The 142,336-nt window shown below is 43.5% G+C and overlaps 10 protein-coding genes across 11 annotated transcripts in view; 6 read left to right on the top strand and 4 right to left on the bottom strand.

The window, feature by feature from the left end:
- syt13 (synaptotagmin XIII) overlaps window positions 1–4,562 on the top strand; it is a 17,573-nt gene extending 13,011 nt beyond the window's left edge. The window contains exons 5-6 of the mRNA XM_030766780.1: window positions 3,844–3,967; window positions 4,099–4,562. Of these exons, the coding sequence (XP_030622640.1) occupies window positions 3,844–3,967; window positions 4,099–4,403 (429 nt within the window). The 3' untranslated portion in view covers window positions 4,404–4,562. The remainder of the gene's footprint in view (window positions 1–3,843; window positions 3,968–4,098) is intronic.
- A 16,349-nt stretch (window positions 4,563–20,911) lies between these two features.
- On the bottom strand, window positions 20,912–26,432 carry LOC115829635 (uncharacterized). Its single transcript, XM_030793795.1, has 9 exons — window positions 26,394–26,432; window positions 24,893–25,016; window positions 24,342–24,448; window positions 23,789–24,048; window positions 23,550–23,617; window positions 23,093–23,286; window positions 22,442–22,829; window positions 21,859–22,058; window positions 20,912–21,693 (listed from the first exon to the last, which is right to left on the bottom strand). The coding sequence occupies exons 2-9, from the start codon at window positions 24,955–24,957 to the stop codon at window positions 20,912–20,914; spliced, it is 2,064 nt and encodes a 687-aa protein (XP_030649655.1). The 5' UTR covers window positions 24,958–25,016; window positions 26,394–26,432.
- Window positions 25,814–30,661, top strand: znf408 (zinc finger protein 408). The gene is made up of 5 exons (XM_030793783.1): window positions 25,814–25,833; window positions 26,880–27,109; window positions 27,300–27,367; window positions 27,932–28,161; window positions 28,734–30,661. Coding segments are annotated over exons 1-5 (2,457 nt in total). The 5' UTR covers window positions 25,814–25,832.
- An 873-nt stretch (window positions 30,662–31,534) lies between these two features.
- On the top strand, window positions 31,535–37,113 carry f2 (coagulation factor II (thrombin)). The gene is made up of 14 exons (XM_030766030.1): window positions 31,535–31,804; window positions 32,025–32,185; window positions 32,427–32,451; window positions 32,723–32,794; window positions 33,213–33,324; window positions 33,551–33,675; window positions 33,783–34,094; window positions 34,265–34,372; window positions 34,941–35,064; window positions 35,429–35,596; window positions 35,704–35,877; window positions 36,231–36,409; window positions 36,680–36,750; window positions 36,860–37,113. Exons 1-14 carry the CDS (start codon window positions 31,729–31,731, stop codon window positions 37,013–37,015), a joined length of 1,863 nt encoding a protein of 620 aa, XP_030621890.1. The 5' UTR covers window positions 31,535–31,728; the 3' UTR covers window positions 37,016–37,113.
- Window positions 37,114–41,222: 4,109 nt separating this feature from the next.
- Window positions 41,223–49,724, top strand: arhgap1 (Rho GTPase activating protein 1). Its single transcript, XM_030765059.1, has 13 exons — window positions 41,223–41,310; window positions 42,389–42,580; window positions 43,916–44,008; window positions 44,342–44,429; window positions 45,681–45,812; window positions 46,172–46,258; window positions 46,595–46,693; window positions 46,936–47,043; window positions 47,600–47,676; window positions 48,272–48,349; window positions 48,636–48,764; window positions 48,880–48,983; window positions 49,272–49,724. The coding sequence occupies exons 1-13, from the start codon at window positions 41,286–41,288 to the stop codon at window positions 49,440–49,442; spliced, it is 1,383 nt and encodes a 460-aa protein (XP_030620919.1). The 5' UTR covers window positions 41,223–41,285; the 3' UTR covers window positions 49,443–49,724.
- A 3,157-nt stretch (window positions 49,725–52,881) lies between these two features.
- si:dkey-23n7.10 (SPRY domain-containing SOCS box protein 3) lies at window positions 52,882–56,954 on the bottom strand. Of its 2 annotated transcripts, none has more exons than XM_030794496.1 (5): window positions 56,636–56,954; window positions 56,204–56,386; window positions 55,201–55,332; window positions 54,467–54,657; window positions 52,882–53,994 (listed from the first exon to the last, which is right to left on the bottom strand). In XM_030794496.1, exons 2-5 carry the CDS (start codon window positions 56,367–56,369, stop codon window positions 53,638–53,640), a joined length of 846 nt encoding a protein of 281 aa, XP_030650356.1. In that variant the 5' UTR covers window positions 56,370–56,386; window positions 56,636–56,954; the 3' UTR covers window positions 52,882–53,637. The 2 variants fall into 2 exon arrangements, with proteins under 2 accessions (XP_030650356.1, XP_030650357.1); XM_030794497.1 differs by having other exon boundaries at window positions 56,791–56,954.
- A 224-nt stretch (window positions 56,955–57,178) lies between these two features.
- On the bottom strand, window positions 57,179–66,909 carry atg13 (ATG13 autophagy related 13 homolog (S. cerevisiae)). Its single transcript, XM_030794396.1, has 18 exons — window positions 66,742–66,909; window positions 66,093–66,215; window positions 65,860–65,940; window positions 65,630–65,749; window positions 65,244–65,290; window positions 64,968–65,108; window positions 64,662–64,702; window positions 64,462–64,558; window positions 64,185–64,283; window positions 63,926–64,019; window positions 63,238–63,336; window positions 62,019–62,111; window positions 61,581–61,720; window positions 60,538–60,658; window positions 60,355–60,432; window positions 59,672–59,785; window positions 58,863–58,991; window positions 57,179–58,128 (listed from the first exon to the last, which is right to left on the bottom strand). The coding sequence occupies exons 2-18, from the start codon at window positions 66,186–66,188 to the stop codon at window positions 58,051–58,053; spliced, it is 1,668 nt and encodes a 555-aa protein (XP_030650256.1). The 5' UTR covers window positions 66,189–66,215; window positions 66,742–66,909; the 3' UTR covers window positions 57,179–58,050.
- A 927-nt stretch (window positions 66,910–67,836) lies between these two features.
- harbi1 (harbinger transposase derived 1) lies at window positions 67,837–69,164 on the top strand. Its single transcript, XM_030766886.1, has 2 exons — window positions 67,837–68,537; window positions 68,722–69,164. Exons 1-2 carry the CDS (start codon window positions 67,868–67,870, stop codon window positions 69,096–69,098), a joined length of 1,047 nt encoding a protein of 348 aa, XP_030622746.1. The 5' UTR covers window positions 67,837–67,867; the 3' UTR covers window positions 69,099–69,164.
- A 2,007-nt stretch (window positions 69,165–71,171) lies between these two features.
- On the top strand, window positions 71,172–74,418 carry LOC115806162 (ras-related and estrogen-regulated growth inhibitor). Its single transcript, XM_030766910.1, has 6 exons — window positions 71,172–71,250; window positions 71,428–71,484; window positions 71,579–71,652; window positions 72,389–72,533; window positions 73,117–73,210; window positions 74,229–74,418. The coding sequence occupies exons 1-6, from the start codon at window positions 71,172–71,174 to the stop codon at window positions 74,416–74,418; spliced, it is 639 nt and encodes a 212-aa protein (XP_030622770.1).
- Window positions 74,419–81,923: 7,505 nt separating this feature from the next.
- On the bottom strand, window positions 81,924–119,262 carry phf21aa (PHD finger protein 21Aa). The gene is made up of 18 exons (XM_030793771.1): window positions 119,233–119,262; window positions 118,263–118,361; window positions 116,794–116,826; window positions 115,506–115,571; window positions 91,012–91,167; window positions 90,669–90,923; window positions 90,417–90,500; window positions 88,527–88,835; window positions 88,149–88,271; window positions 87,999–88,050; window positions 87,740–87,819; window positions 87,402–87,462; window positions 85,913–85,935; window positions 84,962–85,117; window positions 83,867–83,942; window positions 83,073–83,176; window positions 82,443–82,806; window positions 81,924–82,102 (listed from the first exon to the last, which is right to left on the bottom strand). Exons 1-18 carry the CDS (start codon window positions 119,260–119,262, stop codon window positions 81,924–81,926), a joined length of 2,250 nt encoding a protein of 749 aa, XP_030649631.1.
- Window positions 119,263–142,336: the final 23,074 nt, after the last annotated feature.

Below are 142,336 nucleotides of genomic sequence, written 5' to 3'. Positions count from 1 at the left end.
AAAAAAACAGGGAGAGTAAGGAGATGTAGGAAGACAGAGAGAGAGAGAGAGAGAGAGAGAGAGAGAGAGCGAGGGGGGGTGGGGGGGGTTAGAGGGGGAGGTTACTAGATGAGAGTTGTGAAGTGAGCTCCACCGGGGAACAACACAGGTGTAATGGGGGTGTTGAAGTGTGTGTGTGTGTGTGTGTGTGTGTGTGTGTATGCGCGGAAAGGAGGGTGTGACGCAAGTGGTGGCAAGCTGTATGTGAGCTTAGCTATAAATCATTCATTTGTTCATCCATCAAGGAGCTTCCAAGCTTCTGTTTTTAACATCGTTACGCAGATACATACACACACACACACACACACACACAGAGAAGCAGATGGAAGAGAGGAGGATGTGAGTAATGACACACGCTGAAGCTCCTTCACACACTCACACGCCCGGCATTTCAGTTTCCCATCTCAGCACAAGAAGTCGAATATGCCATTCATGTTCACACGATTCATATTCACACGATTCATATTCACACGATTCATATTCAGAGCATCTCACACTGCGTCGTCTGACACTGACTGCTAAAACAGGAACCTCATATCCATCTCATCTGACCCACGCACAACATGGGATGGGATGGGAAACTTCCTGTGTGTGGGAGAGAGAGACAGAGAGAGACAGAGAGGGAGAGAGTGAGACAGGTGGGTGAGGGAAGAGTATCAGTGCAGGTTCACTGATCGCATTTGACCTTTGAAAAAGGAAGACACAGATAAACATGGATACCAAAAGAATGCTAGTTATTGCTACTGTAAAAACAGTACAGGTTAGTACATATCAGTAGATGGTTCAGTGTGTACTATACAGTAATATTAATAACTTTACAGTAATTAGATTAGATTAGATTAGATTAGATTAGATTATACTAGATTCAACTTTATTGTCATTGCACATAGTACAAGTACAGGTACAACGAAATGCATATAGCAGAATAAGGTGCTGATGAGGCAATATTTACAAGTGAGAATGTATGTGATATATGGTTATAGACGGTTATATAAACATGAAGTGTATACAGATCATAAAAAGAAGTTGCTGACAAGGGAATATTTACAGATAAGGTGCAAGAGATGAGGCATATGTGAGTTATATACAAATGGAGTGATATGAATATTTTATATGAGAACAAGTAGTTTTTTGTTGTTTGTTTGATAAATACGTAAATAAATATCTGACATGTGCAAAAGAGGTATGGGGGGCAATGAGTTGCCGGGGTAGACAGTGAGGTATTGGCATTAGGTGTGATAACTGTAATAAATATGTGTAAAAAAGCAGTGTAAGGCCCATGAGTGTGAGAGGGGAGTAGGGGAGTGGGCCAGTGCTGGGTGTTAGAGTTCAGAGAGGTCTGCATGGTGATGGTGTTGTGGAGGAAACTGTTCCTGCGCCTGCCTGGTGTGGGACCTTAGGCTCCTGTACCGCCTCCCCAATGGGAGGAGGGCAGACGGTCCATGGTCAGGGTGTGAGGGGTCCCCGGTAATGCTGCGAGCCCGCTGCACACACCGCGCACGCTGGAGGTCAGCGATGGTCGGGGGCGGGACACAGATGACCGCCCGTCACAGGGCCTTCCTGTCAGCTACGGAGCAGGTGCCATACCATACCGTGATCCAGTTGGTCAGGATGCTCTCGACAGAGGTTCACCAGGATCTGAGGAGAAAGGAGGTGCTTTCTTTAGCCTCCTCCGGACGTAAAGGTGGTGTTCTGCCTCCTTAACCAGTGTGGAGGTGTTGAGGGACGAATAGAGAACCTAAGAGATGTAGACACCAAGGAATTTGAAGCACCTCAGTCTCATTCATGTGATTTGGGGGTGTGTCTGCCACCTTTGGTCTTCCAGTAATGCACAATGAGCTCTTTGGGTCTAATATTAGCAGAAGTAGTGTTGTTAATGTTGGATTAACTCACTTTAGCAATGCTAGTGGTTTGCATAATTTATTAATGCCGATAAAGCTGCCAGAGAGTGAAAGAGAGAGAGACGGAAAGAGAGTGATGAAGAGCGAGAAAGAGAGTGAGAGAAATCAAGAGAAAGAGAGATTAAGACCACATCTATTTCAGGTCTAAATGATATGTAATTAAACTGATGTAAGTTTATCTATTTCAGGTCTAAACGATATGTAATTAAACTTGTGTGTGTGTGTGTGTGTGTGTGTGTGTGTCACATCTATTTCAGGTCTAAACGGTATGTAATTAAACTAATGTAAGCATGTATGTGTCTGAGTGAGTCCAGTGTGTTCGTTTACATTCACAGTAGCGTGAGTGCTGCTGCCACAGTGTAGCGTTAGTGTCCTCAGGTGCATTTGATTTGAAGCTAAAGTTAGACTTTCCATAGACGTTCATTTAGTACAGAGCTTACTCAGTCAGTGTCGGTGTTCCTACACCGGCCAGGCATTCAGGAGGCTCTGTGGAGTGGTCACATGACTGGGTGGTGTTGACGTCTGGAGCCTTCTGATAACCACAGTGGTAATCCAGCATCACTCGGATTCGTCTTAGCGCTGCGATTTCTCTGAGCCCATTCATGAGTTAATGAATGTGGTGCAAGAACTTGCCCCCCCACCTCGCACTCCCCACCACCTCCCCCCCCCCCCCCCCCGCCCCCTCGCCCTTCCTCCAGAAGAGAGAACCTGATAATGCCCGTTCAGGCTGGGAAATTACAGGATAATTTGCATGAATTACTCTCATTGAATTCAGTTCAGTAAAAAAACTCTGTGCGAGGCTCTATGTCAGAGGTGTTTGTGTATGTGTGTGTGTGTGTGTGTTTGTGTGTGTGTGTATATGTGTGTGTGTGTGTATGTTTGTTTAAACCACTGTTTAGTCATAATTTAGCGCACTCTTTTGTAAACACACGGCTGTTTTTCCCTGGCACATCTCAGAACAATATGAAAAACCAGAAAATCATCAGTTGAAAGATGAAAACTACTGAATCACAATATTAAAAAAAAGATCTAATTTTACACTTCCACTAGCACCATCATCATCAGCAGCAGCAGCAGCATCATCATCAATAAAACAATAAGAATCATCACACTTAATGCCCAAAATTTGTCTGCCTTGTAATAATTTTACCGTGTAATATTCTGTTGCCGGGTAGCAGATGACTCATGAATGAGATGAGCTTCACTCATAAAAGCCAGGTATAGTTAATAATAAGAACATCACATGGGGTGCAAGCTGGCTGCAAGATTGATCTATTCCACTGTCCAGCTGCCTGTACCACAAGCTCAGAGCTTATCTGTGCCTGAAGCTGTCATGCATACCTGCATTCCCATAGCCAGCATGCCTGCCTTTCATGAGTCAGGCTGGCCAGGCACCAACCAGGACTTGTTGCATCATCACAGAGAGCGAAATGATAGGTCAGATACATTTTCTCGGGGCGTGCCGATTGCCTTTCGATCGTATGAACTATGACATAAATTAGTCCGTTTTGTATCGTTTTTAATGGAAGCAATGGTGTGTATTACCTGTGGTGGGTGGGTGGGTGTGGTTTGCAGCATGTGACACAATGTCCTCTTTCTTTCTCTCGTGATTGGCAGAACCGTTCCATACTATATGTCATTTATCATTACCTAGCAACAACACCACATAGGAATGCCACTCAAGTTGTGCATATTTTTGAGAAAGTAATATGATGGTGAAAAAAATTTAAAAAGGCTAAACATTTACTGTTAGTTACAACATCAGATATTAGGGAAATCCAAAAGATCCTTTGGCTTGTGACCCTTCAAATAACGGCATACGTTTGTCTTTTCTGCTTCATTTTCCTATTTACGACATTTTCCTATTTAAGATCTACGACAGAACTTTTCTCTCTCCATACAGCAGGATGTGACATCAGCCGGGGAGCTCCTCCTGTCGGTGAGTTTCCTGCCGGCTGCGAACCGCCTGGGCGTGGTTGTCATGAAGGCCAGAGGACTACGGTCTGAGAAACTGAAGGAGACAATAGGTACAGCGAATTAGGCCGAGGAATGTTTACTGTTCTCAGGATCAATCGGATTATCCTCTTTTCAATTCCCAGTTTCCCCAATCCCAAATGCATCTCTGTCCTGACTCTCTCTCTCTCTCTCTCTCTCGCAGACCTGTCTGTGAAGCTGACTCTGAAACACCAGGCCGCCAAGCTAAAGAAGAAGCAGACCCGGCGTGTGAAGCATAAGATGAACCCCGTGTGGAACGAGATGCTGATGCTGGAGCTGCCCAGAGAGCTGCTGGCCAAATCCAGCCTGGAGCTGGAGGTTCTGAACCAGGCCGGGCCGGGCCAGCTCCACACCTTGGGCCGCTGCCAGCTGGGCGTTCAGGCCTCTGGTACCGGCCTGCAGCACTGGCAGCAGATGCTGGACAACCCACGGAAGCAGATCGCCATGTGGCACCCCCTCTACTCCTAAGACCTTCACCCATTGGCTCTACATGCGGAAACGCCACATCGCCACTCACCACTAGAGGCCGCCACCTATCTACACTGCTCCAAAGAGCACCATCACCTTTAATCTATGTCTGACTATACAACCACTCTGCTACACCTTACTACACTCAGCTCCACCTGTCTATGTACCAGAGGACACTCACCTGTACACTGTACGGCTGAAACTGCAACCAAAATCCTTCCATGCCTCACACACACACACACCCTCACACACACATACACACGTTTGGCAGTATCTGGTTGAATTCTGCTATTAAAGGCCAGTTTGAGCCATAGTTTCAACACATTTTAAATTCATGATTGGAAATGTCTTACAAAACCAGCATTTACCCACTGGCTTTCTGTTGCAGGTTGTCAGTATTCTGACAAATAGTGAGGAATAAGTGATTACTCCGACAATAACACTCCATGGCATGGTAGCATCTTCTCCTCTTGCTCCTTCATCATAAAGTGTTGTGTAATATATATATATATATTTATATATATTATATGTTTAAGATGCTACTGCTAACCCATTATGCCCTGAGTTTGAAATCTGATGTGTACACTGTGAAAAATTGATGTAAACTTGATGTAAGGTGAAATTCTGACAGTAGGCTACTGTGTTCTTTAAAACCAGTGGTTTGATGCAAGACGTGATCTGTTGTGGGTGATCAAAATCAAGCTCATTGTCAAATTAGTTGAAATGGGTTTTTTTTTTTTTACAGTAATTAGCTGTTATTTGCAAAGCATTGTGGGAAATCTAAGGGTAGTTTGTTTAACAGAAGAAACACTAAGAAACCCAATGGTAAAGAGGCTAGCCTGCTAACGTAGACGACTGGATTTGTATGCCGACAGTGGTGCTTCTGGCTTGGCCTGGCATACGCAGACACAGCTGGCAGCGTTTGCAGGAGGGAGGCCAGAGAAGAGTTTTTCCTCCCATAGCTGCAGCAGTGACTCCCACAGGTCAGGGCACTGGATTAGTGTTAGACGGCTCTGGAGAATGTGGCTTGAAAATCCGGTGACGTCACGTCTCCATGGAGGCGTCCTCCACAGCCCGGCGAAAAAACCGTGGCCAGTGACTGCACGCATATCGGAGGAGAAGTGTCGTAGTCTAGGAGCGAAACGTGATTTAAAAAAAATACAGTTGACGGGAGATATTTGAGAACTGTAATAATGTAATTATACAGCACAAAAAAAAAACAGCTATGTTACTAGAAATATAAGAGGCAGTAAAAATACACAGATACAGTCTACAGTAATGAGCAGTTTGATTTTGCAACATAAATACAGTAAACAGCTGTATTTAGAAATGCAGTAAAAAAAAAACAAACTAAACTGTAATTTTATAACACAGTAAAAACACTGGAGAATAAGCATGTATTTCGCTGGCAAAACTGCTTCCAGTAAATTACTGTCATTTTACAGCCAAATTTTTTACAGTGCACTACATCATCAGGCCTTGACAGGTTATTACTGAGCATATGCACAGGCAATTTTGCAATGATCAGTTGTTTCTAATAAACGTTGATGTCAAATATGTCCCCTCCATTGACATATGAGCTACTGTATGCTGCTATGTGATTATATTGTAATAACACATAAAAACAAACCATGCAATACTCGCTATTACATTGTAATAAGCATGTGTCATCTCTCCTATGCCTGTATGCAGTGTGTAATTATATGGAGTGTATATTATATCCATCCTCAAATTTCAATTCACACAGGGTCTCAAATAGGGCAGCTCAAGGTTCCTGTTTTTCCAGTTCTTTTGAAATGATATTAATTATGCATGACTGAGAGGCTTCATGTGTATCTCCTACCTATCTGTACAAAGAAAAAAAAAACCTCCTTAAATACGTAAATTGGGCGTACAGATCCAGGCTGAAAGAGAAATATTTTGGGCTGCTGCATGGCTTGATTCACAGATAATTAAAACCGCGTCTAAGCCTTTTAAGAACAGTGTGCTCTTGTTTTGTGGCTTGTTTAACGTTTGTTTTTTGCTGTTTGTTTTGTTTGTTTGTTTGTTTAATTTGATAACTCAGTTATCTTTCTACTCTCAACACTTTCAAGTGGCTTTAGTGTTGTGGATTAATGAGCAATTAGATTTTGCAACAGAAGCAAATGGCATGCTGCTATAAACCACCTGACTTTTTCCTACCAGAATACTTTCTGAAAAGTTGCTCGAAACATATTCTTAAGCAAAGCCTGTTATTATTCAGTCCAGAGCCAATTCCTCAGCAAATATTAAAAAGAGCAGATTTGATGAGTATAACTGTTCATTAAATCTGATCTTCATCTGAACGCTGCATTTAGGCCCTTTAAAGATTCTGGGTCTTTTACAACAGTATAATGTTTGTTATTTACCTGTGTCTTGAAAAGTGTGTCAGAGCTGACTGTTGTGATCTGTTACCTGAAGACTTTCTAACGCTTGTTGTGTGGTGTCTGTGATGAAGTTGTTGCAGCATTGTTTAGATCATGTCTCCAGAAAGTGCCAAACCACATTTCTTTTACAAAAACAGTCTAGCCAGCTGAAAACGTGAATGTTGCGAATGTCGCCAGATGTTTAGGTTACGAGCTAAACCCTGAACAAAGCTCTTATCCCTAAGACCTCCCGTTCAGTTATCCAGCGACATTTGCAGTGAATGTTCTGCATCTTTTCCAATAGCTCAGTGCTGCAGCCACCAGTCCAGAGTCTAGAGACAGAGCTGACACGGGCCTTAGCTCAGGTCTCACTCAGGTCCTCCCGAGGTCAGTTTACACAGGCTCTGACGAGCATATGAAGACCAGAGTCGCATGTGTCAGATCAGCACGGAAACAAGAATCTGTTTAGGATTCCAGAACACTGCCCCCCCCCCCCCCCCCCACCGCCCAACACCCCTGTCCTTCTTTTGGCATATTTGTCTGTGCAATAAAGTCTGTGCCTGTACTGTGTTTGAATAGCGTTCTGTGATGAACTCTGTATATGCAGGGTTTTCAGAATCAGCATCAGTCAATCGCATCATTAGTGTGATGACTCTGGTTCATCCTCTGAGAGCTCTTCTTGTTGTCTTTTCCCCGTCAAACTTCTTTTCTCATTTAATAGCTATGTAATCTCACACAACTGACACTGTAAACATACACACACACACACACACACACACACACACACAATACAACCCAAATACTATTCCCCGTGATAAGTATGCTTTAAATCGCCCACAGGAAATCTGACAGCTATATAATGAGAACAGCTCGGGGGTGATTTCTTTGCGTAACGTTTTCATTCATTTCCATAGTTAGTCAGGGAGTCAGCTGAACTGGTGAGTGTAGCAGTAAAAATGGCTGTTTTTGAAGCAGAAATGTAGCAGTGCAGTGCTCTTTGTCTTGAGTTTCCTCAAGCATTAAAAACTCTGAGCTATAATTACCACACATCTCTCCCTGGCTTCCTCTTAACTCTGGTACATCTTCAGTACAGAACTCACAACTGATGATGCAGATTTGCAGGTTCACAGTCCTGAGACAGGGAGCACTAAATTAATATAAGGCAATCGTTTTTACGAAACACGGAAATATCACACAGATGAGTGAGGGAATAAGAGATCGGTCAAAAATCCCAGATAAAACCACAACACACGTTTTCTCGCTTTTCACTGTAGATTTCCGCAGCGGAGGGCGATGGTTTGTGCAAACAGTTGTACTTTAATAAACTAGAGCAAACCCAGCTTCACACTTTTACCTGTGAATCAGTGTCGCCTGCGGACTCTGTTCTCAATGTGAACTGCAGCACTGACTCACTGGTCATTTCAACAACCCTCCAGTGCATATAATGTTGTAATAAAGCCACAGAGAGACCCCTGCAACGGCCAAAAATAGCCTGACTTTGACCGGCGCGTTATTGATTTCAAACAATGTGAAATTTAGTTCTGTGAAGCGTGTGGTTTTCTGTGAGGAAATGCCCCCCTCCCATCTTGTTTTCTCTCAGAGAGCCCATAGAAACACTGAGTGTTGACAACCCACCAGTTCTCTTTCAATCTCCTCTCTCTGCGCGTTCGGCTAGCGGCAGTGCTGGTTAGAAATAAATGGCGTGTTCTAGAACTCTGCAGCAGAGACGTGTGTGTGTGTGTGGTTGTTTTTTTTTTTTTGTCTTTGTTTGTTTTTTTTTGTTTGTTTGTTTTTTTGAGAGCTACAGATTGAGTGTCTGTTTTCAGAGGTACTCGAACTCTTTCAAGTCGCTCTTTGACTTATAGCAGCGTGTTTTGTGTTACAACTACGCTGTCTCTCATTTAACCCTTTAATGACCTCACCCACAGAAGCACAAAGCTCCCTCTTCAAGAATTATGTAACGGCAGTTTGAACGTTCACAAACATTCATGAAAACATTCAGTTATATCGCTCTTCAGTCAGCGCACCCAGCCAATAGCACCTCTAAACATGAGTTACCAACATTGGTAATTCCATGGCTGTCTTCTCTGTATTACGTGTGTCAAAATTGTTTTGTTTACCTGGTGAGTTATGTCCACTGATGGCCATCAGATTTGGTCTGCGTGGATGAGATGAGAATCCAGTTAATCTGCTGTGAGACCAGGACATGGGCCATGGCTGACATCTCGCATACAAAACACATCATTATCTCTGGCTGGCTGTCTCTGTGTAGCATCTACTGTAGACTAATGATTCTGTCAGACAGCTGGCATTACGCAACGCTGTCAAACACACAGACTGAGCGTCACAGTGGCGGGGGGAGTGGATAGACTGGGGTTGCAGGATAATTGTTACTGTGCTTTCCACCCATTAGTCTGACTGAGGTAACCTGCATCTCAGGTCATCTTCATTTACATTCAATTACACCACTGTCAGTGTCTGCGGGAGTAACTTCGCTTGTTTTGTTTATAGTTTAGTTTTTTTACATAAATTATTTTTTTTTTGGTCTGATTTACACAGGCCATTTACAACAGCTACAAGCTGTTCTCAGAGTGTCCACCAGAGGGCTGCAGTGAGAGACACCCCGAGCTCCCCTAGTAGATTTACCCTGATTCCAGAATGTTCCAAACAATCAGGACCAGGGGCGCCGGAAGCTGGGGGGGTTTGGGGCACCCTCCCACCTTTGGCTCTCACAATATCTACGTTAATCAACGTCGTCCATATTATGATAAAAAAAAAACGGAGAGGTTGACCATTGCAGCGGTAGCCCAGCTCACTTCCAATGTGCAGTCTTGTTGACGTGTGCAGGTGGATATATGCCTTTCTTTAGTTTTCGCTTGTAAGCGAGGGAGCTCATCGCCAGCCCAAACCACACTGTTATAAGATTAACGTTTGACTCCCCGATATGATGTCACTCTGTACCACCAACCAATCTTATGTCTAGATCGCAAGATACTTAACACGATAATGTTTAAGAAGAAGGGCGAAGCTTACACCGCACCTGGATACCTGAGTTGCCATAACCTATGCCTGCATTCATTTGTTTACATACAAACCTACCGAACCATCCCATCACTCAGTTTGCTGAACTTGACAAGTTAGCATTACTTTTGTGTTCGTGCACAGGCGACTTTGACTACATATGATTATAGTCTCCTTAGCCTGAAAAAACAAACCTATCGATCTCTAAATGAGCATACAGCTGAATCTCTGAACCCAATGAAAAAAAGCGAAAGCTCTCGTAAACCAAATTATCATTCTGGAAAAGTTAAGAATCTTTCATTTTCCAAAATGATCATTTGGTTTGCCAGAGCTTTCGTGAGGCTCCAGCTCTTCAGCTCCGGTGTCTGTGTTTTGACAGTTTTGATTGATGCATCAAATTAGAAGTCGCGAGATTGAAATGTAGCATACGCTATGACATTCTGGTAACTCCACTGCCTTTAGGCTTTCCGTTTCTGTCTCAAACTGCGGGAAATGGTACATTTAGCTGCCAGAATTAAGAAAATTTCCCTGGGGGAGAATGGATGCCCTCAGACCCCCCCCCCCCCCCCCCCCCCCCCCCCACTTTGAAACCCATTCTAGCACCGCCGATCAGGACCATTTGTGTTCAGTTACCCGCCCCCTCACCTTGTCATGTGTTTAAACTCCTCTAACTCAAGTCTATGCTCAGTCTTGAATGAGCTCTGTTAGTAACAAGGCATTTCTTCAACTCTTTGTTAGCCTGATCTTGCATTTCATGGATTTCGTAACCCCTTCTGTTGAGATGTTTACACTTTGTTTTCTCTTCTCACAGCATGTTTTATTTGATACTTTACGCAGGAAAAGTATCAGTTTTGAGTTCAGAACTCAGGGCCATCTGTATGTATTATCAGGAAGCCTCTGCAGACGTGCTCTATAAGAAAACTACCTCAGTTTACTCAGCAAACTGGCAATGACTCCTGGGGTCCAGTTACAGATTGCCGAAAGAGATGGAGACAGATGGAAATGTGTATTTTACAGGTTTTAACGAATAAACTTTATGGCTCAAGTCAAGAGCCTGTTAGAAAAGGAAATGAATGAAACTGAAAGCTATTCAGCAAATCTGCACACAAACACAACTCAAAAGCAACAAATCTTCCATTAAATGAAAATGAACTAAGGTAAACAGAAAGCAGCTCCTTCAGGTTACGTGGCTCATTGTGAATACTACACTGGCATATTTCAACATCTATTCATGCTTTTTTGGTTGGGATTAGATGTCCCTGCACTGAAACTCTCTGAATTACCATCGAACAGTGGCTTTAATGGCATGACACTCTGACATATGTCAGTGAGATGGATGAGAGCTACGTCTAAGCTCGGTATTTCTCTCTCCCCTCCACTCGACTAATATCAGACACAGTTTTATGTTAATGATGAACAGCATTAATGAGAAGGGAGCCTGAGCAATAACCATGGTTGTCTGTGCTTGTCTCCCAGTCAGAGATCAAAGCACAAGAGAGTCTGAAGTCTGAAACCCATTATTTTCAACAAAGTACACAACATCACTGGTCTATTCTATTAACATGGATCTCGATTTATTTAGAATAGGACACATGTTATTATATCTACATGACGCAGTTATTGTATTTGTTGCATTTATACAATAGGGCTGTTTATCTGATGATCACTGAAAGAATACTTTATCAGAATATTTTTGTTTTGTATTGTGTCGATTGAATCCGTCCAGGTAACTTGTGGGTCAGTAGTGTAGTATGATTATCCATTATCACGCTCTACTTTTGTCATCCATCCATCCATTCATTTATTTTATTCATTCATTTACCCTTCCATGCATCCTTCAATCCTCCATCCAATTCATCCCTTCATCTACTCATCCATCCATCCATCAATCCATCCATCTAGCTGTTCACTTATCCTTCCAAAACATGTCAGTCACATTCAGATGCTGGGAGCACTTGACAAATTAAGCAGCATTCAGGTTTGGCAACCGGGTGGCATTCTACACAGGAATACCGTCCAGAGAAACACTGATGAATGAAATGAACTCTCCAAGCCCGAGTGAAGGCTCCCCACGGTAAGGAGGAACGAGGGCTGCTATCGACTGCTCACTCTTTTCTGGTTTGGTTTTTTTTTTAAACCTCTGAACGAGATGGACAGCAGAGTGAACAGGGCTTCAGCTGTCTCCTCCTCTTCTATAAGGAGACGATAGGAGATCAATGGCCTTCAGACTCTTTCCAGTTGATGAATGCAACAGCATACACACACACACACACACACACACATTGGAGCTCATTTATCTAAATAAATGAATGTCATAACGATCATGATCTGTAATATAAAGGAATTGAAGTCAATGTTTTGGTGCCAATCACAAACAGAAGCCTCACGGCAAATAATGACATTACCAGGACATGATGGAGGAGGTCAAGCGTGATCACCCGGTGAATTAAGTGATTTCAGCCCATAAGTGATTTGTGAATGGCAGGGACGCTGTATTTTTAACATTAATCGGCGATGGATGATTCTGTTCAAAAAGCCAAAGCACTCATAACCCTTTTTGTTTTGACACTGATTCCAGTCTCATTAAGTTCAAATCAGGCTCTGTTAAATTGTCATGCTCTTGGTGTTTTGTGTTTTTTTTGCCTGTTTTAACATCACCATGTAAGAGTGCTCAATTCCTCCTCAAAACAAGTTAGAGAGAGAGAGAGAGAGAAAAGAGAAGCAACTGGAGTTGGTTAACCAGCTGTTTGGACCAGATGTCTCCAAACTGCTTTGTGAACGTTAACATTTGCTGTGAAAACCATCTCTGGAGCCTTTTCATCCCCCAGATATTCCCCTCTCCCGTCACGGCGGGAGAGCGACCAGTGCAGATCACGGCAAGCACAGCCCCGGATGTCAGCAACACCACGAAAGGTCACCATACGTTTACACAACAACACATCTGCTTAAAAAAAACTCATTCTCTTAGAGGCAAGATATTCTGGTACCAGAAAACTTCAGGATTTTACAAGCTTACCTGGACACTGGTGCCTTTTATAGCTTGAAATGCAACAACACCCTAGTGGAAATTCCAGTTGAAAATCCAGTAGCTAGTCTATTGGGATGAACTGGTCTCAGATGGTCTGTACTGGTTTCAGTTGGTTCCAATTGGGTTTTCAGATTCTAAAATCATAAGCACAAAATCATAAGATTAAAATACATTTATTTTGTGCACTAGCATAGAAAGCGCCCAACTTAGATCTCATGTGAAGGTTACAGCTTCCTCTCCTTCGACTGAGAACCAAGATGACAAGAACACATTGACTCTCTGTTTTAGGCAGCAGACCAGTGAATGCGGTTCATGTTTCCACCTCTATATGCAAGGCATGGCTAACTGAGCCCAGGTATACAAAACTCAACGGAACCTAGCTCATAATCTGTTCTTTTCTCTCCGACCAGAAATGCCAAGCAACCCAAAAATAAGCATGTAATTTGAAATCACAGAGGAAAAACAATAAATACTGCACTTTGTAATGCAGTGCACAGTGGTCATTTTTTTCCAGTTTAAGCAAAAAAAACAAAAAAAAAACAAAGAGAAAGAAAGAGATAAAGAAAAAAAGCTCAATGGTCAGTTTCAGGGCTCAGAGGACGGTTTTACAGATGCAGATGCAGAGGGAGTTCTTTTAGAGGTAAGAACATGGGTGTTGAAAGAGTGATCAATGATTGGCAGGGATGCTGTATTTTTAGCATTAATCGGCGGTGGATGATTCTGTTCAAAAAGCCATAGCCCTCATAACCCTTTTTGTTTTGACACTGATTCCAGTCTCATTAAGTTCAAATCAGGCTCTGTTAAATTGTAAGAGTTCTTCTGGAGGTAAGAACATGGGTGTTGAAAGAGCGTTCAGAGTGAAGAACGAGGATGGAGGGCCTGTGGAGGACTTCACTCATTTATGCCCTGTGTGTGAATAATGCTGAAAGCCAGTGTCCTCATTATCAAGCTGAGCAGTTTTTACTGTGGGGTTTAAAACATGTCTCCCGTCCCCATAGCTCTGTGTTTCGTAAGCATACTGAACAGATCTGAAAAAAAGAAAGAAAGAAAGACAGAAAGAAAGAGAGAAAGAAAGAAAGAGAAAGAGAAAGAAGAAGAAAGCCTGGAGGGCCATCTGACAAACAGATGAAGACATTTTCATATGACACATGCTTAAGAATCAGGTCAGGTCAGGAATGAAATAAAATGCCTTTGTTTTGCGAGTCTGTGTGTGTGTGTGTGTGTGTGTGTGTCTGTGTGTGTGTGTGTGTGTGTATGTTAAAATCTCACTGCTAATGTGCTGACCTCATTAACAAGAATGTGTAATGTGAGGACATGCATTTTAGCGAGTTCTGCTAAGGGAATATTTAATGAGTCCCATTGTGAGGGGAAAAAAATATGATGTATTCTCTCTCTTTTCTCTCTCTCTCTCTCTCTCTGTGTCTGATTCAGAGATAAAACAGCATACGGTGTTCAAAGTTCTGTCTGATGAATGGTGCTGTTCTTATCGCCGTCTCATAATGGTTCATTTATCTGAGTCCTGCACTGAACAGAAACAATCCATAATAGCCGATAAGAGCGGGATCCACGGTTCACTTCTCTGACAGATGGGTCTATCTGGCTGACTCATGTGTCCACGTCTGCAGACACTTCACCCCGCTTCTGAACAAAACAAATGTACATCATCCAGACTCTCATATGTTCCCTGCCTTTTGTCAGAGTCGCACATATGATAGATGAGTTCTGAAACTGTACTGTTCAGCATTCGTTTGGAGAGATGCTGTAAAAGTGGCTTAAAAAAGTGCAGTTTACACAAATTCAGAAGTTCACAAACTGCAGTTATTTACGTGTGAAATGATTTGTTATATATTATTTTTATGTTTCATGGATCGTGTGCAGTGTCTAGTTAATTATGAAATTGACTATTGTCGGTGGTTTCTGAAAGTACAACTAAATGATAAAAAAAAAAGAAATGTGAGAACATAATTCTGAAATGAGCCTAGATTTTTTTTCCAGTTTGTCTACAGGTGAGTGGTCGCAGCAGCGTGTGGAGTGGAGAGGAGAAAGAACTAACGGCAACACCTGGATCACATGGGCAAATGAGTTACAATCATGATTTATAAATACGCAAAACAACCTTTAAAACCATATATAATTTACAGCCCTTTCAGTAATGGTCCATTCTTTTACAGTGCCCTCACCTGAGAAAGGGCAGTACTGGTATAAGGTGGGATCCACGCTGAATTTGTCTTGCCAGGTTTGTAGGCGACGCTTTTTCACGTCTCTCGGTACGGCACTGGCCTCCCGACGCCGCTGAATTTCTAAGAGCCTTTTCCCTGCGGCAGGTAAACTCGAGGCTTGTGTTCAGTCTCTACGTGGAAAACAAGAACCACAAGAAGGACTAGGAAGCGCTGACCGGTCCAGGTAATGGTCCTTTTTGGATCTGGCCATTTCTATGTTCTACAATATAGGCTTAAGCTGGCTGTTCTGCGGTGTTTGGTGCAACACCGCTCAAAGTCCACGTGACGGTTCTTCATCAGCAGAGACAACAGGGTCTGCCTGTGACATGTAGAGAGACGGACCTGATGTCTCGCTGAGTTCTCTCTTGATGCTTTTAAATGCTCTCTGCTGTGACTGGATCTCTTGATTCACTGTGGCCATTCCTCTGGTTTTGTAAAGTCAAACTGGTACGGCAGCGGTACTGGAAACTGATCGCTCTTGCTCTCGTTCCCTGCTCCTAGCGCTGAGCTGGCCAGCTAGCCGGTTAGCTATGCTAGTTTGTGGTTAAAACCTCTTAACCTCTTTGTATTTCTTCCTCAAAATCCAGTAGCTTCCCCGATATTTGACCAATAAGTGACACATGAGAATGACAGAATGACACATTTGTCAAGTTAATTTACTAGCTTCCTCAAACACCACCTCACAACCCCACTAGGTGGCACTACACACACACACCGTGAATAACCAATCAACGAGGTTTGAGCCAATTTAATGTGTTTTCTCTGTACACACACATCAAATTTAGGTAATTGGGGACCTACAGAGAAAAATTAATCCAAATATAAACCGAGAGAAGGAAGTTCTCAGTGGATACTCATCACCAGTCTTTTCGCGTTAAACTCGTTTGCCAGGGACTTCTGTTTCGTGTAGTTCACAAAGGAACATTGGAGATCAACCACGCTATGTCTCTGTTCTTATCGATTTACTAAATCTGCCAACACCTGAGCAGAGCTTTAAAAGACTGAGAGAGAGAGAGAGAGAGAGAGACATGCCTCACTCCCTAGGGCTAGTCATTATTGTCGGCCAAGCTGATAAGCAACAGTTTATGTTTTCTGTGGTGATCATCAAATTGTAACTAAGAGACAAAGTCTCGCACTCTTTCCTCCTGCCAAAGAGACGGCTTTCAAGGATGACTGCGCCGCAAAAATAAATAAATAAATAAATAAATAAGTCTTCAAACATTATAAGCTTCCGTTTCAAATTTGTACTTGTTCTTTATTTTCCATCTAATATGCACGAGCTTTTTAACTTCGAACGTCATTTCCTTCCTTTCCTTTTATGCTCCTCTCGAGCAAATCTCGGAAGGTTAATCTCCCGCTCATTCAAATGTATTCTCAGACATGAATGCTGCGAGACGGGAAAGAGGCACTCTGATGTCAATTCTGAAGCGGTTTCTGTTTCGAAAAACATTGAGCTCTTTTTTTCCTCCCTCGGCAAAAGGCTACACACATGATCAATAGCAGCGTTGCCGTGGGAGACAAGCCCATAGTTATGTCAGATTGAGTTTCTTCTGATCCTTATCACGCAAACAGCCCTCGGTTTTAATTGGATTGTCTCTCACTGCGAGAGATGCTTGATTGCTGATGAAAAGTAATTGTGAAGAAGCTTCGGCTTTCTCGGTTGTTGTAAACGGGATTGGTGTGCAGTAAAAAGCTACACAACACAGTCAGTTGACCAGTCTTCTCTGTTGAGATTCAAGTGCATAGTTTTTTCAATTCCCAATTTTGCAATTCTCGGTTGTTATAACCGGGTTTGGTGTGCAGTAAAAAGCCACAAAACACAGACAGAAGCTAAATCAGTTGACCAATCTTCTCTGTTAAGATTCAAGTGCATAGTTTTTGGAACCCCCCCCCCGTACTTTGTTAGCCCACTGATTGCCAACTGTCCCTTAAAAGATGAGAGAAAATACTTGGTTGAAATTTATCGGAAGCCCCCCCACAAAAAAAATTCAAGGCAGTGTAGGGTAACAAAGGGGGATTTTGAAGTGAACTGTTTATTGAAGGCGAAGCTTTAAAGGCCTCCTAGCTCAGGTTTATTCCCTGTGCTCGCAGCCTCTCTCTGCTGACAGGTCAAAGAGATTTCCGTGTTGCTACGGTGATAAGACAGCTGGTCTGGTCTTTCATTTCCCACGGCCCACCGTGCATCACACTTTCATTTCTCCCTGTGATATAGACTGTAATTTAACTAAAGCGGAACAAAACATGATTGTAAATAAGTAAATAAATACATTCATTAACAACCACAGAAAGTCAATTAGTTCCACTGCCACCGCCACCACCACGAGAACAATAATCTTAATTAACAGCTAATAATAATAACAGATAGATGAGAAAAAAAACATCCGGTGGTGGGAGGCTGTTGCTCATTACTCCGAATTCTCTATCGGGTCCAGATACCGGAGAGCCGTGACTCATAGGCCCTCGGAGTGGTCCACAGACAAGACAGAGTATGCGTTATCTTTCTGACCTTTTCAACCCAACACTGCACATGGCAGTGTTTCATAAAAGAGCTCCGTGCTGTGTATTTAAACAGGACAGTGACGAGAACGATCAAAGACACCGAGAATTTGACAGGCATTATTACGTCAGTGGTGGAATGTAAAATATATCAGCAGTGGAATACACCTGAGATGTTGTGTCTGCTGTAATGGAATCTAATGTAATGGAATTCTGACGTAAGACATAATGAAGATTAATCCAGGTTGTCTCTCACATGACCTGACGTCAAAAATTCTTTATTTTTTTTTTTCAAACTATTCGTAAAGCCGTTGCCGTTAAATGGTGTCCGCAAAGCCATAGTCAATAATGATCCAAAGTCAAGACCGATACAGTTTTTTCTCCACATAGACAACATTTTGTGACACAGTGCCACCTGCTGGTCATCTTTAACATGACAGCTTGAGTAGGATTTAATGAAACAGTCCTCAGTCAACAGATGAATATGCTCAACATCTGACACACACACACTCAAAAATATTCAAAACCTTTATACCAGGTTGGTGTCAAACTGCAGATTGTTTACAATCGTATGATATAAAAGCACCCCCCCCCCAGTTCATTACAGCTGAGTGAATGGATTTTTTTCTTAATCAAACAGCCAAATGGAGCCTCCTTTCCATCAACAGTGGTGTACAGAATTGCTTTGGGAAAAATTGTGCTCACTGATTAATATACCGCGAAACAGTGGCACCTCCATTAATCTGATGGTGTGCTCAACAATTTGGCAAAAAGCCCTTTAGGCTTAACAGCTAATATCCTACCCATAATGCCCCTCTCTTTCTCTCTCTCTCTCTCTCTGAGTATGGGGGTGTCACAGAATGGACAGTGGGCTGTGAATGTAATGAGAAGAGACACACTGATGTCCTTTTGAGATATAGCCGACATTGAAATGCAAAGAGGAAACCCGTTGGTGGGGCACTGCCATTGAAATGACCAGTGAGGAACAGAGACTAAAACTACTGCGGTCTGGTGTAGGGATACTGGTAAAAATGATTGTGGTCTAGTGTAGGGATACTGGTAAAAATGATTGTGGTCTAGTGTAGGGATACTGGTACAAATGATTGTGGTCTAGTGTAGGGATACTGGAAAAAGTTACTGTGGTCTGGTGGAGGGATACTGGTAAAAATGATTGTGGTCTAGTGCAGGGATACTGGAAAAAGTTACTGCGGTCTGGTGTGGGGATACTGACTGACCACATCCAGCGGAGGCGTCTGAGAGGTGAGAACAGAGACCCGCCAAATGGAACTGGAAACGCATCGAAACAACTGGCCATCACTATTTAACCCTCTGATGGTATTGACCGTGTTGACCGTGAGGTTTCACTTGAGATGTAGAGGGTTTCAGAAATTGCTACATGTTGCTGCTGTGCTTAATGACTCTGCCTTTACAGATTACACTGAAGTGAAGATTACGTACAGATTACAGCGCTCAGACAAGGCTGGCATCATTAACATCATGCAATGAACACAACTCACTACCGTCAGTTGTTTATATAAGTCATATTTTTATGAAGAAGAATATATTTTACATATTTACAGAAATAATACACAGGACAAATGAGAGAGATTCAGTGCTGTGTGTACTTCCATTAAATATGAAATACAGAATGGAGAACAACAGATAATAATAAAAATTCACATCAATCGTTCTCTACTCCATCATTTCCGGTATGAGGACCCCTTTCACAGTTAATGCTTCAAATAAGAGAGAAGCCATGAAAAATATTGCTGTTTTGCCTGTTACAAGCCTTTTTTCCCTTCAAACTGCCACAATCCTGTCCCACTGCACACACTCAGAATTAGGTCTAATAAAGGCATTGGTATTCTTAATGTCACACTAAACACTATGTGGTGTCCAGATATTACTGTATTGACTTCAACAACTCTCAGAGCCTTAATACTACACAATACTGCAATATGGGAGCAATACCTACTGAGAGAGAGACTTCAATTGCTCTGTGTTCAAGATCATGTCCTCTCAGATGTGCCCATCTACAAACAAATTACAGTGTGATCTCAACCAACAAAGAACTGAAAGCCATCAAACACAGCATACTGACAGAGAGGTACATATTGCTTTTTATTACACCCCCCCCCCCCCCCCCCCCCCCCTAAAAGAATTAAATGGCGATGGTGCAGGACAACAAAGCGTCTGTCTGAACTAAAATAAGACGGGCACACTTATAGCCATGGCGTGTTTTTAGTTATTTGGACATGAATGCATTTGCTTTCTGTTGACGTGAAATACCGAGCCTACTGATCAAAACAGGATATTGCGCCCAAATGAACAGAATTCTGACGATATTCTCTCTATTCCATCAAAACTAGCACAACAGCAAGCAGAGTGTGCATCAGCCAAGTAATAGAAGTCGAGTCAACCACCTAGGAAGGGTACCGAGGGCAGTAAGAACTCTTCCCATTACAACTTTAAACTAATCTGACGCTCTCTTGTAAGACGTATAAAGCCTGATAGTCATGCAGATCCGGTCTGACTGCATGGAAATGGCCTAACCAGAGAAACCGTGAAATGCTAGTGAACCAGTCGTGTCTCTCCGACAGGAGTTCAACCCAGGGTCAATCCCACGCTGTTCCAGTTAGGTTTACCTTTTGTGAAATTAAGTTCAATGGTCACTGATAAGTACGAAGGATACTGCTACTATTGCTCTGCTACTGACATATACCACAGTTTAACCAATACAAACAGAACAGCGATTCTCAACTCTGGTCCCGGGGGCCCCACTGTCCTGCACGTCTTTGGTTTAACTCAGGACTGACACACCTGATTCCAGTGATCCATTCATCATCAAGCCCTTGATTAGCTCAGTTAACTGTGGTAATGAAGAGTTAAAACAAAGACATGCTGGACAGTGGGCCCCCAGGACTGGAGTTGAGAATCACTGAAATGGAATATTCAAGAACCTGTTTCTTTTTTTTTTTCTTTTTTTTTTTTTTTATCATCGCCACACTTGTCATGTGTCTTATAACCTACATTTACTGATTGATTATTGAATGTATAAATTACTAAGACTAATAAATTTGGCAAAAAAATTACATCTCAGTCACCACAGACAAAGTCTCTAACAAAAACCCAGTGAACATTTTCATGGACTGTAACAAACGGGAAGGTGGTTCTGACCCCAGAGGGGAAAAAAATCAAACCCTGTTTAGTGCTACATATAATACTGGAGAATGTCTTTAATGTTTTCTTTTACAAAAGAGGCAAAGAGAATTCCGTTATTACTAGATCTGCTATATCAAAGAGTAAAAAAAAAAAAAAAAACCCGCAAAAAAAAGGTTGTTCCTTCGTGTTAAAACTCCGTCACTGTTTTTGGCTCTTGACTGCGGAGATCAGCTCTTTCAGAAGGGCGGTCGTCTCGGCGTGCTGCTCCTGCAGCAGGATCCTGAGTTGCTGAAACCGATGTTCCGCCCTGTGCTCCCGTTCCAACTCCCGAATCCTGTCCTCTTCCCGAAACCCACGGAACAGCTCGGCCGCGTCGGCCAGCCGCCTGCGTTTAGCGGCGGAGCCCGCCCCGTGGAAGGCGTGGTTCCCGACCTGCGAGGAGGCGTCGGGCACGCAGCCGACCCGTTCCGTGACGCTGGCCCCTTCGCTGGGACTGGCCGGAACTTCGACAATGTTCAGCAGCGTCTGACTGGATCCCTCCATCTCCGCGTCGGTCTCGGGACCGGCCTCTCCATCACACGCGTGCACCTCCACCTCAGATGGCAGGTCGCGAGGCTGCACCTCCAGCCGGTGTCCCAGTAAGTCCTGCAGCTGCTGAAAACAGGGCGGCGGCTTCTTTTTGGCGGAGTCGGGCCGTTCGGGGTGCAGCACGTACTCCTTGTAGGCGCGGGCCAGGTTCCGCCACTTCTGGAAGCAGCGTTCCCCGGCACGTTCGGGAACGTCGCTGATGGGAAAGCCCTGCTCCTTCAGTCGGGAGGCGATGATCTCAAAGATCCTCTTGGTGCGAGTTTTATTCTGGCGTATCAGGCCCTGGATCTCTGGGGAGGCGTACAGTTCCACCAGGGCCTCTGTAGCCTCGATGTCCTGATTGGTGACCCGTTTGTCAGACCACACCGTGGAGACCCCTCCGTTCTCTGTGGCTTAAGGCATCCAGACAAAAACACAACCAGAGAACATGAGTGAGGGGGGGGGGAATGACTATGTTAAAGGGACAGAACTGCACAAACACTCAAGTCGAGTGACTCATAGTAAGTAAACACAAACATACACACGGACAAGGACACAGACAGAAGACACAGACAAACCTCTGTTGTCTCCGAGCCAGGACCTCCTCCTCCTTTTCTGCACTCGTTTTTCCGCTCTCTCCTCTTTCCTCTGGTTGGGTTTCGGAAGCCTGGGATACGAGGCCCTTCCGGTGTTTGAGGTTCGTTTCGCGGATTCCGGCTCGCCGACGGCGTCCGTCTCAGGGGAGGCGGTGCCCGGGACACTCACCGTCATGAGGTTGCTGGCAGGCACAATGACAGCATGAATGGGCGGGGCAGTGGGCGTGTGACAAGAGCCTTTGGCTTCACCTTGGCCACTCGCATGCGGGCACCAGAGCTGGTACGATTTATGTAAACGTCATACTCGGAATTCTCAACAACGTCTGCCGCGACATCATCTTTAGATTCACCTTCATTAAGATGGCCTCGCGTCTAAGTTACTTATCAAAACCTGTAACCCCTTTGCCCCAGTTAGATGACCCATGGTAGGAAACACCATGGAACCAGAATAAAATCAAAGTAAATCTATTTTAGATATGGAGAATACAGTATGTACGCGTATGTGTATCTGGAGTAATTTAGTGTAGAGATGAGAGAATCGGAGACGTTTTCGTTAAGGTCATACCGGCTCGAGGGGTCGGCGGCGGCGGCCAGTTTGGAGCTGAGTCTCTGTCCCATGAGGGCGTGGAACTGCTCGAAAAACTCGGGCTGTTTCCTGCGTCCCGCGTCCGTTTTCTTCCGCGCCAGCACGTAGTCCTTGTACGTGCGTTCCATGTTTCGCCACTTCTGGAAGCAGCGTTCACCCGCCTTGCCCGACAGGTCGCTGATGAGGAAGCCCTGCGCCGCCATGCGCTCCGCAATGATCTCGAAGATCTGTTTGGTTCTGGTGGTCCGGTCGCTCAGGAGAGACTGGATCTCAGGCGAGCCGTAATGCTCGATCAGGGCCTGCGTGGCCTCCCGATCTCGGGCCGTCACGTTCCACGGGCTGGACCAAACCGGCTGGTCTTTCACAACTTCCAGAGAGAGAAGGGGCAGGTGAGGGAAGGCACGAGAGATGTCGTTCAGCGTAAATTCAGGGTCATTCTGAACTAGGCGCAAAGCTGAGGCTAGAAGATCACACCAGTTGCATAGAACCGAACGCAACGCGTGCAAAAACACGGGGAACGACACTGTGCATTGCTAATAAATATTCGCCCATCCAATCCATCTCACTGTGTAATCACTTAAGCTATCAGAGAGATGTGAGCATAGAGCTAAAACACGATAGATGTCTAACCTGCACACAGGCTGGTGTCGGGGGCGTCCTGGTCTTGTGCCACGCTGTGCAGTCTGCCCATGTAGTCGTCACTGTACCACACACGCAGCCTCTCCCCCATGCACAGATCCCGACACACACGGAAGTAAATGTGCTCTCCATGCTGGAACGCCGTCAGGTTCCGCTCAGCCTCCTCGCAAGAGTTACGCACGTACCTGAGGAAGAGCAAAAGGCCTTTAGAACATAACACACGCGCGCCGAACATACAATTATAAAGCGCAGTGACCGAGCGAAAGAGCTTAAAACATTGACTAATAACTACCATATGAGCTTAGGTGAAATATCCAACACTCAAAGACACATGGACAGATAAAAGGGAGGTCTATCTGAAAAAGGGGAGGCTGTCAATCATGAAAGTGTTTGCATGTGGTCATTTGCATATAGTCCCACCTTGAAATGAAAGAATAACAAAAATCACCTCATCCAATTTGCCTTGGTTTCGTCACTGCCATCGATAGATTTGTATAAGTTATTTTCATCCACGAGCTGAGGAGAAAAGAGCAGCAATACATAAGTATTAAAAGAGCAGTTTAGAGATTAGATGACTGACACAACAAAATGTATTTGGACATAAATGGCTATTCCAACAGTTTGTCATCCAGCTGAACAACATAAAAACATGATATGCACAGAGGAAGAAGTGGGTTTGCAACTCACCACCCAGGAGAAGAATCCGGAAGACTTGTCCTGAGACACAACCTCTCCCTGATAGGGGCCGAAAATGGCCCCTTTAGAGAAGCCTTTATCGACGCAACACACATCCACCTCGTCCCCCTCCTCAATCACCTCGATGCCAGAGGGGGCGGTGAGGGCAGCCCTGTTTGGGATGCCCTCCGGCACTGGGGTGTCTGGCACAAAGACTGGGGGTCCATGGGTAGGGCACTCATCCACAAAATACTCCTTGCATTCTTCACAAACTGAGACAACAGGTACCAAAGGTTGGATGAAATTATCTATCACGTTGTATCTCTATAGTCCATAACAGGTTCTGTTTTTCACCTGGTTTTACGGCTGTGATTATTAAAGCCTGATTTTAAAAACTGACAGGACAAATAATATCTACGTTACTGAAGAAAACAAAAACCTAAGTTTTTCTGACCGCCACAGACAGAAGTGGTGATGCAATCAGCCTACAGATTTTCACTAGAACCATCCTTTTATCTTCATAGACTTATCATTGTGAATGTTATTTGGATTCCAATATACTCACACCAGAAGTCTAATTTGTGTTGGTTTTCAGCAGCACAGAGAATCAGTTGGCCGTTCAAACACCGACTGGAGTTTTCTAACTCAGGAGCCTCAGTGTCTTCAATCTGACTGTAATTGTGTAATTTGGAGTTATTTTCTACTAGTGCTTACCTTTTTTTTTTTTTTTTATTACAGATACATGAAAAATGTTGGAGTCACCATATTACATGCACAACAGTTCTACAAACGTGACTATGCACATAATAAGCGGAGTACTATGTTAGTAACAACCTTTTGAGAACGAGAAGCTCGGCAGTAATTTTAGTAGTAGCTCAGTCGTAACTCAATGTAACTGTCCTCCAGTTTTCACTGCAAACTAAAGCAGGTTTTTAACTCTTTCATCTTCTATCTCTCTTAATGGCTTTACAACAGAATAAGTGCCTTTAGCACTGAACCTTAGCTTTGTGAGTACAACCCAGAGTCTGTACAACAACAAATACATTTCACTTATAAGATCCGCTGACTACAGAGATTAACCAGGTAGAGCAGAGAAAAGGAGGGATGCAGGCCTACTCTGCGGTGCAGTCAAAGTCAGCGCTGAGAGGAGAGTGGTCGTGAACATCGGGAGAATCGGCCATGGCTCTGGGAGCGAGGAAAGAAACCCCTTCTACTCCCACCTCAGCGTGACATTATGAGCCTGACAACAGAGAGGGGAAAATGCCTTAGAGGACTGATGAGAAGCAGATCTGGACCGTGTAGAGTCCTGCTGTGCTCTTAGAACAGCGTGAGCACTCTTGAATTGCATAGTCACACAAGAACAGTCACTATAATTACAAACTTGCAATTCTCTTGTCAGTGGGTTTTAAAGCATGGACATGTTGACTACTCTCAATGAACAGTAAAATTAGCAGAGGAAAGACATAAAATTGTCTATCTTCTTCTACAAGACGTATTTACGTACGCCAACTTCACAGCAATACATTCTAAGTTTATTTGTGCAAATCATTCATCAAAACACGTTTGTCAAAACTGCATGCGATGAAGAACTGCATACTCCGGAGAGACTGATCTTTGATTTGTCTACTCTTTAAACTGTTTTAATACTGCATTTCAGCAGCGCATCTGGTTTTTCACCTTTGAAGGTGTGTTCATGATTGGCATGTGGACAATAGGTGCGTCTTAGAAGGTTATCAGTAACGAAAAATATGATTTCTCCTTTCCGAATGAAAAGATATGAGGTCTAACTGTAAGAATAAGGTTAGCATATGCTCAGTTTCGCTTATATAATATTTTGCAGTTTTATTTCTTTTCTTTCCAGCACTCGTTATAATGTTGTTTTTCCACTGTACATAGGGGAAATGTTTCTACTGGGAAGATTTAGCTTGTGGCAGTTGTACATAAATACACTTCCGGATGGTGCTCGTCTATGCTGGAGAACGATGATTTTCCCGGAGTTTTGGATGGAGAAAAAAAGACATTCACTTGGCCAATACGCCGAAGAAACATAGCCCTGAGTTAGTTGATACTATCTCTCACTCATTTACCATAAATAACTGTAAACACTATCATTACCTGCAAACTTAATAAGTAACGTAAAATATCCAGGCAAAGGGTGCTGTCCTAGCGAGTTAGCCTGACCACGAATTTTCAGGTTTAGCTACGTTAGCTTGCTCGCTACCTGGCTTTTAACATCAGTTCACTATGTAGCTAGCGTAGCTACTTTAGCTGTGAAACAAGTGTTAGTAATAATGGTGGATGGTTTCTCCCCAGTAACTCATGTGCTAATACAGTGACTTAGCCCAAGTAGTGAAACATCGTAACTGACACAGACGTTGCTGGCATAAACAACAGACAGTACATTCAGTTACTTTGTTACAATACTATAAAGCCAATTAGTATTAATATGGGAAAAAGAGCTAACTAACCTAGCACTGGACAGCCAGGTTTGCAAGCAATGCTAGTAAATCATGTAACACTACGATGACTGTTGGCTGGCTAGGCTAACTAGCTTTGTTGCGCATAAGCTAACGAACCGCTATGTTGAGTTGAATTGTGATTTCGTTGACCGACTCACCTGTCCCTCCATGTTATTATAATGAAAATACTCCTTTCTAACAAACATGATTATTAGACGTTTTGCACAACAAAGGTCCATGCTTTGCTGAATCAAAATATTGACTTGTTTGCAGGATTGAGTTAGCGCCGAAATTTGTCTTGCCGCGGAGGCGCGCATGCTCGCGCACCCGATAGCTGTGTATCTACATTAGAAAGTTGTCAGGGTTTTTTTTTTCCTCCCATTTAACCCAACAAGCTTATAACTGACGAATCACTAAAGTATAATAGGGTACATTTAAAGTGTAATGTGTACAACTGTACACGAAGCTTTTTCTCGTTGCACCGTGAAAATACTGATCTGCATAAGATGACACTTTGCACTGGGGGTGCTTTCGCTTCAAACACTGGATGTGGTTACTTGGTAACAGTTACATTACGTTTTAGGCTGCGTGCCTCCCCAGAAGAAACCTCAGTCATAAATCACATGTGCCTCATCTGGATTTAGTGTCCGCAGGCATTGAGAGAGATTCCTCGGAGAACATGAGGGACACTGCATTTGGACACCAGTCTCTCCACAGTGTCCTGAATGCCGTTCCCCGAGGTTTGACCCTGGGCCCCTCTCTGGCCAAAGATGGACAGCTGGGACTGTGGTGTGTTGGCCGTGCACTACAGAAAGGGACCCTGTTAGGCCTAGACACAGCAGAGAAAGGCCAGGATCCTGAGAGATTGAAGGAGGTATACACAAGTGCAGATTTGCATCTGACTAAGCGCAGATATTTTGCTGATCTGTTTTAATGACGTCCTAAGCCATTTGAAATTAATGTGGGGTTTAGTCATGTGGTCAAAGGAATAATGAGTGTCATTACTTAACCCAGAGTGTAATGACTTCATCCTACTCTTTTTTTTTTTTTTTGTATTGTCTCAGATTTCCCCAAAAGAAATATGTCAAAAGGAGGCCGAGGGAGAACTGCTTGACCGGTTGTATTGGGTGAGGTATGTTCTGAGGACTTAAGTGATGATTATTATTATTTCTAATATATAATTCACCTGAACTATAAATGACTGTTTTCTGAACGCTCAGTTAAAGAAATAAACATATCACATAACAGCAGGGTTACGATTTCATTATTTAGTTCACGCGATTCCAATGTTTTTTTTCTTCTAGACACACATCATTATACACAAATGGACAGAGGTGTTTTTTCTTTTTTTTTTAACATCTGTGAACTTCAGATGACGTGATTAATCAGTGTGTTGAAAGGCTTACTTTGCAGCTAAATACCTGTAATTTGAAGAGACCAATATTCTTCAGAACCTTTGCTGAGACACACAGAAGGAGCAATGTGATGTTGTGGTAGAATGAAAGAAAAGCACCAGGGCTAGATGGCAATCTTTAAAGTCTCGCACTCTGAGTTTTGCTAAGAGTCAGTCAGGTGCCGACGTGATATGCTTTCGGCCTTACTGTAATAAAAAGGCACTTGTGTTAATGTAGTCATGGGATAGGAGACTGAGATTCTGATGCCTTCTCTGTCTCTCTCTCTCTCTGGCTCCCTGCAGGTTTGCCTGTAACGCGCGGAGCGCTCAGGAACGGAACGTTAGTGTCTGTGAGGTGGATGGAAAGTTGTGTCTGCAGGCTTGTCAGGACATAAGCCCAGGAACGGAGCTTCTTACCTGGTCAGAGGACAAGGCCAGGTGCGCTGAATCGGCGGAGCCAGACGAAAAGCCTTCGGATACAACGGGAAAACCCCAAAAACAGGGCGCACCTCACAAAGCGCAGGAGGCACAGGGTACTTTGTTCTCAGTTACACACACACACACACACACACACACACACACACACACACTCACACTCACACACACACACACACACACACTCACACACACACACACACACACTCACACACACACACACACACACACACACACACTCACACACACACACACACACACACTCACACACACACACACACACACACACACACACACACACACACACACTCACACACACACACACACACACACACACACACACACACACACACACACACACACACACAGACATATGGCTCAAGATTTCTGACTTAAATACAGATCATTCTGTCAGACTGCACCCCAAATACAACCTCCTGTGCTATTCAGTAGTAGTAGAATTTTCTGGGTGAGCTTTTTTTCAATGCTGCAAACGTATTTCAGTTTTGGTCAATTTTATCACGAAGATTTAGTCAGGTTATGTTAGAAATGAACAATTTCTTCATCTCCGAAATGTGATAGTTGTCAGTCCTGTTATTGTTTAAACCCAAGTATATACAGAGGATTATCTTTTGTCTTCTGTTTGTCATATTCTGTTTTTTTTAAACAGGTGCAGACACAGTGGTTGCAGAGAAACCAGAGGAGATGGCCATAACACTTGTGGAATCACTGGAGGAGTCTGAGGACAGAACCCCGGCGCAGGTTCAGAGAAACAGGCCCCGAATTTTCCAAATGAAAAGGAGACCTGGGCACAAACGCCAAACAACCTGTTCGTCTACGGGACCCAAACAGAACGGAGAGGACGAGGATGGGGATGGCGGGGAGAGGCATGGACTTAAAGCGCTTTCTCAGCCTGCTGACTGTAATAACACAGGGCTCACCCAAGCGGAAAGAGCAGTCCAGAATGCAGAGAACACCCCTGAGCAAAAGGTCTCAGAATTACCCGAGCAGCTTAGAGGAGCTCCGAGAGCCAGTTCTCGCCTGGCAGCTAAACCCAGGAAAGTCCACTCTTTGGCCAGCCGCATCCACCGACGTCTGCAGCAGCCCAAGAGTCGAACCCAAGAGCAAGCGGGTCAGGAAATGACCTCGTCGTCAGAGGTTACGAATAGCGCCGAGACCGTCGCTACGGAAACAGGCTCGGCACTGAACGAGGGCACAAACTCAAAAGAGACCCAGAAACAGGAATCAGCGGAACAGCGGAGGGCTCCAGAGGCCAGGCCGAGCGGCGAGACCTCTGACCTCCTGCACTTTAACACGCGAGAGAGGAGGTATAAATGTGACCAGTGCGACAAGAGTTTTTTTCAGCTGTGCCATCTGAAGAAGCATAAATTCACCCATGCACCCCTGAAGCCCTATCGCTGTACCGAGTGTGGGAAGAGCTACAGCTCCCAGGAGAGTTATCGCGCTCATCTCCTGATGCATCGTGGGGAGAGACCCTACAAATGCCAGCAATGTGACAAGAGCTATGGCCTGAAACGGGATCTCAAAGAACACGAGGTTCTCCACACCGGCCAGAAACCCTTCGTCTGCGACGTGTGCGGCAAAGCCTTCGCCCGCCGACCGTCCTTACGCATCCACAGGGAGAGCCACCGCAACAAAGAGGTCAACTACCAGCCGCCCAAAATCAAGTGCCCGGAATGTGACAAAGAACTGGCCAACACCGGCTCTCTTAGGAACCACATGCGTCTGCACACAGGCGAGAGACCCTACGCCTGCCCCCACTGCGGCAAATGCTTCCGCCAGCGGGGCAACCTGCAGGGCCACCTGCGCATCCACACCGGAGAGAAACCCTACAAATGCGACCACTGCGACCAGCACTTTTCCCAGGCTCCCGAGCTGCGGCGGCATCTCATCTCCCACACGGGGGAGGCTTACCTGTGCCCCGTGTGCGGGAAAGCCCTGCGAGACCCGCACACGCTCCGGGCGCACGAGCGCCTCCACACCGGGGACAGGCCCCACAAGTGCGAGGTGTGCGGGAAGGGCTACACCATGGCGACCAAACTGCGACGGCACATGAAGTCTCACCTGGACGAGAAGCCTTATAAATGCCAGGTGTGCGGGGCAGGGTACACGCTGATGCAGAGCCTGCAGCGACACCTCCAGTCTCACAGCCACAAACCCGAAGACGCGGGGTCAGGGGTCGCGGACGCGGCCCACGCCGCACCCGTGAGAGGCAGGCCGAGGAAAATGTGCGGTAAGGGGGCGGAGGCGGCAGACAAGATGGAGGAGATGGGACAGGCGGTGGTGTTTGTCCAGACCCTAAACGAGTTCGACGTGGTGCCTCACGCCGAAGAGGTGATGGTCGGTTCCGGAACGTTCCACGGTGCCGCGGAAGAAGAGGAGGAGGAGGGGGAGGAGGAAGGGAGGTCCAAACGAATAGAGCTGACAGAGGACATTATAGAAATCATCGTCTCCGACGGAAACGCCAAGTGCATATTCGTGCAAGAGCAGGAAGGACAGGGCAACGTGGTCATTTTGCAGGGGGAGGACGGACTCCACTCTGTGGCTGAGACCATAGAGATAGAGACAGGAATTTAATAAGACTTTTATATATATATATATATACACCTCATAAACGTATAACTCTTTCAGTTTTTGCCATCCTTTGGTCAAAAAAAGATAAGAGACACTGAAATAAATAACACTATTTAAAGAGTTTTGTTCTACCGATGTTCAAAAAAACGGCAGAAATAAACTGGTCTGTCAAGTAACAGTCACAGAGTAGAGTGCTTTGTCAGACTGTTTTTTTTTTTTTTTTTTTGCAGTGGCACAGTGTATCTGAGGCAAAGATATCAGTAAATATTGACTCACCTGTGTTCTGGACCTTGTCTCATTACTCTTGGTGACAAACAATCTGAACAAGCACTAACTGGAAAGGAAGTGAGGTCTCATTTTGTCCATATTTGTACAGATGTGTCATGTAAATAGTTGATGTGTGTGTGTGTGTGTGTGTGTGAACATGGTCCGTTTTCATAAACCATAAACCAAACTGTCTCATAAACCAACCGAGATCATTTGATTGTTAATAATACCACAAAATTGTCTATAATCAGATGTTATGTCCACTGCACTTTGTATCAGCTCTGAAACAGACTTCAGTTAGCTTCACTTTCGTGTCAGTTATGGATTTTTGTGAGATTCAGAGAGTGAGCCTGACTGGCAGTTTGATTTAGGATAACACAGTCGATACGAAAAGTTAAAAGGGTAATAGCCGTCATCTCTTTCCAGGGGAGTGAAAGCATTAATCAGTTGGTAAAACCTGTTAAACTAACAAGAGTGTCAAAACAACTGTCCTTACAACATCTTGTGTCATGTGAAAAATCTCTCTGGCCTATCACAGCCCAATAAAAGAGCTTTTTAATGCCCTGTCAGAGAGAGGACATAACTGAATGACTGACAGTTAAATCAATCAGAGGAGACACATATAGACCTGATTAGCTCAGATCCTCTTCTCTTTGAACTCCATTAGTTCAATATTAACCAGGAGGTTCCAGTGTCTACAGTTTAGGGTTTGACTTTAGGGAAAAGGACTTAGTGGGCAACGGGTTGAAGATTATGCCTCAGGATATTTTTTAAGGGGAATACAGGTTCAAACGTCCGTAGCAATGGGTGGAATAACAAAGACCTTTCTCCTTGGTCTTCTCCTCACTCATACCCTCCAAGTCATACAGTGTCAAGATGGTAAGGAATATATATTGTTAGCCTGTCATAAATTAAGTACAGTTACTCGGTCCTTGAACATATTTTCCTCGGTAACAAAGGCGCCGCTGCTGTCTATGCCTTGTCATACATGTTTGAGACTTTCTGACAATGCTTCAGCTCTTTTTAATTTGGCGAATGATGTCAATAATATTGAATTCGGTCGCTATTAGCGCTGTTCACGGAGCTATTTGTCTGTCAGTATTTATTGACAGAAAAAAGGCAACACAGGTCTTTGTCAGAGAAAAGAGAGCGAACAGCTTGTTTGAGGAGATGAAACCTGGAAACTTGGAGCGAGAGTGTATTGAGGAAATATGCGATCACGAAGAAGCGCGAGAGGTTTTCGAAAATCAAGACAAAACGGTGAGAAAGGAATGCCATTACGAATAACAGAAGACACGTGGAATCGATCATTTAATTTGTAGTTTGTACCAGCTGTAGTGACTTATTACTTTTGCTGTTTTGCTTATACTGTGTTCATAATAAAATTATCATTAGACTAGTGTAAGATAAATCAGTTTATGCATTTTCAGCTCAGTCAGTATAGAGGACTGGATGTGATTTTTAACAAATGTCTTCTCCCCTTACGTTTATTTTATATTAGGAGAAATTCTGGATCACATATAAAGGTAAGATTTTTTTTCCCCATAAAGTGTAAATACTGTGCAGTTACAACATCCTGTGTAAATAGATGCTGTTGAACCCAGGACAAAGTACAACATTATGATCGTTCACGCTAAACGATATGATATGTTTATATTTATACATTGAAAAATTAAAAGTTTTAAATAGTTCGGACTGAATTTACTTTAACATTTATGTTCACAAACAGTAAACCTCCCAACACGCTTAGTTGTGTGTTTTTCTCTCTTAACTTTGGCTCGTCACTTTTCTTTGCAGGCTGCGATGGCCTTATATTGCCTAGGAGTAAAGAAAACGTAGACTTGATGAGAAGATGTGTCAACACAGACGGTGAGCAGAAAACAAAGGATGACCCATCACTCAAATATGTCATAATTTACAGCGCCAAGTGCAGAGTTTCATCTTTTATCAGCCGTCTCAAAAACATATTCAAGATGATAGAGGTATAACTAGATGAAATTAGATTTTGAGCTTTGTCACCAAAGGGCTGTTATATTTAAAAAACAAAAAACAAAAAAAACAACAGCAACAACTTCTCACCTGGGAGTCATTTTGATCATTGCAATCCACACTTTTCACCATTTCATATCAGAGATTAATTGTGGCGCACTCTGCCACATTTCAGATATTCCTGCATCATGTTCTGTGAATCTGGAGAGTCTAAAATGAAACAGAATGAAAGTCATGCTTTGCGCAGACAAGGCATTCGGGTGAAACTGACACAGTTGTTCTGTTGTTTGATTGACAGTTGATGTTGAGTGTTACACTGGGCATGGTGAAAAATATAACGGGAGTGTTCACATCACGGTCACAGGAAAAATGTGTCAGTTTTGGACCAGCAACTTTCCTCACAGAATCACGTAGGTATTACAAGGACAGAACATCCCAAACCCCTGGGGCAAAATTTGGAATGCTTGGTACCTGGATCGAGCAAACTGGACTGTGTTCATTAGAAAAAAACCCCCAAAAAAACACTGTTGGAGTGTTGTCAGATTCATCCTCCAATAGATCAGGATGCTGTAAACACACATTCCACATCTCAATATTCTTTGGTGGTCTTTTGAACATACCTTGTTTTTCTTGTAGTGAGTTTAACACATCGTATCCGCCAGAAAACTTCTGCAGAAATCCAGATGACAGCCCCGACGGTCCCTGGTGTTACACTCGTGACCCAACCGTGAGGAGAGAGTACTGCGCTGTCCGCAAATGCGGTACCGAACCTGTCCCGAACATGAAACGAGAACATTATCTCAGAGTGCCTCTGTTTGATTTCAGTTCATTTTATTTTTGGTTAATTCAATGTTTAACGCACGCACAGGTGAAACCTTTACCCCTCCGCCCATTCCGCCGAAGAAGGACCCAGCGGAGAAGTACGTTACGACTGACTGCTTAACCAACTTTGGTTTGGACTACGTGGGAGACCTGTCAGTGACGATGGGAGGACACAAGTGTCTGGAGTGGAACTCTCCTGAGGCCAAAAGGCTAAGCAAGGGGAAAGACTTCCTCAGTGAAGTGGAGCTGACAGGAAACCTCTGCAGGAACCCAGACGGTGACGAGGAGGGTCCGTGGTGCTTCGTGAAACTGGCAGACGGAAACATGACGGTGGATTACTGTGATCTACAGCTCTGTGGTAATGCCACTCACTCCCACACACTCCCACTCATCGCCAAGGTCCATCGCTGCGGGTCGCTGGCTCACCATCTCTCATGCGTATACACACATTCGTATCATTATGACTTATGACTTGAGATTCCTATGCTTTTTTCTGTCATGACTCTTCTCTCATGACTCTTCTCTCAGACAGCCCATTGAATAACACAGTGGAACCAGAGGGAGGCAGAGAGAGATCAGTACTGGGTCCAAAAAAAGGTTTCTTCGACCCACGAAGCTTTGGACAAGGGGAGCTGGGTGAGAATTTTGGGTGGCCTTTATTTGTTGTTATTGTTGTTGTTGTTGTTGCCATTTAAAAAAAAATTCTTGAAGTTAAGACATTTTATTGATTGTATTTTCTCAAAAGGATGAGAAACAAATGACACTTGAAACAACTTGTTCACAGTGTACATTTTCTGTAGGAAAGTGTATCAGTGTATCATCCTTTAATCGAAAAAGGTAAATACCAAAAAGAGTTAAATAAATTAAACAAACGCTTCATCTTCGCTGTCTTTGATGTTTATGATGGACTTAATGTTGTACTCGTCAGGAAACCGTCTATTTTAACTTGACCAGTTAACCTGTGGGTGGCTGATTGGCAGCTGAAATGGACTGCATTCTATGACCCTCCCTGAACCCAGGAACCTTAGAGCATAATTGTAATACATGCTAACCATTTCACCTAAATAGCTTCTGAAGTAGCCTTAAGCCTTCTGAAGTGGTTACTTTAACACGGTTTCTTTGGTGAATGAGTGAATGAATGGATGAATGAATGAATGAATGAATGAATTCAGTACAAATTCCAAACTCACCCGTTGTCTTTCAGTTTGTGGAGAGCGACCTATGTTTGAGAAGACTGGGAAACAGGATGAGCACGAGAAAGAACTGATTGAGTCGATGCAAAAGAGAATTGTAGGAGGGCGCGAGGCGGAAGTGGGGAGTGCACCATGGTAAAACAAACAAACAAACAAACAAACAACTCTAAAGTCACGACTAAAAACAAATCAAGAACAACTTGGATAACATAAGCTCCAGCAGCCTGAGAAAACCGACTGCAGGGGTTGTGATTGGTACAGCAGACTGTAGAGGTGCTTAACCTGCAGATGACTGCAGTAATGAGATCACTGTTGGCATGACTGACAGGCATGGAGGATTTTGAGCAGGGATTTTGTCTGGGTTGTGTGTGTATTTTTTTGTGTGTGTGTTGACTGGCTGGTTATGTTATCTCTTTGTTTAACTGCTTGCAGGCAGCAATGGGAGAAATTATTTTTCATCGTGTGTGTATGTGTGTGTGTGTGTGTGACTGACTGGCAGGCAGGTGATGCTGTACAAGAGAAGCCCACAGGAGCTGTTGTGCGGGGCCAGTCTGATCAGTGACGAGTGGATCCTCACCGCGGCTCACTGCATCCTCTACCCTCCGTGGGGCAAGAACTTCACCATCGGTGACATCCTGGTTCGGCTCGGCAAACATTCCCGCATCAAGTGAGTCAGCCGCAAAACCCACTCCGGTCCCTTTGGGTCGGTACGTCTGAGGTTGTCTTTATAGAGCATCACCATTAAAAAAAAGACTCTTTCGTGTCCGAATTCAGGTATGAGAGAGGCACGGAGAAGATTGTGGCCATCGACGAGATTATTGTCCATCCCAAATACAACTGGAAGGAAAACCTGAACCGCGATATCGCTCTGCTGCACATGAAAAAACCCATCACCTTTACCAAGGAGATCCACCCTATCTGTATGCCCACCAAGAGCGTCGCCAAGACGTGAGTCTGAACACCCACGTGAATTACTACACTGACAGTGGCAAAAGTTCTATGTGCCTTAAAGGTTTGTATGTGGAAACAGCACGGCTGTGCAGGTCGGCGGGAAGGGCCGATCACTAAGCGCTGTTATTTTAACTTCAGCGAGACACATTCATTTGTTTCACCTGAATTTTTTGAGTGCGTGTGATTATGCCAGATAATACCGAATTATCACATGGTTGAAACTATTTAGGACTTGTGTGTGGCAGGTACGTTCAGTTGATCTTGTAAGAGAACTGTTCACAGACGTGTTATGATTATTATATATATATATATATATATATTTTTTTTTTTTTTTAAATCTCTGCGTCCAGGCTGATGTTTGCAGGCTATAAGGGGCGTGTGACGGGCTGGGGAAACCTGAGGGAATCGTGGACATCAAATCCCCAGAATCTACCCAGCGTTCTGCAGCAAATTCATCTGCCCATCGTGGAGCAGGACACCTGCCGAGCTTCCACCTCCATTCGCGTCACAGACAACATGTTCTGTGCCGGTGATTGCCTGTCTTTTTCTTTTACAGTACACTGTGTTATTCAGCACATTGGGGTTTTTTTTGTTTTGTTTTGGGGTTTTTTTTTCAAAGAGATGGTTTTGAACAATGAGCTATTGTCTTGATCTCTGGCAGAACACTTTTTTTCTCGTCTTTTTTTTTTTTTTTTGCTAATTCTAAACCATTGTAATGATCATATTATGTCTCATGATAATCCATTGTGAAGGTCTCATTGAAGGTTATAAGCCATTATAACAATAATCATTTTTACAGGCTATAAACCAGAAGAAGCAAAGCGGGGCGATGCCTGTGAGGGAGACAGTGGAGGGCCTTTTGTGATGAAGGTAAAAGAACTTTTAAGAGTCTCGTTCTGATCCGAATCTCTTGGGACCTTAGTTACAGTCCATGACACATTAACGTGGGCCAGGGACTGAAACCTGTTTTTCTTTGCAGAATCCTGATGACAACAGATGGTACCAGATCGGTATTGTGTCATGGGGAGAGGGTTGCGACCGCGATGGAAAATACGGATTCTACACTCACCTGTTCCGCATGCGCAGGTGGATGCGAAAGGTCATCGAGAGGTCGGATGCGGCTGATGACGACTGATAGAATGCCTCTGGGCCTCTAATCTGATCTGCATGAATGTCAAACACTTTAATGAAATCCTGCTAAAACAAGTAATAAAGATGGATTGTTTTACGGCAGTGTCAAAAAAAAAAGTCTATTGTTTAAAGGAGTGTATGGTCTGCTATGTGGTCACACTTCTGTAAATCCGTAGAAAGACAAACTCAGTACTCAATTCGCTGCTGATGAAACTAATTGAACCAGAATAATATTCTTACTTTACTGATTTAGCCCTTGCAAAATATCTGCTCAAATGACTTGTCCTCCATTTCAGGACAAATGCATAAAAAAAAAATGAATAGCCTTTTCTTCTATATATCCTCCCCTTGAGGTCTGTGGCTAAAATTTTCAATCCACCTTGCAGCTTTGAGATCATTCATAGTTTTCATCACTAAGTGTTTCCCATTAACAAACAAGTCAGTACTACCACATATAAATCAACAAAATGACTTCGTAAATTTCATCAAATGACCAACGTAGTGCGGGTGATTTTCACCCTTCGTCTTTTGATGGACAACACAACCAACGATGATCAACTGTATGTGTGCTCTTTATTTATAGAGCTCTAATCATCTTGTCAGACTGCCATGTCCTACTAATATATTTTTTCGGGGTACACCTGAACTTTTGCTCTACATTTTAAGCAGTTAAAGAGTAAAGCAAAGAGTAATATTACATATTTGCACGATTTATTGTAGACTTTTATTGTGAAATTTTACTTCGTGATATCATTAAGCCGGAAGAACCGTATTAAAACTGCTACATTGACAGAGTGGCGAAATCTTCAAATAGGAGCAGACTCTCACAGAGAAACAGGTAAAGCAATATGAATTCTGTTTTATATTGAAGAAGCGATAATATGTTTATATTCTGTACGAATTCAAAGTTAACAGAAGCAAAGATTTCACTTCATGTGATTAGCGAACATAATGAAGTAGCTAGACAGTCAGCTTAGCAGGGTAGCTAGTTGGAGACGGTTGTTTAGATCTCCATCACACGAATGGGAATGGAATGCGGCTACTCGGATAGAAACGTTTAGCTGATCCAAGTTGTTTTTGCGTCAGGACTACACTTCGAAGTGTAAAAAGAATAATCTTTCTGCAACGCAAAGCTAGTCCTGATCCAGTGTTTGTTGTGACAACCTATCACTTACAGACTCGGGAGAGCAGATGCATCCCGCTTGTTGCTCTGATTCCAGATGTTGTGACAGGTTTGACATTATGTGGAAAAACTAATTAGCAATGGCTACCCACGCTAAATTATGGCTAAAAGAAAGGAAAGAAAGGGGGGGAAAAAGGAGCCAAACGTTTTCCGTAAGCCCTTTATGGCCGAGCGTACGAACAGAAGACTCTCCTGAAGACGCACATCAGAAAGAACGATTGTGTGCAGAAGAGCCTCGGTATTTTTTTTTTTATTCTTATTTTTCTATTTGAAATTTAGCCGACGCTGAATTTTAATGTGATTTTAGGGTGAATACATCTGTAAGAGGCAACAGTAAAGTGTTAAATATTGGTCAAGTATTGGTGGTGGCGGTATGACCGCATACCCAATTTGGACTTGATGCAGTGACATCTCACAGTCCGATCCGCGAAACCTTTGATGGCAGAGAGCTAATTAAGATACAGTTCGAATCGACGTTAACAGACAGGCTCGTGCACGCTGCTCTCGTTTTCAAAGGTATATAGATGGAATGCCATATGGCATTTTGATGTCTGTGCCCTCAGTGTCATATCCTTGTAGTTCGGTCCAGTTTTTCTCTGGGAAGGAGAGCTTGGATAGGTTGACGGTTTCTGCAGAGAGAGAGAGAGAGAGAGAGAGAGAGAGAGATTAACAAAATCACATGATATTTTGACAAGCCATTTATATTCTTGTTCACCACCCCCGAAGCACCGTAGCGAGTTTATATACGGCAAGAAACGGCCTCTGATGTTTCACTTAGGCCTGCATGAAACTAACTAAAATAATTGCAACTATGTACAAACGTTCCCTTCAAGGTCACGGGAAAGTGATTGTTTGGCAATCCACAAACCTGTTTAGATAACAGAGTCTATCTGGGTTACCATTTAATACTTGTTAAGAACCCCAGTAGGCCTATTGTTCGAGCAGACTTGGTTGGTTAATTCTTGGATTGGGCCCGGTTACTTGCCAAGCAACCTTCTTGTACCTGGCAACCGAGCCTTTTCCTACCGCTCTCCCGTCCTCTCGAATGGTTTACCTACAAAAATTAGGGACACAAACTCTCCTCATACTTTTAAAACCACACTAAAGACATCAATTTTCTGTAACTTATGGATAATATAATTTTGATTTGACTTTATTATTGACATATAAAGCGGTTACATAAATAGTGATATTGGGCTCTAAATAAACTTGCGTTATTATTATTATTGTTGTTGTTTTTGTTGTACCTGTGTCTCTTAATGTCTTGTAGTAATATAGTAATGCCTTACGTTACACAGAGTAGAGGAAGTTAATTTATGCTGATGCTGTCGAAGCAGCGGAATGCGCCTCTGTAGTGGTGTCAGTAACCTCCTCGAGCCACGAGCCTAATGGGCTGAGACGTAATACCTGATTCTCTCATGTACAGGGCGTAGTCTATGTCGGAGTGTCGGACCTCTTCAAGTTCTAAACATTCTTAGTGCCGTTTAGGTGTCTTTATGTAAGCCCGTCACAAAGTATGGCATAATAATGAGAACGGATCTCATAATTATGAGTTAGTACCTCATAGTCATGACTTACTATCTCATAATTGTAACTTAGTATCTCATAATTATGATTTAGTGTGTCATAATTATGACTTACTCAATTATGACTTACTGTCTCATAATTATGAAATACTAAGTCATAATTAGAAGAAGCTTTCTCATTATCATGACATCCTATGTGACTTGATTTCCCCCCCCCCCCCAATTGGTGGAAACGGGCTTCCATATGTCTAAATATTGCTCTAAATATTTTGATTAGTGACAGTGGCTGTTTTTCTTAGATCACGAGCCGTCACAGATATATTTTTTTTATTCTGGCCAACGCTGTGGTGTCTTCAACGGCACAACTGAGACATATTCGCCCTATTAGACATTCTAAGAGGGAGCCAGTCTTTGAGACTTGAGAAATGTCACACTTTGACTCCTGTTATTCAAGTATCTCCAGTGGCATGATTCGACGACAGCTTTTTGGACTGTGGATGAAGTTAATATGTAGCTAACAGACGCTAGCCAGCTTGCTAAAAATAACCAAATTCTGCCTGAATCCGCGGCAGTTTCGCATGGCTGCTCTGTGCTACCCGCCCTTCTCTAGCTGTGATATATCAAGAAAAAAATGTCAAAGCAGATCTGTATCTCAATGACAGCATACGGCCGTGCCCTAACCCTCACAGCGGCGTACAGAGCGCATTTAAAGGGGACAAGCTTTCTTTCTGTCTCGCTCACCAGCTGTCTTGGCTCAGTTAGATCATTCATGTGGAGATATTCGGTGTACTGAGTCAAGTTTCCTATTCTGCACGTACCAGCTTGCCAGCAGTTAACGGAACTTTCGAATGTTATAAATTTGGCTAAACGTCTGTCTAAACTGTTAAATTATTTTCCGCCACCAAGGACACCAACTGGTCACTGATTTGAGCCATACCAGTGATCACTGATGGGTTAATATTCTGCTTTGTGGTTTGAGAGAATATAGCCAAGATCCAGCAATACTGTTGAACAGATTTTTTTTTCTTCCTCTGCCCAAATAAGGGATGGACAAACATGGACCTGGAATTTGCACTGATGCCTATGTTGTCCAGCCTTAGGCCACATCAGAACTGGATGTTTTGACAAATGATGCAGCGATGGGAAGAATGATGGATGTGGAACACTGACAAGTGTTTGCACTCTGGGAGATTATCAGAATGAACCCTTGTGTTGCCTGGCGTAATTCTGATTGTTTGTGCAGCGTTGCCGTTGTCTGTATTGAGAGAATAATTGCTGTGGACACACTATTACTGGTTATGCATCACGAGGGTTGTGCTGGTCTTTTCCCCAAACCGAACAAGAGATGTTTGCAGTGAAACAAACGCTTTTACAGACTGTGCTCTGCGTGTAATCTGTGTTTTTGTCTTGTCTGGGGACTTTGCTTATTTGACGGGATGATTTGAATGTCCTCTGTCTAGATCTTTACTCCGTGTACTTTCAGTGAATTTCTGTGGAAAATGCATCACTCATGCTTTCTTAGCAAAGTTCTCGACGTCTTTTTAGACGTCGTTTTTGGGAAGGCGATGACTCAACTATTTCTCATATACTGTGAGAATTTTGCACTTTCAGAAATACACATCATGCGAGAGAATGATTTGATATCGCTTGTCAAAAGTCACTTTCCACAGAAAAAAAAAGAGTTCAGAGTTTAAAGGAGTTTAGGAGCACTCTTTCCTTTTCACAAGTTTCTCAGAAATGGGCTGTTGAGCTTGTCAGTCAGAGCCGTGTCCTGTCATGCAGTCTTTTCAAAACGCAGAGGTTTCCCATCGAGGCCTGTTTGAAGTCTACAAGGCCTTTTGAGGCCAGATGCAAATTTCATGCAGAATAAATTCTTTTGATTCTTTGACCAGTCTTCTAGCCTCATTTTTTGGTTTTGTAAATGTCAGGGTTTTTTTTTTCTTATTCGTGTATGTTTTTTAGTTTTGATGTAGGTAGGAAATAAAACTGTTATTATTTATTTAAATTTTCCTCAAACCTTAAATGTTGTGAAAGGGCTCCTGATCTTTGAGGGAGCGACTGTGCTGATGTGACTGTGCTGATGTTAGTGTATTTGTGTTACTGTGCTGATGTGACTGTGCTGATGTTAGTGTGTTTGTGTGACTGTGCTGATGTGACTGTGCTGATGTGAGTGTGTTTGTGTGACTGTGCTGATGTGACTGTGCTGATGTTAGTGTGTTTGTGTGACTGTGCTGATGTGACTGTGCTGATGTGAGTGTGTTTGTGTGACTGTGCTGATGTGACTGTGCTGATGTGAGTGTGTTTGTGTGACTGTGCTGATGTGAGTGTGTTTGTGTGACTGTGCTGATGTGACTGTGTTTGTGTGACTGTGCTGATGCGACTGTGCTGATGTGAGTGTGTTTGTGTGACTGTGCTGATGCGACTGTGCTGATGTGAGTGTGTTTGTGTGACTGTGCTGATGTGACTGTGTTTGTGTGACTGTGCTGATGTGACTGTGCTGATGTGAGTGTGTTTGTGTGACTGTGCTGATGTGACTGTGCTGATGTGAGTGTGTTTGTGTGACTGTGCTGATGCAACTGTGCTGATGTGAGTGTGTTTGTGTGACTGTGCTGATGTGACTGTGTTTGTGTGACTGTGCTGATGTGACTGTGTTTGTGTGCTGTTGCAGGTATCCAGATCGCAGGTTCTTCTTGTCCAGCGTGCACATCTGCGTTTCCGAGGACCGCCATGTCCTCCGACCTGGTCGACTTCCAAGATGAGCTTGGAGGGGATGATTCTCCCAGTAACGCCTTGGACCAGCTCAAACTGGTGCAAGACAAGCAGTGGCCTGCCGATGACTCTGTCGCCATGAGCAAGTCTGGTGAGTGTGAGGCGGGGTGGCCTGAGTTTACGGATGTCAGTTTTCATTCTGTGCCAAAAACGAAAGTGATGTGTCATCTCTCTAATCTTAGACAGAACTGAAAGACAATGATAAATATGAAGAAATACTAGACCACTTTTATCAGTATGTTTGGGGACAGATATGTTGCAGCAGAATGAGGAACTATATGTTAGGTTTTCTGTTGCTGTTTTTTTTTTCTTTTTACTTTGTGCAGTTTGTTTCATAACCTTGAAAGTATAGTCTGTCTGTCTGTCTGTCTGTCTGCTCAGAAAGAGCAGATGAAATGGAAAACAGAGCACAGTGTATGTCATTGACCAAAAGAAAAAAAAATTGAAAAAAAAAATCTCTCTCACAAATATGAACCATATTGAGTTTTTGTTTTTTTTTGTTTTTGTTTTTTTGATTCCACATTTGTAACATCTGTAACCAGAGTTTTATATCGTCTTTAATACCAACAGACATTACATATTGATTGCTTAAAGACACTTTTGATGATGGTTGTACTTATCCAGTCCATTAAGATGAGAGCTTAAGAGAGAGCGAGGTCAGAAGGAGACAGGGAGCTCTGAGGAGTATTGGAACAGGCCCAGATATTCAAATACACGTTCGCTCCAGCTCTGAACAAAATTAATTATACATTCCCCGTTTTGTTGGAAGAGTCAGCTTTCCAGTTGAGTTCCCCGTTACGGTCAATTCACGACCGACCCCCCAGGGCATTCAGAGACACTGAAAGATGCATGACATCATCCACAGCCTCTCAGATTCGCCCCTATCCCCGGACACAGAGGGGAAATCAGCAGCGTAGCATGAACCAATCGTATGAGTATTCCACACGAAGTCCTTCGGTGCCGTTTCACTCTGCAGAGCTGCTGATGCTGCCGGCGGTGGCTGGACGTCCGTGTCCAGGCCTCAGAAGCGCTGGAGCCGCTGAAAGGGTTTCAGTTCTGCTGTCAGAACGGCTCACGTTTACTGTACTGTCATACAAACTACACTGACATCTGGTTATGCAGAAAACACCAGAACGCTGATGTTAAAACCACACACACGTACATATGCACATGCACATGCATGCACGCGCACACACACACACACACACGCACACACGTACTCGCACATATGCATGCACGCGCACACACACACACACACACACTTGTAAAAAGGTGAAGCTTAGATTTCTGTTCACATGTCGTGTAGAGCTTTCCAGTCTCTTATGGAATACGTGGAGTTGAGATGAAAGCACGTGGTCTCGGGCAGGATCCGTATTCTCCGTATTGTCAGGCTGTGCTCTAACTGAACTCCGGTTCTGTCCCGCAGTGACGGACCTGAAGCAGCTGGGGGAGGGAACGCACCTGTCCTGGGACGACCCGTTCTACGACATTGCCAGGCATCACATCGTGGAGGTGGCAGGTGAGGATGGGTAGTGAGTTCCCACACGTGAGAAACGTAACGCCTGCCCGTGATTGGACGTCGGTACTGACAGGCATTATTGTCTAAGACACAGGCATGGGCTAAAGTGTGTTTAAGTAACGGTCAGTGAGATTAAAATGTGTTCTTTTGATCACACTCCTGTCATTCGGTTATTCAAACGAGCCTTATCAGGTGATTAGCGCTCGTCTCTGTGTGTGTGTCAGTGTGTGTCAGTGTGTGTGAATGTGTGTATGTGTGTGTCAGTGTGTGCGTGTGTGTCCGTGTGTACGCAGTCTGCTGTGTCATTCAGGCTCCTCTGTCTCCTCCCGGCAGGTGATGATAATTTCGGCAGGAAGGTGATCGTGTTCAACGCCTGTAGGATGCCTCCACACCACCAGCTAGACCATCATAAACTTCTGATGTGGGTCCTCAAGCTTTCATTTCCTCTTCCTCTTCTGAATACGTCTCTCTCTCTCTCTGTCTCTCCCTCTCCCTCTCTCTGTCTGTTTTTCTCTCTCTCTCTCTCTCTCTGTCTGTTTTTCTCTCTCTCTCTCTCTCTCTCTCTCTCTGTCTGTTTTTCTCTCTCTGTCTCTCTCTCTCTGTCTGTTTTTCTTTCTCTCTCTCACTCTCTCACTCTCTCTCTCTCTCTCTCTCTCTCTCTCTCTGTCTGTTTTTCTCTCTCTCTCTCTGTCTCTCTCTCTCTGACTGTTTTTCTCTCTCTCTCTCTGTCTTTTTGTCTCTCACTCTCTCTCTCTGTTTCTCTCTCACTCTCTCGCTCTCTCACTCTCTCTCTCTCTCTCTCTCTCGCTCTCTCTCTCTCTCTCTCTCTCTCTCTCTCTCTCTCTCTCTGTGTCTGTTTTTCTCTCTCTCTCTGTCTGTTTTTCTCTCTCACTCTCTCTCTGTCTGTTTTTGTCTCTCACTCTCTCTCTCTGTTTCTCTCTCTCTCTCTCTCTCTCTCTCTCTCTCTCTCTCTCTCTCGCCCTGCCCCTTCCTCCTCTGCACCCACTCTTCTGTGGTTTACCTCCCCGCAGGCGGCTGACTGATGACGTTCCACTTTTAACGCCACATCAGCTCTTTTTGTCTTTCTTTTTAATGGACTTGCAATTTTTAAAACCGCTCCCTGTCCGATTTTCTCCTGCCGTGTGACCGATTTGATTCTTCGCCCTTTTTGCACAGATTCTGGGAAAGTCCAGTTCTCACTGATTTATCCTCTGAGAGCTCTGAGTCAATGGCCTGTGTTTTTGCCACCAGTTTGTCACTCTCACGTTGAGAATGAGGAACGTAACTGAACAGTGCGACGTTGGTGAAACGCATATCTCGTAAAAAAAAAAAAACATGTCCAGTGAATGAGGATCTATCTATACATAGATTCCTGTTTATGAGAAAACGCGTTAAATTCCACAGAAACACATGCTACGTGCTTCGAAGCAGACAGGATTGATCTGGAGGAGTGTGGAAGAACAGAGTTACTGAGGTGCATCCTGTAGACACACAGTCTATGAGATGAATGCCATGAGCCGTTTGAGGATTTCTGTACATCCTCTGCCTTAGAACTTTGTTACCCATGTGTCTTGGGTTTTAGGCCTGTGTCCCTCCGCGCTGCTTTGGCCTGCAGATTCAATAAGACGTTTTTTATGGATGCTGTGTGTGTGTGTGTGTGTGTGTGTCTCAGGTATCTGAAACAGACTCTGGATAAGTACGTGGAGAGTGATTACACTGTCATCTACTTCCACCATGGGCTGACCAGCGAGAACAAGCCGTCCTTTGGCTGGTTACGGGACGCCTACCGAGAGTTTGACCGCAAGTGAGTCCCGTGTTCCTCTTTCCTGCGTCTGTTTAGTCGTGCCTGGGAAGTTGCCAGGTCAACCGATTGGCCGTCTGTCGAATGTGATTGATGGGTTTTGCGTGGGTAGCCATCAGTTGGATGATGTTTAGGCCGTGATGTCTAATCTTAGTGTCATTAGAGAGTCTTGGTGTCCAGAGCCTCCCTGTTTTTAAAATAAAAACGGAAAGGGGAAAATCAAAATAAATATGGAAAAGGTGGGGGGGGGTTACTTTTATTATGAAGCAGTATGGTATGCATTGATTCCAGTGCAGGTTTGGTGACTCCGGTGTGAAAGCGGTTCTCTAATCCCCTGTATACCTTGTGTTTCTCTCTCTCAGATACAAGAAGAACATTAAAGCTCTCTACATCGTTCACCCCACCATGTTCATCAGGACCCTGCTAATTCTCTTCAAACCCCTCATCAGGTCCGACACCTGTCAATCATCTGACAATGACACAGAGAGAGAGAGAGAGAGAGAGAGAGAGGAAAATAAATCTCTGAATCTGCTTGCATGAGCACTTTATGTTCATTCAGGATCATACAGCAGTACTTACACCGTTTGTAGTGTTATTCAGCTGTCCTTTACGTTCTCAATGAAAAGCATATTTGATGTGAAGGACAGAAATTGTTTTGTGAAGGTCATTGCTCAATGTGTACAATTATCTCCTCTAATTTGAGATGTGTACAGCTGACTTTTACAGAAAAATGTTTACGCTTTGATGAATGTGGTTTGTCTTATTTTTTTTTTGGGTCCCCACAGTTTCAAGTTTGGACGGAAGATAAACTATGTAAACTACCTGAGTGAGCTGGAGGAAGTTGTGAAGTGTGAGCAGCTGGTCATTCCCAGCCGAGTACAAGAGTAAGCTCTCTACCGCCCCCGGTGGACAGAAATGTTCATCGCTCTAATTCTCCATCACTCCACTCCTCATGAGCTTAAACACAGACTTAATCCTTTTCAGTTTTGCAATTACAGAAATGAATTAAACAAGACTAAAGCTCAACTTAAGCTCATCTCTCCCTCTCTCCCCCTCTCTCTCTCTCTCTCTCTCTCTCTCTCTCTCTGTCTCTCTCTCTCTCTCTCTCTCTCTCTCTTTCTCTCAGATATGATAATAAGATTCGCTCGTCCCTGAAGCCTGCAGCTCAGGTCGCAGCATCACCCCCCCGCAGCCTCCCCCTGCCCCACCAGCAGTTTGGGGTTCCTCTGTCAACGTGAGTATCTGCCACATCACACACAGCTCTTAAAGATTCACACTTATGCCGGATCAGCACCAGAACGACTCTAGAAACTTCTGACACATCCAGCCTTGTATCTGCACGATTTTCACACACTACAGAACACAGTACACAATATAACATCATTAAAACATAAAAGGAAGCAAGGACAGAGATGGTGGAGGGTGAAGCAACAAAGCAAAGAATAAATACACATAGAAAGGCAAAGAAAAAATATAAATTAAACCTTTTTTTTTTTTTTAAATATCAGCTAAAGAAAATCGTTTACAAGAAGTCGCTGTTCTCAGAGAGGAGGGCAGGCTACATATGTCTCTGACTAACAGTGCTGATATAGGATCAGCTCCTCAGTTCCATTTGTAAACATCACGATAAAAAATCTGATCCTAGATCAGTATTCTCGCTTTGGGGAAATTATATTTTACCTGCGACCTCTGGTCCAGTTTGTAGTAATTCTTCACTATCACCAGGTCTTTTGTCTTTGTCCTTTTGCCGTGTTTAAGTTATGTGCTATGTCATTGTCACGTTTGTCCAGACTGAAAGAGAGAGATGCAAATTCAGAGGATGTTCCACTGGTCATGCGAGACACAGTCGGCTTTCTGCGGGAACATGGTGAGTTTCCCTCCTTTTTTTTTTTTACATTTACAGTACCAGTCAGAAGTTTGGACACTTCAGTGAATGGGAAAGCGTGTCCACACTTTTGACTGGTACTGTGTTCTTTTAGCAGATACTTCTATCCAAAGCGACTTCCAGATCGAGCAGAATACAAACCAGTCATGTAGTCATTAAGGAGTTGTCTGTGGCCCCTAAATGCCACTGTTAAGTTCAGTATTAGACCAGATACAGATGTAAGAATGTTAAAGGAACATAAGAGAGTGGACCACAAGTGGGTCAAAAGCCCCCATAATGTAAACTATCAAGTATCTCCAACAACAAGTGTCACAAAATAGGTTCTGTGCAGTACCAGTCATAGAAACACATCCCTCTCTCTTCTCTCTCACTCTCTCCATCTCTGTTTGTCTTTCCCTGCACAGGACAGGATAAGCATCAGCATAGGTTTATAGTAACTTTAAGGAAGTGCCATGAACTATACATCAGAGAATGATGAGTAGTCGCTTCAGGAAAGACACGAAACATCTTTTATTTCGTTGTCCTGTACGCCTGGTAAAATTACGTCGTGTCAAACCACTCCTCTAATCCCCGTCAGGTCTCCAGACGGAGGGAATATTCCGGCGTTCTGCCAACGTGTCTCTGGTCAAGACGACCCTGCAGAAGTATAACTCAGGTACCGTCGTCTCACTGGAGTGGAAAAGTCTCACATGCTTTTCAGCTGCATTTACAGTACCACATATCGATAGAGACAACCCTCCAGTCTGTCAAAAGACTGAATATGAATCAATAAAAAATACAAACTGAGTTTTTTTTATTGACCTTTTAATGTAAACAGAGCTTTAAAATTCCCCTTCTGTTCCTAAAACCAGATCACGTCCGCATCCTGTTGCTTTTTCCGCTGTGTTTGGGTAAAAGGCTCTGCTGATTGATTCGTTTTATTCAAACGTTGCCCTCTGCAGGTGAAGAGGTGAACTTCGCCCAGCTGGAGGACGTGCACTTGGCTGCCGTGATCCTCAAAGCCTTCCTCAGAGAGCTGCCCGAGCCGCTCCTCACCTACAAGCTCTACAACGAGATCATCAACTTCCAGGGTGAGGCTTTCTGCTGCTGCTGCTGCGGGGAATTCTGGGAACCGTAGTCTGTTCTTTGTGCGGTGGGCTTGACCGAGCTGTGTTTTTTTTTTTTTTTTTTTTGTTCTTTTCTCAGGTGTGCCAGCGGACTCCCAGGTGACGGCGTTGCGGGACATGCTCGCCGTGCTACCGAAGGAGAACTACGCCTCACTCAAGTTTCTCATCCAGTTCTTGGCCGAGGTACGAGATTCTAAAAGCCGCCGCACTTTAAAAACAAGAACAACGCTTTAAATCCCTCGACTCAGACTCAAAAAGACTGAGAAAGACCCGCACGTCAGCATCCAGAACGACTAACGATTAATCTTTACTCTTCTTTTCTTTTTTAATAACCTCAGCACCATATGCCGTACCAGTGGGGGCTCCTTGGTTATTATTAATGGAAGAAAAAATCTTTTTTTTCCCCATGTGTAAGCTCACAAAGACAGTTTGTGTCTGCGGTTGACGTATTTCTGTTCTGGCTGGCTTTAGGTCTCTGCTAACAGTGAGGTGAACAAGATGAACAGCGCCAACCTGGCCGTGGTGTTTGGGCCGAACCTGCTGTGGGCCCAGGACAGCGCCCTGTCTCTCAGTGCCATCGGACCCATCAACAACTTCACCAGAACCCTGCTGGATCTGCACCAGGACGTCTTCGGCCCGTAAAGCCGGGGAGGGGCGTCCCCGACCCGCCAGCCCATCATCAGTGTATCCGTGTCCCTCGGCCCCCCTGTCGTGTCCCAAAGTGCATGGTTGTGTCATAGTGTTGAGGTCACACTGAGAGTGGATGGCTAACGCAGGGTTTGGTCCAGATGTACGGTTTAAGAGACCATTTCTTTCGCTCTGTTTTCCTAAAGACAGATACTGAGGGGAGGCGGCATTTTTCCTTGCCTTTTATTTTTGGTTTGTTTTGGTTTATGTTGATTTCTTTTTTACCCCCCCCACCCCCCCCCCCTCCTCCCCTTGACCTGAAGGGTTGTTTGGTGGATCTTTCTTGCTTTGATACTCAGACAATCAGACCAGCTCCCCTCTTAGCTCCTGTGGAATTCTTTTGTCGGTACTGAGCTAGCGAGGATAGAAATATTTCAAAAAGGCGCGATTGTTTGTAATGAAAAAAAAAAAACAAAACAAACAAAACAAAACAAAATGACTTAATTGCTTATCCAAGAAAGAAAGTTTTTGTTTTTTGGTTTTTTTTACAGGTTCTATTTTTTTAAGGTTTAGGGGTCTGGTTTGGGATAGCTATTTTGCTACGGTTATCATTATGCGTTCCATCATAACGTAGTTCAGGGAGAGAGAAAAAAAACAAACTCAAAACCATTTAGATCTAATTGAAATGTGTCAGGAGTCCATTCATTTTAAAGCCATAGTTAGCACAAAGCTATGGATAAAGCACTAATAATCAAACTTGAAACACTCATTTTAATGGTAAAATTATGTTTTACTATAAATATATATATATGGCCTCTAAAAAGCTTTCATTTATTCTTTGTTTGTATGATCTTCCATTATATATGGTTTGTTTTGTCATTTTATTGTATCTCTTTTTTTTTGGTATACTTTGCAAAAAAAAAAAAAATCATGAATAGCTTGTGTTGTTGGGTTAGGAGGTCGCAGAATAAGGTCCTCAAAGCTTTTATTTTGCTTCAGACTCCTGATGATTTGGGATTGGTCCCAATGTTTGGCTTTGGCTTTGGGATTGGTCCCAATGTTTGGCTTTGGCTTTGGGATTGGTCCCAATGTTTGGCTTTGGCTTTGGGATTGGTCCCATCGTTTGGGTTTGGCTTTGGGATTGGTCCCATCGTTTGGGTTTGGGTTTGGATTTGGGATTGGTCCTGATGTTTCGATTCAGCTTTTTGGAAATTTCTGCTCAGGCATTCCATGTCCATGGTCCACGTTAAAGGTTCGGACTGATTTTGAAAAAACACGTCATGTAAGCACGTGGAGGCTGTGTTTACTGCAGAGTCTGGAACAGTGGCTTTTCCAAAAAAAAAAGAATTCCACGTAAAAAAACAGAGGGAGAATCAAATGATCTCCACTCGGTGTCTCAGTAAAAACCTGAAGTCTATACATTCCAGCGGAACGTCATGGCCTTCTGGTCCTGATTCTATAGAACTGTAGCTTGTGTCCAGGCTGGAGGCCTAAGAGTGTCTCGGTCAAATAGGTTAAAATATGTATAGTGACCTTGTCTCTCACAGCTCTAAGGGCTTTTACGATCACACAGCGTCTTTGAACGCCTTCTTTCCTGTACGCATGTGCTCTACCAGGGTACTAGAACTTTTGGCAGCGGTTGTCATGGAGACTAGGAGTTTTTCGAATCTCATCAGGTTTTTTGAACAGTTGGTTGAGAGAAATACTCGCGGGACCTGTGGCCCTTCCAAGAGCAGATTGAATTCACCTGTTTGTAGTGGCATTGACCTGGTTTTGTTTGTACTGCTTGCGGTGAGTTCTCTCAGCTGACCAGGTAAGGTGTTAAAGGTTGGCTTTGCTCTGAAAGATTTTTTGAGTAGTAAAGTTCCCATGAAATACCTCTTCCGTTTCTGATTTCATGCAACATATCACTTGGACATTTTTCACCTTTCTGTCTCTCTGTACGTGTGTGTGTGTGTGTAAAATTTGTCTAGTAAATCTGTTGTATTGTTAGATCTGACACAAATTTATTTCAGCCAAAGAGTGGGCGGTTGCTTTTGGGAACAAGTCGTGTATTGGAAATGAAGTGAGGTTTTCTTTTTTTTTTTTCTTTGGGTTGATTATTTTCGTGTGCTGGAGCGACTCATCAGTGATTCTCAATGCTGTAGGAAGCTCGTGTGCTGATTTTATACTTTTGCAAGGAACAGAACATTCTTACAATTTGGAAATAAATGAAAATATAAGTATGGTCCTGAGGCTGAAAACACAGTAAAGCCTCATCTTTCCCTATTAGACACCATAATCCTGAACACAGCAGGTAGTACACTGTAATTTTCCTTTGTGTGGGACAATACCCGTTGCACCTTCTAAAAATGGTTACTAACTGGTTACAAGTCCCTGACTGGCAGCGAGAGCTAAGAAGCACCATTAACACACACTGATCTCTTAGAATATGTCGGAATGCACCTTAAAGTATAAAACCAGCACTAGACAGCAACTCCTAACCGAAACCAGAGTAGTCGACAATCCTGGTGTGACGTGATTTGAGACAGTTTGTGACGGATGCCTAGTTTATGGAGAAAAACAAACAAACAAACTGAAGACGTCGTTAAAGGATGTTTATCTAGAATAACTGTTATCTGTTGTTCCCCGCCCTCCCTTTAGTGCTCGTTCTACTTCACCGTGAAAACTAAGATGACGACCAGAGATTTTTGCTCAGGAGTGTCTTTTGTCACGAGTCAGAAAAAAGAAAGGGGAAAAAAAAAAAAAAGTTTTAGTCTTAACTTGAGTCAAATGTCGTATTGCCTCTGTATTCAAATTTGAACTGTTCGCTGTTTTATGGAAACATTTGTTGTTCATGTCAACACAGCTGTGGGTTGACATGCAAAACCAGTGGCTTATTTTAGATTAGCAGATCATTCCCGTTTTCCCTCCTGTTTTGTACGTGTGCCTTATTCAAGTGGATTCAAGCAAATACCTTAGCTGTTAAAACCTCTGGTCAACAAGTGTGTGGAAAAAAAGTGTTTTGTGCCATTCTGTTTTACCTGGAGTCTGTTGCCAAGCTGTTTACCTGTACTGTGGACAGTAGTGTTCTGTAGACTACAGCTGGACATGGACTTTCTCTCCTCTGTGAAAACTGTTTCTTTTTTTTCTTTTTTTTCATCTACAATCTTTTGCTTTTGAGACCTTTATATTTGTATATTATTTGTGGTGAATTTAAAGAGTAATAAATTGTATAATATGGTGGTATGGCTTGTCTCTTGATGGATTGTTTGGTTGGATAACTCTTAAGATTGAAAAATAAAATAAAATAAAAATACACACACACACACACACACATATATATAAAATACACACACACATATTACACTTTTAATCAACTCAGCATGAGTAATTACTGAACATCAAATGAGTCAAACGTTGAGTGTCCCCGTACAGCATGTTAGCTGTGTGTTCAGAACCAACAATTTGCAGATTTGATCCATAAATTAATTTATTTTGCACTTAAAATGGCTGTTTTATATGGCTTCCAAAACACACTTGTTTTTATATATTCATAAAATACTGATAACTTTATATTCTCTTTGTAATCCACCTCTTTGGTTCTTCCATCTCCTTGTTCCAAACTGTACATAAAAACTTGACTGAACCTCACGGTATCAGACACAACAGTTTGTGCACTCAATCACGTCACGAAGAACAAACCATGAGAGTGCTGGAATGACGACGAACTTAAAAATGACGTTTTGCGGTCATATTTAAGACCGCCCTCAGAAGGACGGTCCAATTACATCACATCCTGCTCTTGGACACACCCACCTCAGACAAAAACACTTCATCATTCAGTCAGTTTCAAACGGATGGCTCGGGACAGCTTCACAACATACAGAGACCAAGACAAACGTTCAACTGGTTCTCCCTCCCTCCCACACACATACACACACACAAACGTACATATATGTATAAGACAACCTTGTCACATGGTCTTTTTTCAAAATCATGACACCATTACCTGATAACACTTATGAAAATAAACCACAGTGATCACATGACTAAAAAAAAGGATTTAAATGGGTTTAAATTGTTTAAACGAGTCTCTGTATCTGAGTGTGTCCTGACACTGAATCACTTAAGACATTTTTCATTTCTCCCTGATGTTATGTATAAGATACAATAGGTATAATACACTTTGGTTCCTGAGTGCTACATTCTGAGACTGAGGCCTCGTGCGTCAGCACAGGCCTGGCTGTGTGGTGGACTTTGGGAGTTTGTGGTGTGTTTCTGTTGCGGGCTTTGGTGGTGTGTGCTGTGGTTGAGTGGCGTGTTTTGGTAGCGTGAGGTTTGTTTGTGCGGTGGTGTTGTGTGGAGGGTGTGTGTGGTGTGTGGTGTGGTTGTGTAGCTGGAAGAGCAGGGCAGAAGGCAGGGGCAGTGTGTCCAGGGGCTGCAGTGTTGCCAGGGGACGCAGACTCTGCGCGATGGTATGCAGACACCGCTCCTGCAGCGAGTGCAGACGACTCGTTCGCACCCCCAATAACAGCTCCGTGTCTGGGGCCGTGGAGCTGACCAGGGGGTAGAGAGCACAGCCAACCTGCAAAAGGACCACAAACCACATAACCTGAGATATTCAAAACAAACCGCTGAATGACGACATTTCAAATTAAATGCCTTTTTGTAGCTGTTATGCAAACCAAACTGTAATAGCAAAACTAACTGCAAAACAACTTTGTTTCTGCTGCTGCTGGATTACAGAGGCAATGAAATGATTCGAGATAAATATGAAATAAAGTGACAAGCTTATTAGATTAAGTTCCACAAGTGGAAAGGAAAGAGCACAGTATCACTGATGCATGAGAAATGTAAAAATTAGGCTGACTTAGGTCAACCCCCCCCATCCCCCCATCCCCCCATCCCCCCGACTGCATCAGTAAGTGAAAGGCTGTGTTAGAAAGAAAACAATCTGTACATCACACATGCTTAACCGATGACATACGTACACACGTGCACATGACGTTGTTTGTTTATTTGTTGTTTGTTCGTGTTTTATTTTTTTCCCTCCTCACCTCGTCCAGGCCGGAGAAAGCCAGTCCGAGGTTCGCGCCGTTCCGGAAGAACCTCAGCGTTCCCGCATCCAGGTCCAGCAGGACCCCGATGACGGTGGTTTTGTCGTAGAAAGGCTCGGTGTACTTCCTGCTCTTCCCGTTATGCCAGAGAGACCCTTTGTAAGACAAACCCCAGCTCTCCCCGTCCGCCCCTGCGCACAGGGAACGGACAGAGGCCACACTTACAGTAACAGTCACACTTCCACGCAGCCGTCTGTAACTACACTGCACACGCACACACACAAACAGCCAAGTGCTCTTAACACCTGCTTTAGTACATCATTCAGTGAACTCCCCCTTCATCAAGTCAGACACACAAACAACTACAGTAAATTATTGATGACTGCTGGTGACTACATGAGTGATTGTTGTTTCATATGCATGTTCCAAACAATATAACACACAATGTAATGTAATACTTAAATATTTAAACATGGAAGGGACAGTGGTGTATCAGACATAAATAACATAAAATCAGGTGAGACAGCTAACGTAAACATACATTTTTTTTTATATAAGATTAGTGTATTATGGAAGTGGAGAGGTATCACTGTATCTTGACAATGTATGACATTGTGTTGCAACATTATTTTCTGAATGCCTTTATTTGAAGAAAATCTATATTCAGCATGATGCTGTTATCACGTTATTTGTGGATTTGAAATCAGACGAGTTCTTTCTGTGACACATCTTACCTAATAAGTTGATAAACTGCTTGTCACCTGCGTGTAGCAGAGCCTTTTCTGTTCCAACTCCAACCATCACAGACGTCCCATAAGGAGGCTCCAGAAACTCAATTTCCCAGTAGTGCTCTCCATGACAGAAGCCTGAAACACAAAAGTCACCAGTCCCCCTTCATCAAATAAAAAGCAGCAGTGTTTGTCCTGAGGGCACAGGACACAGCCTTGGTTTGTTCATCTATAGCCTACACTTAACAGTCATTCTCTCTGCGTCTTCTTCTGTTTAAGTAAGTGAATGCAAAAGTAAACAGTGTGCCTATACTCGCGTGCGTGTGCGCGCGCGTGGGGGGTGGTGTGGTGTATAAACTCATCTAAACATGGACTAAGTTTGGTTTCTGTCATCCTGTTGTATTAAGCCTCTCCTACTAGAATCTACAATATTTGACAGTCCAATGCTGTCCTCTTACATTTGCACTATTCATTTTATTTTTTAACTGTAATTTAATGTTTGTTGCTGTTGCTAATGTTTTGTATTCTGTTACTAAGTGAACCATTGCGGCATAACAGATTTCCCCTAGTGAGACAATAAAGATAACCTTGAACGTTGAACCTTGTTACAGAGTTATGGTTTTTTGTCCTTTTTGAGTTTAATTCAATCCGCCACACATTTACACTTTGGTTCTGAAGTTACTCCATCTATTACAGAATCGTCATTTGACATACTCTCATCTTGCGGAGCTGATCTGTCATTTACGGAGGGGCACAGAGGTTTCGTCATATTTTACATAATCTGAATCTATCGACGTAATACCTGTTTAATTACAGTGTGACATCTGGTAAACATTGACATATTATCTTGTGAAGCAGCCTTCATAATTATTCTCGCATTAACGTTCGGATAGCCTGCTCTCTTATTTCAGTGTCTGGGGCATCTTACATCAGGAGAGAACGCGTAATGAATTCCGGGATGACAAACGTTTTCCCAAGGTGTAACGTGGGCTACGTGCGCCGCTGTTACCTTTCGTTCCTCTTACGCCAGCCGTGCCCTGACTTTCCAGCAGAGGGTTGATGTGGAAGTACACAGCTTGTCGGCATGGAGACAGCAGGGCGTCCGGTGACTTTCCCTCGCTGTCCCACTCCCAGTTCTCCCAGGCATGGCCCTGGAGACAAGCCGCTGTCGGCATCCTTTAACTCTCTCTCTCTTTATCAAAGGAATGAAAAACAACATAGCTGAGTCGTTTAATACATTCCTTGTCATTTCTTTAAATGACTCAAAACAGTCTAGAAATGGGACTGCATAAAATGCCAGAAACAAACGTTTGTGAATAGCCTACGCCACGTTGCAAAATATTAAAAGCTGTAATTTTTTTTGTTTTGTTTGTTCTTTTCATGGTAACTAGACAAAGGTATTATTCTGTTTATTTTTAGAAAGTTGTGTTGTCCACGTTACCTGCGCAGGCGATGTGCTCACGTGCTGATAGTAATGTTTACTCCTTACGATGACAAACAACGTAGAGCGCACCACTAATTTACAACATATAACTCACATATGTTCAAACCACGCACCTTACGAATGTAACTGTATAGCGATATATGGTTGTTTACCTTGTGAACCTGTCGCCGTCAAAATACCTGTGGTCGGACGTCTTATGTGTTACGCTATTCCATTATTTCATTGCCGATTTGCGTTCAATAAAAGTAGCCTTCGAACTCTTGTAAACAGCTTCGTCAAGTTCAACAACGTATGTGCTCACAAGTAGTCATATGCTTTTGTACAAGACGGAATGTAGGAAACGGGACACGACGTTGAAAACAACGTGAACTCAGTCACATTTCTCAAGTTACCCGCCTAATATGGTAGTGGGTGTGTGAGGTGTTTACATTTCTCTCCGAAGTCCTCGAGCGGAAAACACATTTTTTTTCTCTTCATTTAACTTATTGGAAAGACGCAAATAATATTTGAAATGAATCAGTTTATTACACAACATATACATGCCATATTAACAAGGCGTGTAGATTGACACACTGAAAATGCAAAAGTAGCAAACAGCGCTTATTTCAGTAGCATGGTAAAATGTGACAGTTACATAACGTGTGAGCCTTAGTTCGTCAGATTTTTAAGTGATGTAATTTATTCCCTCTATAAATGACTTAATCGAATAAAAATAGGACAAAAAGTAAAATGTTTTTTTTCTCTGCATTTACAAGAAGCACGTTCGACAACAACTCTAAATTTACGACTGCTTGCGTAGAGCTCTAGTGTTGTTTATGGGTATAAGGTGAGTATTTTTTTTATGGCCAGACTGTTCCTCACGTACCGTAATATTTGTTTTGTTGTATTTTTCCCTATTTTGCTCCGTAATTGTGTAGTCTAAGTGTGAGGCAGCCGATAGCGTGTTGACACATTCAGTGACGTGTGGATGGGATCAGTGTTCATTTGGTCTGACTATAAAACATAACACAAGGGCTGGTCCGATATTTACATTCATTACAATGATCTCACATCGTCAGTTCTCATAGCTAAGTGTCTCGAGAGCTCTGGGTTATTGATTTTTCTCCTCTACAGCCTCTCAGTAAAATCAGGTCTGTATACTAGCCTCTGTGAAAATGAAAACAGCTCCTCAAAATGAAGTGTGTTTGTGTTTAACTTGCCCTCTACACACTTGTCAGTGCGTGGAGTGACTGTGTTTGGAGGAGACATGTACTGAAAATAACAACTAGCATCTTAAAGTGAACAGACTAAAACTCATGTCCTGGAGGAATCAGAAGTGAGAATTAGTGGATAGTTGATGTCTTGTTTTGTTTTGTTTTCTCATGTTTGAAGACTGATCAGAGAGAGTGGAGCTCGATGCAAGACATCTCCATCTACTGCAAGGTTTCTACAAACGCGTCAAATTCATCGATGTTCTTCTCGTATACGGCCAGCTTCTCGGGCAAGGAGTCCTGCAGAATAAACAACAACAAAAAACAACAACAACAACAAATAAAATACCGGTCAGTGCATCATTTTCAACATATTTAATAACTTTGTGATTTTCTATTTAATGGAATCTGTTGTTTTCAAAGGAACCAGGGTGTGAAGACAATGCAAATCCAGTTCTGAGGAGCCACTGGTCGGAATATTCTGGAAGCAGCTCTGTGCTAACACTCCTCACGTAACCAGTGAGGATTGTTTTCATTAGCAGCCAATCAGCATCAGGCATGTGAGTGGTGACTCAGACCAAAGTAAACAGTGTCCAGTGGATGTCCCTGGGCTGGGTTTAAAAAAACTCAAAACTCCTCGTACAAAGTAAAAAACAAAAACAAAAAAAAAAACCAACCTCCACATACTTCACTTCTGTATCTGTTCTCTGTGTAAAACTGAGAGTGTGTGCCTTCAGTGAGCATGACTGATGTAAATGTAAATGCACTAAAAACAGAATGCAGCTCACACCTTCCTTCTCTTGTCTCACCAAATATCTCCATATTTAAATATGCAGCAGCAGCAGAAACAGCATTATTTGTAGTTGATATCTCTGTGGACATTATTATCTTACATGCATGGATTAACTGCCAATGGCCAATCAACCAAACCCTTGAGAATACACGACTGCACGTGAGTGCGCCGACTGCTCGATGCGGTCCGTTTTTTGTGTGGCGAGAGCTACGTTCTGGGAGAGCGTGCTGGCGGGTCTTACCAGGTCCTCGGCCATGGACTGAGCTGTCACGTCGATGGACAGGCTTGCCAGCTGAGGAGGGTTCTGGAACTCTCTGTAGAACGTCCCCAAATCCATGGGCAGCAGGTCGTCCTTGGAGAATGCCGGTTTCTGAACGAGACATAAGAGGTCAGGAGAGCCCGAGAGAGAGAGAGAGAGAGAGAGAGAGAGAGAGAGAGAGAGAGAGAGATGCCTTTACCACAAACAGGCGTCTGTAGGTCAAACAGGCAATCATCTCCTAAGAGACGGATTTATTCTGCCTCCCAAACAGCAGAGGTTCTTTAAGCTAATCCACAGGACTGTTTTCATTTCACATGATACTGTCTTTAACAGGTTAAAGTGTGAAAGACCAGGAAGAACCTTCTAGATTCTCCATGTCCCTTCATGTCTCCATATCCCCAAATCACTTGCCTTGGCTCAGTAGAAAAGAGGGTATATAAAACGCGTGTTTTGATCTGCTGTTTTCCTTACATGTGGCCATTCAAAGAGATCATCACAGACTTCACAAGTCCCTTTGAGTAAATAAAACTGTATTTTGCTTCTCATCTATTCTCTGTTGTACTTGTTTAAGAACCTGCACGTACAAGAATATGCAATTCCCTCAGGCTTTTTCACTTTGATTTCCCAGTTATTATCTTTGGACAGAAATCATGAGCACTTAGCCCTTGGTGAGCCGAGTTTCCAAGAAGCCATAATAATCACTGCATGAAACACATTTGTGTGTCTGTCCGTGTGTGTGCGTGTGTGTGCGTGTGTGTGTGTGAACGGCCAGTGTGTGTTTGGGCACGTACGAAGTCGACCATGACGAAGTCGTCCTGTGTTTGGCCGGTGCTCTCGTTAGAGCTCTGAGAGTGAAGACTGCCCTGCAGCGGAGAGGATGAGGCAGGAGAGTCTGGAGGATGGACCTGGCAGACAGACAGACAGAGAGACAGACAGACAGGCAGAGAGAGAGAAACACAGAGAGACAGACAGACAGAGAGAGAGAGAGAGAGAGAGAGAGAGAGAGAGAGAGAGAAAGACAGACAGACAGAGAGAGAGAGAGAGAGAAACACAGAGAGAGAGACAGACAGCGAGAGGGAGAGAGAAACACAGAGAGAAACACAGAGAGACAGACAGACAGACAGGCAGGCAGGCAGAGAGAGAAGAAGAGAGATTTGACTTTAAAGGTCCTGTATTACCGCTCATTAAACAAAACCATGCAAAACCATTTCTTGATTTGCTCAGCACAGCACAGCTCAGAGCGTTTCATCCAGCTTTAAAAGACCAATGACGGTGCTTTAAACATCGTGTGAAGTGCTGCGTGGAAGTACACGTCTAACGCACATTAAACCACGATGAGGGTGCAGCCCTCTCTATTTTTTTTTTTAGAGCTCTGCTCTATTGCCTACAACACGTGAAACAACAACAGATGAACTCTCATTAAAAAACAGAGCCGGAACATAGTGCACTGGTGGTGTGTTGACAGAGTACGTACCATGGGGTCATTTTCCTCAAGGTCGTAACCTCTGGCAGCAAACGCAGCGAAGGGCAGGTCCAGACTGGCCGTGGTCACCTGAACGACACAGACGCGTTAAAACACAGAAACCTGAGCACTCCTCACACACAGCGCGTGCTGAGGTAACCGACACGGTGAGGTGTGTAAGTCTGTGTTGGTCACCTGTGAACTGGGCTTGTTGACAAAGGCTCCGACTTTCCTAATGAAGGTGGTCTCCAGAGCATCAGACGGGGACACGCTCTTCATCTCGCTGCTCCTGGACAATGTGTCTGCACCCTCACCGCTGCCAGTCAGAGACATCACACACACATGCACGCACACGTACATGCGCACAGAAAGACAGACACGCACGCACACACACACACACACACACGCGCACAGACAAACGGATAGAGAGACAGCCAGACACACACACGAGCACAGATAGATAGACAGACAGATACACACACACACACACACACACACACACACACACACATTAAAAGTCATGCCAGGAAACTTCTCAAATATATACCTTCAGCATAATCTTAAGTAAAATGGCATTAACCTGAGCAAACTTGAAAAAAGTCTCTTTGACTTATATGTCAAATCAGCGTTCTTGCACACTGCAAAGAAAGTAATAAATGCTGCCAAGTAGTTTTGACTCATTCTGAGTGTCAGAGTAAGATTTGCATATGTGGGTTTTCAGCCGAGATGGTTCCTGCATTCTTCTGTCAGGAACTTTCATTAAGATGCTCCACCCAGGTAACTGAGTTTGTCTTTTTAGTCCCTTTGTGTTGTGACAGATTTAAGAATCACCTGGAGAAACTGGTTTAAAGATGTTTCTCAAGAGCCTAACTCCCCTCAAATCCTTCACAGCTCCCCAAAAGTCAAGGCCGAAAGTTAAAGGTTAAAGGTTAAAGGTTAAGCTTTAGATCCTAAAAGTAGTCGTGGCTACGGGGCCCCGGACTTTCTCCGAGGAAAATGACTGAGATTCTGTTCAGCTGCTTTGGGACTCCAGGTCACCCCCCCCCCCCCCCACCACCACCAAATCTAGAAACCAAAGAGTGCAAGCCCTGCCATATAACCAATATCAGCCTTCAACGAATTCTACTTCTGACCTTCTGTTTTAGAGTCGGTGTGAGAACGCTGGTGGTCAGAGATGCATGTGATCAGAAGTAGCAATGACCTTGCCCACTGCTAACGGACAGGGGCGTGGGGCGTACCTGCTGCAGGCCGAGGGCGGGGCAAGGTGGGCGGTGTCACCAGGAGGGCATGAGGGGACACGCCCATGCTCAGCCTGAGCGCCGTGACTGGGCTGAACGGGCACCTGTGGGACTCCGCCTTCTTTCCCCTGCACAGCCATCTAGAGAGAGAGAGAGAGAGAGAGAGAGAGAGAGAGAGAGAGAGAGAGAGAGAGAGAGAGAGAGGACTAACGTCACACACAGGTGATGACCAAACTTGACATGGGACACTTGACTCTGACATAGGTCTCTGGGCTTTAGCTGGATCCTGGCAGGGCTGTGGCTGGATTCTGACTGGTGTCTGGCAGGGCTCTGGTTGAGTGTTTAGTTGGTTCGGGCAGGTCTCTGGTCGGGTTCTAGCTGGTTTCTGGCATGTCTCTGATTGGGTTTCAGCTGATTTCTCTGGTTTTAATTGGTTACCTGGTGAGGATGAGCAGCATTGAATGTGGTGGGGTGACTCAAGTCTGCCGTGCCCAGAACCGCAGGCTGATAGGGCAGACGAGAACTGTAGAGCTGAGAACGACAGAATCAGAGAAAGAGAGAGAAAGAGAGAGAAAGAGAGAGAAAGAGAGAGAAAGACAGAGAAAGAGAGAGAAAGAGAGAGAAAGAGAGAGAAAGAGAGAGAGAAAGAGTGAAATGTCAGGCAGGAGAGAGTGGAAGCTGGGAAAAAATACTATAAGACTCAAAAACAAACCAAAAAACCCCCCCCCCCAAAACCCTCACACAGTTATTCTACGACTTGCGGCATGCTTGGACGAGACTGAGCTTAAAGTTCTGACTCCAGTGTATGTTTTCAAATGCTGCGTTATAGTTCTGGTTCCAGTGTATATTCCAGTATATGTTTTCAAATGCTGCGTTATAGTTCTGGTTCCGGTGTATATACCAGTATATGTTTTCAAATTGTTCTGGTTCCATTATATGTTTTCAAATGTTGCATTATAGTTCTGGTTAAAGTATATATTCCAGTCCATATTTTCAAATGATGCATTATAGATCTGATTCCATTATATATTCCAGTATATGTTTTCAAATGCTGCGTCTAAGTTCTGGTTCCAGTATATGTTTTAAAATGCTGTCCAATGATATGATCACCTCTGGCAGAAGATCTGTTGCAAGTTTCACTGTAATTTACTTACATAACCGAAAAGTTGTGGTGACATTTAAAAAAAAAGAAAAAAAAAAGAAAGAAAGAAAAAGCACTTTGAGAAGAGAAGAAAAAGGGGACGTGACTTAGCAAAAGACAAGCAGAGATGGTATAAGCACAGTCTTAACTGAAATGCAGTTAGCGACCAGGTCATGCAGAGTTAAGCTAAGGTGAGGACTGAAGCCAAGGTGGAGAGGTGAGTGAGGTGTAATGTCAGGGGACCAGTAGAGGGTGGAGTCACACATTTCAGATTAGGGGGACTGCTCATCCAGCAGAGGTCCTGAAAACAAACGAAGAAAGTCTGAAGTGATGAGGTGGTTGCAGGTTTGAGCGATTTCTGCTGGGTTTGCCTGTGCTGTCTGATCCAAACCGGTGGGCTCTGTTTCAGTGTTTCTCAGAGGGTTATGTGGGACAGACGTGGGGGTGGGGGTTGGGGGGTGGTGGTAGTGGGACACCCTAAACCAAGCGACTTGTCGGCCAGCACACAGAACTCACGTGATGTGAGAGGGCCAGGCCCATGACGGGGACCTTCAGTGTGTCCATCAGAGCAGGCTTAGGCGTCTTTAATTGTGCCTGACTCACAGTGCATACACACTACACACACACACACGCACATACACACACACACACACACATACACAAACATATAAAAATAAAAAAATGCACAGAGAGAAAGAGTAAGAGAGAGAAAGAGAGAAGAAGGAAAAAGAGAAATGACAGCACTACTCAAATGATCATGAAATGAAGGGAGAGAGGCAGAGAGAATCTGGTGACTTCCATATTTGTCTGAGTGGGAAAAGCATTTGCCCACAGACACGACGGCCAGGGGTCCTAATGGCAAAGTCACCGGATTCAGACGCAGAGATGATACATGGCTACAAGGCAGCAGGCGCTAAGCTAATACTCAAACAACGGATGAGATGGTTCAAATGAACATCCTCTTTCTTTCTGCAGTTTTTGTTGTTGTCGTCGCTGACGTTGCATTAACGAGCCATCTGGCCGATTAGACGGAAAAACTCACAGAGATAAAGCTGAAGCTCAACAAGAGGAAGTTTCACGGCAAAAAAACAAACAAAAAAACAAACAAACAAATAAAAAAAAAACGACCACGACCATCGTGTCAGAGCTCAGAGAACACGTGGCTGCACGTCCAAGCAGTAACACACACGTGGGCGGAGCTTACCTGTGAGGGTGGAGAGGTGGAGAAGGAGGTGGTGCACACTTCCTGAGAGTCCTCCACTCCTGTGTAAGCCACGCCCTCATCCTCACCTGGCGCTCTATGACAACGGCCAGACTTTAACATACAGCTCTCTCACATAACGGTGTATACACCCACTGTGCAGTATCCCTCGCTGTAAGTGCACTGTATAAATGCTTTCAGCTGCACTGAGCGCAACTGAATGTAGTACAGGTGACTGCTACAACCTGTGTCTGACTCTCACCTGTAGTTACAGGGATGCATGTGTGCCACGTTGCCATAGGGACGCTCCACAAAGTGATCGATGATGATTCCCATGATGGGAGCAGTCCTCTCAAATTGCCTGTCAAACAAAAACCCAAAACCAGAGGGTCCTGTTGGATTACACTGTTTTTATCAAAGAGAACGCCCCACACCTCTAAAACAACACTAAACAATGCCCCGCACGCCAACCCCTCAGAACAACTCTGAGCCACAGAGCTAAATTACTACAGTTACCATGACGATAGAGTGCTCTGTACCTGGTGGACATAAAGGCCAGGTTTGTGCGGTAGGCACAGGACAGAGTAATGGTACCAATGGGAGTTCCCACTATACCGATGCGGACTGTCTGGAATCCTGGGACAAGGTGAACAAACACACACACGCACATTACTTTACTGAGCAAACCTCTGCAGACTGTAAATAATGTAACTGCGTTATAGGGTTTAAGTTTTAATACCTTCTCCAAGTCCTGAGAGTTGGACATCTCCAAAATATATCCTGAGTAAGACAGTAATATAACATTAGTTCTATAAACCTCATACAAGGCCTCAAAATAACAGAGTTTATGCATTCATCAGATCCCTCTGCCATGGGTAAAGCACACTGTTATATATTCTTCATTAAGGCCTTATGAATTATTAATGAGGACAAACATTAAGGTAAATGCTATGGAGTATATGTGACAGTCATATGTAAACCAGGGCCTTCTGACAGTTGGCTCTGGAGCATGTTCAGTGACGGTGTGTGGAGAGCAGCGTCATACCTGTAGAGAATGACGTAGTCGTGGCCTTGCTTACGCGACAGCTTGTAGGCCGGGGTTACTCTGGTGATGGCCAGCAGGGATTTGAGCAGTGAAGACAGGCGGTTGTAAACCGTGTAAGACACTTTAATGTCTTTGTCGCATCTGACACAAATGAAGGATAAGCCTGAGGTTAGTACAGTCAGCGTAAGAACGTTCATTTTCGATGCAGAACGACCGAACTTTCGAAAAAAGCGCGAAAACAAAATTTGAAAAAATTTTAATCAAGAGATGGCTTACTTCTCATTCATCTCCAGACACCATGTCTCCAACTCCATTGAGTCTCCCTGCACAAGAACCACACACCATTAGTGCTGTCTTCAAGTCAAAACCTTTGGTGCATAACGATGCATGTGGTCCAGAAACAATTTATTTTTATTCTAGACCGCCTAACGATATCGGCAACTGAGGAAATCAAAGAGATAAGGATTTAGTGATGGAATAATGTGAGTAAGACTCTTCACTTACTGTTGCTTATGTACAATACACTAAAATAAACAAACAAATAAAAAAAAAAAAAACATCATCTTTCACTGTTCAGAAAAATCAGAGAGACTTGAAGCAGTGTGATTTAGTTTGCCTTTGACGATGCTATTTATGGAGAGAGAGTAGAGCAGCCCTGTTACCTCGGAGGTTTTCAGGGAGATCTCCACACACATGGACCGGCCGATCCCGGGCAGCTGGCCAGCCAAAGCTTTCTTCGCTTCATGGGTCACCTCTGGGATGTCCTTTATCGCCAAGTTAAACTACGCCGTTTAATTAAAGGCAGACAGATACAGTTACACTCAGAACTGAATTCAGTTAACTGAATTCTTTTTTTTTTTTTGGTGAGAGTTTGAGTGTGTCTTTGCCTTACCCAGTCTGAACCAGTTGGCGATGATGACGACCTGGTACAGATTTTCTCTCCAAGTCGAGCTTGAACAATCACCTGCACTGTCTATGACCAGAACACGGCGAAAACCCGTGTTAGGACAGACAGACAGAAATTGGACAGTTAGGAATTAATACGATAAGAGCAGTTTACATGTGATGACTTAAAAAAAAAAAACTAACATCGAGAGAGTTAAAATGTCATATTCAGAGAAATACCTTTAAAGCAAAAAATTTGATGAATTTATCCAAGTCTTTCCTATCCTGCGGACTCAGGTCGCTGTCCATTTTGACACGAATCTGCACCATAACCATATAATTAGGTCAGGCCAAACACCACATCTGAGAGGTAACCATACAGCACATACTTGAATGAGACGATGCAAAAACACAGGGGGAAAAAACGTGCCTACTGTGTTTATGCAGAAGTCTCTAGAGTTCAGAGTTCACATCCATTAATAAATATCTCTGAGTGATCGTCATATTCATTACTAGCATTCGTTTCTAAAAAAAATAAAAGACGGTTATATAACTAGATGAAGATTACAACGTCACACAATAAGAGTGTTGGTCAACAAACAATCACCTAGCCAGGCACTATTGCGTACGGGGGATTTAACCCAGAACATGCCTATGACAACAATAACGCTGTCAACAATCGAAATTGCGGACTATTTGTACTAATGACTGTGGACTCATACAAAGACACAGGAAACAGACTCTCCTGCTAAATTAGAAGCATTTTAGGAAAAGGACAGCAGTTTTCGCAACAATATTCAATGCAATCTAGCTTTAAATACCCCACGTAAACAGAGTAGCTAGCTATCCTTCGCTGGCTAGCCAAATGACAACACGCATATATACTTACAGATCATCACAAACGTCTGAATCACTGTTTTCCCCTTCGATACAGTTTATCCGGAGTATCAGGCCCAAGTTATAATGTCCAATAATAAAATAAACTTGACGTATCCTGTACCCTGATACAATCAAATGTGTCAGGTCGCCACGACACCATATACCGTCAAAGGCTCCATTTTTGTTTATTTTCTTCAGAGCTAGGTCAGAGAATGACGTGTTATAAATGGTATGAAATCGGAGCGCCACATTCACTATATCATTTTAAAATAATCAGTCTGACAGTATAGGTTACGTATATTATATGTGTCATAATTAAATATAATCAGTTTTTTCACTTGTGTAGATCATTATTAATTTCATAATACTTGGAGTCTGTAAAGTTGCGAGAATAACGAAAGTGCAATTTAGAACATACATCCGTTGGATGTGCTTGCAACGTCACGTTTCAATGGCGGTGTAAACAAAATGGTCAAGACGCGACTGCTATAGACCGGTGAAGTATTTTTTGTAAGACAGACAAAACAGCTAACTCTTGATGTACCAAAGGTGTTAGAATTCAGAACATTTCCTATGTGAAGCCATGTGTATTATAGCAGAGCTGTTCGATGGATGCATATTTTTCCTAACGAACGCTTAGGAGGGAAAATGCTAGCTAGCTGGCAGAGTACTGCTTGAGTAACCTCGTCTCCCGTAGAAGCGCCTATATAAATTAGTCAACGAATTCAATAACATCATATTTCTGTTCCTAATTATTAGCATCGAAATCCTCCTGTAGCCATCCGAGAACCGGAAATATTAATGTACGTGACATTAAAATGGATTTGGTCGGTAATTTAGCTAAAAAACAAACATTTGTTATCGTGAAAGGTACGCTTGGGAAGCAGGGGGTGTGTTCGTTGTGCGGTGTTATCATGACCAAAAGACCTTATTTTCAAGTATTTTTGAAATGAATGAACCAGATTGTAAAGGTGTGGCGTTGGCATCTTTATTGCCTATCATATATATATATATATGCATTTCAAGAAGGCATGGTGCATATGAACGCAGATTATGAATGTCTTTACTCTTCCCTCTGCAGGTGGAAGAAGTCACAGCCTGTTATCATAGTGCTCCGTTGTTCAGCAACAGCCACGATGGCGATTCCAATCGCTATTTTGGATTGTGACTTGTTGTTACATGGACGGGGGCACAAAACTTTGGATCGCTTTGACATTGAAAGCGTGTCAGACGAATTTCTGCTGACGACATTCGGGTTTCCGCGAGAATTCATTTACTACTTGGTGGAGCTGTTACGGGACAGTTTGTTAAGGCGCACTCAGAGATCCCGCGCGATTAGTCCGGATGTTCAGATCCTTGCAGCATTGGGATTTTACACGTCGGGATCTTTCCAGAGTAAGATGGGAGACGCCATTGGAATCAGCCAGGCTTCTATGAGTCGCTGTGTGACGAACGTCACTAAGGCTCTCATTGAAAAAGCGTCCGAGTTCATTGGCTTCACCAGAGATGAGGCCACAAAACAACAGTCAAAAGAGGAGTTTTACAGGGTGGCTGGGATCCCCAATGTTATCGGTGTAATAGACTGTGCTCATATTGCCATTAAGGCCCCAAACGCCGAGGACTTATCTTATGTCAATAAAAAAGGCTTTCACTCCATCAACTGTCAGCTTGTGTGTGATGCCAGAGGCCTCTTGCTGAGTGCAGAGACGCACTGGCCTGGAAGTCTAACAGATAAGGTGGTGTTTAAACAGTCGTCTGTTTGCAAACTGTTTGAAGACCAAGAGGAACACGAAGGCTGGTTGTTAGGTGAGATTATGAATGACTTTGAATCCACTCATTTCTCTCAATATACAGAATCCCTTTTTTTGTTTCCCCACACATACAAAAAAAAGGTCTTTAAGGATACAGAGCACAAAGTAAAGCTTACTGATGAAGCACTGCATTATTGGTGCGGTAAGAGGTGACAACTAAGCGTGTGTTATTTTTGCAGGAGACAGCCGATATCCTTTGAAGAAGTGGCTGATGACACCCTTGCAGTACCCGGAAACCCCTGCCGACTACCGGTATAACCAGGCGCACACTGCCACGCACGAGATCGTGGACCGGACCTTCCGGGCCATTCAGACCCGTTTCCGTTGCCTGGATGGTGCGAAGGGGTACCTGCAGTACTCGCCCGAGAAGTGCTCCAACATCATTCAAGCCTGCTGTGTCCTGCACAACATCTCGCTGCAGTCTGGTCTGGACGCCTGGACCTTTGAGCGGACGGAAGCGACAGACCAGTCGGAGGAAGGAGATGACCTGCCAGACGCCGTGGACCCGGAGGCTGTGAGAGTCCGCCAGGAACTCATCCTCAATCACTTTAGTTAGATCAGCATGTGTCTTGACTCCTGTGGGTGTGGACCCACTCCAGATGTTTTTGTTGTAATCTCGCATAAGACCATGCCTTAGATGTCCCCTCACGTATCACCAGACCTGCGAGTGACGTGTTGATTCAGATTAGGCAAAAGAAATGCATATCTGTACGTTTTTCTGGGAGTTCAATTTAAGAGCCAGATCACTGCTCAGCATTCCACGTAGTTGTGGAGTTGAATGTGTTCCCTGAACTCATAAATAATTACCATTCTTCTCTCAGGAGGCGCGGCCCAAAATTTCAGGCCCTATGAAAGTATGTAATATTGGGCCCCCCCAAACCTTAATAGTGTTATTAATAGCGTTCTGTGAGGGCCCCCTGTCAATGCTGGACCCTTGGAATCATCTAACCCCCCCCCCCCCCCACATAACGCCCCTGCTCCTCTCTCTGATTATGCAAAAGAGAACAAACAACATGTTGACAGTTTGCAGAGACTCAGTCTGTGATTAAACCTTTACTTATATGCTCTTAAAGTCTGAGAGTAGGTTTTAAAACAGGCTTTATTAGTACCTTACCTTTACATGAGTAATGTCTTCCACATGTGATGCTTGGCACACACAAACGTTCTGCAGTATGTTCTCAGGCACCGACTGTACTTAAGACCTTGATATATGTTGTAAAAAAAAATCATTATTTATTAAAGAAACTGTTTTAATAATATAAAAAAGCAAACATGCAGTTTCATGCCTTTAAGACGTTGTAATGCGTTTGTTTTGTATAATAATGTGTAAGTCTGTGAAATCTGAGGCAGTTCTGTCTCATCTTGAATTGTTTTTTTTTTGTTTTTGTTTTTTTGTCATTCAGAGAATAGATGCCTTGTGAGAAAACTGTGTTTTGGATCCTAAGCGAGTACAGCCGCTTTTGTGAGTTTTAGAACATTAACGGAACTAATGGTTTGACTTTTGTTATCTGAGCAATGCAACAACTGTTCAGGGGAAATTTCGGAAGAAAGAGAGGCACACATTGTGTAATAAAATTTGGATCTAGTGCGTCTCATTTTCACCCAGCATTGCTCATGCCTGGTAATCAGTCAGTAAAGACCTTAAGTGAAATGCTCTGAATCGATAAAGCATCCTGAAAAATGTAAACGTCAAATCTCCTTTTAAACTTTAATGAATGTGACGAATATTTAGAAGGCGCTAAGACCTGGCAAACTCCTCTGCACAGCACGTTCAGCCGTCAAAAGTAATAAATCAGCTGGCTCGTTAATGAGATTCGGAGTGAGACTCCTTCAAAAGGAAGACATTATTTCGAGACAGGGGAATAATGAATGTGACGAAAAGAAAGAGGGTTGGAGAGCAGTCCGAAGAGCAGAAGAAAACAACAGTGACTTGTTTCGCAGTTATCTTTTCGAAGCGCAATTAGGAATAAAACGGCAGCACACAGACCGTGACGCAATAGTAGGCTATACTTAATGAGGATTCTGTCACTACCATGCAAAATTCTACACGGTGATACTGCAGTGTTGGATTAACTACACTAACTGGACTTAGTCATCTTTCTCAGAAGACATTGTAACATTGTAACAGATACTCTGTGTTTATTTATATATGCGTAGACGAGAGTGAAATCAACGGAATGTAAGTAAAAATCTTTTGAAAATACTTTCTGCCATTCTTTTGTTCTTATGTGTTGGTCTTGAGCACTGTCAGTGCTGTAGACGGCAACAGGAGAAATTATTTTCCAGTTAAGTGTTCATCTTAAACTCAGGACAAATATAATGATTAGTTCTTCATTTTTTTAATTAACATCAAGGCAAGGCAAGGTCAGGACTTACAGTAAAACACAGACTCAAAGGAGTCAAAGGAATCCGTAGGTTTCTGCTTTCAAGTGGAAACGACTTCAGTGCTGACCAATAAAGAAACAGCACGGAGAGCGCACAGGCACAGAACTCATATTCTCCTATAATTGTATAATAGAAAATTGCTCGAAACCTACGAAAAAATTGTAAATGATAAGTAACATTTCTTTTCAAGCGATTCATAAGATACCATACCGTCATTCCCTCGGTCCCGTCATACACAGCAATTATGACTGACTCCGGACCGACACGGAAAATGACGAGAGCAAAACTAGTGGTTCTTGGACGTGATAACTGCGGAAAGACCGGTAATAACAGTCGTCCTTACTGATCTTCAGGACATTAAAGTCACTCACAACGTCTCGTCAAATCAATTACAAGAATCAAACCTGTCAAATTACTATCAATAACTAAAACGCTTTTAATCGGATTTGGTTTATGACACTGAATTTATGTTTATTCTTTTTCGCTTTATTTCAATCCAGCAATGTGCGTCAGATTCCTAACAAAGCGCTTCATCGGAGAATACGACCATAAAAAGGGTAACACCTATTCAGATTGTATCAGACCAAATATGAGAGAACATGCCGCCATATATGGTTGACAACTCACCAGTGTCTTGTGTTTGGCTTCTAGAAGTTACATACAGGTGTCTGAAAACGATTGACAAAGAACTGATTGACTTGGAGATACTTGACACAGTTAACAAGGTACTGCACAGTCCTTACAATGCACCGTAATAATTTAAGGCTCTCTCCACTCCTCTCCCATTAAGATTTTTTTATCTGCATTACTTTACTTTTATTTGTCCAAACATACATAGCTGCTTCCATTACTGCAAAACTAGGCAATAATTCTGAACTGACAGGAAGGGCCTGATGAGAACCACAACCCTCTTCTCATGTCTGCTTTCCCTGAATCCCAGGCTCTCTCTTTCTCACACACACACACACACACACACACACACACACACTATTAAGATAAATGACCTTTGAACTTTTTTTTTTAAGTCCTCAAGCCCTGCAATAAAGCATAGCTTTGGTAAATTCAACAGGTTAACCAACACCACTCCACCACTCTCGTGTGGGTGCATTAGTGGAGGAAGAATGATCACAGTGGTCAGAATTAACATTCATATCCTGTGTGCTGTGTTTGAACTCATCCATAATTAAATATTAATGTGGCCTGCCAGCTACGCCTGCACTTTTTCATAAGTCCACAGCCAAACTGTCATGAAAGTGAGGGCAGTATTTCATCAATAATTGTATAATACACCCATTTATCCTTCTCTCTCTCTCTCTCTCTCCCTCTCTCTGTCTCTCCCTGTCTGTCTGACTCTCTTCTCTGTTTCCTTCTCTCTGTCTGTCTATCTGTCTGTTTCTTGCTTTCTCTCTCTCTTTCTTTCTCTCTTTCTCTCTGTCTCTTTTGTCTCTCTCTCTGTGGGAGTGTGTGGGACCAGCAGCCACCTCTCTAGAAAGTTCCATCAAGTGGGGCGATGGTTTTCTCATCATGTACTCGGTGACAGACCGCGGGAGCTTCGAAGCCGTCTCTCGCCTGAAGAGACTGATCGACCATGTCAAACAAACGCTGGGTAAGGCATTAGACAGGTAGGAGAAGGGAGGCTATTGGAGTCTTTGGGTTGACAGAGGACCGCTGATGACTAAACGAGGGTATTGAATCTGTTCAAGTATTAGAATCACGTCATACAATTAGCATGACCCCATCGATCCAGACCATTCATACAACTCCATCAGCTCCTCTCACTGATTCGACTCCAAAGAGATGATGGTGATACCTGCTGTTCAGAAACAACTGACTCACTTTGTATTACTTTGTATTTTGGGCTGTGCATTTAATGAATTTGTGTATCAGTGAAGACAAAGCTCAGGTCACAGTTATCTGAGAAGAATGTATAAAGTATGAAGGCGTATGAAGTTTGGTGATTACGTGGCTGTGATAGCCTGTCTTCCATACATGGATTAAACACTGATCTGTCTGAGGCCACAGGGGTCCCTGTGAGACCAGAGAAGATTTGTTAATGTAACATGGCTGTTACTCATTCTGTAGTCTGCACAGTATCACAGATGCCACAGCAGACACTAACCAGTTCTCTGTGTGTGTGTGTGTGTGTGTGTGTGTGTGTGTAATTCTCATTGTTGTCTGCTATGACACAGGCATTCCCACTGTCATCGTGGCCAATAAGTGTGACATTGAGGGTGGTCGGCTGGTTCGGACAGAGGAGGGACAAGCTTTGGCCAGTGACCTAAAGTTAGTCACCTCTGTCTCATTCTGACTGAATTACAGTTGATTACATGAAACCTGATGCAATGCTGTACTGTTGTGTAGTTCATTCGAATAAGACAATAATACACCATATCTGGGTGACAGACATGTTTTCAGTAGTGGCTTTGTTGGGATTAGTGTTTATATTTGATTTGGGGAAAGTGTTGAGGTTAGTGACTGAGTTTGGGTTGGGGAGAGTGTTGGGGTTAGTGACTGTGTTTGAGTTGGGGAGAGTGTTGGGGTTAGTGTTTGTGTTTGATTTGGGGAGAGTGTTGAGGTCAGTGATTGTGTTTGAGTTGGGGAGAGTGTTGGGCTTAGTGATTGTATTTGATTTGGGGAGAGTGTTGGGCTTAGTGATTGTATTTGATTTGGGGAGAGTGTTGGGGTTAGTGTTTGTGTTTGATTTGGGGAGAGTGTTGGGGTTAGTGTTTGTGTTTGATTTGGGGAGAGTGTTGGGGTTAGTGATTGTGTTTGATTTGGGGAGAGTGTTGGGGTTAGTGTTTGTGTTTGATTTGGGGAAAGTGTTGAGGTTAGTGACTGAGTTTGGGTTGGGGAGAGTGTTGGGGTTAGTGACTGTGTTTGAGTTGGGGAGAGTGTTGGGGTTAGTGTTTGTGTTTGATTTGGGGAGAGTGTTGAGGTCAGTGATTGTGTTTGAGTTGGGGAGAGTGTTGGGCTTAGTGATTGTGTTTGATTTGGGGAGAGTGTTGGGCTTAGTGTTTGTGTTTGATTTGGGGAGAGTGTTGGGGTTAGTATTTGTGTTTGATTTGGGGAGAGTGTTGGGGTTAGTGATTGTGTTTGATTTGGGGAGAGTGTTGGGGTTAGTGTTTGTGTTTGATTTGGGGAGAGTGTTGGGGTTAGTATTTGTGTTTGATTTGGGGAGAGTGTTGGGGTTAGTGACTGTGTTTGATTTGGGGAGAGTGTTGGGGTTAGTGTTTGTGTTTGATTTGGGGAGAGATTAGCATGTTTTTGATGTGTGTGTATGGTGTGTATGTGTATGGTGCAGGTGTAGTTTTTTCGAGCTGTCAGTGGCAGACTCCTCGGCAGCGGTGGAGGCTGCCTTCGCCCAGTTGGTGCGGGAGGTGCGTCTGGAGTTCCACAAACACCTGCTGGCCATGGACAAACGCTCACGCATGCTCCAAGTCCGACACGCCCTGAGAAACAAGCTGACGCGCAGCAAGACCATGCAGTGGTGACCAGCTGGGCGTGCAGCGCGGACGCCTGTCTCACCCACTGCACACGGAGACTGGACCAGGTCAGACCAGAGGTCTCCTGTTCTCCAGGCTGACTCCCAGGATGGACTCAAGCTCAGCATAACTTTGTCTCCTGCTGAAATTAAAGTACTGGAGGGAAGGGCACTTGAACCACCCCATTACTCTCTGATATTCACATTGTATCCCCTCATAATGTCTCTCTCTCTCTGTCTCTCTCTCTCTGTCTCTGTCTCTCTCTCTCTCTGTCTCTGTCTCTCTCTCTGGCTCAGAGTGACCATGTAATATGTAGTCTGGGCACAAAACAGTGACATATTACAGTGGTGTCTGGAGGTTTGTCCGCTTTTAGCCACTGAGTTTCCTGACGACATGGTCAATAAAAAAGGCGGGACTGCTCATGACTCATAAATGGTATGGGACAATAGCATGAGATAATCTGAAGGTTTCTGAGAGAGTCAGAGGTGTTGTAATATAAAGTATAAATTCTTGGACTGTCTCAGATCACTGTACTGTACAGACTGATTTCAGCGTTTCATTTTTCTCTCCCGTGCTCAGTGAGGTCTCTGGTTGTAGTCTTTAGACAATGCAGAAGCCGAGGAGACCTTCATTCATTTACTTTTATGTTCAGTTTTAATCAGGGGGTTTCTGGGCAAGAAACAGCCTTGGGCTTATCCGCTGGGACTGGCTGGGGTGGGGGTGCTTGGGTTGGATTGGTGAGTGTTGATTGCATACGTACAGTATATACGACAGTCAGTTACGGTTTTTGGGGGGGGGGGGGGGGGCGTTTAATGTAATTACATATGTATTTATTGCAACCCTCACCTACACAAAAAATGAAACTGTTTATCACATTTTGGGTCATGTTTTAAGGTGTTTTAAGGTGAGGGTTGATTACATATGTGCAGTTCTGGTGATTCTGAACGTATTCAAAGGCTTTTGCAACAGAAAGTAGCATATGTCTATTCCAGGACATGTTTCAGTAAGCACAGACTTATATAGTAACACGCCATCAGCATGGCTTAAATCGTAACGAGTAGCCTACCAGTGGAGTCGTTGTGTAACCACACGCTGCAGCAGTTTTAACTGAACGCGTAGCCTAGCCTATAATTTAACGTCCATCTGACGGCTTCAGTCTGCTCCTCAAAAATAGCGTTGCTGACCACGTGAGGATGCTGATGCCCAAACAGCGTGTTGATTTTTCTTTTTACTTTTGGAACCTGGTGCCTCTGATGGCTGTTTTCTTTTTTTTCTCTGTTTTTTTGCCCCCCTCTTTTTACTCTTTGACGTCCTCTTGTCCGTGGCTTTCGTGGGCCGTCTCACTGCGGCGTGCTGCTTTTGCAGTAGTCTAGAATGTTAACGCGCATTAACACGCGCGCAGCACGCCCTAACGTGCACCCCGCATGACAGGCACACGAAGAGGCTCGGTAAAGAGACAGACGGGGCCGGTAAAGAGACAGATGGGGCCGGTAAAGAGACAGACAGGGCCGGCTAAAAACCTTACGGATTTTTTTGGACGGTCCACCGACCCACCGGGATGTGGCCCGGTACGGCCGATGGCCAGTACACCACTGGTTTTAACATTAATATTCTGCTCTTTGTTGACGATATTAGGTCATTGACGTCAATTTTTATGATTTTTTTTTTCTTTTGGAATTTAATTTTACATTCAAACATAAAATTATAAGAGTTCCTCTGTCTTCCTCTGTCTCTCCTTATTTGGGTGAGAGAGCATGATGGGTGGAAAATGTAGGTGACTAACTCAATGCGTAACTGGGCTGATTGGAAGCGTTAACACAAGAGTGTTCTGTCTAGACTGGAGGTCGACCGTGGTCGTTATATTCAGAAACGAGGTCCTCTAAGCGTGTTCTCGTGTCCTTACACTCTTCATTAATGTGCACATTTCTCTCACATGCTATTTTTGTGCACGAGGACAATGTGTTTTAAGCCTTTTTTTTTTTTTTTTTTGATTTGGTTAATGAAATTTAAGTGGAAGACAGTAAAACTCAGTGTGTTGCATCAGATAGGATTAAAAAAAAAAGAAGCAATTTTGATGTAAATCTTCGAAGCTGAGTTCCCAGAAATCCATTTTTAATGCGGTTTGATATTATCTAATTTTCCTCTGAGTTTGGCGGCTTATTTATCCGACATTTAACATGACATTTAAATGTCATGACAGAATAAAAAGGGTTGGAAACTCATTTTGTTTTAATGACTTGAACTTGCTTGCAGAAGTCCCACAGGTTTAAATTATAATCTACAAGTCCCCTTTGAAAGGATTTAGGCTTTGGTTGTAGATGGATTTATATTTATTATTTGTGTGCTTATGTTTCATTAGAAGAGAATGCTTGTCAGGGTTTTTATCGCTAATAAAAAAGCTGGCCTACTAACTAAATCACAGTCTTAAATTTCTTCAGAGAGAGAGCGGGTTAAAACGTATCTGAGAGAGTCCACACAATCCCATACACAATCTCCCAAGAGTTAAATGAACTCTGGCATAATTACTGCACTAAATCAGCCAGTGTCCTCCCAATGACCATTATCAAGATCAGGATCCAGTCTTGACTCAGTGTTCTGAGAACTACTACACTGAGAGCTTAGAGTCCAGAGTCTAAATAATAATAATAATAATAATAATAATAATAATAATAATAATAATAATGAAAACATCTCTCCTGAGGAAAGATAATGTGTTAGTAAAAAGGCAAACATCATAGTGTTTGAGTTTGTTGATTTAATTAGCAAAATGGTAAAATAAATAAATACAAATTGATCAATTGCTCCTAAAATCTTCAGGTCCCTCCGACACTAAGCTATAAGAATGGCTGAGTACAGCTCTCCAATAAATTATTACAGAAAAAAAAAAACCCTATACGCACATACATGACAGGGATACAGAAACACACAACATCAGGGAATTTCAAAAAATAACAAGAGACAACAGAAAACAACAACAACAACAACAACAACAACAACAAAACAAATGTCAAATTTAACACCATCGTGGAAAAAAAAGACAGTTTATACAAGAGAAAATTCGATAATGTTTGATAAACAGTGTACATATTGTTCGGCACATTGTGTGTTCCTCTGCTTGTTTCTATAGCAACAATGCCTCTGTGTTTATGACATTTCTTTTAAGATGAATGCTCTACAGTGGGACACTAAATGTGGATGTGGACAAAAAGGCTTCGTCCAATCATTTAAATGTCTCGTGGCCGTAAGAACGTGAAATGTCAGTCCATTAGGGTGGTGACTTGAACCTGTCCGAAGGTTAGAGAAGAACTGCTACCAAGAGTGCACAGGTACTAAGCTTAGTACCAGGACATTGGAAGATTTCAAAAATACTTCAGACCCCATGCACAGGATCCTAGTACTAGATGTGCTCATCTGTTCGAGACATAACGATCCATTCGCCTTAAACATCACCATCTGTTTGTGCCAGAGTTCTCTCTGATAATGTAAACGTCTTTTTTTTTTTTATCTAATAATAATCATTTTTAATCACATGACAGAGTGAAGGTGGTAGGATCGACTGATCTTAAGGTTAAGGTTTCGAGACATTGGTCGTTCTCGCTCAGGACGCTAACTCTGTCACAGTGCTTAAGATTTTAAAACCCACTGATCGCGCTCTGTCTCCGTTTATACACAATCCGACTGCTCCTCCCAGGAATCAACCAGGGTCCGAGCGGGACTTCCTTTCCTCCAGGCAACAGGCAAGTGGCAAAACATAGCACAGACACATGGCGTTTACTAGACATCTGCAACTATTAGCATTGGCAAAGCCCCAAAACAGACGCTTCCAACCGTCACGTTACATTTAGTCTTTAGTCAAAGGTGCGTACACTTCAGTTTGATTTTTGGAGTGGTCAGATTTTTACAGGTCCCCTTTATATGTATTTAAAAAACGTTCAAGACTCCATGGCCAATATTTTTTTTTACAGTGGTTTTTAAAGCTCGACTACGTGTCACTTCATACAGAGCTGGAGTGGGAGATCTGCCCCCTCTGGGCTTTAATGCTGAAGAGTGCAGTGACGGCCTGACACAGAATAAAACATGTCTAGAGTAAAGCCTGCCAGCCTGCCTCTCCACGTCTGCATAGTTCTTCACTGGATCAACAGAAGAACCTTTGGACAAAACAAAAATAAAAACAAAAACAGCTTCCTGGAGCCTAGGAGGTTCTGAACATTGATTGACAGTTTTTGGATGTGTGAGAACCAAAGCTGTGTTGTCATGTTGGTTATATTAAAGGGAAAAACACAAGCATGAAAAATGATCAAAAAAGAAAAAACAAAAAAACAAACAAAACAAAGAAAAACAAAAATTAATATGTGCTCAAAAAGTGCTTGAATAAATTGGCATAATTTTTTTTTTTAACGTGTCAGATAAATAAAAGTGTATTATAAAAATTCTGAACGCAGTCTAACATCAAAACGTTCCCAAATGCTAAACGTCCTTTCACTGTTCCTCAGGCAAAAATCACACAAACATGCTCTCTTTGCTTCGACAGCACAACCTGTATACGCTTAGGCACCAAACAGCACTACAGACAATAACACCCCTGCCTCCCTTTCTCAAAGCCTTGTTTTCTGATTGTACAACAGAAATCAGACCTGTTTCCTGAAGAGATATGTTACACACGGCAAATTCTCATTAAGACACAAACAGAAAAGACTGCAACACAATGCTACACCACAGGGCCATAGAGTGAACGGGGACACACGGCAGGTATCTACAGAGAGAGAGAGAGAGAGAGAGAGAGAGAGAGAGAGAGAGAGAGAGAGAGAGAGAGAGAGAATGCTATTGCTCTGGCCATAGCACAGAGACCCACACGGCATGCACGAAACACAAGACAAACACAAAGCCACCCCACACGACGCTTACACTGCGATTATGTCGTACAGTTCACCTGGAGGCCTGTGTGCGTGCGTGTGTGTGTGTGTGTGTTTGTGTGTGTGTGTGAGAGAGAACAATTCACTGAACTTTGGACTACATATTGCCTTACTGCATTTTTATTTTTTATTGTGCTTTACTTATAGTCAACACAGATGGTAGTTTGTTTGGTTTTATTTATAGACGAGATGGGCGGGTCTTAGACCTTCAGTACTGTCTCCTGTGTGATAGTAGTACTCTAGGGACTATCACTTTGCCTTTGATTTTCCAAAACGCATGTGCTTGCTCATTTTCAGGGACAGCGTTCCTTCACAGATATGGTTTGGGAATTATGTCGGGTTTGATATGTCTCCATTCCTTCTGCTGTGGTGATGTTTAACGGCAGGAACTGGCATGAGGGCCAGAGTCTGGGGGGTCGGGGGGGTGGGGGTGCTGAAGCCATCAACACACATCTGTATACAAGAGTGTTTAAACTGCCTGAATGAACTGGGATGTGCATCAGACTTGTGAGGGCAGTACATGTACAGAGCAAATTTACAGACCAATTATTACAAACAATACATCAGTCACAGCTGGTGTGGTGTGAGGATTCTGTCAAATGGTTCATATGATTGGGAGACGTAGTGATAAAACCAAACCAAAAACTTTTTCATTCCCTTGTGTCGTAATCAACTAAACGTAAACGGTCACAGAATGGCACAGTCCTGTCTAGATTTTCAGAAAGAATCAGGTGACCGACGGAGACAGATCAGAGGCATGGGGAATTCTGAGAGACGGCGAAGTCGACTTCAGTTTGGCAAAGTTTCGAGAGCGCCTGGATAGTTCTACCTCTCACCCGGCTGCACTGAGCAGGAGTGTCAGATAGTCAGACTTGTGCTTTCACCTCCGTGCGCTTTAAGAGTTCTTTAACACAAGCGCCGCTAACATTTCAGCTAATGACAAAAAAAAAAAACCAAACAAACAAAACAAAACCAAAAAAACAAAGCCCTTAAAATGCTACAAAGGTCTCACATTACAACAGGTAAATTCTAATCCCCTGGCATATTTTGATCAATCAAATGTGCATAAACTACCAACGACTCACTTCAAAATTGTCAGGCAAAACAAAACAAAACAAAACAAAACAAAACAAAACAAAACAAAACAAAACAAAGTAAAAAAAAAACCAAAAACAAAAAAACCCAAAAACTGGAAGAGACACTTCTTAAGGTGACAAACCGTTGGTGGTGCAGAGGTGATGGAGTTTGTGGTGAAGTGATTCAGCCCTTGTAGGGTATAGGTTCGGTGTGCTAAATTTTTTTTTTTTTTTTGAGGAGAGATACTGGGAGAAAGAAACAGTCTGAGTACACAGAGTGACCTCTTCAAAAAATACTGTCACTGAAATGATCGCCTCATTACACAAAGAACACTAATCTAAAGCCACAGTCTTTGTTCATGAAGTTTAAGGCCATGTACAATTTTGCCATAGGGGTGCATCCAATTACACAGAGACTCTGTATAAGAAATGTACTTACTTTTTTTTTTTTTTTAAATATCTATTTCATTATTTTCATAAAATAAAAAAAGACACTTCCCTGCGGTGAACAATATTTGGCAGATCAGAGTTCAATAATTTATTTGCAAAACAATACCTTCTTTTTTTTTAAAAAGAAAAGTAAAGAAAACTATTCACAGAAATGATTCCAGTTTGAACAGAAACCATAAAAAAAACCCAACACATTTTTAACGTATACCTTAACTTTTGGAATACTTGGAAGACCTGAATGTTTTTTTCTGTTTTTTTTTTTTTGTTGTTGTTGTTGGTTTGTTTGTTTGTTTTTTTTAATCCACAAACACTCAACAGCACAATACATCCCTTTTTTTTTCTCTCTGTCATTTCCACAGATGGAAAAGAAAATGACACGTTTAATCAGAGCCAAAGAAGATGACTCAGGAAAAAAAAAAAAAAAAACGACTTCAAAAACACACAAACACAGAAAGAAAAAGCACGTTAGGAATCTTTTGGCTGAGGCTCCATAAATCTTACACTTTTTTTTTTTTAAATCAAATTTCCGCAAACGCCTCCTTCTCTCTCCCTCTCTCTCTCTCTCTTCAGTACTTTGTTTTAATGAACGCCGATGGAAGGGAACAGCGTGGAGGAAACGCAAAGAACCAGCCGAATTAGAATCTCCACTGTATCGCTTTCAGCGCTACAAATTCGTCTCCGTGACGGACCGGTTCCAAACGGACCGGTTCCAAAAGTTCGGATGCTCGCGTTCCCATCCGCCGCCCCTACAAGTCGGTGAGAGAATTTTGAAGTTCTAGTGGTAACGGGACTGAGCCGGAGTGCAGCGGAAAAGGCAAAGGACAAAACATTTGTAAGAACGAGAGCTGGTAGAGTGTTTGAACGTTTGAATCGAGTGAAGGTTTGAAGGTGAAGGTTGAGGGTAGTGTGTATGTCTGAGAGAGGGTGGTAACACATAGTAAAAAAAAAAAAAACAACAACAAAAGAAAAAAACGCCATCTGTGGGTTGAGCCAGGTTTTCATCCGATCTCAAACACTGATCGTTTCTTCTCAGACTGCCACGCCGTGAACCGCCGGATCTCGCTTGCGCTTGCCGCTACGCCGACGAGGGGTCGGTTTCCGCCTCGTTTTGCCTCTCGGACGCCGGAGACAGGACACCTTTCTGGAGCGAGCGATCGTTCCTCGTCTCCCGTCCCTGTTCTCTCCCTTTCTCTCCTCCAAACCGCACGCCGACCCACCTTTCCCAGCCGTTTCCACCAGGAGGCGCTATGGCAGCTGTTACAGGCACACAACGGTGTGATACTTTATACTTTTTTATTACTATTATCGTTATTATTCTTCTCCACTGTTTACAATATTAATCTTTGCGCTAATATTCTTGGAGCTTAAATCGGCATATGCATACTGCTGGTAGAGAAAAAAAAAAAAACCCTTTTCTAGTCTTCTTCCGTTCTCCGGGCTGGCACTGTGGATGCATGTCCTCAAGAAACAGAACACGAAAATAAACTATAATGCTGATTGGCAACTTTGGACACCTGGAGCAGATGCTGGATTGGTTCTCCACTCTGATATCTGAGGTTGATCATCTGCAGGAAAAGTGGGTGCTATTTGCCACCCTCTGTGACCTCTAGGGGGGGCAGTGCCTGGGGCAGAGGAGGCTGAGGGGCGTGGGTGAGGTCACTGCTGTTGCTGGTACTGCTGTCTTCGTCTTCCTCGTCCTCCTCTTCCTCGTCTATCTTGCCGTTCTTTCCAACAGTGTCTGTGTCGTTGGAGTTCAGGCTGGTGAGGTCGGCGTGATGGCTAGCAAGGTCTGTGTCGCCGTTCGTCATGCCTGCAGGGGGCGCTGTAGTCTCAGAGAGAGAGGGGAGAGGAGGCAGGTGGATGCCCTGGATCAGACGAACAAGGCCTTTCACCTTCTCCAGAGAATCCTGCATCTCCTTCTGTTGAGCCAGGACTGTGTTCTTAGTCTCCATACATTTCTGAGGAGGAAAAACACGAAGCCAAAGTCTTAAAGGGATGTTCACCATCATCACAGACTCACAGTTATATACTGTATATATATATATATGTGTGTGTGTGTGTGTGTGTGTGTGTATGTATATATATATATATTTCTCATTCACATTTGATGTTCTTCACAATATATCCAACATATCCTATGGAGTGTCTGAGAGTCATTCTTTGGCTAGAGCATATTACTGCTGTTGGTGATGGGAATGACAGTGTGTATGCTGTCCGCTCTCACCGTTATAGAGCCGCTCAACTCTTTAACTTTTTGTTCCAGATGGTCTCTCTCCTGCCTGAGTTCAGAGCTCCACTTCACCAGCTTTTGTTTCTCCTCCTCTTTAGCTGCAGGGGAGAGCAGGGAACGCGATCAGAGCAGGCAGATTACAAAACAGGACTTCACACTCAGCCAGAACAATCTGAAGTCAACAGTCAAGACCGTGCGACAGAGACGCCCGTGCCTGTCTTTTCCGATTCGGCCGTCTCGACCTCTGATGTAGAGGTCCGTGGCTACGCGAGAAAACCCTGCTTCGTCATTGGCTGTTGAGGTGTCTAGTGGAGACCATATAAAGTAACTATGGGAAATAAGGCTGGGGGGAGGCGTGTTTTATCGTCTGGCTCAGACTGGACGAGTGCCATTACTCCACTGAGTGGCTACGACTTTTCAAACGGTGCAGTAAACATGATATGACAATATGACAGGAGGGACAATGTGTAATGAAAGGTCTTAACATTCCACAGCAACCTCTCAGTTAGATTTAATTTTACACCATGTGTAACTATTATATCACGCGATTTCATCAGTTCCAACAGTAACAATAACTACTACTGCTATTACTCCCATTCATAATAATAATAATAATAATAATAATAATAATAATAATAATAATAATAATAATCTAGGCGTGGTACAACGGTGTAACCTCACAACCTTCACATATTGCAAACTCTTTATAACCTTCTCACAACAGTAGAGTCACGGTCATAGATCATGTGGTTGAGATAAAGGGGCTCAGCTTAAGCGATGCGTTTTACCTGCTTTGTAAGAAATGTAGGAATGAACTATAGCCAGTGTTCCTGGCCATGTGATCGCCTCTTCTTTCTTCAGAATCTGAGGACAAAGAACGTTTCTGATTTCAAACACGATCATTTCTGAAAACACGGAAACCGAAGACTTAACTTCCATTTCACTGACTGGCAGAGGGGAAAGGTCAGTTTCAGTGACCAGACACCGAAATTAATCATGGTCACTGAACTGGATTTTGAGGCTGAATCCCAAACACTGAGTGGTTGAAACAAACATGGTTGGAGTGGTTGAAACACTATTCATTTATAATATTCATTTCAACGGCATCACCACTCGTACAGCTGGAATGTAACAACTCACAAACACAATGAAATGTATATTGTTGAAAATAGGATGTTTCATCCATCAAATAACAACATTACTATTTTGATCATTAAGTCAAGAGCATGGTATCCATTGTTTCTATGTCTTAATAACAACACTGAGTAACTGGTTGGATGCAGAAATCATGTTGTTGATGTCAGTCAGTATGGAAGCTTCCGGAATGGTCCGTCAGCTCTCGGGAGTATTCAGATGTGTCCTCCCACCAGATCAGATCCATACAAACACATGAGAGAAACAAATGTGAGGACCACTAATGTGACACAGGACAAGGCTTGGAGAGAACAGGCACGTGTCAGACAAAACGTGGTGAAGCTTACAAAGCATGAAACAGCCTTGTTCCACATCGCCCTCTTTCGCGACGGGTTTCGAAAGGACGCTCGCTGCTTCAGAGCTAACGGCTGGTCGTGGTTGGGGAGACCTTTTCGATGACGGGGTCTTGCTTTCAGCTGCGACCCTCATTCTACCCTCATTTGGTCACTGCTGATATTCTAGAGCTGGTTTGGCTTTATCTCGCTCCACAACGCTGAGCACGTTCGGTCTTTTTCATCAACAGCTACGTAGCGACTGCAAATCTTTTTTGTTGTTCGAGGACCTGAAATCTTGGCCTTTCTGCTCTTTCGGGCTTTTGGGCTCTTGAGTGGAGCTTTGGGAAGGACTGCAGGTCGGAATGCGTTTTGGGAGGGGGGGTAAGGGGTGGGTCAGGGAGAAGAGGTATTTACCTGGTCTTGGCATTTGGGGCAGATCCACATGCCCCTGGGTATAGTTCTGAGGGGGGGGCGAAGGCAGTCCAGGTGGTAGACACGCGAGCACGTGTCACACATGAGCAGCTGACCACTGCGTCTGCACACTGAACACAAATCCTCATGGATGTCTCCCTGCCGGGAAGAATCGCATCAATCAATAAGGCCGCTGCTCCGGGCTCCACCAATCAATCAAGGGGGAAGGCGGGATTTGGAGGCTCGCTAGAGACCTCAGCTGAGTGTACAGGCTAACACTTTTCTCTGACTTACTGTTCAAGCTGAGGTTAGTCTTCAGAGTTTTTCTTTTTACACAAACGGCACAGTGGGAATTCAGAGCCGTACTCTGAAGAAATAGCGTTGTTATGTGAGGAGTCTAGCCCTAAACGATACTGAGGATAAACCAGGCCAACCAGAAGGGCAGCCTTATAATGGACTGAAATCTAAAGCATCTAACACAGAAAGATACATCAAGACTGCTCAGTTTGTAAGTCTGTATGCATAATCAAAGTATGAGGCAAACAAATGGAAAAAAAGGGGTGTAATGACATTACAATAGCTAAATGTAACACATATAGGTTGGACCAGCTCCGGTCCTCCAGCCCACTAAGGGACGCTGTTTGCTACCAGCACAACTGTGAAATGGAAGGATTTTGGAGGTGGGTGCTCAGTGCTTCCTCTTTGTTCCAGGTGAAGTAGAGCCCCCCCCACAACTACTTACATCCCCAGAGCTGGGGCTAGGCGAAGGGAGGGGTTGGGAGAGGGCGGAGTCAAGACAAGCACCCGCCTTTATGGGTGGAGAGACAGATAGGCAGCTGGTGGGGTTGGGTGAGGTGTGGAAACCCAGTTCTGGCAAACTGCTGTATTTGGGTGGGCGACCTGAGTGAAATGAAACAGATGACAGAAACAAAACAGAAAGAACATATAACATACCTCTGGCAAGGCCTCCTCATTGGCTAAGGCAGGGGTGGGAGGGGAAAGAGGCGGAGCATAGAGAGCAGCGTTAGTGCACAGGAGGAGAAATGCAAGCAGTGCATGCAAGATTAGGGAGGCTGTCTTTTCCCTCGCTGCAGATTTGGGCTCAGATGAGTCAACTCTGAGGATCCAAAGTATGACGAGTAAAACTGATCCCAGATCAGCAGTCAGGGGAAGAAAACCTCTGCTCTCAAGGCGGAGCAGTGAAAAGTCAGAGGGTTAGAGGAGGACGTGGTGATGCTATAGCAGTAAGTCTGGGAGTAATATGTCAGTTAGGCACTGTCCAGGAAAGACTATACAGAAAAGATTACAACAGGCCATACAAAATGTATGTAAATGTAAAAACTCCTAACATCTGATTAAGGTTGTTTATGTAGTTAACTGATGCAAAACTTCCACATGCCCTCATTAACACACACGTCTACAAGCACCATGAACTGGACAGTCTGTGCTTTGATGCTAGTTTATATTATTATTTCGACATGTTTAATTTGTGAAAATGGAACAGCCAGACACTTGGGTTTTCCAGTCATAAATCTGAAACCTTCTAGATGAACATAATCACACTCAAAGCCTTTTTGTTCTTTTTTTTGTTTTGTTTTGTTGGGGGTTTGTTTTGGCACGACTGGACGTAAGGTCAAATCTTGCCAGTCAAAATACATTTCTGTCAAACAGTTCAAAGAGTGACCATCGATCAAACGTTGGGCTATAATAACTGGGAGCCATGCACCGCGCAGTCTGTTTCTGTGTGTTGCGTAAATGTTGGAGGCATCGCAGCACACTGAACTCGGCCTCGACAACGACAGCAATGTGGCTCAGGCCCAGGAACAGCAAGTGTCTGAGGTCCACAAAGTCTACCAGTCTCAGGAAAAAAAAAAGACATAAAAAAGTAGGAGTAAAGCAGCTACACGAGGAGGAAAGCCTGACCAATCAGACTGCAGTAGGAGGGATGTTGTGAGAACAAGCGCAAAAAAAAGAAGAAGAAGAAGAAGAAGAAGAAGAAAAAAAGAAGAAATGTGATTGGTCAGTAAAGGGGTTAAAGCGATTGGCTTTAAAAGCCCATGCCAAGAACGCGTGAGTGAGGCTGTTTTTGTCGGGGGCCTGGCATCGCCCGCTCTACGGAAGCCGCCCAGCGCTGTATGCACAACGACATTTACAGACTTCATAGGTAAAACAGTGTTTACGTGGAACTTTCTCTCCGACACATTCCTGAAATTCTGGGGTACATTTGATGCAAGAATCTCCAATACATAATAAACAGCAAATCCTTCGCTACAATGTATAAACACAATATTCAACTTGGCAAAATAACGACAATTTAAAAAAACAAAAAAAACAAAAGCAAACAAAAAAAACCCCCAGGTCTACTCCTCCTCATGCAGCTCGTACAGCATGAGGGACGGGGTGAAAGTGAGAAACTCTGTCTTCTCTTCTTAATGATACTCACCTCTTTTCCTGGAGCTTTGATTTAGAGGACTGTTCAGGTACGTCACTGCGCTCTTCTTACGCTGAAACACAAAACCACCATCATCAACACAGCACTCATACGCTTATACATGTGTGTGTGTGTTTGTAGAATGTTCCGTTGCTGACTGGGTTTAACCCTGTGTGACCCTGGTAATTGCACGTGATTTATGTACAGACCTGTTCTGGTAAAGGGAGCTGGTGAAATGGTATATGGTGGACTGACAACAGTTTACACAAATCTACATGGTGCTTATGAATGTCTATCATGTCTCTGTGTGTATGTGTGTGTGTGTGTGTGTGTGTGTGTGCGCGCTATACCTCAGGCTCAAACACTGATCCACTGTACACTGGGTTTGCTGTTGTCCTTCTCTTGCGTTCCTGACGTCTGCTCTGGATCTCTACATGAACGCAGTGCAAACACATCTGTTTACTAATCTCTCTCTCTCTCTCTCACTCACTCTCTCTCTCTCTCACTCACTCTCTCACTCTCTCTCTCTCTCCCTCACTCACTCTCTCTCTCTCACACAAACACACACACACAAAGACAAAATTCACGTCTGTTATACTCCGCACTCACCCTCCAGATAATGAGGAGTGACCAGACCTAAGGACTCCATAAAGGCAACTTTCTGTAGGAGAAAAAAACACACTCTCATATGTCTTATGGGTTTTTTTCAAAGCAGCCATACTCAAACGAGAAAAAAAAAAAAAAACCCAGTGAACTCACCAGAGGGTTCTCCTCGCGTTTAGGGGTGGAGGGAGGTGGTGGGGTACTGGGTGGGGCAGGAGAGGGGACAGAGGGGGTGCAGGGTGATATCTTTGGGTCTGCTCCGCCCGGAGTCACAGCAGTCTGAGGAGAACAGAGAGAGAAACGGACCAGACACCTTACACCTCCAGGACACAATAAAACGCCACCTCCCACCTCCTCAGAAAACTTCCAATCTCATGATTAAAAACTTCATTCTTTTATGCTGTGAAATATTCACGGTCTTGTCTTCACGCATTAGGGTGGAGCGCGGCGACAGAATGCATGTTGTAAGAGAGTGTTTAAAAAAGAAAAAAAAAAAAAAACGCCCCCCACCCCCCCCCGCCCCCCCTGACGTACCGTGGTGTCTGGGGTAAGGTCGGTGATCTGGAACGTCTGCGGCGCGTCAGGCAGGGCGGGGGCTGCTGCGGTCGCCGGGGTGGAGATGACGATGCCGGTGAGCTGGGCGGCCGTCACCGTGGCGCACGGCTGTCCGTTCAGGATGTGTAACTGCTGGACAGGCCCGGAGACTGAGGTCAGAGGAGCGGACGCCAGCTTAGTGGTCAACACCACGGGGCCCTGGATAATCTGCGGAGCGGTCAGCACGGACGGGAGGGCGGCGGGCATGACGGGCACCGGGGCGCTGCATGTCGGGGGTTTGGGTCTGACCTGTTTTAAAAAAAAAGAAAAAAAAAAGTCAGAAGAGGAAGTGAGTTTGGAGGCAGAGTTTACACTGGCCATGTGAAGTTGGTTGATTGCATGAAGCTGAGGTTATATATATATATATATACCAGATATACTTTCATTCTAACGAGGGAAACACTGAAAGAGAAAGCCGGCGAAAACCTACCAATCGAAATGATTATAACCTTTCCATAGTCTAGACTGTATAACCAGTAATCAACTCTTACCAGTTATACAAGCACACACGAACCCACACACACACACACACACACACACACACACACACGTACACGTACACACGTACACAATAAGCGAGCAAATAAGCAATTTAAACATTGTAATTAGTTTAGACCCTGTCCTTGAATAAACCTTTTTTTCTGCGCTGGCAAACCAAACAAAACCTTATTAAATCACAGAAAGCAGAGATCATAAATATCCTCCTGCTGAATCCGGATGATTAGGGAGCTCTATTGGGTGGATTACAATAACCCTGCGGGCAACAGCGCTGGGAAACACAGAGAGGCAGAGGTCAAAGGTTGTCTGAGGCGGTTTGAGATGGAGCCCAGTGCATTCTCAGAGAGAGAGAGAGAGAGAGAGAGAGAAAAAAAGAACAGACTACTCTTCTCTTTCTCTAATGAGCAAACCGTTTCCCCTCACACCACACTGACATTCAAACACTGACATTAACCTGGCCAAACAAAACTTACGCAAGACACAAATCAGCAACTTCTTCTTTTTTTTTTTTTTAGAATCTGAACACAATAGTTTTTTTCCCCCCGGAGAAACAGCTGAAAAGTAAGATTATCATGAAGCGAACTCAAACAAATGAAGACAATTTACTTTTAAGACATGAACATTTACAAATGATTTAAGAGAACCACTGATTCCCCTCAACAGACACTGGTGCCTACCATTAAATCATTTTATTTGTTTTGTAGTCTCTTTTTCTCTAGACATCTATCTGTGTTATATCTCTCTGTTATAAGGTTTGGGGTCTTTTTCTCTCTGTATCTATCTATGTATCTGTGAATCTGTCTGATTTGCTGTCTATTCAAACACAAAAGAACGCTGCTGCTCTCTCTCTCTCTCTCTCTCTCTCCTTCTCTCTCTCTCTCTCACTACAGAGACCCTTCAGTGACACTGTGTAGACTGTCCGACGAGACTGGCATGACGGCACGGTGTGGGCGGGGCTAGAAGGTCAGAAGTCAGAGGTCGTGCCAGGCTGACAGAGCGGGGGTTAGCGGCAGAGGGAGGTGCAGCGGGGCAGAGGGAGAGAAGAAGCAGCCAAAGCGAGGAGGTGAACGCGGGGGAGACAGAAGCATGAGTGGACAGACGACTGAAAAGAGGATGCTGGCTGAAAAAAGCAGAGCGTGTTTTCTCAGGACGGTTTGTCATTCATATTCGGTTTTTAACGCTGTTGTTCTTTTTTTCCCCCCCGTGGTTGTCTGGAAACTAAATCACCATATGGTTTTCACCCCCATTTCCCTCTAGTATCTTATTGGTTTGTGATGCTGGAGACAGCAGAAGACAAGGGGAGGAGTCATAGGGGTTTCCATAGGGACGAACCTGTGGCAGACAGGTGGGCGGAGTCATCAGTCTGGTGGGAGGGACAAACTGAGGAACTTTGATTGGCTGAGTGGTGGCCTGCACCTGTGATAAGACCACCCATTTATTCAGAACAGAGACAGCGAGAAAGAGGGAGAGAGAACGAGAGAGAGAGAGAGAGAGAGAGAGAAGCATACAAACACACCAATTAAAAAAAAAAAAAACAGTGACGTAATAAAAGTCCTCGAAAAAGTGGGAGGTGTGTGTACTTACCACAACGGCGTTTTTGGAGACTATCCGAAAGGATTCTGAGCCCTGATTGGTCAGCTTGCCGGTCGTCTGGAGGTTCACTGGCGAATGCTGAGCGTCTGAGTTAGGGAGACTGGGCATCGGAGTGTTGCTGATGGTGGTTACCATGGTGATTGTGGGTCTGGGTGCTACGGGAGAGGTGGGGGTGGCAGGAGCAGCAGCTTTCAACACCAGAGGTAGAGTCTTAGTGGCGATAACGGGCGTGACCGTTACCGAACTCTAGAGTTTGGAAAAGAGAAGAGAGCGGATGAGCTGAGGGGAATAACGTCCGGAATAAAGCGGGACTCTCTGGGAACAGTTTGGTTACCTGTGCTGGGAGCAGAGAGGGTTGTGTCTGCAGAGGGGTCAGTGCAGAGGTTTTTCCGTCCAGTAACATGGGGACCTGCGTCTGCGCGTGCAGACGGATCTCTGACGACTCCGGCTTCACCAGCAAGTCCTTCCTCAACTGCTCCACCACCTTTTTCTGTTGGGGAGAGAGGGAGAGAGGGAGAGAGAGAGAGAGAGAGAGAGAGAGAGAGAGGGAGAGAGAGGGAGAGAGGGAGAGAGACAGATTGTATAACATTATGTAATGGTCTGTGTTAACATCTTTGGGGGGTTGTAGCCGAGAATCCTGTATAAGGAATTTCCATAAATGACATTTTGAACAATAAGCGGCCTGACGGGGAGAGGGGGGGCCATGTGGTCTCTGTCAGAAGACAGAAGGGCGGATAAGCACGGCTGAAACTAAATGGGGGTCCTGGCATTTCAAACCGATAGGCCAGAGCGACGGAGAGAACGTCACAACCGCGGAAAAGCGACAGTGAAATATTAACTCGGCCAAACCGAGCACATTCCGCTCAGAAACCAACCGGGAGCTTTCCGAAATTCCCACTACAGACAAAAGCGTTCCCGGCCTTCATGACATGAACCACGGAGGTTTCACATTTAATAATAACCCTTCTTTATCGGTCTGCTCCTTTCCATCTTCCTCACACCTGCCGCACCAAAAAATATAAACACGTAATGTTATGGTCACGTCACGTCATGTGCACAGATCAGGCGTCAAAAAATAATTTGAAAGTGAGAAATTCACAAACATGACGGTTTACCTCTGTGCCGGTAACTATGGTAACACATTATTTACGATGGTTGGGTCAGTATGTAATTACAGACCTGCTGTGTTGTTCAATGATGTTTCTGTTTGTCTTTTCTTTTCTTTTCTTTTCTTTTCTTTTTAAAGCAGTTAAAGAGAAACGTCAAGGTCTTGGTATCAGGCACTGAAACATGTGAGTGAAATGGCTAATGAAAAGACAGTGTTTACACTAAAAACTGATTAAAACAAAAGTCCATGGCTATGCCAAAAAGCCATTCAAACACACACACACCACACACACACACACACACACACACAATGCCGGAATCACACAGCTCATCTATGGCAGTGTTTCTAAACCCTATCCTGACAACTGATTCACAAACTCCACTGCCCAGCCTGTCTGACACTCTCAGTAATGTGTGTTTTTGCAGAGAGGGGACTAAAACATGCCCTTAACACACCTGAACACCATTCCTTCAGGCTTGTTAGTTACGTATAAGTTACGCACAACACTGCCCCCTGTAGGTAAAGGGACACGATGCATTCTGACAATTGGCCTCAGTACCTCAAACAAACAGAGCTGCTTCAACTTAACTTTCTCACTGAATTAACCAACAACGCTGTTATCAGAAAAATACCTATGTCAGCATCACCAGATCTTTCCATATTCTCCCTTCACTGGCCATAGCAGTCATAATATCTTAGAGGTTTGTCTGTAAGCTTTTATCTTATAGAATGGAAGTATCTAGAAGGAGAAAGAAAGCTTGTTGATGATCATTGTGTCAGACAGTGAGTCATGAAGGTTTTACACTGCTCTGGTTCTAACCAAATGACCGAGCCTGAACGCGCGCGCGCACACACACACACACACACACACACACACACACACACTCAAACACACTCAAACACACACCATCAGAACGTACAGGTCTCAGAATGTTTAGCCACTCAACATTCAGTCTGCGTTGCTGATTAATTAATTTCTTGATTAACGAAAGAATAATAGCTATCTATATCGCGATTAATAATTCATGGGACTGATCTATTTAAAAGGACACATGAGGCCGATATGAACAGGAGATAAACTGAGCAGTCATTGAGATGTGAGGGACGTCGGCAGAGGAAAGATAAGACTCTTTACTCTGCAGGGCCAGGTGTGAGGGCAGCGTTCTGCCTTTAGACCCAGGTGACAGAGCCATTTATTCACAGAAAGATGAATAAACATACATACAAACATACATACGTTCATATGTACACGCCTCGTTATGCTTTTGTCTACTGTGATGGTTTTGAGCTTATCTGTGAAAAAAAACTGTGAAGATTTTCCCTCTTTCTCTTAACAGCTGGAGAGCCAATCGTGTTTGATAGAGATATAAAAGAGAGGGAGAGAGAGAGAGAGTTCATTGTTTGATTCAATCGACTCAGTTCACCTTACAGTGAAACAACCCCCCCCCCCTCTCTTTCTCTCTTGGTGTCCCTGGTCGTACTGCTAGCTTTAGATAAGAACGCACGCGGTCTCTAGCTTGCTCATTCAGTCTTGGCCCATACACACTGTAGTCACTGGGCCAAACAGCTAAACAATGTTCTCTCTCACACAGGCGGCAGGCCAAGTGCATTGAGCTTAACCGACACTATGGGTAACTTTTCCCCCGCGCTAGTGCCTGCGCTCCAACTTTCTGCAAACGCTGCGTGAAAGCAACACAATGCTAGCACTCCATCGCAACGCAACTGTGCTACTGTTAAAACAAACAAATAAACAAACAAACAAAAAAAACTACAACTGCAACAACAAGAGTTCACTACAACCTTCAACTTGATACCCAACCACAGTGGGACACAGAAAAGACCAAACAGTCCAACCGTTTCATTCTGCTTCTATTCTTTTCACCATATCAAAGGATTTAGCACGCGGAACTAGCTAACCTAGCAGATTGCTATAAACGCTGCAGAAGCAGATGAAATTCTATTAACTGTTCAGTCAAAACCCAGCAAAGCACCCGCCAGCTACCAACTGATTTAAACAACTTTAATTCATTCAAGAGAGACAAATTCATTGATTCGTGCAAAACTTCTAGATCCCCTTTAAATTCATAAACAGTGGATAATTTGTCTCAATGATCTGACAAAATCAAGCTTTTGAAACTCAGTACGTAGGTAGGCTGAGTCATTCAGGTTTTTCATTATCAATCTCTTTTCACGCAGCGATCCAGGAGTGATGTAAAATAAACAGGTAATGACTGAGTTCACCAGCCTGCTCTGTGTCTCTTCCATTGTCCTGAACTCTTTTAATGACATTGAAAAGAAAGCGCTGTGAGCATTCTCCAACACAATGCTGTTGATTACAGATCTGCCCTACACGCCTATTCACCTTTAATCTGAGCGTGACCTGCAGTCGACCTTCTGCCCGTCACCCAGCTCCTGCAGACGTCTGATAGGACCGGGCAGAGCGACAGCTGGGTATTCAAATCAATCCACACAATCCCTACACAATAAACTCATTATCAGATCCAGCATTCAACACAGCATTCTGGAAAAATGCTTTAGTAGGACTATGGCTTCACGGTTCAAAGCTGGCAGTTCACTGTACTGCAGTCTCACTGAGCATCTAGACATGTGACTAACCAACTGCTTCAGAGCAACCGACCGATGACTCAACCTCCCCCACCGTCACACACCATACTCCAGACGTAAAGGGGAGAAGAAAACTACTATAGGGGGTGGGGGCAGAGAAAGAGAAACAGAGAAACAGATAGAGAAAGGCAGAGACAGAGAGAGAGAGAACTTATCCAACACCTGTCTTTGTTCTTCATGTTTTATTCACTAACATTAGGCCTTACCCTGAAATCTCTCACACTTTCATTAAGATTAAAACAATCTGAACACACATTTCTATAGACTCCTATTACTGAGTGTGTGTGTGTGTGTGTGTGTGTCAGAGAGAGAGAGAGAGAGAGAGAGAGAGAGAGGAACGAGAGGACCATGGTGAATGAATTATTAAGGCAAGCCAGACATGCATAGAACAGGTCAAGAGATTTTAATGCAAATAGTGACATGTTTTCCAATATTTTGGAATTATATTTCAATATTTCTCAACCTCGAATGAGTCGTATTTTGGTGGTGGTGGTGGTGGTATGCATGCGTGCGCGCGCGCGCGTGTGTGTGTGTGTGTGTGTACGTGTGTGTGTGTTCTATTATTGAGAATATTTGCTTTCACTGTTTCAGTGTACATCCTGAGTCTTAACTCTACAGTTATTGATTCCAGACCATAATAAGCACATCAGGTTTACAGGTCACACACACACACACACACACACACACACACACACCCCTTACACACCGTACTGTTTAATTTGGCTCTCGCCTTCCTCACCCCGTTAATTTAATATTTAATCTTATCTTCACCCAGTCCACACTGTCCATTCAGTCTTAATCTGACCCAAACACCTTTCATTTACACTCGCAACACAACAGAGGATAAAGCTATTCTAGAGAAAACAAGAGAGAGAGAGAGAGAGAGAGAGAGGGGGAAAAAAAATGAAAACGTCAAATTATGCATGTAGGGATAACAAGGACTCGGGGGAAGTGACTGAAGTCACTGTAAATTTCATGTTCAGTTTGAAACACCCTGGATTTCTCCTCAGATACTCAGGCTCTAACAAGACTCTGTTTGTTGAATGTTATTTCAAAATACAATTTCAATGACCTCTGTCAACTCAGACAGTCTCTCACTGTGGCTGAGATGCACTGCGGCGTGGGACTAATGTTACCAAAACTGTTATAACTGAGTGCATGTGGCTGTGCTAATGAACCCGCTTATGACTAAGTGCTTGTGATTTGAGGTAATTATAACTGTTATGACTGTGCACATGTTACCATGGTAATTATAACTGTTATGACTGTGCACATGTTACTGTGGTAATTATAACTGTTATAACTGTGTGTGTGTGATTGAGACTGTGGTAATTATAACTGTTATAACTGTGTGTGTGTGATTGAGACTGTGGTAATTATAACTGTTATAACTGTGTGTGTGTGATTGAGACTGTGGTAATTATAACTGTTATAACTGTGTGTGTGTGCTTGAGACTGTGGTAATTATAACTGTTATGACTGTGTGTGTGTGATTGAGACTGTGGTAATTATAACTGTTATGACTGTGTGTGTGTGATTGAGACTGTGGTAATTATAACTGTTATAACTGTGTGTGTGTGCTTGAGACTGTGGTAATTATAACTGTTATGACTGTGTGTGTGTGATTGAAACTGTGGTAATTATAACTGTTATAACTGTGTGTGTGTGATTGAGACTGTGACATTTATAACTGTTATAACTGTGTGTGTGTGATTGAGACTGTGGTATTTATAACTGTTATAACTGTGTGTGTGTGTGATTGAGACTGTGGTAATTATAACTGTTATAACTGTGTGTGTGTGACTGAGACTGTGGTAATTATAACTGTTATGACTGTGTGTGTGTGATTGAGACTGTGGTAATTATAACTGTTATAACTGTGTGTGTGTGATTGAGACTGTGGTAATTATAACTGTTATAACTGTGTGTGTGTGATTGAGACTGTGGTAATTATAACTGTTATGACTGTGTGTGTGTGATTGAGACTGTGGTAATTATAACTGTTATAACTGTGTGTGTGTGCTTGAGACTGTGGTAATTATAACTGTTATGACTGTGTGTGTGTGATTGAGACTGTGGTAATTATAACTGTTATGACTGTGTGTGTGTGATTGAGACTGTGGTAATTATAACTGTTATGACTGTGTGTGTGTGATTGAGACTGTGGTAATTATAACTGTTATAACTGTGTGTGTGTGTGATTGAGACTGTGGTAATTATAACTGTTATAACTGTGTGTGTGTGATTGAGACTGTGGTATTTATAACTGTTATAACTGTGTGTGTGTGATTGAGACTGTGGTAATTATAACTGATATGACTGCGCGTCGGTGGTGATACGCAGGCCTGAGCTGGAAGAGAGCTGATTGGCTGAGAGGAAGAGAAAAGGAGGAAAAAGAATAAGACATTAAAGCAGAGTGTTACATTATGTATCAGACAGCGTAACTCTATGTCTGTCACACTGCCGCAAAGACCTACAACTTACTCTAGAATGTATGTCTATACACACACATCAACACACACACACACACACACACACACACACACACACAGAAAGCCAAGCAGCTGCCACAGTCAGACATGTCTTATCAGAAGACTGTCTTATGATTCTGACAGCAAACCCCTTCCAACTTCCCACCAATGACCACGTCTGTGTAGGATTCAGCCTAACGCTCGCTCACAGTGCAACATCTACAGTGCCATGCATGCTTCTGTTTCTAAAAAAGAAATGTCTCACCCATCACACAAACCACAGAACATCACTTCAAAAAGCCCATCAAAGAGAGAGACAGAGAGAGAGACAGAGAGAGAGAGAGCAGCGTAGATTGTAAATAATCTTCATTTAAACGGAGCTGTCAGGTAATCACGTAGTTGAAAACAGTGTATTTATGAGTAATTTATGGTTATGAATGAAGGGCAGACACAGTTGTAATACTGTGTGTACACTGTATCTCTAAGGCCATGGTCACTGGTGTGTGCTAATGCACTAATGCACTGCTGGCTATTTCCTTTCCATACACGCTGCAAACCTACAACTTACCCCTAGAGGGCACTCTACTGTCATTCTCTGTTAGGCTACATGTGCACACTGACTGCCTTGAGCCATCACTGTAAGCACACTCATTCTGACATAAATACACACACAGACACACACAGACACGCGTGCACACATACACACACACACACACACGCCACTCATTTTTCTTATATGAAGGCAACGTCCTGCTAGTAAGTGAACCAACTCCTCAAATCTTTCAATCTCGACTGCTGTGAGCAGAAACTAAGCTTCCAAACGCAAGTATTTTCTGCCCTTCACTTAAACCCTTAAGGCCTGTCTGCACACACACACACTCCGTACACACAACATGATGTAACAAATGTGAAAAAAACGACACTGCCAGCCACAGCACAGAAAAACACGCTCCACTCTGGATACGCGTAAAAAGACTTATGTAGTACGTGGCCTTTAAACACAAGCCAACACGCAGAATTATTCAATATCTTTTCTGGCGTAATGCTTTCAGTATGAACACTGTTGACTGCAAAATATGTGTAATTCTGACTCATCTCTAATCTCAGAAGAGGGGGGGGGGAAACAAAACGAACCCACACAAACAAACAAACAAACAAACAAAAAAAGGCAGCTGAGTTTGTGATGTTGTTTATGTAAATACACTCACTGGATTCAGAGGGTTCACAGTGCACTGACACATGTCAAGACAAGGACACTTCGGTCAAACTCTTCACACTGCACTACTGTGTAACGTCCGTCCATATGGACTTAATATATAACTATAACATAGCGTACCAAATTTTTGCGGTGAGTCGTTAGAACCTCATTATATTCTTTTATTTAGCATCGATGTCACCTGATCTAATTAGAGAACCATTAACACAGTAATTAACCGGGCAAGAGGATTTCTTACAGAGCAGAATCCTAATTGTAAGGTAGGAGTGAGTTTGGGCTTTTGAGTGAGAAGTAAGAGATTGATTTACTGCGGCCAGGTCTGGTTTTCACTTTCATTAGATTAGAGGGAGACTGAAGAATGGCACAAACCTCTTCTCTTTTTTTCTTTTCTCCCTCTCTCTCCCCCTCTCTCTCTCCCTCTCTCTCTCTCTCTCTTTTTCTCTTTCACTTCCTCTGATTTCTGCTGAAACTTCTTTTTGTCACAGAACAAAGCGTTAACTGCCGTGCGGTGCCATCTGTGTGCCTGTGTGGAACACGGAGACGGAGACGGAGACGAGACAGAGGCGAGACGAGATGAGACGAGATGAGACAATGTAGGTGTACTGGTTTTCTTATTCTAACTGAACTCAGTGTTCCAGTGCAGCACACTCAGAAAAACAGGCTCCTCACTAACAGGGCCAACTGACTCATCAAATTCAAGCCAAACTCAAACACTAACTATCTCTCTCCACAAACTGTCACTCCACTTCACTTTGCCATGCCTTCGCGTCAGGGTTTTTGGCGAGACCTCGATTCAGACTAAGTGCATACATAACTGTCATAATCATCAGATCCAGAGACACACATACACAAAGACACACATACACAGACACACGCGCGCACACACACACACGCGCGCGCGCGCACACACACACATACACATAGAAAACAAACAAACACACACACTCACACACACATACACACACACTCACACACACACACGCATGCACGAACACACACACACACACACACACGCACACACGCATGGATGAGATGATACTGAATGATATAAATTATATTAATTTACATTTGTGCTATGTAGACGACAGAGTGACACGTAGTAAACACCAGAACAAACATCAGTGTAAATAAAACATAAACAACATTGTAAACAAAGAGTAAACACAGAGTGAACACCACTAAATCCACAGGCGTGTGTCAATCAGAGGCCCATGCATCTATCAGCTCCATATTTCCCAAATCTTCTCTAAATACATGTTCAACAACAAGAGATGCCACACAAACTCCGCCTCCACACAGAGCCCACCCACAACCCAGACTCCGCCTCCACACAGAGCCCACCCTCAACCCAGACTCCGCCTCCACACAGAACCCATCAACAACTTAGACTCCGCCTCCACACAGAACCCTCCTCAGCCCAGACTCCGCCTCTGCACATAGCCCATCATCAACCCAGACTCCGCCTCCACACAGAATCCATCAACAACCCAGACTCCGCCTCCACACGGAGCCCACCGTCAACCCAGACTCCGCCTCTGCACATAGCCCATCATCAACCCAGACTCCGCCTCCACACAGAATTCATCAACAACCCAGACTCCGCCTCCACACGGAGCCCACCGTCAACCTAGACTCCGCCTCTGCACATAGCCCATCATCAACCCAGACTCTGCCTCCTCACAGAATTCATCAACAACCCAGACTCCGCCTCCACACGGAGCCCACCGTCAACCCAGACTCCGCCTCTGCACATAGCCCATCATCAACCCAGACTCCGCCTCCTCACAGAACCCTCCTCTGCCCAGACTCCACCTCCACCTCAATAGAGAGCCCTCTTCAGTCCAAACTCTGTCTCCCAACACAGTTTATTTAAACATATAGTAATTTCCACCTAGCACCGATTTCAGTCTAAACTCTGGAGTCTCCCTCTAGATTTCACACTAGTGCAGGTTCAGGCAAAACTCTCCTCATAAACCCCACCCCCTTTCAGCCTATTTCAACCTAGTCTCCGCCCCCTGACAAACACCATCTCAAACTGCTGCCTCCTATGTAAGACACACCTTTCCTTAACACACACGTTGAGTGCAGAGGCGGGAACAATAAGCTCTGAGTGGTGACTAGAACTGTACAATACCCAACCTGAGAGTGCAATCAGTCTCCTTAAGAAGATGTCAGGTCAGCACAGGCAGAAAACACTTAATGGCTGTGTTATTAAGTGCTCCAGTGAAGCACAGAGAAACTGGAGATGTTGTATTGTCTTTAACACAGGAGATAAGAGGCGAACACTAGCCATGTCTCAATACAGTCTCAGTGTACATGTGCAGGACATGACCTGTGAGCTGCAGTTTGTCAGTGCTAATTTAGTCAGACCCTCTCTCTCTCTCTCTCTCTCTCTATCAGCAATAAGAAACACATCTCTGTCAGAACTTAAGACATGCTGACTCTGTCGCTTTTCTCTCTCCCCTTCATAATCCTCTTTCTTCTCCTTTTTCCCTTTTTTTCTCTCTTCTGCAGAGAAGCAAGGCCCTACGGAGAGAGGAAGATAAAGACAGTGGAGGGGGACAAGAGCAATGGGGAGGCAGAGGAAGGAGAAGAAGAGGGAGGGGGGGGGGAGAGAGAGGGGCTGGAGAGACAAGAGGAGAGAGAGAGAGGAGAGAAAGCAAGAGAGAGAGAGAGGAGAGAGAGCGAGAGAGAGAGAGAAAGGTGGAAAGAGAGGGACAGGGAAACAAAGGGGGGAGGGGTAGAGAGGCAGAGAGACGGGGAGAGAGGAGAGAGAGAGAGAGTGAGAGATGGAGAGAGAGAGAGAGAGAGAGAGAGACAGAGGGAGTGAGTGATCGTATGAGTTTGCGTTAGTGAAGATTTCTCAGGTGTGAGGATTTCTCTCCCTGATGGTAGTGCGTCTGTCTCTGTCTGCAAGGATGCCATTTAAAGAGCACACTCAAGCCTCCATTCAAATTCCACTCACGTTACCACCTCCTCACAGACACTGCCTGCCTTCTCTCCCTCCCTCACTCCCTCCCTCCCTCCCTCTCTCTCTCTCTGTCTCTCTCTCTCTCTCTGAGCTGTTGGATCTAACGCCAACACACACAGACTCAAACTAACATGTTACAACACTTCTGTCTTCATAGAGTCTTGCCAACACTAATCAAAACAGGGAAACACAGAGATACCCGCGCACACACACACACACACATACAGATTTGTGGTGGTTGTAAAAAAAAAAAAAATTAAGTGGTTTTGTCTTGTTTAAAAGTGTTGAGCAGGCAAAAGGATTTGAGGGGGATTAGACAGAGCAGAGACAAACTTGTAGAGGATTGTAAGGAAATTGATCAGGCTGAAAGCCGCAGAAGGATTCTGTACTTGCGCAGTTTGACAGTGAAAACTGAGAAGGTGAATGAGGAGATTACACCATGATTCACACGGTTTTCTCCAGCTGGAACATGCATCTGTATACACACAGTAATAACACACTGCTTTATAAATCATACTTAGCACAGTAAGAAACGGATAGTTATCTAAGACTGCAGGCAGAGTTTAAATGCAGTTCTGGCTGCGTCGCTAAACAAACGGTGACTGATGTAAAACGTTACAGGATTTGCTCATTAATTGTCATTAGACAGTTACATATGCAGCGCGGCCTCTGTGCAGCACGACAGCCAATCGGGTGGGAGAGAGGATGGGATGGGAGGGGCTTGGTTGGGCCTGAGGCCATTATCGTGATCTTTTAAAAGAGCAAATCAAGCAAGTGTAAGGGCAAACAAACAGACAAAGCCAGGCAGTCAGCTGGAAGATTCCGGATTATATGAACTTCCATACAGAACACACCGAACTCATGAAGGCACAGCCATGTCCTGAAATATCACTGTGATCTCTCTTTTAAATCGCCAGCATATCGTTCGGCATAATCACCTCAAACAAACTCTTTAGGCTCGACAAAACTGTACCGATTAGAAGAGTCGATCGGGTGTCAGATCTCTCATAGCCTGTTTGCAATCTGGGGATGTGTACCTTCAGGCCAGTAAGTTTAAGATTTCCCCTTCCTTTACTTCAACAGCACACTGGAGCCAAACTGGACAGTGCATTCAGACCCAGTATAAAAAAAAACTTCTCCGGCATCTTACCCAACCTGCATCAAACAGACGAACGCTGACTCGAAACAGCCACGGCTGCGGATGTCAAATGCAGCCGGTAAATTCAAAACGACATTAGACCTGTATTTGCTCTCAATATCTTCAGTCCTGTTTTTTTTTTTTCCCAATCCTTTTGTGCTTGTGCCTTTCGTACCACACACCCTTTTTAATGAATGTAAAGTCAGAGGTGGCTTGTTGTCAACGGCGACAGGCAGAGAGTGATTGATTGGCTGGTGTAGAATAAACAGGCGCTGGACGAGAGGATGTGGGCAGTAAGAGAAAAGAACTGTGGGCAGTTCTCCAGAGAGCTCACTGGTCTTGTTTCCCACAGTGCACAATCAAAACACCATTAGTGTATCTCTCTCTGAAACATCTCATTATTCACACAGACGCGGTGGTCTAAACTAAAACATTTTTAACAGGAACATTTGCAAGACAATACTGCAGCTTCCTTTACACCTTCACAAATTCAGCAAGTGTGTTACGGCCTTTACACAGAATACACACATGAATAGACAGACAAACTCTGAACACATTGTGAGTGTGTGTGTGTGTGTTCACATGTGTACTGTATGTGTTTGTGTGTGTGTGTGTATGTATGTGTGTGCCTGTTTCAGGGATTAGAGCTCTCTAAACAAAGCCGTCATCGCACTGTCCTCATAATGCGTCATGTGAGGACTGAGGGGAGTCTTTAACTGTTTTGTCACTACTCCGCTCCAACTCTTTACTGCAGGCTGTCCTCTCTACACACACACATACACACACTATCACACACACACACATACCCACCCACACACATACATACATACACACATATACACATACATATGCACTACAGCTGCTAAAATGTCCTCACTCATTTCTTTACATTTCTTTACAATCACCGTCTTACACACACACACACACACACACACACACACACACTAAGGCTGTTAACGATATATCTAATATCGCGATATCTCGATAAAAAATGTCTCAATACCGGTAATCCTCAAGTGCCATAAATTTACATTTAATTTAGATTCCGTTTTCTCGTGAAAACATGTTATTTTTCTTTGTTTCCTCGAGATCTCGACTTATTTATGTCATCATCACGAAATAACGAAACTTTGTTTTCTCAAGATAACGACATAATTCATTCGAGATCTTGAGAAAACAACCGTTTTCCCCCGATCACAACACAATTAATTCAAAATCTCAAGGAAACAACCAAGTTTCATTACAACGAAGTTTCATTACTTCATGATAATGACATAAATAACTCAAGATCTCTAAAAAACAAAGAAAAATACGTCATCACAATGAAATGGAATCAAAATTAAAATGTAAACTGATGGCGTCTTGGGGTTTCCATACATGCTTAGGTCATGGCTCACTACTTTTATTTTATTTATTAAAGAAGGAAAGCAGAAACACTTTAAGTTAAAAACAAATTCTAAACGAATAAAAAATGCTGATTTATTATTCAAGAAAGGACATTTTTTTAAGTCATGATTTTTCTTTGTTCTTTTAATATCATGATAAATATCGTATCGTGGACTTTTTATTGTAGTATTATCGTACCGTGAGTTTGTGGTATCGTAACATCCCTAATACACACACAAACACACACATATACGCATACACACACACACATATGCATACACACGCACACACACACACATACGCACGCGTGCACACACACACAATCACACACTGTATCATTTACTGAATATGGGATTTTAGGTTTTGTGAGTTCCGTCTCTCTCCCTCTCTCTGTGTTTCTGTATGCTGAGAGAGTAGACTGAGCACATGTAAAGCAGGTCCATGCAGAGACACTGTCTGTCCATACAGACGTGTACCTGTCTGACCCATACTCTGTTGACTTAAGAGACAACAGCTGCTCTTCGGAGTCAATAACAGTATCAGAGCAGATTCAGTAAGTCCAATCAATACCTGCACATTTACTTAGAACTGTAATAAGAAAGTTACTGCTGCTGGAGCCTGCCCTGTGTCAGAACAACCTGAGCTGCGCTGTGTGTGCCTGTGTGTGTGTGTGTGTGTGTGTGTGTGTGTGTGTGTGCGTGTGTGTGTGTGAGGAGAAATGTAGACTAGACGACTCTGTTTCCCAACAGCAGGTTTGTGTGTGAGCACGGGAGGGTGAAACTGCTCCGCCGACGCCGTCTCGTTCCAGAGCGATACGGCCTGGCGTGACCCAGATGCCTCGTGTCTCCCGGCTCCGCGGAGAACGGAGGCCCTCTCACATATTCTCCTCTCTCCTCTGATCTTACCACTTCAAACAGACAGCTCCATTTCAGACCTGCTCCATACGTTTCTCCCACTGTTACATTAAAAAAAAACAGACCTTCGTCCAGAACTGCTCAATAAGGCTGTTCTTTCTTTTCTTTTCTTTTCTTTTCTTTTCTTTCCCTCTTCTCTGTTGAACAAAACATGGTGCAGAGGGAAACAGATGGTGCTTTGAGCTTAATCAAACCATTTAAACGCGTAACCAAAAACCGGAGGCTGATCTATCTACCTTAAACAGTAATTAGGCTTCCCACGGCTGAGCGGCGTTAACAAACCTGGGCTGCTTTTAGACTGAATGACCACTCAAACACCGCTGGTCTCCAGACGGAGCTCCGACTCCCGCGGTTCTGCCTCAAAGAGACACGACACCGACACAAACAGCCCGTCTGTATAATTAAACTGCCAAACCCGTCACACTGCAGTCTAGAGCCCACTCACTCAAGGCATCCCAGATCAAAAAGTTCAATTATGTACGAATATGTAAAAATAAGACTTTTAAAAGACTTTTTTGGTTAAATGTTGAGTTTAGACCGGTGGATCATCTTAAGCCCTCTTGGTGTACCAATCACTGTCTTACAGAAGTTGAGTTAAATAGTACCAAAAAAAAAAAAAATTAACCACACTGCATACTGCATCAAATAGTTTGTTGAATCTTAATGTACTATTAAACTAAAAAACTTTTTACTGGTCAAAAGTTAATAGGCTCTTACTGCATGTAAATGAACAAATCACTAATTTAGAAGCTTTGGGGATGGCATTCTTATTCAGTAAACTAATTCACGCATAAAACATTAAAAACACTTAAAACATTAACAGTAAAAAATATTTTATAATTTGACTGCGTAAAAAAAAATCAGGCTGAAAGAGGGAGCGTGAACAGTGCTCAGAGATTAACAATGGGAGATTAGCCTAATCTGTGTTGTGAGTGAGTGGTCACTTTCGTTGGTCATAATAAAATTATGTCTGTGTTTGTGTGTGTGTGTGTGTGTGTGTGTGTGTGTGTGTTTGTGTGTGTGTGTGTGTGGGGGGGGGGTATCAGTCAGAAGGACAGGAACTTGGGTTTACTGACCACTGACAGACTGTGTTCAACAAACACACAGAACACAGGCAAAATGTTGAACACAAACAACAGGTACAATAGACAAAGCATCTGTCTGCCCTCAGACCTCACACAGACACACACATGCCCTAGACCAGTCACTTAACTCTTGTGCAGGAGTGAATGTGGTCTGTTCTCATGTGTTCCTGGGGGGCAGTTCCCTTGCTGCTGTCGTCATAGAACACCTTTTTTTTCCCGCCCCAGTGAGATCTTGCATCCTTCCTCCCGGTTAATCCAGGTTTTCCGCGCGCCAGGCTCTCATTGGCCGGCCTTTCCGCTAGGCCTGTCGGTTTGAAAGTCTGCTCTCTGGTGATACGGCGCAGGCCGACTCCGGCCGGCCTACGGAGGTCGGGGCGGCCAGGCGGAAGAGCGGAGCTGACGTTGTGACATAGAGAAGTGCTGAGTGGAATTAAAGTACGCTGCCTCAGCCCCGCCCCACACACACACACACACACACACACACACACACACACACACACACACACACACACACACACCACCACAGACGACCCTGCTTTACGACTGAACGGTTTATCTCTCGCTCTGCCCATTGCTATAGCGAGGGCCGAACAAGAATACAGAGTACAAAACCCGTCTGTCCGCGGAGAGCCGAGACGGAAAAGGTGACCCGGTGGAAAGATTCTGCTCTGTGCTCCAAAACGAACGGACGGCTTTTAGTGGACGTAGTAGGAAAGACGGAAAAACACAGTCATCTGGCTGGAACACTCTTCACCGAGTTTCTCCCGGTGGAAAGCTTATAGAAGAGTCCCAGCAAAGGTGCACCATGAATCTCAGTCGTCTCTGACTCGATATCAGTTTTCCCGCTCTGTTCTCCTGTGTTATACAGAGAGCCCCAGATATCTCCCTGCTCTGCACAGGTGCTCCAAACCCCCCCCCCCCCCCCCCCCCACTGTCATCAAACACTAACTGCCAGGACATTTATCAGAGAATGCTGCTGGCCCACCTGCGGATGCACAGTAAAGCTCGAATCGCTCTCTGAAGGGTTCGGTAAAGTGCTGGAGGGGGTCATTAAAACTCTCTTTAAAACAGATAAATCATCTCTTTCTACACACAGTATGTGAGGGAAAAAACCTTCATTTTTATTTGAATGAAAATAATACAGAACATAATCAAACACTTTCTTTGGGAAAGAAGCATGCTGGTCACCCCTAGACATGACTGTCATGACTGCCAGCCAATCAGGTGAGGCGTAATGGACTAGAGCCTTCTGAGGTATATGCGGAGTGGGCGTAGCCAACTGCGAGACGGCTCACCATCAGAGAGCCACGGTTACGCAAGTCACCTTGAGGTTATGAACCTGAAGACAGACACTGATCAGAGTAGAAGGTTATGTACCTGTCAACTATGGTCAAAGCACAGCTGTTAGACAGAAGAGAGACGTCCTATCAGCTGCCGCACACACACACACACACACATTCAATCCACCATATGGTCCACTTGTTGCTAGGGAACACAACCCAGCTTGTGTGGAATCCGGGACAGGTGAGTGTTGGAACACTGCAGCAGACTGGGCCCAAACCGAACTTATGAATGAGCGCATCCCCCCCCCCCTCCCACAGTGTCCCAGACACTTTACATAAACACACATCCACACGCCACCTCTCTCTCTCTCTAACGTCTGTAACGACGTCTTTATCTGTATTACTGATAGAGCAGCAATGTCACTGAGCAATGTGAGAACACTCAGGCCATTATGATAACAGCTACCGATGCTGCTAACTGCTAACAAAGCTTATGGCCCAGGCAAATCAAAACGGAATCCAGCACACATCATCATCAGCAACAAAACTCTCGTCTTGGCTTTGAGTGTCACGTCTCTTTACAGTCATCAAAAGCGTAGCTCATCTGTCTGCATTTCACAGCACCAGGTTTTTACCACAGCCAGTTACAGGAGGAGAAAGGACATTTTTTTGTGTGCTCTTCACACATGGGGGAAAAAAAGAAAACCCAAATAAAATAAAATAAAAGTGTGCATGACAACAGCACGGCTATATTTGGAAATACTCACAGAGAGTGCTCTTTAAAGAGAAAATTAAATCACAAATACCTTTAATTAGCCAATGAAAATGTCACAGCTTGACTGAGGCTCTGTGTATTACTCTGCTTCTAACGGTGAGTGCTCATTAGCAGGAGAGAGCCGAGCCCTGACTTCTCTCTCTCTCTCTCTCTCTCTCTCTCTCTCCCCCTCTCTCTCTCTCAGCCTATGGTTCCTCCAGCTAAACTCTGAGAGGTGTACTGAATTGGCCTGTTCTAGGTGAAGTCACAGCTAAACTCTGAGAGGTGTACTGAATTGGCCTGTTCTAGGTGAAGTCACAGCTAAACTCTGAGAGGTGTACTGAATTGGCCTGTTCTAGGTGAAGTCACAGCTAAACTCTGAGAGGTGTACTGAATTGGCCTGTTCTAGGTGAAGTCACAGCTAAACTCTGAGAGGTGTACTGAATTGGCCTGTTCTAGGTGAAGTCACAGCTAAACTCTGAGAGGTGTACTGAATTGGCCTGTTCTAGGTGAAGTCACAGCTAAACTCTGAGAGGTGTACTGAATTGGCCTGTTCTAGGTGAAGTAACAGCTAAACTCTGAGAGGTGTACTGAATTGGCCTGTTCTAGGTGAAGTCACAGCTAAACTCTGAGAGGTGTACTGAATTGGCCTGTTCTAGGTGAAGTCACAGCTAAACTCTGAGAGGTGTACTGAATTGGCCTGTTCTAGGAGAAGTCACAGTTATACTCTGAGAGGTGTACTGAATTGGCCTGTTCTAGGTGAAGTCACTGTTATACTCTGAGAGGTGTACTGAATTGGCCTGTTCTAGGTGAAGTCACTGTTATACTCTGAGAGGTGTACTGAATTGGCCTGTTCTAGGTGAAGTCACAGCTAAACTCTGAGAGGTGTACTGAATTGGCCTGTTCTAGGTGAAGTCACTGTTATACTCTGAGAGGTGTACTGAATTGGCCTGTTCTAGGTGAAGTCACAGCTAAACTCTGAGAGGTGTACTGAATTGGCCTGTTCTAGGTGAAGTCACTGTTATACTCTGAGAGGTGTACTGAATTGGCCTGTTCTAGGTGAAGTCACTGTTATACTCTGAGAGGTGTACTGAATTGGCCTGTTCTAGGTGAAGTCACAGCTAAACTCTGAGAGGTGTACTGAATTGGCCTGTTCTAGGTGAAGTCACAGTTATACTCTGAGAGGTGTACTGAATTGGCCTGTTCTAGGTGAAGTCACAGTTATACTCTGAGAGGTGTACTGAATTGGCCTGTTCTAGGTGAAGTCACAGTTATACTCTGAGAGGTGTACTGAATTGGCCTGTTCTAGGTGAAGTCACAGTTAAACTCTGAGAGGTGTACTGAATTGGCCTGTTCTAGGTGAAGTCACAGTTATACTCTGAGAGGTGTACTGAATTGGCCTGTTCTAGGTGAAGACACAGTTATACTCTGAGAGGTGTACTGAATTGGCCTGTTCTAGGTGAAGTCACAGTTATACTCTGAGAGGTGTACTGAATTGGCCTGTTCTAGGTGAAGTCACAGCTAAACTCTGAGAGGTGTACTGAATTGGCCTGTTCTAGGTGAAGTCACAGTTATACTCTGAGAGGTGTACTGAATTGGCCTGTTCTAGGTGAAGTCACAGTTATACTCTGAGAGGTGTACTGAATTGGCCTGTTCTAGGTGAAGTCACTGTTATACTCTGAGAGGTGTACTGAATTGGCCTGTTCTAGGTGAAGTCACAGTTATACTCTGAGAGGTGTACTGAATTGGCCTGTTCTCGGTGAAGTAACAGCGGGACGACGGTGTGATGACAGAACGGCTGCTTTAAGAGAGACACGGGTTTGATGCGACGCACGAAAAAGAAGTCGCCTGTGTCTCTACACCACGGCTTACAAAAAAAAAAAAAAAAAGAAAGAAAGAAAGAGAGAAAAAAGAAAAAAAAAAAACCAAGAGTGTTGCGAGGAGCCTAAGAGCAGTCTCTCACAGGAAGATGTTTAAACACATTTCTGATAGGACTCATGACACAGTTTAACGACAGATTAACAGATTAAAGAACCACCAAAGCCTTTAAGAGAAACCAAGAACACAGCAGTTAATCCAGAGGGACTCACAAATTAGTCATGCATTTACCATAGACCGTACATGCCAGAGATCTGCTTGGCATAGGGGAAAAGAGACAGGAAAGAGAGACAGAGAGAGGTGAGTGTATGTGTGTGTGTGTGTGTGAGCATGTGTGTGTGTGTGTGTTTGTGTGTGTGTTGGGGGGAGGGCTGTAACTGGGAGCGAGATGTAGCTAACCTATATATGACCTATTTATGTGGGAGCAGAAGAGAACAGAATGAACCACGGGCTATACCAGACATAGTATCACCATGAAACAATGACAATAAAACATGAAAACCACTCAAATCCTATCACAGGAAAACCTGTCGCCTATTCACTCTAGTCAAAGCCCACTGTATTACTAAGGAGTATCACCCCAGCAGCAGTGTTTAAATCCGCACGAGAAACGGGCAGGACATGTCTTTTTTAGAAACTGGAGTGACATCTGGTTTAGAAACTGGAGTGACATCTGGTTTAGAAACAGGAGTGACATCTGGTTTAGAAATAGGCCTCAGAGAATGTTTTACTTTTTTTTTTCTGCTGTTGAATCACGTACCTCTAAGCATCACCATGGGGAACACTGCTAAACTCGTAAGCACTCAGTCTGCCTCACATTTGAGAACATTACTGTGTGAGGTTTTTATGCACCAACACATACACACACACACTCACACACACACACGTATGTGTTCACAGTCTCTCACATTTGAAAAGCGAAGCAACTGACAGGTCCTCTTTCTTCCTTTGAACATTCACATGTTTTTAAAAGCTTGTCACTTCTGTGGGGTTTCAGTAGTGATGCCAGGCAATCTAAAATCACCAAATCACTCCCAGCCTTCCCTGCTTTTAACTGTGTGAGGAACAAAAAAAAGTAAAGAAAAAAAAAACTAAGACTTTGAAGAAAAAGGGGAAACAGCCAAGAAAGCGCTGTTTGTTTGTTTGTTTGTTTGTTTGTTTTTTTCAGTCAGATAATAAACCGCACCAAACGTGAATTTCCAGAGGGCCCTGACACCACTGTGTTGCTGTAGTCTGATGGATTTACACCCACTTCGGTTAATTTTACTCTCCTCAGAGCAGAATCCCGATAGCAGAGCAGTTTCAGCATCCCAGAGAAATACTTCCTTCAACCTTTTCTTTTCCGTTTTTTTTTTTTTATTTCTTTTTTCCGCTCACAGTGTGAGACAGTGAGAGCGAGGGGCACAGAAACCATTAAACCTCTCCCAAGATGTTTTCTGTTGACATAAAAGTTTGAATTTACATCGATTTTTATTCACTACCATAAAGTTTTAGCCAAAGAATAACTTACACTGAGAAGCTGGGAAAGAAATCTTTTTTTTTTTTTTTTGCTCTCTCGTCACAAAACTTTGAATCGAGGGCACGGAAAACGGGGAGAGTGAACATGACGATTCATAATCTGCACAACTTATACAGACTGCACCTCCCAGTGAAGTCTGTGATGAATGTCATCTGGGCCATCAAAATGACAGGCTGATGTCATAAACGTAACCATGGCATGTGGCAAAGGCCATCATAAAAGGTTATGTTTTTTTTAAACAACTTCCATAAAAACTTCAAGGGTCCAATCTTTTTGGCGCAGGTCAGTAAATTTAGAGCCCTGAAGATTAAAGAGTGGTTGGTCTGCAGGTCTGGATTAATGTTATTATACTTCATGTAATGAACGACATGTCTTATTCATGACAGCCTTACATCAGCTTTATCACTAATAGTTATTAAATAATAAATCATCAGTTTATTATTTAAACGATTTTGCCGATAAACTGACAGGAAGAAAAGAGGAGGACACTGGACACGCAAGTTTGCACCACATGACCGCAACCATCACACGATATGACGAGGTCAGAGACCACCACGACCCAGTCTACATGAATGACTAATCTCTCTGATAGAGTGGCCACGCCTCAAGCACATGTGACTCACGTTTCTAGATAAGATTGAACTATTTTTTTTCCTCATAACGAGGCACCTGATCACATCCAGCAGTTTGTTTTACAGTAAAAAAGAACGTTTCGGGCTGTTAAATGTAAACGACCGAACTGATCCGATTCCTTGGTGCTTCTAACGCGTCTTTACATGCTAACCTGGGGTAACCTCGCAGACAGCAGAGTGGACCAAACTCCTATACGTCTCACTGTCTCTGCAAGTCCAATAAATCTCTTTGATAATTCAGCTCTTCTGTAAGCCAGTGGAACCCCCCCCCCCCCTCCTTTTTTTTTTATTACGACCTACCTGTTGTGTAAGCCGGGGGACTTTATTTTTTCATAAAACTCCAGCCTGTTCTGGTGCGCACGGCAGATGAATCTATGTTTGATAATGTCTCTGCTCCTCTGGACAGATGCAGACACGTGAGCGGAATACTGACTGAGTTGGAAACAAATTCCCCTGTATAGCACAGGGCAGTCATCATATGAGACCACAGTGGATAATAAAGAGCTGTATTTCTCCACTGGAGAGCACTCACTACCACACACACACACACACACACACACACACACACACGCACACACACGCACACATACATACACACATGCACGCACAGCTAGTTAGTCTCCTGTTAGACAGATATACTGAGAATCCACAAAAAGTCTGAGTCTCTCTCTCTCTCTCACACACAGACACACACACATGCACACACACACACACACACACACACACACACACACACACACACACACCTTTCAGGCAGGATTGGCTCTACATGTAAAATAAATGTCAGTCTTCTAACACTTTCTCAGAGGATCTCATTTGTGTCTTTACGATACTTCAGAATCTGAACACCTCCCACCACGAATGCCACACACTGCCCCCCCCGCCCCCCTTCGCCCGCACGCACCTGCGTGGCCCACCCACCCAGGCCTCCGCTTCTCATTAATGGAAAAGGGCAGATGGGAGGGGAAGGGGGGGGGGATAGAGAAGAAGAAAAGAAAAGAAAAGAAAAGAAAAGAAAAGAAAAGAAAAGAAAAGAAAAGAAAAGAAAAGAAAAATCGTTGAGTAGTTTTAATCTTTGGAGAATCTCTTTGGAGACCACAGACTGTTTTTATGATGGGAGATTTTCGGCCTCACACAGACAGTAACACACGGCAGGACAGGATCGCCTATATCAGCACATCCCTGTCCCAGTTTGAGTTCTCACTGTCTGGAGTATATGTGAGTGAGTGTGTGTGTGTGTGTGTGTTTCCTTTTTGAATGCATTCATTGCTTTGAAATGTGCTCTAACGATTTCTTGCAGTGCTTCAGCAGGCTTCAGAGATTAAAGCATTGTGTAATTCAAGAACTCAAGGTCATCTGAACATGTTTTACTCATTCCAGTAACATCAAAGTGTGACATGTGATCACCATAACAAGTGCGTAAGGATTTAATGATTCAAACGTATTGAATTAATGATAAAAACTATGACTCTGTGGGTGAAAAAACATATGCTGCTATCCTGCGTGGAATGCAGTGAAAGGATAAGAGCAGATGAAAACAGGGGGGGGGGTAACTGATCCCAGATCAGGAGAATTGCTGGAATCAGAATACTCAGAACTCCCTGAGTCCCTTAAAAACATTCACGTTGGCATTTTGATTCTGACAGTGAAAATGAACAAACAAACAAACAAAAAACCCAAAACAAAACAATATAAGATTCACAAGCAAAATCTGGAGCCAACTGTGGGCCCTAAGCTACACACACACACACACACAAACACACATACACACACACACACACTCAGACACACACATACACACACACACACACTCACACACACACACACACACATACACACACACACACACTCAGACACACACACAGACACACACACACACGCACACAGAGTAGTGTATCACAATCTGCATAATAAAATCAGAAACTGGCACAAATTTACCCGCTTGTACAATAACATTTTGTTCAACAATATTTTTACAGTCTGTAGACAAATAGCTGACACAAATAAGATGTTGACTCTTATTATCCCTGCTGAGAGTTTTAAAGTGACTGAGTCAAACCGCTGTCTGGACTTCATCACCGAGAGAGGCCGTTATTACAGAGAAACTCCTATGATCTTATTACATCATTCCTGTTGCTGGAGTGTGGTTCTCATGTGGCATTTAGGAGTCAAAAACAAGTCTACGAAAGTGCCTTCATCTCTTTTTTTCTCTCTCTCTCCTTCCTCCTCTCTCTTTCTCTTTTTCCTCCATGTGTTACTCATAATCGCACTCCTCACCCTCAAACCATGACTTAGATATGAAACATTACCCAGCGATGTTCTCATCTCAAAACCAACACAGAAAAGCAAAAAAAAAAAAAAATCTTTAATTAAGGCTCTGACAAAGAATTCCCAATCCCAGCTGATCCACGGCCTGCTCTATTTTTCCTTTCAGAGGCTTTCCTTTCGCAGGAACAATGAAAGTTGACGTTTTTAAAAAACGTCTTTGGAGGCGGGAACAAAGGGAAGTGGTGAAAGATCGATAAGTGACAGGTGGAGAGAAGTGGAGTTCTTTCTGTGAGACGTCTCACACTGAGGGTACGTCAAAGGAACGAGACTCCGGGGAAAGAGAAAATATCGTCTGACGTGCTCTCGCCGCACCATGTTACTCAATCTTCTGCCTGTGAAAGGCTTTAGTCAGTCCATGCAGGAAAGAACCACTCACATTAAAACACCCCCCCCACACACACACACACACCTGCACCTGCCTTAAAACCTTCACTTAACGCAACTCTTCACTTTCACACACACCTGCCCTGAACACACGCCTGACTGCAACGTGTGCCTGAACACTTTACTTTAACACAGCCTCTCACCTTAACACACACCTATCCAAACACACACAGCTTAACGCGGCCATTCGCCGTTACAGACACACCTGTCAGAACACATGCAACTACGCTAACACCGTACATTAACACAGCCACTCATCTTAACACACACCTGCACTCAACGCCTGCACTTTCCCTAAAGTCTTACCTTAGCACAGCCCCGCTCACTGACACACACCTGCACCCAACACCAGCCTTAACACCTTATCTTAAGACAGCTTCACACTTCACACATCAGCGTGCGCAGGTGGTGACAAACACACACTTGCCTAAACAAATACCAAACTACACAAATGTACAGTTTGGCTGACAAGCATCGATCGGCATAACTGGGCAAAGGGATGTGACAATACCAGACTTTTGCCAGTCGACACCAGTACCAGTGAACCTCCACACTTCTCAATGCCTGACTTCTCATCACAGTACTAAGAGAAATCCCATTGAGCATGTCCTCTATGAAAGAGCTCTGTACAAAGATTAACAAGTGAAAACTATGAACAACGGCGGGTAGCCTTCACTCAGTGAAACACCCAGTGTCTCTAAGCTGTGTCTAACTTTACAACATTCAGTGAAACACCCAGTGTCTCTAAACTGTGTCTAACTTTACAACATTCAGTGAAACACCCAGTGTCTCTAAGCTGTGTCTAACTTTACAACATTCAGTGAAACACCCAGTGTCTCTAAGCAGTGTCTAACTTTACAACATTCAGTGAAACACCCAGTGTCTCTAAGCAGTGTCTAACTTTACAACGCTGGTCTAATCTGGACTGAGCACTGACTGAGCTGATGACGAGACATCTGAAGAAACACACACACAGGGGCTGAGTCAGTCTGTACAGGGGTGCAGGGTGCAGACTCTCATAGAGAACAGTTAGTGATGCACTGGGGATATGAGAAGACTTTAGAGAGGGGTGGTCCCAGGTGTGGCCAGTGTGTGTGTGTGTGTGTGTGTGTGTGAAGAGTCTCTGACAGTCTCACCTGTTTCTCACTCAGCGCTGTGATCTTGGCCTGGAGCTCATGGAGCTGTTTCTTCAGATCAGCGTTCTGTCCAGAGATAAAAAACAAAACCCCATCACATTTACATGTATTCAGTGATTCATCTGACAGGTGCCCTCTTGTCCCCGAGTGACTCCCACAATGCATCTGTACAGCACATGCGCAGCTGGGCGGGCATGAAACGACAGACACGCCTGATAAGTCTGTGCTGAGGTTATAAGAAACGACCTGGTATACGTGTCATACAACAGAGACAGAGAAACTAATAACCAAAAACACCACAACTTTCATACAGGAAATCCTCTTTCGTCAAACCTCAGTGAGGAGACAACACACGCAGCCGAGTGTGTGTGTGTGTGTGTGTGTGTGTGTGTGTGCATGTGTGTGTGAGTGTGTGTGTGTGTGTGTGTGTGCGTATATGAGAGAGAAAGAGAGAGTGTCATGTTTCCAGCAGATGTGACGGTTGTTGTACAAAACAACAGGAGGCTAAAAGCAGGGGTCACAGCATGCTGACATTGACTCAAACAGTTCCACAGCTGTGTGCCCCCCCCCACCCACCCATGCCACGCCCACATTCTCTCCTTTCCACAGGTTACACACTGGGGGTGTGTCGTCAAACAAACGACAAAAAAAACCTGGCGGGGGTCACATGCAAATGCTCCTTCTCTTTATTAATGTTTGTTCTCTTTAATCTGAGTTTCCTCCGCAATTCTCAGACTGGGCCAGTCTTATTACAGCTTTAGTAAGAAAAGAAAGACAACACGATATTAAATTAAAGTTTCAAAAAGGAGAGCCAATGACTCGAACACTTCACAGACTTATTTCACTCAGGTCTGTGAGGGAATCTTCTTTCATATTCAGGTACAAAACAACATCTGCCCAGTCTCTGTTAGAAATATGTCACAAATCCACAAGGAAGACAAACAACTCCACAATTATGTCTCCATTGCATTTATCAAGGCAGTGACACAAATAGTCACGTTCTCATTAGTCAAATGCACTGCTGCTAAAAATACAGAACAGACAGTGAATTCCACGTCGGCAGAGAGCGGAGCAGGCAGCAACTCATTACACATCCATAAACAGATGAAACATCACAATATCATGAAGTGAAACTCAAATGGTGCATTCATAGATAATATCACTGATGAACAAACGAAACAGAACAGAACAAAACAAAACACAACTAAAAATTAAACCAAAAAAAAAAAAAAACCCAAAGCAAAGCAAAGCAAAACAAAACCAAAAAAACCCATTAGGAACTACTTACCTGTGGATCTTGCTTCATCTGAGCCACTAGTTTCTGCAATAAATAAAATAAAAAACAAAAACATGTCAAACAATGTCTCCCATACAGACACAAACAAATAGAAGATTATCTCTCCAACAGAAAATCAGTGGTAACATGTAGCATTCGATGTAGCGCTGGCTGTAGTTATAGTGGCCCCTAGAGGCGCCTGTGTGTACTGCAGGCAGGGCTGCCCATCCCCCTTTCAGACTGACTGGGGAGGAGGTTCATGTACAGCTCAATTGGATGTGACACTTAGAGAAAGGCACAGTGAGCGGTAGTGAATGCGACCAGCGTACTGGAAATCTTGTGACTGCTGCAACCGCTAACGCACAAAGCTAATATCAGTGAAGAGAGTGTGATGCAGACATCTTGAAAGACTGGAGAAGGAGGGAAGACAGTGCAAAGGAGCGGATGAAAAGACACTTCAATTCAGTCCGGTTGTACGTTTTAACTCACACCCACACACACACACACACACACACACACACTATTCAATCCGGCTGTACATCTTAACACACACACACACACGTACACACAGATAATTCAGTCCAGTTGTACATTTTAATACAGATGCCCACACACACACAAACACACACAATCCAGTCCAGTTGTATGTTTTAACACGCACACACACACACACACGCACACTCACACACACACACACACACCACACACACACACGCACACACACACATCAAACAAGGGAAAAAAGTCAGCACTCCTCAGATAATGAGAAACTGTTAGACTGCAGTCATTTTCCGTCCACTGTAATTAACGGTTAAGCTGACGTTGAGAGAAAACAAAGAGGGAAAATGGATCAAATAAATGAATTTCCAAATTGCACTGTAATAACAAAGAAGACACAGAGAAATAAAATATAGAAACCTAACATCTTTCAATAATTGAGAATGAGTAAAGTCTATTAAACAAGTGAGGGAAAGGGCATGATCTTGGTTTGTGAAAAGCTAAATGTACGTTCAGTCATCCACACTAAGCTCTCTCTCTCTCCCGTAAACGCGCCTGTATTAAATGAGAAAGAGCGGAAACTGACAACTGACAGACAGAGGGAACCGGGGCTTTAACAGAAAAGGCCAATTTGCTCTGTCTGAGTGTCCCTGGTCTTTTCGTGCGGCTTTGTTAGATTTTGCTTGCGGGATTAAACGGACAGTGCGGTTCCTCCAAAAAAGTGAACTTAAAAATCACAGAGACATCTAATTTAGCCTAAACACACACTCCAACATATCTTCACACTCCAACCAATCTTCACATGCCAATCAATCTCCTACCACAGAGACGGAGAGCCACGGGAGTGTCTTAAAAAAAGGGGGGGGGGGTAAGCCAAGGTGAATTTTGAACGAGGGAGTAAGAGGTGGATGAGTTTTGCGGGAGGACGGGAAACGAGGGGGGAGTGTTTTGGGAGAGGAGGAGCAGAGGGACGCTCCCCGTACCTGATGGATCTGTATCTCCACTTTCAAGGCCTCCTGCAGGTTCTGGAGCTCCATCATTGATCCCCTCTGTCCACAACTCCACCCCACAGCACTCTCAACCTGAGAACAGGCAGAGGGGCAGAGAGGGAGAGTAAAAGAGAGAGAGAGAGACAGGTAGAGAGAGAGAGAGAGGAGACAGAGAGAAAGAGAGAGAGAGAGACAGATAAAGAAAAAACAGAGAAATAGGGACAATTTGCTTCCTCATTCAATAGTGGCTTCCTTTGTGTTCAGAATGACAACAGCAGTCTTCGGCGTGCTATAAATAAAGACTGGGTTGGACAGTGTTATTTCGATTGAAACGCATATTGTTAGTTCTGGGATTGCCGTGACAACGAGACTGCAGTCAGGCCTCTGCCAATAGAAAGCCATTTTCACAGTAATAAGAGAGAGATGACTGGCCTGCCCCCATTCCACACTGTTCCAACCGTGATTTTATCTGCCACACTTCGGTGTGTGTGTGTGTGTGTGTGTGTGTGTGTGCGTGTGCATGTGTGCGTACGTGCACGCGTGTGTGTGTGTGCGCGCATGTGTGTGTGTATGTGTGTGTGTGCATGTATGTGTGTGTGCGCACGTGTGCGCGCGCTCTGTTAGCCAGTCATCTTTTATAAGTGTGTATTCGGTGTCAGGATACATGTGGTTATAACCCGTGTTAATCTTATCTACTCCGTGAGGAGACAGCCAGAGCTGAACACACACACACACACACACACCATTCCTGAGAGTCCATCCTTCACAAACAGTCCTTTCATTAAAACATTGTCTGAGAGGACGGATGAATGAAATAAGATGAATGAAAGAGAGCTGTTCCTCTCAAACAAGCTCTGGGCTGTCTCACTCTTCACCGCGGTCAAATCTGGAGCTTTCACTGTAATCCAACATCCTCCCCAAATCCCCACCCAGCGCCTGGGAGAAGCGCGCGTGTGTGCCATACCTTCACAACGTCTGCCGTTTTGAACACCATCCAAACGCCGGCGTGGGGGTACTGCTGCTGGGATGTCAAAAAAAAAACAAAAAAAAAAAAAGATGAAAGAGTTAGACCCCTGTCTCTGTTTCTCTCTCTCTCTCACACACACACACACACAAGAACACACACACACATTCAGCAGTGGAGAATTTGTCCCCTGTTCCTTCACTTTTTCGTTCACATATACATAAACTCAGGGCAGGTGAGAATCTGTCCACTCTGCAATTCTCCGTTCTCACTCTTCCTCCACAACTCTCTCTCTCTCCCATAATTGACTCTGTTCCATAGAAGCCTGTCTGTCTCTCTGTCTGTCTGTCTCTCTGTCTGTCTATCTTCCTCTGACCCACTAACTACGGTGAGTTTAATGCCTCCCCCTCACCAACTCTCTTTCTCACTCATCTGCTGACTGGTCTGTTCCCCTCCTCTCTCAATCTCTCCTTCTGATCTTTTTCACCCTTAGCTCCTCTCCCTTATTCAGTCATTCAATCTATTTCTTCCATTCACCCGTCCATTCTCTCTCTCTCTCTCTCTCTCTCTCTCTTTAACCTCAGAGAAGTCTCTATGATGACGAGTCATAAAAGTTGAAGAGGTATTAGATCATTGGCGTTGCACTCTGATGTGAGCCAATGTACACAGTGGTAAGCAATCTTGTTGTCTCTTTGACAGAGAGAAAAACCTTCTCTATAAGCGGAAAACCCTTCACCAAACGAACGAACGAACCATTGGACGTAAACACGCCTGATCGTCGCCAGCCCGAGGACGCTTCTCTCAGACGGACGTTTGTGAGCGCAGTGTGTGTGCTCAGGTCCTGCACCATGCTGCTTAAACTGCACATACGTCTCCGTAAACAGTCCTCATGTCTCAGTAAACTCCGGCTCTGGAGTGGATAAATTCAGGCTTCTCCGGTGCCGTGGCTGTCCGATTGATTTCCGGCCAGGGCCGTGCGCCAAACTAACAACAATAACACAACACCATTACACAAACTCCCCACCTGCCAGACTGCGCTGCTATTTTCTCCATCTCTCTTTCTCACTCCCTCCCTCTCTCTCTCTCTCACTCACTGACACTTCCATTCTTCCTGCAGTCCTTTGCGTCTAAATTAGAGCAATATATTTGCACACTTGCTATCAGCTCTCACGGTAGACCCACTTATTGATATACTGTCCATCCACTTTCTCTCTCTGCAAACTTAAATGGAAGCTCAAGTTCAAAAGGTCCCTTTTGACAGAGCAGGAATACATTAAACCGGTCTCTAACCAGCAGGAGACAGCACTACTCAGCATTTTAACAGTCAGTTACAAGAAACAGACTTAACAGTCTGCTACTGTCTTCTAATGGAAGACTTTTTTTTTAAAAAAAATAACCTTTAAACTTGTTTACAAGTCATTCTGCTTTCTACTTTTCTCCAGCGGAATTACTAAGCAATCCCAGTGTAATTAATTCCCAATATTCTGATATTGCTCAACTAGGGGACCGCATCAGCCAATGGGACAGGAGAAGGATTCTGAGAGAGGATATACGGGACAGAAATGTTATGACGACTTGGCGCTTTTGAAATGAGGCTGATTGTCGTTGCTTGCGACCGAACACCTGGAGGTGTTTGCAAAGTGCACGTTTAAAAGCGTGAGAGTGAAAAAACTCCTCGCTTTGAACAGGGATCAGATCACAATTCTACAACGATAAAAACTCCGCCACGGCAAGAAATTCCGTCTGAGAGAAGGACGGGAAAGATCGTTTTGATTCCGACAGAGCGCTGTTGCTAACGGGGAGAAATTCACCTCACAGTTACTCCCCAAGCAATGGGTCAGGATTTTACTGCTCCTCCTGGAGCAGGAGCCAGGGATTTGCTGGAGGCTGCGTGTCATTTTGAGGAAATACTCCTCTTCTACTATTGATTATGTAATGGAGCGACCTAATTCAAACAGAACTGTATTGCAACAGAGTAGAACCACATTGATTTCAAATGACAAAGCTTAAACCTGTTTGGTCAACCAATCTTTTAAAGTCTAGTTTCATCCTGTGATATACAGTTGAAAATTTAATGCTCCCTGAAACAGGTGAAGTCAGGCAGAAGCTGTCTAAGCCAGACAGCGACACTGGAACACTGATGTTCAGTATCTTCACCTGTCGGCTGAATGGACCACCTGGCTAACCAGCTGCCTGGAGTGGGTGGAGCATCAGCTATGGCCTTCATTGGGTGAGTGACATTTGTCTGGAGTCACTCAAATTCTAAAGCAGGAACTTGACCTCCCGACACTATCAGTGTCTGTCAAACTGCTGTCACTGATCACTGAGTTCCTCTGGGGCCTGACTGTCAATCATCTGAAAACTCCACCCACTTTCTTTAACTTACCCACAGTGATGTTGCTGTTGCAACCTACAGGTAAAAGCTAACTTGCTGTTCCGTGTTCATAAGAACCATTTTGCTGCAACCTGTAGGTGTACAAATATACCAATCTGACCGGCATCAATATTTAGGGCTTTGGCTTTTTGGGTGGAGATTTTCACTCTGAAATGGAACACAATGTCATGATCTCAGCCCGTTGCAAACATCTTTTTAACTTTTAAACAGCTACCGAACGCTTTCTTCATGTCCTGGAAAGTTTATTTCCCCCGAGAAAACCACGTACTGCAGGGTTTACAGACCTTTTCAGCTCAAATAAATGAAATAAAACAAAACCTCCAGAAGAAATGTTTTTAGAGGAGTCAGAAACGATGAGAAATACTAATGTAATGACAATGTTATGATTGTAGCGGCGTTATTTTTTCCACATGACGTGTGTATGAACGAGGGGAATGCAGATAAGCATAAACGCGATTGTAGAGTGTGTTACCCAGTGATAACATCACGTGTGAACTGCAGGCTATTAAACGCTTTTAACATGCCATGCCATATTCAGTTGTACAACACAAGGTACTATCAATGACAAGATATTACAAAAAGCTGAAATGAAAATTAAAATGAGACGAGAAACAGAATCGATTAATCAGTGTATTGATCACCAGGATCTCAGATACAAAAGAGAAACCTCAAACCACCCCCCCTCACAGTTTATGTTTTAAACAAAACACATGTTCAGCACAATTACAAAGGACTACAATTCCCATGTCCTCCACAAACGCACTGTGAGTCTCACATTCACGCCCCCACCCCCACTACTCCTTTTCCCTTTGAGCCATTCCACTGTTTTGTTGGTACTTTTTATTTGACCAAGCTCCCCCCCCCCCCCCCCCCCCCCCCCCATAATAAACTCATCAAAGTCATAAGATATGGTACAGACATCAAAGACATTACTGTCACTGTAAATGAAAGAGAAGAAAGAACATGAGAATAATAAATAGATTAAAGATAAATGGGTTCCATGGGTGTTTACGCATTATAAGTTTGCAGCTTTTTCAATGTCTAGTTATTTTTCTTGTTAATAATCAGCACAAACAATCTTAAAAGAAAATCAGTTTATATATCTTAAAAAAAACACAAATCGTGTTTTGGGTTGAGACCTCCAACATTTTTTTTGGTTGTTGTTTGTTTGTTTATGAATTATGTATTTGGCACAGAGAATAAAGAAGGTTACCACATCCTCCTAAATCTCGCCAACATTTACACAGTAACAAAGACTCTTCTTCTTTGATACATATACACAAATCACAGAGTGAGATTAAATCAGAGCGGGAGAAAAACACAGACCGAGATCAATTCAGTAAGAACTTTTAATTAAAAAAAAAAAATACAGGAGGACAATGATAAAATATAGAAGAGTTTCCTAAACTCCTAAACTTTCTCACAAAAAGACCCAGAAGTTGCTTACATCAATTAAAGTCGACAACCAAGCCGGGAAGTGAGTGGCTATGTTTTATGCAGTATTTGGAAGTTGACTTTTCTGACAATGCTGGGGGTGCTGCAGTGATACAGTACGACCCAAGCTCTCTCTCTCTCTCTTCATAAGAAAAAAAAAGCAAAAAGAGAAAAACTGCCCTCTTAGAAACATGTCAGCCTTCGTTGGTAGTAACAGACTAAAGCGTTTATTGTTGCCTCCATTATTTCTTTACAGAATCCTTCCCAGAGCTTAAACATGCAATGAGTCGCTGATCTTAAGTCTTACGGCGTAGCTGGGCCCTGTCAGTCCTTCACCATTCTCACAGACCATATGCATATGTAACACTTTTCTTGGAAGCGTTTATTGAGGAACATGGACTTGATTCAGACAGCTCTACCGTCATGCCGTTCTGAAATTGTACTGTTCTAAAGTGCTACTTCATGATGAGAGGATCTGTTATGGACAAAACACAGCTTCTACGGAGCGAGATGGACACTAACAGACCTTTGGTTGTTAAAGCGCGCAATGACTTTTTAATTAAAAATAAAGAGCATTTTAACTGGAGAATAAAAAAATATTTGAAACTGGGAATAGAATACCAAAATGGAGTCTGTGTGAGTTAACCGTCCCTTCAACTGGGCGATTTGAAATGTCTTGGTAATATTTACTGAAATGTAGAATTTCTCCACCTCTTATACAACGCTTCATTTTACTGACCAAACGTCTTTTGTTTAGAAGACCTGTTTTTCCGAATAAAATCCATCAAAGTACTGTGAATGTTATTAAACATTGGGTGCATCATATACAATAGACGCCGGGCGGGGTCAGACGAATCACGATTTGCTTTGGGCCTTAGACAGTGAAACCAGCGATCAAATTTCACCTGAACTTCACACGGGCACAGACATCTCACAGCTATTATTCAACTCTCCACCTTTCAGGTGAAACAGAATTCATATTAAACATTACTATGTTAACTAACTATACTATGCTGCACTGCACTACAAACACAATTTTTCTCAAGTCTCTGATAAACTGTTAAATATTTGAGAGCTACAAAAAAGTAAAGCTACACGTTTCTGTTTACGCTGATAATTTATTCCATTCTGAGTCCTACAAAAGTGTAAAGTGATCAGTCTGTCTAAACCCAAGCCATGTTTGTGTGTGTGTGTGTGTGTGTGTCCAAGGTACTGTATCAGGAAGTTCAGTGCTGGCCAGTTCACAAAGTATGTTCTACCAAAGGATTTCATCAGCCCATTTACACTGACTGAATGAGAGAAACCACCTGATGAAATCTACTGATTCAGAATAAGCACAATTTGTCAGACGCAGCTATAAAAATGTGAAAAGTCCGTCCAGTTAAATAACTACATTCACTCTTATCCTATTTTTCTTCCACACATCCACAAACCATTTTGGATGTTAGGCACCCATCTGATTTGAAACATCAACTTCTTGTGTTTACGTATTTCTCTATCTAAAAACAGTGCAAGTCAATTATCAACCTTTTACTCCATCAGTGACTGGACCAAATAATCCATAAATACTGCATCTGGGAGTTGGCAGAGAAACTCCCACTGTGTTCGGACCAGGGCTCTCACAACTTGACTGTTAAATGAGTCAAAATAAAAACTGTCTGGACAAAACCACACTAAAAAGCTATACATTTGTAGGCCAACAGAGAGAGACAAACAACACCTCTGTTGCCAGGGTCCAGTATAGGGAAAAATGAATGCATTTCACGTTTTTATCAAGACACAATCAAAAAGCCAGTGGGTTGTTTGTGTGCAGCTACAGTTAATCTGTAAAACGACAAAATTGTTTTGTTGAGTTAATGTCTTGTTTGCTCCATTTTGCGATGGGCAATTTGAGAGAATAGTTTTGGATAACAAGTGCACAACTGAGATGTGCTGAGACCAAAAATAAGGTACACAAATATTTCCAAGAGAAACATGTTTTGCACAATAAGAGTCTTGCATGGTTGCCATAGAGACACCAACAAAGAATTACGGTTGTCAGGCTTGCGGAGTAATAATGCAGGGATCAATGGAGATACAAAGTGACTTTAGCACTTGTAAGTGGACCGGCCTCATCGCGACACAAGTATTGATAATCCATTCCGTCTTCAGACGACGCGAGCGCAACATTACAGCCATTTCAAGGCAACTAATTTCATCATAACACGGCCAAGTACGGTTTAATTAAAATAAAAATTAGTTTCAGTTCCTAGTTGTATGTTGTGGTAGGAGAGTTTCATATTAATCCTACACATAGCCTGTTTAAACCAGGATGGAGGACACTAAGCATGACAAACATATCCAGACCTCTTCACGATAGTAACTTTGAAGTGTGCGAAGAGGCTGAATCAAAGCGTCAGGACGTAGGCCAGAAGTTCACTGTAAACTTCAGAAATAAACCTTCTAAGATTCGGGCAGAGAGCGTTTATGACACCGTTAGAGGCGAGTTATGCAAATTACATATGCACTCATAAATTAGAACTTACGTGTTTATTACACTTGTTGAGCAAGGAGGATCATAACAAGTCCATATGGAAAAGAAACATGGAACACAATCCGCTATAAGTCTAAAGCACTCTTAACGCTGTTGACTGCACTGCATGTCTCGTTTCCCAGTTTGACTTAACAATACCTCAGTAATGCCCATTAATGTCACGGAGACCACACAATTTGAGATAAATCCGCTATCATTATATTCTCAGCTTTTGGTCCCTTTGTTAGGTGAGGAATTGCTAACCGAAATTCAGCGTGACAAGGATCTCCGCCGACGCATACCTCTCACGAGGTCTCAGTGTCTCAAACACGGAGGTAAAAGGAAGAACAGTCAATTTTTTAACTTTATTCACACACCAGAGAAAGGCCTACCGCTCCGTTCTGCCACCATTTCAGAGTAAGAACCGTGACTTATGATTTGAAAAGAGCATGACTTACGACTGGAAGAAGAAAAGATTTAAATTGTAAAGCCGCCAGTTGTATTAGTATGATAGTACAAACTACTGCTGTTTACCACAAAATATAAAAAATGAATAAATAAATACAAAACACTGCTAGCCTATTCAACAAAATGGCTTTAGTATTGAATAGTCAACAAATTAACAGAGAGGGAGACGTTTGAGCTTAACTAACTGTTTGACTCAGGGGGCGAAATGTACTCTTTAGAATGGAGAAATGTTCACGAGAGAAATAAATTGAAAGGATTTTTTCAAGAGTGACTGACCGCATCACAAAAAAAAACGTCATCAAAAGCTCAAAAAGTCACCAGCGTGCCAGCGCATTGCAAACCGGAAACACTGCTCAAACTCCCACCTCCAATCACTTTAGCTTGTGACATCTGATATGATAGTTTGACAGGTAAGGCCCGAACTACGCTAGGTTACTTTACTAGAAACTCCACTGACTTACTAAAACAGGCGTTAAAACATGCGAACGTATGTATGTTAGGGGACAGAAGTGTGATGCGATGCTGGAACGATTAGGTGATTCTAAAATCAATTGCTGAAGTTGTGCATCCTTTCACGCCCGTCGTCAGAATTCATGAGAATTATTGTACTTCCATACAACTAGCTGGTTTGGTTGCAGAATAAATGAGAAAATTTCCGTACATTAGTCGCCCTGTAGTTTGATTTCCTCAAAAACGAAAGCTTATGCAAGCAATGAACGTTAAGTACAATGCGCCCACATAAGAATGAAACAAATATCTCCAAATAAACAAGTATAGAACGCGTTCAGTTTTCTCACATTCGCTCGAGACGCTCCGTTACACAAGAGTCTCGTTACTTCTGTATTCTGTCTGTATTTTAATCTTGAATATGCCTCTATTGTGTAACCACAACGATCCAGATGCAAGTTAGAATCTGCCCCTTTCTGCACCATGCTCTCAACCATCCAATAGCTATGCACTCTGAAGAAATCGCTCAACTCCTAGAATAAGGATAACGAACAAAAACGGCTACTGCTCATCGACTAAGATTCCAACGCGGAATACGCAAACTTAATACTACACCCCAGAAAGAACGGGGAGTTTGATCAAAATAGAAATAAAAGTTATTTGTAATATGAAGAAATGCCGAGTAACACTTACCCTCCGCTCTTTTACTCACTTGAACAGCAGTCAAGCCCTGTTCTCCTCACACACACAAATTATTTAAATAAATATTTACAAATAGCCCGGTATTTCTTAGACGAATCCTGTCATAAGCATGTAGTTATCCTGCGTATGTCCACGAGCTCTTCATGACGTATGATGCGATTTTCTTGATCTAGTTTGTTATTTTTTGGGGTAAAATGTGTAAAAAAAGAGAAACTGAGATACAAAACAAGAACTCTTCTTCAATCTCATTCACCCCCAGCCTTAGCGCATTTCATATCAATGCGCGCAGGAAGAGAGAGAGAGTGGGACAGAGGAACTGCAGAGGACAACGCTTAAAGCACAAAATCTGGCAGCCCAGTTAATTTGATCATCGGGAAAGCTGGGCAAAAGTGTTATTAATGAGTGGAACAGAGACTAAAGTTCGGGAGGAAATCTATCTGAAACGTGGAACTACTTTATGTCACGGTGCAGCGAATTTATTTCACTTTGCCTAGGGAACGGGAGTACTACGTCCCCCATTGCCTAGGGAAAAAACCCGGATGTAAACTCGGTGAAACTCATGTAGAGTGAAGTAAGTACAACTCTGAGTAGGACTGTGAACTACGTTAGCACCTCTAACCGGTTTGGGCGTATTAATGTGACCACAGCTCAGACGGTCGCTTTTTTATATATATATGTAATAAACCATGTACGTCTGAGGAAACCTAATGAGGATAGTGAAGAGACACAATGATAAAAATCGTCCCTCCTACGGTGCAGTCCTATCCGTGTAACTGGTAATTGTTAAACTGTTGTCTAATAGCTGTAAAAATCAACGTTCATGTTTGTGATTACACATGCCACATACATAGACACGTTACCAAGTCTCCACTGTTTATAATTTCGTAATATTTCGGACTCCATTCTCTCTTCTGCCTCCAGAGGGCAGCTTTAATGAAACAAGTGAATCTTGGACCAGCTGGAGTTAATAATAATTTTGTCATGTGGGATCAAGAGAAAGTGGAGATGGGAACTACTAAGAAATGAATAAAAGACAAAATTAAAAACAAATTTCCAGAGCAAGGGGAACAGCCAGCAGAATACTGCTGTTGGGTAATTTTCAGAACAAGGAAAACCAGCCAACAGAATAAAGTTGTTGGGTAATTGCAAGGGTAATTTTGTCCTTTTATCAGTAGAGGACTGAACTAATGCAAAAACAAACAAGTTTGTCTGAAAAATAGTTTTTAGATATTGGTTTCTTTCAGACTTTCAACCAGAACCATCGGTCAGGAAATTATATGTTGTCATCAAAATCAGGACATCAAATTCTCGCCAAGTATACTACAAATACTTGTCAGATACTGTATAAATACCTTTTTCCTAGTTGGAACATCAAAACAAACACTGTAGTCTCTATCAGATAAACAAAGCTAGGTGGGCCATGAACACCATGCCAAACTAGCTTCAAACACATGTCCAGTACAAACACAGCTTTACTGTTAACAAGGGTGATTCAGGCTGGCGTGGAAAAGAGTTTCTGAAAAACGGAATTTGTGCAAATGTTGCCGAGCCAGGTTTTTAACTGGTGCAAAATTCCAAATAAAAAGATCTATCTATCTATCTATCTATCTATCTATCTATCTATCTATCTATCTATCTATCTACTTACTCATCTATTTTTTCATAGTTTTTGATCACACTTCACTTGAGCTGTAAATACATTTCAGTGTAACTGGGCAGCGTTTGACCGTATGCAAGCTTAATATTTCCAATAATTGTGAAACAAATCAGTTTTCTGCTTCAAACAAACCAAAACACGCAAACTTAATGACTAAATTAGGATTTCATTTGCCTACGTTCATTGTGACAGAGGAAAAGAATGCAATTGTTACAGTTGGTTGGTAATGGAAGAGTGCATGTAGTTAGTCTAAGGAGAAGACAGATGTAATACATTACTATTGGTTCTGCATTCCACTTTGTGAAAACAGCAGGGGTAACTGTCTTGGTGCAAAAGTGGGACCTTACCTTATGATAGCACAGTGTAATATTGCAGAAGTGGGCAAATACAGAGCATCATATTCATGTTATCACATATCACATTGACAGAAGGTTTAATCGACATCACTGTGGTCAGCATTCTGCATGTTAGCAAGATTACTACCCATAACACGTCAGCACAGTCAAACAAAACAAAACAAAACACTGTCGCAGATGTCACACTGTAAATGCAACTCAGTCAACAGTATTTTTCCCTAGAAAACAAGTGGAAAATATTCATTTGATATTTGTTATATTTGAGTAATAACTTGTATATTACCAAAGAGAGGTATTATGTACTGTTGGACCCAAATAAAACTATATATGCTCTGTGTGTGTGTGTCCGTGTGTGTGTATTTTGTAGATGTTGCTCTTTTTTTTTTAAACACAGCTTAATTTTGGAAGTGCAGGGAAGTTAAATTATGTCCACCCAGTGTTAAAACGACACAGCCCTCTCAATAACTTCCGCCACCTCACCACAGTTACAATCAAATAAATATTCCTCAAATATTCATGTGTGACACCACTCAGAAAGAATCACACATGGTCAGTGGGTATCCATATCCTGTTTCCTGTTCAGTGTCCACACGCTCTGAGCTGAATCAGTGGAGAACACAGATGAAGCAGAGGACGGTCAGGTATGAAAGCCAGCAGTGTGTGTCGAGAGATTTATATAGCAACACTCATCTGGAGACAGTGAGACACTCTAGCGGGGGCTGACTTCATTAATGGGGCTGATTTGAAGAAGATACATTTTAGCTGTCAATCATGCAGGAGATGTTTGCTGAATGTAAATGGATTAAACAGAAGCAGAAAAAAAGTCCAGTGTCTTTCTCTTAAGGGAGAGTTACAACACCAGGTTCTATCTCCCCTGCTGGTGTTACAGTGAATCTGTCTCCTCCTGTTCTACTTGTTGTCGTACTTAAGTGCCCATGTCTGCCTGCAGGCTCTTACTAACCATAGACTCACACTAGGGCCAGCTGTGGAGGGAGAAGGTGGATGTGAGAAGGAACAGAGGCTGCTGGGAATTGTAGTTTTTTCCCCCTCGACTTAACCAACCTTTCAACTTCAGCCCAGCTTCCATGTCACCAGACCATCCGCCTTTAAGTACTCATACCACCTTTCTTTCAGTGTGCCAGGAAAATCTGTCAAATTTATCCTAAAAAATTACACAGCCATGTTAGGGTTAAGAGTTGAAGAGTTAAAACATTAATTTTTACATAACGGGCGGCCCATTAATGGGCAGCACGGTGGCGCAGTGGATAGCGCTGTTGCCTCGTAGCAAGAAGGTCCCGGGTTTGATTCTTGGCTGGGTGACCAGGGTCTGCATGTGTTTCCTCTGGGAGCTCCAGTTTCCTCCCACAATCCAAAGACATGTAAGTCAGACAAATTACCCCTAGGTGTGAATGTGTGTGTCTGCCCTGCGATGGACTGGTGACCTGTGTTTCCCTGCCTTTCACCCAATGAGTGCTGGGATCGGCTCCAGCCCCCCCCCCCAACCCTAATTAGGATGAGCAGCTTAGAAAATGAATGAATGATTATTTTAACTCTCTGTGTGTGTGGAGGTCATAGAGGAATCCTAATGAAAATTATGTACAGCTCAATTAATGAACTTAACGTGCACACCACATACAATTTTACTCTACATTTACTATAATGCATTTCTTCCCAATATGCATTTTTTTTTTACAGTATGTTTACAATACTCTCCCTCTCTCTCATGCGCGCACACACACACACACACACACACACACACACACACACAGATGAAAAATGAGGAAAAAAGATACATTTACGGTATAGATAACAGATATTGTACCAAAACACTGAAATAATGTGAAAGTGAAACACATTCTTATGTAATATGACACTGTAATTATGAAATTCACATTGACATACAGTTTCACTCTCTGAGCGATACGACAGAACTCCATAGACTCCGGAGAACTTTTTTGCTTTTCTACACATGATATCCTCTGTAAGGTGATTTGAGGTCCTACAATAATGACTTAAGGAAATTTTCCCTCTCCAAATCCTCATAAATCTCGCTCAGTAGAAACTGTTCCAATATCATTATTAAAAATTCGAACATGTGGTGGGTACCCTCAAATCACATTTGTACATGTATGTATATTTTCCTCATCACTAAAATTAAATGGCTATTGGCCACTGATTTCAGTGGACTGATATGAACTGATTATTGCAGATGTGTAGCGTCACCAAGTGACCTATGGGGGGCACCAGAGCCCTGTTCCTGATCCAAGTACAGAAACCTCTTTCACTCACCACCATTCACTTTTTCAGGCCCTGGCCTCCTAAACTGGCCTGCTGAGTCAGTGCAGAGAGTCTGAGAACCATGTGCAAACCCTGGGAATATGGATCTCATAGAAATGCTTGGAGACAAAGACACTGCAAAATGATCAAATTCGCTCAGACCAAAAAGCTGCCAGTCAGTGAATTCAAAATACGCTACACAGCTTGTATGAAGTTCAGTAGGTGGCTGAAACAAAGCTATAGGAGTAAAAATGTAAATTGCATTCTAAAAAATGGAATAGAATTTAAGATAGTTTCATTTTTTTTATATATACACGGAGACAAATAGAGTTGTAAAGGCTTGAAAACAACTTGTTGAGATTTGCTGAGGCTAAATTTAAGCTGCTCTGATCTAAATTGATTCAAGTCCACGACTTCGTTTGACCGATGTTTGGAATGCATGTCTGTTCTAAATCAAAACAAATTTCTGAACAGTTTGTCTTCCAGTCTCAAACAATTCTTTTCAATCCCAAATAGCCACAACTCCATCTCTTACCCCCCCCCCCCCTTTTCTCCTTCTCCCTTCTGTGCTAAGTGTTACTGAAAAGGGACACACTTCACAGCGTAAACTGAAGGCATAGCCGTCTGGCCCACAGGTTGTTGACCTGTCGGAGCGCCTGTATGAAGTCTGTTTAAAAAGCGACTGCATTTCTGTGCAGGCCAGAGCACGTGTGTCTTGTCAGTCCAAGGTGTTTTACACCACTACCACACACTACTCCACTGCCAGCCAGCACAGCAGCGCCATAAAACTCACGGCAAAACTCATCGCACTCAATATTTTACTCCATGAAAGTCAAGAGGGAGAATTTGTGATCAATCATTTTCACTCAAAGCAGAGGCTGTTTCTACACAAATCTTCACATATTGGCAGTTATGCAGATTGACAGTCTCATGCTGTATCGCATATTGATAGTCTCGACATTAAAGCAAACAACAGTAGGTGACAAACAGTGACGCGTTGCAGATTTACCGTACACACATGAAAATATTTAAGAAATGATTTGGAGATGAGAATGTTTTGTCGGTTCTGTGTAGGGGAGACGCTGTATGCTCCTTTAATGAAAACGGAAAAGCCGGTTTATATTTCTTGCCAGAACACTACATGAAGGACTCCTTGAGCAATGCTGTAAGGAGAACACAGAGTCACTGATGCAGCATTAGTTAAGAGTGAAAAGGAAACTCACTTCTGGCCAGAATTTTTTTTTTCTTTCTAAAATCCTTTAAAAGACACCCAAGTGATAAATCAACTTCACAAGATCTCGAACAGACACCTCTAATACATGCACGGCTTATGATTTCAATATTAAAATAACGTTAAAGTATTAAAATCATATGATACACGGTCAAGGCTGCTAAGCCTAAACTGGTGAAAGTCAGACAACATTAGTCAGGAACTGATGAACTGGTTTGAGTCAAAAAAACCCTTTGGCCTTAGAACACGCAGTGTGAGGAAGAATATAAGCACAACGTCATTGTCAGAGTAATCTCCGCACTCCACTGGGGCGCGTGGGCGGCTCATCACGTCGACGGCAAACCGATTTGTCAAGAAGGTGTCAAGGTGCTCCTCTGTACGCCAACTCTGCTCTGTTCAAGTTTGCCACCCTCAACAGCTGTCAGCGGGGGGCCAGATACCTCACAAAACATTCATTTGTTTGGCATTTTTCATTCAGGTCTCACCACAGAATGGACAGATCACCCACCACAGCGTCTTCCAGTTCCCCTCTCCAGAGGGCCGGGCCGCGTTCGGCGTGATTAAACGCTGTCATTGTCATTGGGGTAGAAGACAGCACTCGGAGGGTCCCGCGGTGAATCTGACGTCCTTTCAGGAGACAACGAAAGTGCATGGAGAAAATCGGAGAAAGAGAGAGAGAGAAAGAGAGAGAGAGAGAGAGAGAAAGAGAGAGAGAGAGAGAGAGAGAGAGAGAGAGAGAAAGAGAAAGAGAGAAAGAGAAAGAGAAAGAGAGAGAAAGAGAAAGCCAGTTCCTTACAGACTTTTTGCCTTTGAGGGGGATGATTCATGCACTATTTTTGAAGATCCTGTCTAAGCTTACACGCGTAGCTGAGTTTTCATTTGGTTCCTGATTCTCTTGATCCTCTACGACACGGAGGACAAGGCAGGTCATGAAAACTCTATTCTTAGAGAGGGGCTTAATTCAGAGGGAATGTTATTATGACTATCTCTCACATTACCCTGATCTCCAGCATTAGCTGCGGATCACTCCAGATAAAGCTTTGTCCTATTGGTCAGGCAAATAGAAGACAGTAAATGCTTAAAGTGATTGTGTTACTTAGAGCTCAAAATCTCCATTAGGAGATGACCATTTTGTCAAGATTCAGTTCTGCTCTATTCTGTTCTATATTGTTCCACAAAGCCAGTCCAGACCACAAATCCTGAGGTGTGAAACACACACACACACACACACACACTCAGAGACAGAGAGAGAGAGAGAGAGAGAGAGAGAGAGAGAGAATTCAATCATACATTTACCTCATTGGCTCTCCCTACACATTCAGGACTGACCCAGGGTTTGTACTCCTGTCTAGTTTATAGTTACTGTTTTTCAATGTAACCAAATCTTGCTAACATGACACACAGTGAGTGAATGTGCCAACTTCAGCCCTCCCCCTATTGGTTTGTTTCTACGTTGTGTTTGTACGGGACTCTAAAGTGGCTGTGTATGTGAAAGTTTCTGTGCTAACCTTGCCATTAGGGAGGTTTCCTGTGCAGGAGTTGGATGACGCCTCTGCAGGGATGTGGAGTCTGTGTAATAAGTATTTGAAATGGAAGATGGCTTTAATAGCGGGTTAGCGGATGTGTATACAGGTACCAGTCTAATCCCATACTTATCCAAAACAGCATGGCCATTGAATTCTATGCCCACCCAAACTCTATATATCTAGATATTCTATACATTAAAAACTCCTCAGACCCCCCCAGACCCTACAGCTGTTAGAAAAGATTAAAGGCGGCTGGTGAGGAGATGATAAATCGATGTAGATTTTTCTGTTTTTAACTGTTAAAATACAACACAGAGGGCAAGTCCACAGCAGTTCGGTCTCTCTCTCTCTCTCTCTCTCTCTCTCTCTCTCTCTCTCTCTCTCTCTCTCTCATTTTCTCTCTCATTTTCTCTCTCTCTCTCTCTCTCTCTCTCTCTCTCTCCCTCCCTCTCTCTCTCTCATTTTCTCTCTCTCTCTCTCTCTCCCTCTCTCTCTCTCTCTCTCTCTCTCTCTCTCTCTCTCTCTCTCTCATTTTCTCTCTCTCTCTCTCTCTCTCTCTCTCTCTCTCTCTCTCTCTCCAGTGTGGACTTACGTCTCACTTCTGAGTAATTTTGAAATCTTCGGGTTTGATCATAGCCAATAAAGCTGCATTGTCTCTTTCTCTTTCTCTTTTCTCTCTCCCTCTCTCTCTCTCTCTCTCTCTCTCTCTCTCTCTCTCTCTCTCTCTCTCTCTCTCTCTCTCTCCTTTGTCCAGGCTATAATGTTCAGCAGAGAACATTTTTAGATTCAGTAACTTTATAGAAAACAGTTTTATGGCAGAAAATCCAATGGAGATGGATGAGGAAAAAATTGCTTTGGTTCTAAATCACGGTGATTTTTAACGGTGACAGTGAGACAAAAGAATGAAAAAGAAGATGGAAACCTGTTATAACATAAGATCGGCTCTAAAAGTGTCTCCAGAATTTCAATGGACTTTTTTCCCCCCTTCTCATTGCAACCATGAAGCTTTTAAAGAGCCTGATTCTCTATTGTTGAGACCATGTCAGATTTCTAACACTTTTTATTTCAGACATGCACTTTACTAATAAAATGAGATGAAAAATATTCTTGGCACTCTGTGCTACAAATTGAATGTGCAATTAAAAGATCATATTTCATCCTCTATGTAGGCAGCAAAAAAAAAAAAAAAAAAAAAAAAGGACTTGTTAAGATGAAACTTCAATAAAAATACACTTTAACGAGGCCTGTATTTAAAGTTCAGATGGGAGGGACTGTCGTGTGGTGGTTTTGTGGGAAGACTGTTTAACTCCTTCATGACGGCTGCAGTGGTATAGCAAGCTCGGAGAGATGAGCTGTCTGTTTTCATTCCTCTTCTCATTCTCCATCTGAATCTGATGCAACTTCTGCGAAGATTTCTCTCAGTGAGCCTTGCCAATCACTCTCTCTCCGTGTCTTTCTCTCCTTTTCTCTCTCTCCCTCTCTCACTCTCTCTCTCAAATACACACACACACACACACACTCCACTCTCACTCACATATTTTCTCGCTCTTTCTCTCTCTCTCTCTCTCTCTCAAATACACACACACACACACACACACAATCACTCTACTCCCCTCTCACTCACATCATCCTCTCTGTCTCTCTCTTGCTCCGTGTTTAACCCTGCTCTGAGATTGTGCATTTCTCTAACAGCTACTGACCATGTGTTTGGCAATGATTCAGTGAATCTGAATGCAGCATGTTCTCACAGGGCCAGTGATCACAGTCACTGTGAGTCTGAATACAGTGTGTCTTCACAGGGCTGCTGATCACAGTCACTGATTCATCCCTCCCATCCCCAGCCCTGGCTTCACAGCCTTATCTTATCAAGCACAACACTACAGCAGACAGGATGACTTTTCCATAGCAGTTCACTAGTTCATGTTTGGTGCTAGCTGGAATCCGGTGTAGCATTTGAGACCGGTGAGTAAGTGCTGTACCCCCCTGCCAAAAGGATCCCCAGGAGTGTCTCTGTTCAAGAGGCCAGGCTTCCCCTGCCCCCCCCCCTCCTCATCTCTCCCTGGGGGGAGGGGGGGGGGCCCTGAGGGATACTGACACACTCAGTGATTCACTGATGTATTTACTGCTTTGCTGCTCCACTCCAGATCCTGTTGGCATAGAATGACTGTGTTTCTCCGCCATCAGACCCTGGGCTGCCCTAACCCAGACTCCTCACCTCCCTGCACTCTCCTCTCTCTCTCTCTGAATCAGACTTTCCCATGGCTGCTCTCTGTCTCTCACCCTCTCCTGGGTCCTACCTGCCTGTCTGTCTGTGTGTGTGTGTGTGTGTGTGTATGTCTGTTTAGTACATTCTGAGGTTTAAAGTCAGCTGTCTGCCTTAGACATTACAGACTCATCCTTGGTCTGGCCTGGTTTTTAAACATTCTTGCAGACCTGTGTCCAGCAAGGTTCACATTCACACTCACATGTACAGCTGCAAACACCTGTTACAGCCGTTACAGCCTGTAACACCTGAACACAGACCAAACCAGCTAAACACAGACAGAACCTGTTGGACACACATAGAACCTCCTTTCATCAAACTGCCTGATGACAGCCCCAGTGACAGCAGATCTGACGGATCAAGACTCTTCTCTTTTACGGAGACCACACAGCTCAGCAGCTGGGTGTTATGAATGTCACTTCAGAAACGTCGGTGTTAAGCGTGTGCTGTGTTATGGAAGGTGGGTCGATTGGATTTGTCTCGGAAGCCTCGGTTCACAAAACGTGTTTTGCTCTCAGAGCTGTTACCGCGGTGGCGTCTTTCAGAACTGAGCTGAAGTTGTCATACTTGATTATGAGACGGATAAACTTCAGACACCTGTGAGGAAGCAGATGTTTGTCTGATTACACAGGTTGGGCTCCACTGATGAATAATTTACCCTACATTCTGCTCAGTTACTTTTGTCAGCCACTTCCTCAAATGGTTTATGTTTAAATACAGTAACAGTTCTTTACCTTTGGTATTTATTGCCATTATTAAGGAATTTTACAGCCGTATTGTTCTGTCTCCTGCCAACACTGACCGACTCCAGAGGCGTGAGCACAGAAAACAGAGAGTGAGAAGTGTGAGTTTTCAGCGAGTGTGTTTTTAATGTACAAACTTCACTTCCCGTAGAACCGCCAATCTCTCAACTCAGCCATCGCTTTCTGACCAGATTCCCACCGCATCAGAGAGAAAGTCGCCAGCAGCGGCCCCGCCCCGCCCTGCCCCGACCCCGCCCACTCAGCCCGCGAGGGTAATTACCGCCGTGCTCCGGAGGAGAGGGTAAGACATGCGGCCCCGCCCTGTTCCCTTCCACCGTCTCTCAGACAGGCAGACACAGTGACCCTGAAGCATGCTATAAATATAACTCTGATTATGGGGTTACTGGGAGGCACAGCCCTGGGTTCCTCATTTTGGCTTTTGTCAGACTGAAATAAAACGGTCTGGAGAGAGGAGAGGAGAAGCGACGGAACCCACAACCTCGATGGCCCCCGTTGCCGAGGTTACGGGGGTGAGAGTGCCGTGCGGGGAACAATGGGAGCTCACCTGGACAGGTGCCAGGCAGACAGCTGCGGCTGCACTCCCTTGCATGCGGCGTCTGCACAAACAGGACAGGGATTCTCCAAAACTTAAATTAATGCGCTACATCTTACTGAGATGATTAGGCAAAGCTGTGAGATGAGTGGAATACTCACCCAGACAGCCGCAAGATTTATATCCTTCACGTTACCACTACTGTGTGTGTGGGTTTTTTTTTTTCTCCTAATGGTAATTTATGATGGCTCACAGTCATTTTAGCATCATGAAGGAAAGAGAATAATTAGTCATATTTAATAAACAGAGAAAATGGGATTCTTAGGTGTTTCCAATATCCAGTAGCTGAGATACAGTGATTTTATATCCACTGCCTGAACAAAGTCACAGTAACTGTTGACCTAACCAGTTTAGCTTGTCATCAACACCCAAGCTAATGTAAGAAGTCAGAGGGAAACTATTTCACCCTCTCTGTCTTCTGTATGTTTTTTTTGTTGTTGTTGTTTATATAAACATTTTCTTGAGGAAGTCAGCATGAAGCTGGCATGTTTGTCCAATCACAGATGGCAAACTTGTATTGCAAAAGGTTTATCGTTGCAGAACTGTAAAAAAAAAAAAAAAAAGTGTCCCATTGATTCAGATGTTACGAGATCGTCCACCCTGTTATAAAATGTCAATCCTGTCATGACACCAACCATTTCCATAACGTTCTAATGGTGTTAATGGCGTTTACCGAAAATGATGTGGATTTACCTCTCCCATCAACACTGATGGTTCTTTCATCATCGAATTTCCTGGTAAAGAAAAAAAAAAAGAAGAAGTCCTGTTTATTTCAGAGGCATAAAACATTACTGGGGCAGCACTGGGTAGTGCTCTTGCCTCACAGCAAGAAGGTCTCGGGTTCGATTCCTGGCCAGGCGGCCAGGGTCCTTCCTGTGTGGAGTTTGCATTTGCATGCTCCAAAGACATACAGGTTAGGTGAATTGGAGGCACTAAATTGCCCCTAGGTATGATTGTATGATTGGTGACCTGTCCAGGGTGTTTCCCTGCCTTGCGTCCAATGAATGCTGGGGGCAGGCAGGCTCCAGTGACCCCCTGCGACTCCTAATTAGGATAAGTGGCTTTGAAAGTGAGTGAGTGAGTAAAGCATTACAGCAGCACCATTAAACCTGCTGCAGTCTGGCAACATAGCAGCCCAAGCTGTAGCATATGGCAGCTATGTTTTGAGTTTTTTTGCCGCTGGTTGTTTGCTATAATACCAGGATAATAAATGAAATGTCATTTTTTTACAAACAAGTCTTTGTTGTTGTGACCAGCGACTGCGTATAAACCAACCTGCACTGCTAGCCTTGCTGCATCGCTAGCGGTGCTTTGGTTAAGCCAGTGGATGAGCAAGCAAGCGAGACATTTCCTTCTCTGATTTAACCGATAAGGTGCAGTCGCCCCATTTCTGCACTGGAGATTCTTCCCAGTCTGTTCTTCAGGCTCAAAGTTGCGCCTTATCATCAATGATATCCGCCAGTTACACGATATAGCCTGCTATCTATTAGCTAGTTATCGTTTGTTCGTTACTTGGTTAAGTCATGAGCAGATACCATATTGGCAACATCAGCGACTTGCAGAAAGTTAGAACAGAAACTACAAAAAAACAAAACAAAACACAACGAAAACAAAACCCAAAACAAACAAACAAAAACATTAGTAAATACGACTCTGTTAAGCATGACAAGTGTTCCGTACGGAGAAAGAGCAGTGAACATTCGGTCGGCAGGAGGTTGTTATTAAAATAGGCCCAGAGAGGGCTGTTCTTCCGCTTTAATTTTAGAGAGTGGCGAGCGCGGCGTGAAGGAGATGTTCTTGTGTCGGTAAGTGGGAGTGAATGAACACATCATTATGGAAACGCGGTTTTGGTAATCAGCCGCTCGGTGCTGGGGTCACAGCTGTCAGCGATGACTCACAGGTCTGCTGGGGGGGGTTGGAGGGGGTGGGGGGTGGAGGCACTGAACAGACTACATTCCAAATAGGACTAAGAACATCTCTCTCCTTCATCAACAATTCAGGATCAGAACAGGCTTCCGAAATGGAATCGGAAATGGAACTGGAGCAGGCGGTAGAATAGCAATCAGAACAGGAGTCTAAAAAAAACCCGACTCAGGAATCAATAATCAGGTTCTTAAACAGGAATCAGTGTAACTTATACAAGCGGCATAACAGTGTAACAGACAAGCAGAACTATTGAAACGAGAACAAAACAGCGGCCAGTGGAACGCGTGGTCCCCACAGCGGGAAACACAGACGGGCTATCAGTCTAACTGTCAGACTTGTGGTTAAGTCTCTTTCTGCAAGACTGTGTAAAGACCTGTGATCAAAACAGCCAACCAGTCATGCGTGTGCACTTTTTTTTATCACTTCTGATGAAATTTCTCTTGATTGTAATCAGTTCTGGGTAAATGTATGTTTTGTCTCCTTTGCTTGCCTCTCCCCTGCTCAGGACTAAAACCACAAAAATGAGAAAGTCTTTTTTTTTTTTTTAAGTTCCCTCATTTCCACCATCGCCGGTGAATGAGTTGGGGTAACCTGGTGAAGAGAGGGCTGCTGTTTTCGTCATGCGGCTGGAACATTGTACTCACACACACGAGAGAATGAAGATCACTGATGATGATCCGCCAGTGTGTGACTCATACTTGCCAATATCTGAGCCATTTGTGCTGATAGCATGGCCCAGCTAGGTCAGCAGATGTCCCAGACTGGAAAACTGACATTTGAGTCAGAAAATGACAGCCGGGGGGGGGGGGGGGGGGGGTTTATTACGCAGATATGCACAGATTATCAAAAAGCCATTTTGATAAAAGGAAGCATGAATTCATTGATTTAGGTTTTGGTAGACATGGAACAAATCTCACATTTTACCTGACGTGAACAATACCGATTGCCACGGTAACGACGGCCGATCTTAAGGCGATAGAATATGATCGCGTCTGGACCCACAGAGACCGGGCAGTCTGTGCTGTGTTTGAGGAGATTCTGGGCCGTATGGGTGACGGTTGTATGAGTGACAATAAGGTAAAGTGACTTTTCCATCACACTGCATCTGAGACACGCATGGCCTCCCCACAGAAACCTCTCACACAAACACATTATGTCTGAAAATAGTTTTTAGTTTTTACGGCTGAGTCCTGCTGTCTCCTCAGATGTGTCAACAGTCTCTCTCTCTCTCTCTCTCTCTCTCTCTCTCTCTCTCAGCATCGCTTGGTTGATAATACTTTGGTCATAAAATTACTGTGGAACACATTTTCCTTTCATTTTAAATGGTTATAATCGTATGAATGTAGTCAAGTATTTCTGACTCCAACCACACAGAACAATCAGTTATGCTTGCATGGAGATTAGGAGTTTTGTAACAAGTGCTGGGGAATATTTTCTAAATGACCTCACGACTTCTCCGTACGTGTGTATTAGTACATGAACCCTGTGATTATTTCCAGCTTTTCCCCTTGTATGCAATGGCCTGGTGACAGATCACACACACATCACTGTACTTCAGAGACATGCGAGAGAGAGAGAGAGAGAAAGAGAGAGACAGAGAGAGAGAAACAGGGAGAGACAGTGAGAGAGAGAGAGAAAGAGACAGAGAGATAGATAGAGAGAAACAGAGAGAGAGAGAGAGAGAAAGAGTGAGAGAAAGAGAGAAGGAAAGGGAAAGAGAGATGGATGCTGTCTGAACAACTGTCTGCAAACAAAACTTCTCCTAGCAATTAAAAGAGAAAGAGGGGGTTGCGCTGCAGGAAGAATTTCGTCCTTTGGCCGTTTTGGTCATCTGGTTTTATCGCGCCTGTCCTCTGACATCCTTCTCACAGCTGTGTGGTCCAGACTGAGTCAGCCCAAGCCCAGCAGTCCGCTACACTCTCACCGCACAGTTCTCGTAAGGAAGAGAGAGAGAGAGAGAGAGAGAGAGAGAGAGAGAGAGGGAGAGAGAGAGAGAGAGAGAGAGAGAGAGAGAGAGAGAGAGAGCGAGAACAGGGAAGGCTGGGAGCACAGCTCCGCTGGCTGAACCTCCTTCACTCTCCCCTTTACACGTTCCATTTGTCTTCAGTTCCCCATAAATCATCCAAACAAACGTTTGGCAAAAAGAAAAGAAAAAAAAAAAAAAAGCAAGACATAAAAATTAGTGATGCGTGGGGAAAAGACTTAACTAAAAAACTGTTTAATATTTCACAATTATGTATGCAGTGTATGCTGTGTTTTGCAGATAATTAGACATTAAATTACATCATAACAAGGTGATAATAATTCTAGACCCTTCTAATGAAGTGCTATTCCATAAACATCTGAACATTGTTAGGTCATAAATCCTGTATAAACAAGCACAAATTTCACTTATTAGGTACAAAATACAGAGTTGAAAAAAGATGCTGTCAAAGTTCTGGCTGCATGGATACTGTACAAAAAGTCAAAGTAAAGAACTTGAATTTGGTCAGTAATTCTGTGGATAAAGCGTTTATTTATAGGTAAATGCATTTATAATGCAGTGAAAATTACT

Source organism: Chanos chanos, chromosome 2 (assembly GCF_902362185.1).
Source record: "Chanos chanos chromosome 2, fChaCha1.1, whole genome shotgun sequence".
Taxonomy (NCBI): domain Eukaryota; kingdom Metazoa; phylum Chordata; class Actinopteri; order Gonorynchiformes; family Chanidae; genus Chanos; species Chanos chanos.
The sequence above is the reverse complement of the archived record's forward strand: the minus strand, read 5'-3'. Positions and strand labels throughout refer to the sequence as shown.

Coding starts and splice junctions, on each gene's coding strand:
- znf408 (XM_030793783.1), top strand. Junction 27,110..27,299: donor ATCCTGAGAGATTGAAGGAG/GTATACACAAGT, acceptor GTATTGTCTCAG/ATTTCCCCAAAAGAAATATG. Junction 27,368..27,931: donor GACCGGTTGTATTGGGTGAG/GTATGTTCTGAG, acceptor GGCTCCCTGCAG/GTTTGCCTGTAACGCGCGGA.
- f2 (XM_030766030.1), top strand. CDS start 31,729: ATGGGTGGAATAACAAAGACCTTTCTCCTTGGTCTTCTCCTCACTCAT. Junction 32,452..32,722: donor ATTCTGGATCACATATAAAG/GTAAGATTTTTT, acceptor TTTTCTTTGCAG/GCTGCGATGGCCTTATATTG. Junction 32,795..33,212: donor AAGATGTGTCAACACAGACG/GTGAGCAGAAAA, acceptor TTTGATTGACAG/TTGATGTTGAGTGTTACACT.
- harbi1 (XM_030766886.1), top strand. CDS start 67,868: ATGGCGATTCCAATCGCTATTTTGGATTGTGACTTGTTGTTACATGGA. Junction 68,538..68,721: donor ACACGAAGGCTGGTTGTTAG/GTGAGATTATGA, acceptor TTATTTTTGCAG/GAGACAGCCGATATCCTTTG.
- atg13 (XM_030794396.1), bottom strand. CDS start 66,188: ATGGTTATGGTGCAGATTCGTGTCAAAATGGACAGCGACCTGAGTCCG. Junction 64,559..64,661: donor ACTCTCAGGACTTGGAGAAG/GTATTAAAACTT, acceptor ACCTTGTCCCAG/GATTCCAGACAGTCCGCATC. Junction 64,284..64,461: donor CTGGCCTTTATGTCCACCAG/GTACAGAGCACT, acceptor TTTGTTTGACAG/GCAATTTGAGAGGACTGCTC.
- LOC115806162 (XM_030766910.1), top strand. CDS start 71,172: ATGACTGACTCCGGACCGACACGGAAAATGACGAGAGCAAAACTAGTG. Junction 71,485..71,578: donor AGAATACGACCATAAAAAGG/GTAACACCTATT, acceptor TTTGGCTTCTAG/AAGTTACATACAGGTGTCTG. Junction 72,534..73,116: donor CCATGTCAAACAAACGCTGG/GTAAGGCATTAG, acceptor GCTATGACACAG/GCATTCCCACTGTCATCGTG.
- si:dkey-23n7.10 (XM_030794496.1), bottom strand. CDS start 56,369: ATGCCGACAGCGGCTTGTCTCCAGGGCCATGCCTGGGAGAACTGGGAG. Junction 55,333..56,203: donor TGGCGTAAGAGGAACGAAAG/GTAACAGCGGCG, acceptor TTTGTGTTTCAG/GCTTCTGTCATGGAGAGCAC. Junction 53,995..54,466: donor CTTTCTCCGGCCTGGACGAG/GTGAGGAGGGAA, acceptor GTCCTTTTGCAG/GTTGGCTGTGCTCTCTACCC.
- LOC115829635 (XM_030793795.1), bottom strand. CDS start 24,957: ATGGCCGATTCTCCCGATGTTCACGACCACTCTCCTCTCAGCGCTGAC. Junction 23,618..23,788: donor CCGGATTCTTCTCCTGGGTG/GTGAGTTGCAAA, acceptor TTTTCTCCTCAG/CTCGTGGATGAAAATAACTT. Junction 21,694..21,858: donor CTGGCTCGGAGACAACAGAG/GTTTGTCTGTGT, acceptor GGATGCCTTAAG/CCACAGAGAACGGAGGGGTC.
- phf21aa (XM_030793771.1), bottom strand. CDS start 119,262: ATGGTGTTCAAAACGGCAGACGTTGTGAAG. Junction 115,572..116,793: donor AGATGAAGCAAGATCCACAG/GTAAGTAGTTCC, acceptor ATCTCTGGACAG/AACGCTGATCTGAAGAAACA. Junction 85,118..85,912: donor ATGAGGAGGCCTTGCCAGAG/GTATGTTATATG, acceptor TCTTCCCGGCAG/GGAGACATCCATGAGGATTT.
- arhgap1 (XM_030765059.1), top strand. CDS start 41,286: ATGACTCAACTATTTCTCATATACT. Junction 44,430..45,680: donor GACCATCATAAACTTCTGAT/GTGGGTCCTCAA, acceptor TGTGTGTCTCAG/GTATCTGAAACAGACTCTGG. Junction 45,813..46,171: donor TACCGAGAGTTTGACCGCAA/GTGAGTCCCGTG, acceptor TCTCTCTCTCAG/ATACAAGAAGAACATTAAAG.